This window comes from Notechis scutatus, chromosome 11, assembly GCF_049901735.1.
Source record: "Notechis scutatus isolate UNSWTSFEM ecotype Mainland chromosome 11, rNotScu1.2, whole genome shotgun sequence".
In the NCBI taxonomy this organism is placed as follows: domain Eukaryota; kingdom Metazoa; phylum Chordata; class Lepidosauria; order Squamata; family Elapidae; genus Notechis; species Notechis scutatus.
Genome location: NC_142019.1, coordinates 5,268,386 through 5,412,564, shown reverse-complemented (window position 1 = coordinate 5,412,564; position 144,179 = coordinate 5,268,386). Strand labels below are relative to the sequence as shown.

The 144,179-nt window shown below is 41.8% G+C and overlaps 1 protein-coding gene across 2 annotated transcripts; it reads left to right on the top strand.

Moving 5' to 3' along the window:
• The first annotated feature begins 24,115 nt into the window (after positions 1–24,115).
• Positions 24,116–143,374, top strand: PDE8A (phosphodiesterase 8A). Of its 2 annotated transcripts, XM_087972615.1 has the most exons (23): positions 25,312–25,419; positions 96,137–96,226; positions 101,057–101,113; positions 102,805–102,995; positions 103,754–103,810; positions 105,776–105,833; positions 109,386–109,474; positions 111,225–111,303; positions 113,542–113,679; positions 115,691–115,779; positions 116,971–117,022; positions 118,015–118,057; positions 120,180–120,257; positions 120,840–120,910; positions 121,778–121,942; positions 124,247–124,295; positions 126,372–126,507; positions 126,660–126,858; positions 131,343–131,560; positions 132,032–132,164; positions 140,432–140,599; positions 141,731–141,860; positions 142,514–143,374. In XM_087972615.1, exons 3-23 carry the CDS (start codon positions 101,087–101,089, stop codon positions 142,618–142,620), a joined length of 2,277 nt encoding a protein of 758 aa, XP_087828741.1. In that variant the 5' UTR covers positions 25,312–25,419; positions 96,137–96,226; positions 101,057–101,086; the 3' UTR covers positions 142,621–143,374. The 2 variants fall into 2 exon arrangements, with proteins under 2 accessions (XP_087828740.1, XP_087828741.1); XM_087972614.1 differs by lacking the exon at positions 96,137–96,226 and having other exon boundaries at positions 24,116–25,419.
• Positions 143,375–144,179: the final 805 nt, after the last annotated feature.

Below are 144,179 nucleotides of genomic sequence, written 5' to 3'. Positions count from 1 at the left end.
AGAATAGAATAGAATAGAATAGAATAGAATAGAATAGAATAGAATAGAATAGAATAGAATAGAACAGAACTTATAAAAGAATAGAACAGAACAGAACAAGAATAGGAAGACTAGAGTAGAGTAGAATAGAAATTACAAAAGAATAGAATAGAAATTATAAAAGAATAGAATAGAACAGAACAGAACAGGAATAGGAATTAGAGTGGAGTAGAGTAGAATAAAAATTACAAAAGAATAGAATGGAATAGAAGAATAGAATAGAACAGAACAGAACAGAACAGGAATAGGAATTAGAGTAGAGTGGAGTAGAGTAGAATAGAAATTACAAAAGAATAGAATGGAATAGAAGAATAGAATAGAACAGAACAGAACAGGAATAGGAATTAGTAGAGTAGAGTAGAATAGAATAGAACAGAGAATAGAATAGAATAGAACAGAACAGAGCAGAATTAGGAATAGAAATAGGAATTAGAGTAGAATAGAATAGAATAGAATAGAATAGAATAGAATAGAATAGAAGGAAAAGGGGGAGTCACGTGACCCCAGAAATCCTGCAGCTATCATAAAGATGAGTCAATTGCCAAACATCTGGGTTTTGATCACATGACCGTAGGCATCCTCCAATGGTTGTAAGTGTGAAAAACAGTTATAAGTCACCTTTTTCGGTGTAACTTTGAACGGTCACTAAACAAATTGTTGTAAGTCGGAGACTATTTGTACATCAAATAAAAAAAACAAAGAGAAAGAGAAGGAGAGAGAGAGAAGGAGAGAGAGAGAAAGAGAGCAAGATGGAAAGAGAAAAAGATGGAGAGAGGGGGACAAAAAGAGAGAGATGGAAAAAAAGAGATGGAGAGAGAGAGAGAGAGAAAGAGCAAGAGAAATGGAGAGAGAAAGAGATGGAAAGAGAAAGGGAATCAGTTTTTTAAAATAAATAATTTCCTGAAAAAGCTTAATAATATATATTAAGTTTTTTGCTGTAGCAACAGATCATAAAACAGTACAGTCAAAATAATCATAATATATAAAGCCCATTATATTGCTGAAATACCAATCTGTAATAGTAGCTTAATCAAGGCTATAAATAGCACAAGGCTAGTTCAAAGTCACAACTTAACCAAATTTCCAAGGTTCCCCCCCCCCGCCCCCCCGCCTTTGGGCATGAAACTGTCCCTGGCTTATATTATGTAACTTAGTAGGTTAACATAGCAGCCAGGTATGAATCTGATTCAAATGCTTCCTGAGGTAAAATTGTATCGGTATGAACGTTTAATTGGGAAGCATTTCCATTGAAGCCTTGGAACCCTTTGCGCAAACAAGCCTCCAGTCAGAATTTATGTGGACTTTGGCAAACCAGCCTTTGTTTATTTAAAAAAAAAAAATTATATGCTCTCCTTCCAAAGAATATTTTCCTACAGCAACTTTTAATATAACTGATAAAACTGTTTAAATGAAAAACAGCAGGCTGCAAGGCTTAGTAGGTAAGTAACCATAATAAATAGTGATGCATCAGAAATATTTTTTTAAAAAACCACTGCAGCATAAAACCCGATTTTTAAAAAAAGAAAGGGAAGAAAAAAACACCTCACATATTTGCTTGCAAGTGGAAAGCGACCAAAGTAAATGGCGAGCCTGTTTGACTCTGGAGGGCATTCCAGAACTGGATGACCTCTGCAGAAAAATAGCTGGGGAATCACGCACCTTTTATATTATATTGCGTGATACAGTTCTATACCACCAATTGCCACAAGACACATTGCAATGTTATAGTAAAGGTAAACATTTCCCCTGTCTGACTGTAGGGGGCAGTGCTCATCTCTGTTTTTTTTTGTTTTTTTTTTGCTGAGGGAGCCAGCCTTGTCTGAAGATCCTTCTATACACCAATGCTGTCCCACCGAAGTGGTACCTATTTATCTACTCACATTTGCATGCTTTTGAATGGCTAGGTGGGCAGGAGCTGGAGCAAGGGACGGGAACTCACAACGTTTGGGTCTCAAACCCTGGCGGTTAGCTCTCCAGTTGACAAGCTCAGTGTCTTTGATCACTTAGTCCAGTGGTGGGATTCAAATTTTTTTTACTACCGGTTCTGGGCGTGGCTTGGTGGGCGTGATGTGGCTTGGTGGGCGTGGCTTGGTGGGTGTGGTAGGGGAAGGATACTGCAAAATCCCTTCCCTCCCCACCTCACTAACCTGCTTTCTAGCTCCATTCTCCTGTGCAGGGCAACAAAAGGAGACCCAGCCGATCAGCTGGGACTCAATGGGAGGCAGAGAATAGATGGGGGCCAGGCCAGTCAGAGGTGGCATTTGCGAACTACTCAAAATTTCCACTACCAGTTCTCCAGAACTGGTCAGAACCTGCTGAACACCACAACATAACACACTGTAATAATAAGTGGGAAAAACCTTGGAAGAATGTGCCAAGAAACTTAGTCTGGGGAATGACCAGATAAGGGACAGCATTAGACATGTTGAATGTGTTACACCCCACAGAATGGCATTTAACTACATCCTTGAGGTATTTTCAGATTGGGCTTAGATAAGATATTTAGTGATTTATCTCCTGAAATAGCTGATCTTGAAGAATTATAAACCAAGACCATTCAGTTTCTACCACTTTTTGGAGAAAGGATGGCTTCCAAGCCTAATTGTCAAGTTTTGCTCTTGCTTTAGCCATGAATTCTTCCAGAGTAGAAGCAATCGATGGCCCAAGTTAAAAACGTGCTAGTCGTTTCCGGCTCTAGGGGGCGCTGCTCATCTCCATTACAAAGCTGAAGAGCCAGCGTTGTCCGAAGACGTCTCCGTGGCCATGTGGCCAGCATGACTAAACGCCAAAGGTGCATGGAATGCTGTTCCCTTCCCACCAAAGGGGTCCCTATTTTTCTACTTGCATTTTTTTTACATGCTTTCGAACTGCTAGGTTGGCAGAAGCTGGGACAAGTAATGGGAGCTCACTCCGTTATGCGGCACTAGGGATTTGAACTACTGACCTTTCTGATTGATAAGCTCAGCGTCTTAGCCACTGAGCCACCACATTCAAGGTTAGGAGTCTTCAAACTTGACAACTGTAAGACTTGTGGACTCCAACTCCCAGAATTCCTCAGCCAGCATGAGAGACCCCTGGCCTACAGACCATTTTTTTTTCCAGTCTGCATTCTAAGATGTAGCAGGATTGAAACTCCCAGAATCCTCAGTTACTGAGGTGGTTACGGTTAGTCCTATGAACTAATAAAAATGACAGAATCAAGATTTGTGTTGTTATGGAAAGAATACTGGGAGTTGAAATCAACAGGTTGCAGAAGACCTGTTGATTGGAGAATCTCATGAACTTTCTAAGCCCAGATTTCTTTGCCAAGCCCTATTCCAGACTCTTTCTCTCCGTCCCTCTCTGTCAACATTAGATAAGAAAAATGCAATATTGACAGTTGGTTTTACATTCCAGACAGCCAAACGGACTTTCTACCTGGAGGTTTGCCAGGACTATTTTTAAAAAAAATTATATGAGTTTCAAATTTAGTTCTTTGGTCAACAGATTTAATGGTCTTCCTTTTCTTAATGTTGTTTCTGCCGATAATATAAAGGGTTTTTTTTTTTCCTGTGGGGTAATGGCTGACTTGTTCTTTGCTGTTTTTATCAAGGTTTTAAATCTTCTGGGTTGGTTTGATGTTTAATTTGATTATGTAAATATATTCCTATGAACATAGCTCTATAAAACAGTCTGTTCATAACCTGCTGAGGGACTACGGGTGTTTGTGATGAGATAGCTACTGGTTGCCAACATATTTTATGCATTTCACTAATCCACACTAATGCGGTGTATTTGATAAGCCTGCTAGACAAGCCAATCATTATGGTTTATTCAATAAACCATGACTTAGGTCATTGTACAAATACTGTACTTCTGTCGGTCATATACTTTCATGTCTGAGAACTCTTGCAAATGGAAATATTCCCTAGCTTTGCCTTCTCCACCCGAGTTTTTCAAAGTCTAAAAAAAAAACCTAAATTGACATTTATGATCATGGGTTGTTTGCATAGGGCAGCTGTTCAAATCCAGGGGGGTGAAAATCCAGTAGCTGATCTTATCCTCTGTGAACAAACCCAGAGAATATGCAGGATGAGCTAATTTATCCCAGCGCCTTGGAAGATTTCCAAAAATGTTAAGCTGAACAGAAGTTTAGGCTTCTAGGCGGAAGGAGGTTTACATAAGATTAGTTTGAAAGGTGGTGAATAGGAATTCAGAGGACTAATGGGGTTTCCCCACCATTCCATGTACAAATTAATTAATCGATGCTCCTGCTTAGGGGTAGCCTTCTCTGTTTCCCCCTCACTTTGGAACAACTGGTGTTCAGAGGTGAGGTAGGCCTCCATTCTTTTGGTTTTCCAGAAGAAGGTTAAGACCTGGGCCTGCCAATTAGCAGTGGAGGGTCTAGGAATGTAGGCAACCCTAGGGATGGCTGACCTCTTGAGGGCCCTTCCAGCTGCCTTGATGACATTTTAACTTTCTGAATGTTGGAACTTGGGTTTTTTTAAACTTGTAAGTTGGAAGGAAGGAAGGAAGGAAGGAAGGGAGGGAGGGAAGAAGGGAGGGAGGGAGGGAGGGAGGGAGGGAAAGAGAGAAAGGAAGAAGAAAGGAAGGGAGGAAAGAGAGAGAGAAAGAAAAAGAAGATAGGAAAGGAAAGAGAAAGAGAGAAGGAAGGAAGGAAAGAAGGAAGGAAGGAAGGAAGGAAGGAAGAAAAAAGAAAAGAAAGAAAGAAAGAAAGAAAGAAAGAAAGAAAGAAAGAAAGAAAGAAAGAAAGAAAGAAAGAAAGAAAGAAAGAAAGAAAGAAAGAAAGAAAGAAAGGCTTTTCAACCTCAGCAATTTCAAGATGGATTGAATTTCAACTTCATGCAGACCAGGGCATTCTGGGAGTTGAAGTCTACCTGTCTTCAAGTTGCTGAGGTCAAAGAACATTGTTTTATTGGAAGGACAGCAGTTTTTGCTGAATGATGTGCTGCTATCTTACTGATCCAGCTGGAAGAAGATCAATTCAGAGGGCCCCTGTATTTGGCCTCCTTCTTTTCCCAAGGGGACAAGGCTATCCATGAGTCTTCTGCAGATCCCGAGAAAAAGAAAACGGGAGCTGTGATTCTTAGGTGGGGCTATGAATTGCAATTTCCCAGTTGCCTTCACTCTTGGTCACGAAGATCAAGAACTTCTGGGAATTGTACCCAAACAGCTTTTGGCTGCAAAGATCCCCTGACCTAAAGCAGTCATGCTTTGCAAAACACATCAACAGCAGCTTTTAAAATGGTTCAGGGCATCTGCAGTGGGGTCAAAAAAAAAAAAAAAAGTTAAAACTTCAACTATATGATTGAAACCATGTTTCTTTTTATTGGTTCACAGATGCTCCTGGACAGTTCCATGAGAAAACTCCCCATAACTTCTACTGAGCAATAACAATGGGATTTTTTTTTTATGGCTTTAGAGTTTAGACTATCTCTCACTGACTTTGGATACTTTGGGTTAGTGAATTCCCAGGTGTGGAATTTCAGCTCATGGTTTATTTACTTAAATGTTGTGGCGCTGGAAATCCATATCAATAATTGGAGTTCACCGCACAGATGAAAAGTGATTTAGATCAGTCCAACAGTCAAAACAGGATTAATAAATAGATACAGGAATAAATCACATTGAATAAAGACATGAGCACTGAAATAAATATGCAGACTGAACTACCTTAGTTAGGGTTCGTCGTGTCTTCATCCCATTGTTGGATGTCAACCAAGTCTTGCGTACTGCAAATGTAGTTGTATAAGGTAGAAAGTTGGATAGGAAGGCTTAGATCCAAGGTAACCCTCAGCTTTTCACCAGGAGCTCTGATGGCACAGTGGTTACAATGCAAGATTGCAGGCAAACTCTGCCCACAGCCTGGAGTTCGATCTTGATAGTGCTCAAGGTTGACTCAGTCTTCCATCCTTCCAAGGTCAGTAAAATGAGAACCCATATTGTTGGGGGCAATATGCAATAGCACTTAGACCTATATACCGCTTTACAGTGCTTTACAGCCCTCTGTAAGCGGTTTTATAGAGTCAGCCTCTTGCCCCCAACAGTCTGGGTCCTCCTTTTACCCACCTTGGAAGGATGGACGGCTGAGTCAACCTTGAGCCTGGTGAGATTCGAACTGCCAAATTGTAGGCAGCCAGCAGACAGTAGAAGTAGCCTGCAGTACTGCACTCTGACCATTGTGCCACCGTAGCTCAAGCAAATCATATTTAGATTGTAAATAGCTCATAGAGTGCTGTAAAGTCCTATGGGGCAGATGTTGTTGTTGTTAGTTGAGAAGCCGTGTCTCACCCATCGCGACCCCATGGACAACATTCTTCCAGGCCTTGCTGTCCTCTACCATCTTCTGGAATCCATTTAAGCTCACGCCAACTGCTTCAGAGTGTCCAGCCACCTCATTCTGTGTCATCCCCTTCTTCTTCTATTGCCCTCAATCCTTCCCAGCACTACGCTCTTCTCCAGTGAGTCCTTCCTTCTCATGAGGTGGCCAAAGTATTTGGGGCAGTATATAAGCCTAAATGATATTGCTAGATCGGAAAAGTTTGGGGCCAGCCATTATTTTTCTCTCTTAGCTAAGATTTCAGATTTGTAGCATGAAATCAGAGGAGGGGGCAAAGGGTACCCTGCCTTAGACTTGTTGAGGAAAAACAGTAATGAATAAAACAATGCCTCCTGAAGTCTGCACAATATGCACATTTACCAATGGGATCGTCGAGACACAATCGATAGGTTTCTTCTGTTTCATGATATAATGCCACTTCATAATGCCTTGGTAAGGCCACACTTGGAATACTGCATTCAGTTTTGGTCGCCACGATGTAAAAAAGATGTTGAGACTCTAGAAAGAGTGCAGAGAAGAGCAACAAAGATGATTAGGGACTGGAGGCTAACACATATGAAGAACAGTTGCAGGAACCGGATATATCTAGTTTAATGAAAAGAAGGATTAGGGGAGACATGATAGCAGTGTTCCAATATCTCAGGGGCTGCCTCAAAGAAGAGGGAGTCAAGCTATTCTCCAAAGCACCTGAAATCAGGGCAAGAAGCAACAGAGGGAAATTAATCAAGGAGAGAAGCAACTTAGAACTAAGGAGAAATTTCCTGACAGTTAGAACAATCAACCAGTGGAACAACTTACCTCCAGAAGTTGTAAATGCTCCAACACTGGAAGTTTTTAACAAGAGATTGGATAACCATTTGTCTGAAGTGGTGTAGGGTTTCCTGCCTAAGCAGGGGGTTGGACTAGAAGACCTCCAAGTTCCCTTCCAACTCTGTTATTCTATTCTATAGGCCACTTCCTCATGGAAATCTATTGTTTTGGAATGAAAAATATGCCGACTCGATTCTTGAAACACTACTGGTGGTGGCTAGACATCCTTGCAAGCAGCTCTGTCATCAAGGCTTTCAAGTAAGGCGAGAATAACACCCCCTTTTTTGGCAATGGGAGTTATGAAATACGCCTCTCTTCCCCTAATGGAACTGGACAGTAAAAAAAACAAAGAAGAAGAAGTAGCAAACTGCCTGGCCAACTTTTATCATCAGCCGATTGTCTTACTTGCAAGCTGCTGCGAACAATTGTAGGAAGCAATTGCTGTGTTTGCTCTATTGTCCTGCTCTAATTGAGTGGTGCTTTAAAAAAACAACAAAAAAGATTGCAACTAATGTAAATATGCTTTTGGCAGCTCCTGAAAGGGGAAGGTGATGACTTAGTTTGGGCAGATTGGAAGAAGGAGAAAGAGAGAGAGTTTTTGAGGTACAACCACTAGGTAAGACCAACAGGCCGAAGACTGGCAGAATGCATCCATGAACACCAACTGGCAGTCAGAAGTTGTGATGAAAACTCTTTTAATTTCACAACATAGAGACAGACTTAACCACAGTTTCAGTTGGGAAAATGTGATCCTCCCAGAACAAGCCAAGTCCAAAAATGGCAGGAAATTTCTAGAAGCCTGGCACTCTGTCAGATCAGCCATTGATAGACACATGGACATTAAGAACATCTATAGACTTTTTTTTTCTCCTCTTCCTATACTGACAGCTAAGCGACTTAAGCAAGAAATTGGAAAAAAATCCACTTTGACATTAATAGGCATTTAATGCTGAAAATAAAAAGTCAAAGGGATAATAAAGATTTCTGGATAATTAAAAGCTTTTGAAAACAGGAAAGGAGAGAAAAAGAATAAAAGGGCAGGATCTGGAAGGGAGGAGACTGCCTGGAATTAAAAAGAACTTACAGCAAAATCTCAACAAGACTTCCAAAAGATACATCTTAACTGAAACATCGCAACAAAATAGTAAAATCCCAGGAAGAGAAAGTGAAAAAAGAAATAAGAAGAAACAGCTTGGTACTATTTGGATTACTTGGTGATCTCTGGATTCTTGGTTATTGCATTTCAATGACTAAAATCAATTGGGTGGTTGTTTAAAACTGTTTAAAATGGCTCTACTTTTAGAAGAACTGAAAATGGAACTTAAAAAGTACAAAGAAGATGCACAAGAAGGGAGAGGTTCTTTTGGCTTCGTATTTCAGTTCTTAGAAATGGAGATTTGGAACTATGAGAAACAACAAGAAATGCCTGCAGAACAAGAAGATTGGGACAAAGAAGAAGCCATCTTTAATGAACAAGTAATCTTAGGTGGGGGAAAAAAAGGAAAGGGGGGAAAGAGAATGGAAAGTTTAAGATTGGGACAAACAACCCCAAAAAAGAATAGAGTGAAAAATAAGTATAAAACCAGAAAGCAACAGAAGAGGGAAATGTAGAAGAGAGATTTAGAAGTAGAGAGACAAGGGGGTAAAAAGGGGAGGGAGAAGAAGAGAGGGAAGAAAGAAAGGAAAAGAAGTTATAAAGGACAGAAGCAAAATATAGAGAAACAGGGCCTATTTAGAGATAATGGAAAAGGGATTCTGCAAAGGTACATAAGATAGTATTGTTATATTAGAAATAGAAATAATTTCAGAAAATATGAAATGATTAAAATGTTTGATAAAATAGTTATTGTAACTTAGTGGAATGCTTGTCAATAAATAAACGTAACAAAATGAATATTTAATTATTTACAAAACATATGTGAAGAGAAATAAGGGAAAAATTAATTATGGAGATTATATGTGTCTTTAAGGAAGTATGATATTTAATTGAAAAGAAATGTTAAAGATGTTAAGACTTTAATGATTATTAATGATAGAACTGAATTGGAATGGAATGAGGGTTTATAATTACATATATTTATACTTTTTTTTTTTTAAAGAATATAGTGTGTATTATAAGAATGTATCCTCCAAGCAGAATTCGATTGGAAGTTATGTATTATGTATTATATTGAAGGTCATAACCTTAAGGTATATATTGAAGTTTAAATAAGAGTTGAATGGATATAATTAAAAGATATAAAGGTGTCATACTCCAATTAGTAACTACAGGAGAAAAATTGTTTAATGAGAAAAGATAATATGAAATTGAAACAGAACAGACAAAAGTATAAATATAATGATTTGAATTGAGATGAGATAATCAAAATAAAATTGAGAAAATTAAAAGAGGGGAAAAATTATATAGAAAATGTAGAATTGTATAAGATATGGAATAGAACACAAAAATGAGCATGAAATTGAGTTTGTGTCTGTATAAAGAAGTTCAACCCGGGACCATGCTGTTTTCAAAAAAGATGTTTTACTTGTAATTTGTATGTGTGAAAACCCAAATAAAACTTTATTTTAAAAAAAGAACATCTATAGACTGTGCAAAAGAAACAATCAACCAGCCAAAAAAGGAACAAAAAGATCCAAGCACCTTTCCACCAGGAATCAGCACCCAGATCAGTCTAGATTAACTCCAAGGTTAACTTCAGACCAACAATCAAGTAAACAATACCCCAATTAAGAAATTGCCAAAGAAACCATCAGAAAACAGCCCAACCAAAGAATCTCTAAGACCACTCCCATCCACACAGACAGGCAAGTCACCAGAATATAAACTGATAGCAAACAATACTCCTTACTAGCACTGATGATGTTATCTAGTTGGGTAATGAAACGTCTGCAACAGTGGTGGGATTCCAATTTTTTTACTACCGGTTCTGTGGGCGTGGCTTGGTGGGCGTGGCAGGGGAAGGATACTGTAAAATCTCCAGTCAGAGGTGGTATTTGCCGGTTCTCCGAACCACTCAAAATTTCCACTACTGGTTCTCCAGAACTGGTCAGAACCTGCTGAATACACCACCTCTAGTCTGCAAGAAAACAAGCAAGCTGAGAGAGCACCAAGGACACCTCAATTTTGAGGTCATACTGGAGATGTAAGGAAAGATAGCATCTTAGAGTTCTCCTCAAATCATAGGGCTGAAAGGGACCTGGGAGGTCTTTTAGTCCAACCCCCCTGCATGTGGTAGGTGCCTTATACCATCCTGGTTGTCCAAATGGTTATCTATTCTGTTTTTGAAAACCTCTAGTGATGGGAGCACATATTCATCTCCAACCCATGTTACCACCAGTACCAAACATGCACACTTAATAATATGCAGAGATATCTTTTTAGAAATATAATACAAGGAAAAATATATATAATTTGTACAAGGTCCCCAAAGATGCTCTTCCTATGGAATTTTCTTATACACTCTCTTCAGTAAACTGATCGGTAATTCTTCTACATTTTAACATTTCAATTCAACATAAATTTCTAGTTGCCTTGGAACTAATAGGCTGATTGCTGAGATTAATTCCTTTACACAGAGAAGGTTGTATTCAAGGCTCTGCTGTAGCTCTTGTTTGTTCTGATCATAGCCAAGTTTTCTTATAAGATCCTAGGTTGGTTCAAATTTTGCTGGAAATTCCCCAGCCAATTTAAATTTCCCCTGCTTCATTTATTTGATTGCTATCACCATCCATCTCACATTTGTGATTCAGACGCCTGTGGAATCTTGGGGGGGGAAAATAAACAGTCCTAAGTAAATTATTTAATAAAATAAGTTTCACAAACTTGGTTATGTCCACATTTGAATGAAAAGGTAAAAAGGATGTGCCACAACAATCTCTTGGTTATAGGTCATTTCTTGGATTAACTTCAAAGTTGTTTTTTAAAAAAGAAAACAACCTTGCAACATTTCTTGTGAAGTCTGACTGCGATACATTAGTTACATAACTATTGTTCCAATTTGTGTTCCCTAAAACTTGAGTACCGGTAATTACAACATTGGTTGTATCATACATGCCTTACAAGTCTACCCCTTGGGAATATGGAACCATCATTGTTGCTGAAATCCAACAGAAGAGTTTCCCAAACATATGAATTATTAAACATAAAATATGCTTAACATTCTTTTTAATACAATGCTGTCTCCTTTCTGTCGATAAATTCATTTTTAAAAAGTCCTGGCTTCACTCATTTGCAATTGTGAAATCACTGAAATTCACCCACTCCTGGATTTAGGTATTGTAGTGAGAGGCTACACTTAATATCGTTTGATAGGTCAAGAGTCAAGGCTGGGGAATTCTGGGAGCTGAAGTCCACAGGTCTTAAAGTTGCCAAGGTTGGATACCCCTGCTCTAGATGGTTACCAGGAAATTATTCTTAGAAGACAAAATGGTGGTCATTTGTTATGTGAAAAGCAAACATGGCCCAGGTCACCCTAAAGTTGCCTTTTCAAACTTCATAGTAGAACTTTCTCAGCTTTAGGGTGTTGGAGAAATGTTGCAGAATCTGCCTGCTTTTGAGATGAGAATCTTTGAAGCTCCTCAAAGACATTTTTTTTTATGAGTAGCAGCCTTTAACTGAGGCACATTCAAAGTATTCAGGGAACGTCTGGTACCTTGTCAAAAGCATTTTTTAGCTCTCTACAAAACCTGAGTTTTGACAACTGGGAATTCCTTGTTTTCTTTGGTTTTGCTTTCTTGCCTCCTTGGCAAATTGATATAGGAGAGCTTTATCAGATATAAGCCTAGCTGTCTGTGAGCTTTGGAAGCAGTGTTTTTCAAACGTAGCGACTTTCCGCTGTGTGGACTTCAACTCCCAGAATTCCCCAGCCAGTTTCAGGATTGCAGGCTGGTTGGGGAATTCTGGGACTTGAAGTCCACACATCTGAAAGCTCCCAAGTTTGAAAAACACTGTTTTAGAAGAGTCCCAATGCTATGGGGAATGTGGGATTAAATAACCCCCAAGCAATAGCTGATTCTTCTGCCTTCAGCTCTCAAAGGGTCTTGAAATATGGAAGAAAATCAACAGCCTTGAGCCTCACATGGTTGTTTAAGGAATAGTTGATGGAGAACTCTTTTGGTAAGCTTGCTCTGTGGGAGTTATAACTTTCTTGGATTTAGAGAGCATAGCTCACACTGCTCATTTTCTTTCACTGTTAAATAAGGCTGCTGTTTTGCAGGGCATGATCCTAAAGACAGGGGGTAAAAGATGGCAGCATTTTGTATGTTGCAGAGTGTATAAAGATAATGTATGACGATGTAGGTTTTTGTAGTCCCATGTATAGGGCTCACATCACGTTTCTGGTATTCTTCCCAACCATTATAAAAGCACCAGGCCAGAAATTAGTAGACCATGAGTTCCATTTCTTGAGCACAAAGCCAACAAGGTGATGTTGGGCTTGTCCCTCTTTCTCAGCGCTAGGAAAAAAGGCAGCACAAACAACCACATTCAGAAAATCCTACCAAGAAAATGGCAGGGACTTCTTCTGTTGCAACCAGGAAACAAGACTGACTTGAATGCACAAAATGTAGGATAGGCAGAGAATGGGGGGGGGGGGGGGGGGGCGGAGTCAAAAGAGGAATCAGCCTGGAACCATTACATTCCCACAACTGGTCTAAATACAACCCCTCTTGGATTCTATTAACTCTTATCTAGCCGCAGTTTAGTGCTGACTGTTAAATTGGCTAGATTCTTGTGTGTAGGCCTGAGCAATAAATCAGATGAACTAGAACTTAACATGTAGTCCAGATTTTTTGTAGCCCGACACAAAATTATGAAATCATCTCAATGTTTGCAAAATTCTGGGACATCTCTACCTCATCAGAGACTATTGGTTCCTTTCTTCCATGGAATTTGATCTCTAAAACTTAACACAAATCAAAGGCAAATTTCCTGTTTATTGGTTGTGTTAACACAACATGGTTACCTGTTGTTGTTTTTAAATGGTTGTTTATTGAACAAACAACAAACATCAGTTGGCTAGGTTCTCCCAATCCATTACGCTATAACGGTTGAATTTCATTCTGCAATTCATTCATCTCAGCATGGATGAGTCACCGTAAGTTTTTAGGGCATCTTTTAAATTCAGATATTGTAAATGAGGTGCTACATTTACCGTAAGAAATTTCTCCTTTCATTCTCCTATTTTCCCTGCCTTTAAGGGTCATATCCTAAACCTGCATGATCCTAAGCCCATGCAACTTTTTTTTTTGGGGGGGGCTCTGGATAGGAAGCTGTCCAGCTTGCTGAGATCACACAGTGAAATATGTCATTCTTTTGAGTAATGTGTGGTAGCCTGGAGGTGGAATTCTCATCTCACAATCAGGAGGCTGTGAGTTTGATCCCAGGTAGAGGCTAATATTTGGAATAGCTCGCCTACTCAAGTAGGGGGTTGGACTAGATGACCTCAAAGATCCCTTCCAACTCTGTTGTTCTATGTTCTTTGTTTTGTCTTGATGTGTATTTTCAGTTCTGTTTCCCCATCCATTATGCGTCACTCAAAATGCCTGGGGTGGGGTGAGGAGAGCGAGGAAAACTTATCCTGGGTTTTGCATATGCATTTCATGTGTTATTTTTATTTTTCTGTGAACCCGCTATCGCCAAAGATGGTCATTCTCCACCATCTTCTCTGAAATGTAAACATGTTAAGTACACGGATCATGTAAATGGTACAGTTAAAACCCATGGAAATTTAGTTTAGTTTAGTTTAGAAACACAAGCTTGTCTCTGTTGTAATTCCCCATGGAGGAATACAACACTTTTCAGAATAAAAGGCCTGCCTTGTGAAAAATGCAAAGGAGAAAGCTTCTGTCGTTTGCTGTGGCCGCCATCTTGCCTTTTTTCGACATGGGGTTGAAATCTGGGGTTGGAAAGATACAGAGGTGGTATTTAGCCGTTTCTGACCAGTTCTGGAGAACCAGTAGCCGAAATTTTGAGTAGTTCGGAGAACCGGCAAATACCACCTCTGAAATGGCCCCACCCCCATCTATTCTCTGCCTCCTGAGTCCCAGATGATCGGCTGGGTCTTCTTTTGTTGTCCTGCACAGGAGAACGGAGCTGGAAAGCAGGTTAGTGGGGTGGGGAGGGAATGGGGATTTTGCAGTAACCTTCCCCCAGGAGTGGGGAGGGAATAGAGATTTTACAGTATATCCTTCCCCTGCCATGCCTACCAAGCAATGCCCACCAAGCCACACCATACCCACAGAACTGCTAGTAAAAATTTTTGAATCCCACCACTGGAAAGTTAGTAGAAAAACCAGGTTCATAAGTAGAAACATCCTAGTGAAGCTCCTTCTCTGGTTCCTTCGGATACATTGCACTTCAACCCTTTTAATTCCCCAACATATAATTGGACACCAGTTGGAGAAAATTGGTGTTTTCTTTCAGCAGAGCAAATACACACACACACACACACACACACACACACATTTATGCCATTTTCAAGTTTAAATAGGTAGAAAGTTTTGGTATGATGTTTTGAGATCTCCGCTCTGTTTCAAAAGCTTATTTGTTCAGTACGAATGGCTTTTTCATGCTGTTTTCTCCTTCCCTTCCACTTTGCTGTTTTCTTGCATACCTGTACTTTGTCCCCAGAGAAAGCTGACTCAAAACTTCTGAGCATTTTAAGCTTAACAGGAAAAAAAACACGTTAAATGATATTAATTTTCTGGAATTAGTCAAAGCAATGTATGTATGTATGTATAATAGGGAGGGGGTTGAGAGAGAAATTTTTAAGAACTCTGGTTTCCTGTTCATCCGTTACCACCATTTAAATGGAAAATTCAGGACATTATATAACAGCATATATTAGGAAATGATCAATCTGCCCCTAGTTTTCTTCTTTCATATAACAAAAGGGAAGTAAATAAATCATCTTTTTTTTTTTTTTTTTTTTTAGTAATGAGAGACAAGCTCTATTTACCTGCTTCTTTCTCTATGTTGTAATTGCATACAGAGCTGAATTTTTTTTCCTAGGGGTTATCCTCAATTTATATCTGCCGTTGGGACTGGAATTTCGTTGGCAATCCATGCTTGCAACAAGGTTGCAGAAATGATTATGCCGGCAGTCTTCAATCTTGCCATCAGCCACTTTATAAAAGCTTCTTTGGTGTGAATTCACAGCACGAAGGCCTAGACCAAAACAGTTTTGCTAATAACTCCAGATGGGAATAACCTTGGAGCAGAGATTGCGTCCAGGAATTCTGCCATCTTGAGTACCATAGAAGAAATGCAAGTTATAAATGAAGGATAATCATTGCATCCTAGATCAACACCTTAATCGATACTACACGGATTTGGTTTAGGTTTGGCTTAGCGCAATAGGTGAACCCTGTGGTTTATGAACAGCGGTTTATGGGTTAGCCCAGTGGTAGTCAACCTGGTCCCTACTGCCCACTAGTGGGCGTTCCAGCTTTCATGGTGGGCGGTAGAGGTTTTGTCCCCTACTTTATAAATCACCATTACTGTGGAACCGGTGGGCGGTTAGAGAAAACTTTGCTACTAACAGAGATAGAAAAGTGGGCGGTAAGTATAAAAAGGTTGACTACCCCGGGTTAGCCTGTTGCATAAAGTCGTAAACTTTACGTTGCTACTCTTACTCAGTTTGAATACAGTGAGAGTCAGTATACACACACACACACACACACACACACACACACACACCCTATGGAATAGGTTAGCATCAGCTCCATTGTTAGTTTTGGTAGTTGTTAGATGGCTTTATAAAGGAACCAGAAAGAAACCATGAGTGCATTCGGTGGAAAAAAACGATGATGGTTGCATAACTTTTGGAAAACTGCATACATTCCCTGCCCCCCTTAATTTTCCTGCATTTGTACTTGTGCTTAAAAAGAAAGGCTGCATTTTGCACAGCTCCTTATCCACAATTAACTGAATCTTGCTTGATTCAATCTGTTTTATTCAGCTTGGACTTCGTGCTTAAAAAAATACATTTGATTTTATGCATCATAAAATCTGCTTTATAAATCACGCAAAACTACAAGAGCACTTAAAACCAAACATTGTTCTTTCATGCTATTTAAGCAGGGGGAAAAACAAACCTTGCAAGTAATATTGTTCATGTCTGGTTGTTTCATGGATGCCACTGTTGTTATTGATTAATAGGTTGTCCTGCTCACTTTCATCAATGCTTTTCTAGGATTTAATTATGCAGTTCTTCCCAGGAAACCTAACCACAAGCACCTATCGCTGATCAAAAGATGAAAGGAGACAGCAATTATTCCCAATTAAGTAAAAGCAAGCTCTGGAAAGATGACAGCAAACATTTCTCACTATTCTAGGAGGTAGAGGATAAAGTTAACAACTTAATTGCAAGAGTCAGCATGGAGTAGTAGTGAAGGCATCAGACTAGAAACTGGGAAACGGTGACCTAAAGGTGCTTTCTGCAAGAGGCAACTGGTCTTTCTGGTTTTTCTTTGGAGACATTTTGCTTCTCATCCAAGAAGCTTCTTCAGCTCTGACTGGATTGGTGGGGAATGTTTCAATCAGAGCCGAAGAAGCTTTTTGGATGAGAAGCGAAACGGCTTCAAAGAAAAACCAGAAAGTCCAGATGTCTCTTGAAAAAGCACCTTGGGGCAGACTTTGACTGGGTTTGAGGAGGGTGAAAAAATGGGCCTCCCGGAAGTTTGGGAAGGCCGGAAATGGGCCTGTTTCTGGCTTCTAGAGAACCTCCAGAGCCCAGCGAGGCCCTCCTGGAGGCTCGAGGAAAGCCTGCGGAGACCTGGGAGGGCAAAAAACCCACATCCCCCTCCTGCCCTGGTGGAGGAGGTCAACAAGGCCCCGCCCATCATGGCCCCGCCCACCCAGCCACCGGGCAGAGAACCCATCGCTAACATTTTTGAAGACACAATGGGCACAATGCCAGCTGGGTGACTGGGCCAGTCACGTTCCCCCAGCCCTGGAAAGGAAAACAATGGCAAAAACCGCTACTGAAAAAGGCAAGCCAACTGCAGGGACTTCTGCATGCACTCTCTCTCTCTCTCTCTCTCTCTCTCTCTCTCTCTTTTGAGTTTTAAAACGAACTTTTATTTATTTGCAATGGATTAAAAAGATATGAACCTACGAGTATACAGAAATAAAAAAATAGTAAACGTACTAATAGGACAGTAAACGTATTTCTTTCTATTACATTTGATAATAGGTTTGATAGTTCATAATAAACAATAATAAATAATAACGGGCAAGTATTCCTTGTCTCTTATAGATAACATATTAATAAGTAAGTAACGCATGGGCATGCACTCTCTGAGAATCAGGCACGATTGAATAGAAGGGGAGGGGAAAAAAAACCAACTTAAGAATTTATTAAAGTTGTGGGCCACCCTGTACGATGACTCTGGGTGGCTTCATTAAATTTCATTAAACATCAAAGCTTCCATGCCTGGAATAGGTGTGCAACTAAAGATCTAACAGGAATGATTTCCCCGCAGGTTATAGTCATGCTTTCACAGCTGCTTTCTCTAGTTCAGAGGTGAGCACCCTGAGGCCACAAGAACACACACACACACACACACACACACACACACACACACAGTCACAAATATATATTTTTTGCAGCTTCCAGTACACCCACTTTGAAGCTTGCCAAACTCAACCTTGCAAAGAGGAGGGCGGCCAACAAATTTAATAAATAAATTGAAATTGGAAATTGGAATTTATTTACCTATTTGGTCAATGACCAGCAACATGAGGTAATGCTGAATGCAGAATCACAAAGTTGGAAGGGACTTTGGAGGTCTTCTAGTCCAACCCACTGCTTTGGCAGAAAACCCTATACCACTTCAGACAAATGGGAGTCCAATCCCTTCTTAAAAACTTCCAGTGTTGGAGCATTCACAACTCTGGGCTCAGTAAAAAGAACGATAAATAATTAGCATTAGCAAAGAGAAGAAGGTGCAGTAATAAATTTGACCTTTGTAAAATAAATTGAATATGGTACACGCTGAACACCTTGTTACAATAGCACCTTGTTTATTTATCTAACTCTTAAGATAATAAGACTATACATTAAAATAGATGTCTAAAATTAGAAGGTAACTAAGCAAAATATTGATAAAAATAAGGAGCTTACTGTTCTTTAACTAGTTTTTCCTTATTATCATTACAGCAACACAAAATTTTGCTACTGCACAAGGGGTGGCTGGATTTGAGTCCTGAAGAGGATGCTTCACATAGAAATTATCTGGTCTCCCTAGAATAGATTGTAATAGAATAAAATAAAATAATAAAATAAATACTCTACTCTAGGTTTAAGGGCATCGAAGAGAGAAGAGGCATGAAGGGTTAGAGAACAAACAAACACAAGCAATCTTTGACTTACAACAGTTCACTTAGTGACTGTTTGAAGTTACAACAGCATTGAAAAAAGCGACTTATGACCATTTTTCACACTTATGACCATTGCAGCATCCCTGTGGTCATGTCATGCCCCTGTTGGAATCTGATTCCGAGGGGGAGGTGGAACAGCTGACAGGGAGTGGGAGTGTGGCTCCGGTGGCTGTGGAAGAAACTGGGGAAGGGCACAATTCGGTTGGGCATTCAGAGGAAGACCCAGGCCCACCCACTCTTCATCCTAGAGCACACAGGGAGGAATGGAGAACAAAGCAACGTGAGTTGCGTGGTTTATGGGGAAGGAAAGGGCCCTGATCCCCTTCATTGGCTGCAGTTGGGAAGACTGTTTAAAAGGGCAAACTGTGCACGGCAAAGTTGCTGAAAGCAAAATGTGATGACCTGGGGCGTGGCACAAAAGCAACAAAGTCACAAAAATAGATAAAGTCCCTTTAAAAACTGTTCTTGGGAGAGTTTTTTCTCTAGCCGATGATAACTGGACATTGGGGGCCAAATTGGAGGTATTAAAGGGACTTTACCTACTTTTGTGACTTTGTTGCTTTTGTGCCACGCCCCGGTCATCACAGGTCACGTGATTTGCATTCGGATGCTTGACAGTGGACTCACCTTTATGACGGTTGCAGTGTCCCAGGGTCATGTGATCCCCTTTTGCAACCTTCTGACAAGCAAAGGGCCATGGGGCAACCAGATTCACTTAACAACCGTGATACCAATTTAACAACTGCAGAGATTCCCTTAGCAAATGGGGCAAGAAACGCCCCAAAACAGGGCATAACTCACATAACCAATTTCTCACATGGCAACATACATTTTGGGCTCAGTTGTGGTCACAAGGTGAGGTCGGACAGTGGGGAAGAACATGGGCTAGTCCTGGAGTCTAGGGAGGGCTCGGACGAGGGTCCTGCATCCGATACAGAGATGGAGCCAGGGTCATCTGAGAGTTATGTGCTGACTCTGGAGCCTCCAGAATCGGACAGCAGCAAGGCAGAGGAACAGGGGGAGCCTGTTCCCAGTGCGCACTTGCACAGAGCTGACAGAAGGCAAGAACAGTTAAGACAAAAAGGGCGACTTGGGAGTAAGGCTTGGAGATGATTGGCCCCTCCCATAAGACATAAAGGAGGAGCAAAGGGAAGTGAGCCTTTGCAGGAAGCAACTTTATTCATTCTGGTCAGTTTAACTCTGAAGCTCTGTGTTGACTTTGTGCTCTGTTTGGCCTTGTACAGCTAATTGGCAATTTAGTCATTGGCAGCATTTCAAGTGAGATAAAGGTGGGTTCTTATCAGCCTTATCCATGTGGCAGACTTCTGTTGGACTATTCATAAACTGTGTGGGACTCATTACGGGCTGTGAATGCATATAATTCACAGCTGTTGAAATAAAAAGAAAGGTTTTTGGGAACAGCATGTGATTGTTTACTGTCTCAGGAAGTCTTGGTCAGAACACTACCTCGATCTTTCTACGTAGCAGCTCCAATCAACTCCAAGTCATCGCCTCCCCAAAATTGGTGACTCTGACATCCAGAAGTTTGGTCCTGGACACGCCGAGTGAAGGATGAAAAAAATAAAAACAAAATCCAGGCAGGGATTTTGGAAGATCGCTGTCAGATGTTCTCAATGGCTGAGGACATAGATTGGGCTTGGTAGATGGCAGGTTTCCAGGTTGCTGAACTGTACTGTTCTTTGTCTTAAAAGCCCAGCGTTTCACGCTCTGCAGTTCTAACATTTGCTGTCACTGTGACTGTTGGCACCGAGCATGGCTTTTGAGGAACATCATCGGCGTAAAATGGCCATCAGCTCTTCTCTTGCCTTTCTAATTTAGTAATGCATTTTCTGGCAAGGAAGGCCTTTTGCCTAAGATGCAGCAACCGAGATCCAAAGGGACAGGGCTTTGATCTCACACCTGCCATTTTGACTTTTTGGACATTCCTCCACCCCACTCCTTGACTGCTTCAATAAATGTCTATGGAGATTCTCGGTCCTCCAGGTCATGGTTGCCCCAAAGGTGCTTTTTTCAGGAAGCAACTGGATTTTCTGGGTTTTTTTGGACGACGTTTCGCTTCTCATCCAAGAATCCTCATTCAGATTCAGAATGAATTCAGAAGCTTCGTGGATGAGAAGCGAAAAGTCTTCAAAAGAAAAAAACCAGAAAGTCCAATTGTCTCTTAAACAAAGCACCTGTGGGACACTTCAGTAAATATTCTTGTTTTGATGCTCCATTTGTAGGAATGTCCTGGAAATCTCTTTTTTTAAAATGTTTTTTATTTATTTTGACAACAAACATCGGCAAATACAAACATAAAACATCAAATAAAACCATCTTTCCATTGTATGGTGTGTCAGTTGGTACACATCTCTCATGCACAATATCAACAGTCTTTTCCTTCTAAATTTAGATTAAAATTCATATTAAATAGATCAACTATGCATACTATATTATTATTAACTCCTTATTAGACTATAATTATAAATTCATGTCATCCTTTTCGAGCAAATCTCAACTTTTACAAAACCGAGTTCATAATATCATTCATTTTATTATAATCAGTTATATTATCTTATTATTATCAGTTTTATTATCAGTATTATTTTCAGTATCTTATTATTATCAGTTATATTATCTTAGTATTATCTTAACTTTACTATTATATCATTATAGTATATTTTATTTCCCTATTTTCTTATAGACATTGATAAAATAAATCCCATATTTTATAATATTCTTTATCTTCTTGCTCTCTAATTTCTAATGTCAATTTACTCATTTCTGCACTTTCTATTATTTTCTTAATCACCTCCTCTTCTACTGGATTTTTTTTCACTTTTGGCCTAGAAATCTCTTGTTCTCCTTTCTTAACCCCAAAAGAAAACAGAAGTGAGTCTGGATTATGAAAGAATTTAAAGAGGCCTTGTTCCTTATAATAAGAGCCAAAACTGGGCTGCCTAATCTGGATGTCCAGATATTTTACAATCTAGTTCCAAACATCTAAAATAAATCCTAACAATCATATTTTTGAAAACATTCTTTTGACTCTGGATAAAAAGTGACTTAATACCATTAAGGTTATTGTGTGTATTGACACTTGGGTTTTATTTGACAGAACTACTACTTTGTGTTGCTTTATACATTTCTGTTAAACTATTAAACATATTGTGCAAAATTGTCCATGGTGTGTGTTCTCTGATTCCTGATTCGCAGCTATTCCTTAGACCTGCAGGAAGCAACTCCAAACATCACCTGGATAGCCGAACTGGACATCCAGTTATTAGGCCACTGCTAATATCCCCATAGAAGTTTTCTATATAATTATGTGGATTGTGTGTGTATATGTTTACCTCTCTTTTGTCATGTTCTCTTCATACGCTAAATAATAATAATAAGTATGCATTGCAGGTTGGTTCTCTGTATTTATTAGATGTGGCCAATTCACTAAATTTACCCTTCTAAATTTTTATTAAATTCTTATATAGTACCAGGGCTGAGAGCCAGCTTGATGTGACAGTTAAGACATTGTGGGGGCCGAAACTGAGAGAAGTGAGTTCTAGTCTCCTCTGAGGCAGGAAGCTAGCTGGGTGGCCTTGGGCCAGTCATTCTTATGCATGCACACTAAGAGGCGTGCATAAGTACACCATCCTGCCTCCCATCCCTGTCCTATAGTCCCCATTTATTTGTAGCTATTTCCTGTATTCTTACTCATGTTTATACTTATACCTATTATCTTATAAGTGACTGACAAATAAAATAAAATAAATAAAAATAAAATTCTCTCTTAGCCCTGGGAAAGAAGGAAAGAAGGCAAAGCCCTTCCGAAAAGCCTTGCCAAAAAGAAACCTGTAGACTTGTCCAGGTGTCAAAACAACAACAAAAACACACCTGGCCTCAAGGCACAACAATCAAACTTATATATTGACTGTATGTATGTATGTAGGTGTGTGTGTGTGTGTGTGTGTGTGTGTGTGTGTGTGTGTGTGTGTATAAATATTTAATCCCAACGATTGCTATTCAACAGAATACAAGCCACAGAAGTAACAGGGGCCTCCGCTGTTGAATAAAAACGGTTTAAAAGCTATCCTGCAAAATTCAAAGCTTCTATAAATGCTGCTCCTGAAATTTTGCTAGTGTCTGAAGGAGGCCAGGTTCGTGTGTCTGAGTCTGTGTGTGTTTGTCTGTCTGTCTGTCTCTTTGTGTCTGTCGTTCGTGTGCAACACCATCTGAGCCTGACTTCTCCATCCAAGCATCTTCCGGGGCTCTTGCCTTTTCCCGGGATCTCTGAAAATTTCCCACCTGGAACCTCATCATCTGCGGGCGCTTCTCCCGTCGGGCTCCGGAGCGCAGGAAGGCGGAGGCGTGGAAACTGCCCCCCCACAACCCGTCTGCCCCTTCCAGTCGCCGGGAGTTCCCGGGGTGCGGTGGGTGGGGAGGAAGGCAAGGAAAGGCGGGGTTGCAAATGCGGGATTCCCCCACCCCACCAAGGCTGGCAACCAAGGAACTTTCCCTCCGGGCTGCTGCACCGCCCGGGGCGCGCTCGGCTCTCCCCGCACCCCCCGCCTCCGCCTTGCAAGGGCGCCCCTGGCGGGCGTCGGGCGGTCGGGCGGAGCAGAGGCGCGTTTGAAGTTCGCTCCGCCGCCGCCGCCGGTGGCTCCGGATTGGGCCGGGAAGCTCGTTTGCATTGACGCCACTAAAGGCTGGAGGTCAGCCCTTGCGGGGACTTTTATTGGCTGCGCCGCCGCCCGCGCCGATGCTGCGCCCCGCCGGGGCTGTCAAACTCCGCCGGAGCGGACTGGCGAGCCAGGGAGGCTGCTGGGGGGAGCCGCCAAGCTGAACGGCCCCGGGGCTCCCTTTCGGGGCGGGAGCAGAAGCAGGAGCCGCAGCAGCAGCAGCAGCAGCAGCAGAGGCAGCCCTTTGCAAAGCCGGAGGAGCCGAGCCGAGCCAAGCCTTTCCAGGAGCGCGAGGAGCCGCCGGCGGTGCGCCCTTGCCTGGGATCCGCGCCTCGCCTCGGCTGCAGCTGGCTTTGGGCACCGAGCGGCAGCCCCCCTTCTCTCGCCATTTTAATTCATTCCGCAGCAGATCGGACGCCCCCTCCCCTCCCTGCCTAGATTTCTCTCCCCCTCCTTCCCTCCCTCCCTCTCCACTCTCCTCCTCCGGGGCTTGGATTTGGCAGCGCTTTGGGTGCCCCAAACCAAAGCGAGACTTTTTTGGGGGTGGTGGGGTGAGGGGGGAGGATTGGCCAAGAGCGCAGAGCGATGGTGCTCGGGCAAGAAGAGGCGGCGACGGCGGTGTTGGTGGGGTTGGTGGCGGCGGGGGGGTCGGCCCCCGGCGAGCAGATCTGCTTCTTGTGCTCTGGATCCTTCTAAAGTTTAGGATCCCTCCTTTTCCTCCAGCCCCCGCCCCCGTCCCTTTCTGCATTGCCCCCACCCCACCCACCCACTCCTCCTGTCTTCTCCTTTGGACGGTTCTTCTCTCCCCCTCCTCTCTCTCTTTTTTGGGGGCGGGGAGGGAGTGGGGGGGCGCGCAACTGGGTGGCCCCATCTGCCTTGAAGGCCCTTCTCGTGGTGGAATCCGCGGGACCTGCTCGAGGTTGCGGCGGAAGGGGGAAGCCTCTTTGGGGCAGAAAGGGGGAGGCGAACGTGTGAATGCGCTTCCCCGGCTCCCTGGTGGGGTCGTGGTGGTGGTGGTGGGGGGGGGGAGGGTTGCAAAGCAAGCGCCGCGGTGGGAAAGGGAGGGAAGGGTGGGGGACGAGGGTCTGTCCGCGGAGATGACTCGGACGGGCGCACGATGAAGGCGGGAGCATAACCCCGGAGGGGGCCCGTCGCCGCCACCCCCTCCCAGCCCGGCTAGGGGAGCCACGTTTAGGAGCTTGAGAAAGAGGGGAGGGGGCTGCCTATGTGCGCAGGGAGAGCGGGTGGGGGCAGGAGGGGGGCGAGGTGTGCCAGGCGAGGGGTTGGGCTTGGGGTGGGAGCAGAGAGGCGCCCCTACCTTACCTTTTCATAGCAAGGTCTCGATTGAGACCCTCTCCACCCCACCTTCGCCCCTTCCCCAAACCGGACTAGGTCTATTTGCTAAGAGAGAGAGAGAGAGAGAGAGAGAGAGAGAGAAAGGGGGGGGGTGTTCTGGGAGAAGCGCCGCCCAGAAGTGATGTGTCTCCTCCCCTCCTCTTAATCCCCCCCAAACCTTGGGGAGAAAGAGGGGGTGACTATTTTTCCCTCTCCCCTTTTGCGTGGAGGGGAGAGGGGGGGGAAGGAAAAAAGAAAAAGAGAGAGAGAGAATGTCGTGATTTAAGTGCCCAGCCGGAATTTCAAGCCCCCTCTCTTCTACCTCGCCGCACCCACTGCGCCTTCGGATCCAGACCTTCGGAGGGGCCGCCCGGAACGATGTTTCTCCGGACTTGGGGGGCCGTGCCTGAGAAACAGCTGACGGCGTGGAGGGGGACCCTGGACCATTCGGCAGAAACGGCCTGTTGTTAATCCCTTTTGGGAAAGAAAAAAAAGGACAACGTTCCCAAGCGAGGGAGGGAAGAAGAAAAAAGGAGAGAGACAGAGAGAGAGAGAGAGTGAGAGAGAGAAGTAACCTTGAGATCTAGCGGCTTAGGGGGGAAAAAACCGCAAAGAAAACAGCCATGGGTTGTGCTCCCAGCATTCATATATCTGACAGCCGGGTGGTTTATCACAGTAACAAAGATCCGGAGGACTCCAATTCGTCCCAGCAAGTCTCTGGATTATTCATTAAATCTTCCAACACCACCTCGTACAAGTTGAGAACTAACGTAACGAAAAAGGACTCTCGGGATAACATGGAGGCAGAATCGAGGACCAAGAGATCCAGCGTGAAGGTAAATGGTGGGGAACCAAACGTGTCCTTTGGGAATCTGGGACCGGGTTGGTGGTGGTGGTGGTGGTGGTGGGGAGAACTTTGTGAAGTCCACAAGACTTACACGCCAAACAGGTCGCTGGCCCCTGGCAAGTCGATTTAAGCTGGGTTTTAGCTGGTGAGTAGCCAGTTTCATAAGTGTTACTGTCCTTTTTCTTTTTTTAAAAAAAACGATTCCCTAGGTCTCTCTTTCTCTCTCTTTTCCCCTTTTTCCTCTTCTGTGGATTTTGGATCAGTCTAGAAAGAGGATTTGGATTTATTTGGAATAGACAGATTACTCTCAATGCTCTCTCTACTACCCCCACCAAACGTCACCTTGGGCCTGTAGGTGTGTATCAGCCAAATATTGCAAAATCAGTTCAAAATTAACGTGGAAGTCGGCAAGGGACCTACGGTTTCCCTTTTTTTTTTAAAACCTCCTTCTGCAGCTTTGTGTTTGCATAAGTGAAAGTTTGTTTTGAAACCCCCTTCCAAGCAGAAAGAATAGAAACCTTGACACAATAATGTTGCTTTTTTTTCTTTCTTTTTTAAATGTACACATACAGGATTCCAGCTTTTGTGAAGGTTTGCAAAAGATTTATGGGTATTTCCCTCGGCTGACTTAAAAAACCAAATCTTACAGGAGGATAAATCACGGGAAAACAAATGATTTAGAAGTGATTCCCCCCCCTTTTCTTCTTCTTTAGAATGGAGGAAATTGTTTGGCCTTTGGACTATGGAGTCCTGATCAAAGAAGGTGGCGGATTTGCATGTGAAGTCCACAAAACCTTTCAGGAATAGGATGCTATATAATTTGCATGTGAATGTGTTTATGACAGGTGAAAGGTGGCTCTAAATGTAGGAGGGTCAATGCACAGGAGCCAAAATAATAATAAGAAGAAAAAGAAAAAAAATCTACAAACGTTAGATTCAAATTTTAAAATGTAGGTGCCTTACCGCCCACCCCCTCCCACTGGTGACTGTATGACTGTAACTTTGTCGCTTGTATCCTTACGATCTATATTGACTGTTTCCTGTTGATTTGATTGCTTTATTGTACCGTATGACTATTATTAAGTATTGTACCTTGTGATTCTTGACTCTTGACAAATGTATCTTTTCTTTTATGTACACTGAGAGTATTTGCACCAAGACAAATTCCTTGTGTGTCCAATCACACTTGGCCAATAAAGAATTCCTATTCCTATTCCTATTCCTATTCTATTCTATTCTATTCTATTCTATTCTATTCTATTCCATTCTATTCTATTCTATTCTATTCCATTCCATTCCATTCCATCCTATTCTATCCCATCCCATCCCATCCCATCCTATTCTACACTATAGTTGGATAACATTTAATTAGTTTTATTTTGCTTCATTTCTATCTCGCACTCTCAAGCGGATTGCATCTATAGTTTTCTTGCTGTTCCCCACTCCTTGTGTTTTTGGTTTAACAACACTCCTTTGAGGTAGGACTGGCTGAGAAGAAAATGGCTTATGATCTTTCAATGGTACATTAGGGTTAGCAGTGTTTTGTGTGTTGTGCTAAAACTGTCCCAAACGTGCAGATGAAAACAAAAGGAATTCCATTTTTTTTTTGTAGTCCAGCTTGATTCAGTTCTCCATTTATAGATGCAGGTAATCCTCAACTTATGACTGCAACTGAACCCAACATTTACATCATTAGGTGAAACCTTTGTTAAGTGAATTTTGCCCCATTTTGCAACCTTTCTTGCCACAGTAGTGAAGGGAATCATTCACCATTGAATGATTGTGAAAATTGATTGTAAGTTTCTTTTTTCAAGTGTCATCATCATCATCGTAACTTCTAAATGAACTGTTCTAAGTTGATGACTACCTGTAATTTACCGCTGTTATTTTCGGTTTTATTCCCTCCCATTATATGATCTTATTCAGCAACGGATTGCAACTGAAATGAATATTTGCAATAAAGCAGACACTAATATCGGACTTCAATATTGCCTGCAATTCTAAACGTCTTTTTAAGAAGTTGAGTTCCCAATAAATTAGGCTGGCTGAGGCCTTAAAATATTGCCCTGAGGTTTTCCTTCTGTGGAACCAGCAGAGACTGAATTTGTGTACATTTGTGATTTCCCCCCTCTTACACTTGCTATCTCCTCAAGGTAAAGGGTTAAAAAAAATACCCTCTTTCAGCTAAAATGAAGGCTTTCCTCTTTCACTTAAAACAAAACAAAACAACATGAGATCCAACCATGCCTGGTATTTAGCATTACATAAAATCTAATTACGCTTCTATGGTTTTGTCATGCGATTTAAGTAAAGCTGGTAACTTTTAGCTGTGATTAATACTGTTACTTACCCAGAGGACACATACTGTGGATGCTTAGTAAGTAGAGGCAGTCCTTGAGTTACGACCGCAACGGACTGCAAAATTTATGTTGCTAAATGAAACATTTGTTAAGTGAGTTTTGCTCGATTTTACAATCTTTCTTGTTAATTGAGTCCCTGCAGTTAAGTTAGTAACAACTTGCTACTAGAAGTAACAACTTCCACTTGTCAGAAGGTCACAAAAGGGGATTACATGACCCCGAGATGCTGCAATCGTCATAAATAATCCAAATTTTGATCATGTGACCATGGAGGTGCTGCAATGGTTGTTAAGTGTGAAAAACAGTCATAAGTCACTTTTTTTTTCCAGTAATGTCATTACTTTGAACAGTCACTAAATGAACTATTGGAAGTCGAGGACTACCTGTATATAAATCCCAACTTTTCAGGTTTGGGGGTTGAGATGGAGATGTAACCTGAGCCAGAACTTAAGAGACAGGCTGTGGCAAACAGAACTAGGGCAAAAGTACTGAGAATATTTATTTTATTCCTATTTATGAATCAAGGTCTTTTGAATTAGGATTTTGCAGGATCTGGAACGATTTATGTAGCATTGCTTCGCATTTCTAGAAGGACTGAAATTCACAATATGCTGTTGAGTTTTCATCTTTACGTAGAAGTTCACTCAAAAAGATTTTCAATGCATACTGAGACCAAAAAGGATATTTTTTATTGAAGGAAATAATGAAGAGCCATTCAAAGTAAAGTTAAATGAGAGTTAACAGGTGTCTTAAAAATATTACACAAAACTCCAGAAGTTGTAGGTGCTCCATCACTGGAAGTTTCCAAGGAGAGATTGGATAGCTATTTGTCTGAAATGGTATAGGGCAGTGGTGGCTAATCTTTTTGGGCTCCTGTGCCTAAAATTGTGCTTGTGCTTGCACACTCACGTGCCAGCACCCAGAAGGCAATGCGTGGCCCCCACGGCCCCCACGCATGTGCACACAATCCCCACCCACCCACGCTGCTCCCTTAGCTGCACTGTGCCTCACAGCTGATTTTTGGCCCGTTTGGGGCCGAAAACTAGATCTGTTTTGTCACTTCCGGTATTTCCGGAAAAACAGGAAGTATCAAAACGGACCTAGTTTTCGGCCTGAAAAGCCTGCAGAAGCCTTCCTCAAGCCTCTGGGAGTACGAAAAAGGCCTCAAACCAGCCGAAAATCAGCTGTGGGTGCACACATGCGCAGTGAGATAAGTTTGCCTGCAGCTTGCCTGCCGGCACAAATGGCTTTGCATGCCACCTGTGGCAAGCGTGCCATAGGTTCGCCATCATGGGTTTAGGGTCTCCTTGCTTGTGCAGGGGGTTGGACTAGAAGACCTCCAAGGTCCCTTCCAACTCCATTATTCTGTTCTGTTGTTCTGTTATAACAATTTTACCTGGATCATAGTGAAGGAACAGCTGAAGTATAGTAAGTTATTGAGTTATTTTCACAGTTTGAATAGATGTACAAAAAACTTAGCTCGCCTCAAATGGTGTTTCACTAAATGGCCTTACAGTTCCGTTGCTAAGCGAGGCAGCTGTGAAGTGAGTTTTGCCCCATTTTAGACCTTTCTTGCCACCGTCATTAAGTGAGTCACTGCAGCTGTCAAGTTAAGTAACGCGATTGTTAAGTGAATCTGGCTTCCCCATTGATTTTGCTTGTCAGAAGGTCAAAATTGGCCATAAGTCACTTTTTCAGTGCCGTTGTAACTTCGAACGGTCAGTAAATGAACTGTTGTAAGTTGAGAATTACTTGTAACATGATAAATGCGATGCCTTACCCAGAACCGTATTAGTCAATATTCTGACCATAGACTGATCTTCAAGTTGTGCAGTTAGATAAGAAGAATAGAATAACAGAGTTGGAATAACAGAGTTAGAAGTTTTCTAGTCAAACTCCCTACCCAGGCAGGAAGCCCAGCTTTTAATCTACTTGGTTTTAACTGAGGATATAATATCAAAAATTGAGGACTTGGGGTTATATCCCCTAGGGCCTAGAATGAACTCCTGCAAAACGGGATTTTATTCTCCATTTTTCTTGCAATCCTTCCTTGAATGATAATCTTTCTGTCTTCCATTTTATATCATATGTTTTTGGAAGACTTGCTTAAATCTGTGATATGACTGTTATCTTCATAGTACTTGGCCATTCCTAGCTGCCCACAAACACCTGTATTTGAATGGGCTTCTTGAGTTATGATCATTTTTAACCACCCATTTCCAATAGAGTGAAGAACTTCTTTATCTGGCCCTTTTCTTGTAAAACAATTTAAAAACAGCAAGACTTTAAACAAAAAAAAAAAAAGTTTGGCCTTTTTACTGGTTTAAAAACGTTCTTTTTAAAACCTAATCATGAGGTCTGTGCTGCTAGTTGGCTAGTTTCAGTCAAGACGACCAAGACTTTTTAGTTTATGTTTTTATTTGTTGTTGTGAGTCAGGGTCATCTCGTTTCTGGATGTAGGTAATCCACAAATGCTTCTACAAAAATAAATAAAAGCTGCCAAAACATTCATTGAAGGTGAAATCTTTGAAGTGCCTCCTAAGTAGACCTGAGCTTAGCTCTTGTCTGAACTCTTATAGAGGAATTGTCCAGTTAGTACTGGTCAATGTTTTCTCAGCCTTGACAGCTTCCTGATAGGTGGATTTCATTTCCCATAATTCCATGTGGTCTTTGCTGAGAATTCTGGGAGTTGAAGTCCAGACATCCGGAAGTTGTTAAAGTTAGAAAACACGGACATTATCCATACCAAGAACGAAAGTTCAACTATGTGACATGATAGGAGGTGACATCCTGTGCTCCGAATTAATTTATGACCCAATTAATAGCTTGCATTTTCTTGAGGTTGCCACCTTCTTCTCTGGCCAGGTTCTTCTGCTTTCAGAAGGTAGGCATTCTTAGAAGAAAGATATGAGTAATGACAATTCTCTTCTTCTTCTTTTTTATTTCGTTTATTCAAAGTTTCAAGAAAACAAATATTTTAAAAAGAGAACCATGTTCTCACAGTTTGCAGTGTTTTCATAACAGTGTACATCTCTATTAGTGTCAATTAAAGTCATTTACTACAAATAAATCCATAACTTAATTCCTAAATCCTTACTCATTTATATAATTCCTACATTATAATGCAATACTTATTTATCTATATTACTATACATATATACATAGCTATATGTACATTTATCCTTATTTCTATTGTTCCTTCTTACATTTCTGGGTTTTTCTGCTCCTTTGCATATACATCCTCTGATGGTTGCGGATGGTTAAGGTGGAGAGAAATTTGCCACAAGGCTTTCGAGAAGAGAGCGCACAGTTTTGGAGAACGATGAATAGTGCTCAGCACATTTGCAGCCTTCCAAACAGAGACGGTTGTGCTTTTTGCTTCAAGAAACTTGTACTGTATATTCCCATTTTCTTTGAATAGCTTTTTCAACGTCAGGGTTTCTGCAATCTCCTTTTCCTTAGCCATTCACTTTGAGATTTCTTGGTGAAGCTGTCTCCTTTTCAAGCCAGGGCTGTATTGTGTGCTATAGAGGGTACTCCTTGACTTACAGCAGTTCATTTAGCGACCGTAAAAAGTGTCAACGCCACTGAAAAAAAGAGACCGATGGCCATTTTTCACACTTATGACCAGGGGTGCTGCAACATTCTGATGCCTGACAACCCGACTCACATTTATGATGGTTGCAGTGTCCTGGGCTCATGGGGCAATAGCAATAGCACTTAGACCCTTCCTTCCTTCCTTCCTTCCTTCCTTCCCACTTAGCAATAGCCCTTAGACTTATATACCACTTTACAGTGCTATACAACCCTTTCTAAGCGGTTTATAGAGTCAGCCTCTTGCCCCCCAACAATCTGGGTCCTCATTTTATGGAAGGATGGAAGGTTGAGAATCTTGAGCCTGGTGAGATTTGAACTGCCAAATTGCAGGCCACCAGCAGTCAGCAGAAGCAGCCTGCAGTACTGCACTCTGACCACTGCACCATTGCAGCCCTTCCTTCCTTCCTTCCTTCCCACTTAGCAATATCACTTAGGCTTATATACTGCTTTACAACTCTCCAAGCGGTTTACAGAATCAGTCTCTTGCCCCCAACAATCTGGGTCCTCATTTGACCCACCTCAGAAAGATGGAAGGCTGAGTCAACCTTGAGCCTGGTGAGATTCGAACTGCCCAATTGCAGGCCGCCGGGAGTCAACAGAAGCAGCCTGCAGTACTGCACGCTGACCACTGCGCCACCATGGCTCCTTATGTGGCAAGAATATTCGTCAAACGGGGCAAAACTCACTTGACAAATGTCTCCCTTAGCAACATAAATTCCAGGCTCAATTGTGGTTGTATGTCGAGGACTATTTAAACCAGAATTCTGTTCCGTGAAAAGCTTTGCTCCTGACTTGAGTGATCAAATGTGAGCAATGTCCTGCTGGATTTTTTTTTTTTTTTTAAAAGAGAAGAGCTTTGATCTAGTGCAGAGGTCCCCAACCTTGGCAACTTTAAGCCTGGATGACTTCAACGCCCAGAATTGTGGGAGTTGAAGTCCGCAAAGCTTATAGTTGCCAAGGTTGGAGATCCCTGATCTGGCTTTTGATAAACCCTGAAAATTAGCTGAGTTCTGTGCAGATTTTACACACACGCAACTCCCTACCAAATGTGGTTGAATTTTGGTGCATGAATCTTGACCAAATGATTGTCTTTGAGACAATCCACTTGGAATAGAAACCCACCATGAAATTGCATCGCAAAGCAACAAACTGGTGAAGGGATTTTAACCATAAAAATAGGAGGAATTTAGAAAGTTTGTGAGTCAGCTTGGGTATCTATCAATTTAATATGTTTGTGTTTTTGGATAATCCATCCTTGGCCACACACACACACACACACACACACACACATATAAATGGAGTGAAGTCATTTGCCAGTTAATGATTCATATCCTGGTTTTATAAGCTCATAGTTTTAACTCTTCTAATAACCAGGTTTGAGTTTCTTATTTCTTAAAAGTTTTGTTCAAAGCTTATTGAGAAGAGGCATACTTGGCTGTAGCTTAACAGTCACTCAAAGTCTATTTTAATGGTCCAAGAAGAATGTTCTGCCTTGTAGGAGCCATAATTAATTCACTTATTATTCTTTCTCAACTGCTTAATGGTGAGACTTACTGGTCGCATGCCAGTAAATTACAAACATAAAATACAGAATGGTATGCAGTGATAAAAACAGTACATGATAAAACAGCAAGAATTTTAAAAAACAAAACACCAAGAAACAAAAGTAGAAATCAAAATCCAATTAAGTTTAAGAGCCCCAAACTGGCAACTTCCGTAAATAAGAATAAATAAGGTAACTTTGGAGAACAATGGTAAATAAAAACATTTGAGAGTCATACGTTATTCCCAGCTACTTCCCTTTTAGATTATTGTAATACAGGTAGACCTCGACTTACAACAGTGTTTTTAGAGAACGTTCAAAGTTACAAAGGCACTGAAAAAAGTGACTTATGAATGACCATTTTTCACAGTTATGACCATTGCAACATCCCTATGGTCAGGTGATCAAAATCCAGATGGCAACAGACTCACATTTACGTCCGTTGTAGTGTCCCGTGGTCAGGGGGTCCTACCTGTTGCCATTTTCTGACATGCAAAATCCATGAGGAAGCCAGATTCACTTAACAACTGTGGCAAGAAAAATTCATTTAACAAATGTTTTACTCAGCAACAGAAATTTTGGACTCAGTTGTGATTGTACGTTGATGACTACCTGTAATTGTTCCATGGGAGTTTGTCATTCACAAATCATAGACATATTATATCAGATAACAGATAATCAGAGTTGGAAGGGATCTTATAGGTCATCTAGTCCAACCCCCCGCCCAAGCGGGAGACCCTACACCACTTTTGACAAATGGCAGTCCAATCTCTTCTTGAAGGTCTCAAGTGATGGCGTTGAGAGTTGAGAGCCAGTTTGGTGTAGTGGTTGAGGTTCCAGGCTAGAAAGCAGGAGGTCGTGAGTTCAAGTCCCGTCTTAGCCATGAAAACCAAATGGGTGACCTTGGGCCAATCATTCTCGCTCATCCCAACCCACCTTAACAAGCTGTTGTTGGGAAAATAGCAGGAGGAACCCTTGTTGGATATGTTCGCCCTCTTGAGTTATTTGTAAGGTGGGATACAAACAAATAAGTAGTAAACCATAGCAAACCAACTTGGTTCATGCACTGTGTTCAGCCATAATGCAGTTTTGTTTGATGCTGTCTTCATGTGGTATGATAACCAAGCAGGGGTGGGCTTCAGATGGTTTGTGCCAGTTCAGGCGAACCGGATGTTAATTTTATGTCTGGTTCGGTGAACCAGTAGTTCCGACGATCGGGTGGCCCCACCCCACTCTGTCCCTCCCAGGAATCCCCACATGCCCCGTTTTGGATACCAGATAAGTGCAGGGGGCACATAGAGCCCGGGGAGGTGGAAAACTGGCCTCCCAGAGGCTCATGGAGGGTGAAAACAGGCCTATTTCCGGCCTCCAGAGAGCCTTCGGAGCCCAGGGAGGTGGAAAACGAGCCCCCCACAGTCCATTTTCACTCCCAGGATGGTGCAGGAGGCTGACTAGGCCACGCCCACTATGACCAGACCCACCCAGCAACTGGGCAGAGAACCGGTTGTTAAATTATTTAAAGCCCACCACTGTAACCAAGCCAATGGTAGCTTGTGCTATCAAACTGTGGTTAAACAAATGGTACCTTAGAAGGATGTCTGGAATTAAATTGTGGTGAAAAACAGCAATCAGAATAATAATTGTGCAAGGCAATCTTTAGCAGAATATAAATATAACATATAGTTTCTAAATATATGCTTAGAAAATCAAGCTTCAGTGCCTTACTGCCCTTTAATTTTACCACTGTGTAAGGATGCATTCCTTTGATGTCTTCCTGGCTCTCTCTTTTCTACAATGTGAACTGCGTGGAAAGTTGCCGAGCTAATTGTACTGTAAAATTCTTGGATAAGTTGGCCGCAGGTATGAAAGATATAAATTGGCTTTTCACCTAATTGGCTTTTCACCAACAAAGAAACATCCTTCTGTAACATTACCCGTTTGCATGTGTTCATGTAGATTGTGTACAATAATGAGCTAGATCCGTGGTGGCAAACCTATGGCATGCTTGCCACAGGTGGCACACAGAGCCTTCTCTGTGGGCATGCGCACCATTGCCCCAGCTCAGCTTTGCTGCGCATGCATGCGTGCCTCCCGCCGGCCAGCTGGTCTTTGGGTCTTTGCAGCACATGTGCAGAGGATGGGGTGCATGCACATGCCTATTGCATATAATGGGGGCATGCAAATGCGCAAGGGACATGCATGTGAATGCGGGGGCAACAGCCCTCTTTTCCTGCTTTTTTAACTGCAGCTGTGCCTCGCACAGCAGCTGAAGTTGAAAAATCAGGAAATAAAGGTCAAGTAAGAGCCCAGGTGGGCAGGTGGGCAAAAACATCAGCAGATATAGAACCGGTTCTATGTCTGCTGCTCTTCAGAGCTACCGGTTCTACAGAGGTGGATAGAACCGGTAGAAACTCATGCCTGCGCACACTGCATTTTGGGTATGCGTTCGCTTTGGGCACTCGGTGCCAGAAAGGTTTGCCATCCATGAGCTAGATTGATAGAGGATTTTTAAAAAACATTTTTGAGTTGTTGAAGATAAGGGGAAAAAGTAAATATTGTGTTTGCCTTTTTATCATGTTTGGTTTTCTTTGAAAGGACTCCACATATATGTGCCTCAAATCCTACCCAGAGTGGCCGCGCAGGAAGTAGTAGACTTAGTAGATCTGGAGAGTAACAAGTAAGGGAACACTTAGTAACTTGACTCAAAGGCCTTTCTTGCCATCTGATCCTTTTGCTCTTTCATTGATTCGGTTTCATGTTATAATCCAGTCAGGGGTGGGATTCAAAATTTTTAACAACCAATTCTGTGGGTGTGGCTTAGGTGGTGGGCGTGGCTTGGTGGACATGGCTTGGTAGTCATGTTATTGGCTGGGTGTGGCCAACTCAACATCACTCACATCGAGGTACGCATCTCCTCTCCTGGCCTCTCGTGACTGTGGGGATGCTGCAACAGTCGTAAGTGTGAAAAATGGTCATAAGTCACTTCTTTCAGTGCCTTTGTAACTTTAAATGGTCACTCCACACAAGCAAAGTACCAGCAAAGGAGGGGAAAAAAACTCCAGGGATGTTCCTGAGACAGGAAGTCTAGTCCTGCCAAGAATGTAATAAGGGTTGACGGAGAGGCAGTTTCTGTAAGCAACACCAGAATGTTTCCTTCCTGCCTTCCTTACAGGATTAGGCCAGTAATTTCTTCTAACAACCGGTTCTCCGAACTGCTTAGAATGTTAACAACCGTTTCTAGCGAATAGGTGCAAACCTGTAGAATCCCACCCCTGAGTCCAAGGTTGATGGCTAACCTTTTCGTTGTTGCGTGCCGAAAGTGCGCACACATGCCTGCATCCATAATGCAATGTACCCGTGACTCCCTTGCCCTCCTTGCACATGCACTTGACTCCCCCATGCACACAGTGTGCCTCTGTGCATGCAACCCCACCATGCACCCTACCTCCCGCGCATGCATAGCAGATACCCGACCAGCTGGCTGGCGGGAGGTGCGCGCGCATGCACAGTGGATCTGTTTCAGGTGAGAGCTCACGTACTGGCAGAAATGGGTCTGCATGCCACTTCCGGCACGCATGCCATAGGTTCGCTATCACGGTTATAGTCAGTGGTTTATTGATTACAAAATAGTTCTCCACTTATGAACGGTTGCTTAGTGTCTTAAAATGAGGACTAATAGACTGAGAAACAGTTTCTTTTCCAAGGCAATAATTGTCTTGAATCAAACAGTACATTTGTGATTTAGTCCTATGTATATAGTGGCATTTTTAAACTATCTAACTTAATATATGTTTTAAATAGGTTTTAGACTAGGTTTTTTATTTATTTATTGTTGTTGTTGTTGTTATTATTATTATTATTATTATTATTATTATTATTATTATTATTATTATTATTATTATTATTATTATTATTATTATTATTATTAAATACTCTGTAGTGTGATTGTGATGTGGTGCATGGGGCACTGTGCTGGAGTAGCTTTCAAATTTCATTGTATTTGTAGAATGCAATGACAATAAAGGTATTCTCTTCTAGTGACCATAAAGGGACTTATGACCAAGTTTGGAAGTTCTGAAAGTTGGATTCTTTTTTGTGGTCACATAATTGAATGTTGGGCGCTCAACGAAATGGATGCATTTATGACACTTATTCTAATGTGTAAGCCACCCAGAGTTACCTTGAAGTAAGATGGATGGCCAATAAATTTTACAAAGAAATGAATAGTTTATCTTACAAACCGATAAATAAAGCTCAGCCATAGCAGACCATTGGTTTTTCTTAACAACTGCAGGATTGGTTCAACAACTGTCACATTCACTTTAGGATTGCCATTTTTGTGTAACAAAGTCCACAAAAAATGTGATAAAATCAGGTTGGTCACATGACAGACCTGTTTTAATATACGACTGGAATGGGCATTACGGTCATAATGTAAACCGAGGCTGGCTAGTTCTCTCATCGTGCTAAATTAAACCTTGTGATTATGCAAACCCTGATGGTTTATTGCTACCCATTTAAGCCACAATGAAAAAACAAACCCCCATATGAGTGGACTTATTTAGATTGTATATTACTGTGCCTAGGAAACCAGCATAGACATGATTGCTGGAACAAAAGTCTGACCAATTTATTACAGTGTTGGCTTTTTGCGTTGGGTTGGAAAGAATTAGAACTGCAATTTAAAAGCATCATAAATTCTGCCTGATACCAGCTTCTGATGAATTGGAGGTAATAAATAGCAGGATTTGAAGTATGTATTCTTTCAGATCTTCCTTCTCGGCTGTCAGTTGAACTTTTGGCCTGAAAATTAAACTCCCAGGTTTTTATCCCGTTCTTTTTTTTTAAAAAAAAAAAATTGTGGAATGTAACAAATCAAATCCAATTTTTTTCCTTTTTGGCATTATTCAAAAGCTTTATTTGTGTGTGCATGCATGTATAGTTGTCTCTGCGTGTCTCTATGTGTCAGTGTGTGTGTGTGTGTGTGTGTGTGCGTATCTGTGTGATGAGAGAATCAGATGTTGTATGGTAATAGACTTTTTCTGATTTTTGTAATTTACACGGTATGGTTTTCATCCAGCAAATTAGGGCAGATGATTTATCAGTTTCCTTTCAAATAAAAACCTTTGCCTGCTTTGGGGTAACGTCCTACACAATGCCATTAGGAGGCTTTAAAAAGCAACAACAATTGGTTCCTATGACACGCTCAGCCCTAAAATTGGTTTAGCAAATTGCAGTGATTTGTGTTCACATTACGTGGTGCATCCAAATATATCAATTTTGCCCTTCTAAGTGAAATTCCAGTGCATCCAACTTTGCCAATATGGGCCTGCATAGAACAGTATATGTCAATAGTGCCAATAGTGGGCAGGGTCCCAGTGTGTGTGTGTGTTTGTGTCGTGTTTTGATGGATTTTAAGCAAGATCTAGTTACCCAGTTGGGTAACGAAATGTCTAACACAATCCTCCTCCTCTTCCTCCTCTCCATAAACCCCACTCCCTTCTAACACTGATGATATTACCTAGTTGGGTAATGAAATATCTAACACAATCCTCCTCTTCCTCCTCTCCATAAACCCCACTTCCTTCTGATGATATTACCTAGTTGGGTAATGAAACACCTGCAAGAAAACCACCAAACCAGAAAGCACCAAGGACTCACAGTCTCCCCCCTCTTTCTCCTTCCCCTCTTCCTCCTCCTTCTTTCCATAAGCCCCACTCCCTTCTAGCACTGATGTCATTACCTAGTTAGGTAATGAGCCACCTGCAAGAAAGCAACCAAGTCCAGAGACCCCACATTTTAAAATATCCCATTTCAATGTGTTTCCACTCTGGAATACCTGTGGGGATACGTTTTTCTATATTTTTGGGGGGGAGACCTAGAATTATCCTGAAAACAAACATGCTTCGGTTACGATCCCTGCTTCATTGGTAAAAATGGGGCCTTCGTATAGAAGCAGACTACTGCAGAGGTGATATTCAGCAGGTTCTGACCAGTTCTGGACAACCGGTAGCGGAAATTTTGAGTAGTTTGGACACAACGGAGGAACAAGTGGTGGGATTCAACATTTTTTATTAACCGGTTCTGTGGACGTGGCTTGGTTGGCATGGCAAGGGAAGGATATTGCAAAGTCCCATTCCCTCCCCACCTCACTAACCTGCTTTCCAGCTCCGTTCTCCTGTGCAGGGCAATCAAAGAAGACCCAGCCAATCAGCTGGGACTCGGAGGAGGCGGAGAATAGATGGGGGCAGGGCCAGGCAGAGGTGGTGTTTGCTGGTTCTCCGAACTACTCAAAATTTCCGCTACCGGTTCTCCAGAACTGGCCAGAACCTGCTGAATACCACCTCTGAGTTTGGAGAACCGGCAAATATCACCTCTGACTGGCCCTGCCAAGCCCATCTCTTCTGTGCCTCCCGAGTCCCAGCTGATCGGTTGGGTCTTCTTTTGTTGCCCTGCACAGGAGAACAGAACTGGAAAGCAGGTTAGTGAGGTGGGGAGGGAATGGGGAGTTTGCAGTATCCTTCCCCTGCCATGCCCACCAAACCACGCCCACAGAACCAGTAGTAAAACATTTTGAATCCTACCACTAAACTACTTCCTTATGTTTGCTTGTTTGATCTTTTCCATACTGCATTTTTTTTTTCAAAAAGAGAAACCTGCTTTTTCTCATTTGTGGCTATTTGTTTGTCCAACTGCCCTGAGAAAATCTAGCTCATCTGGAAAGGCACTGATAAAAGGGTTTTCCCTGCTCATCCACCGTCTCCTTTGTTTTCCAATGGCACTTTCTCTACGATTGCAAGTGATGGATCTATTTCCTGTCTTTTGCACGGCCTGAGCTTGGTAATATAGCAGATAGAGGAAGTTAATCATCCACTGATGGCCCCTGAAAGGTCTTTGATGCTAAAATAACGGGCTCTCCCCTCACCCCATCTGCACTGCTACACATTTCTGTATTTGGCAAAGTGTTTATTTCATCCCAGGCTCTTGGTCCGTAATGAATAAGAGAGCCTTCAATCGGAAATATTGATGGAAGTCGTTGCAAAAGTTTCTTTGTTCCAGAAGCTGCAAATCGTAGAATATTGATTCTTACCTACCCCATCCACAACCAGGTGCAATAGTTCCTCCCAGAGGTGGTATATTCAGCAGGTTCTGACCAGTTCTGGAGAACCGGTAGTGGAAATTTTGAGTAGTTTGGAGAACCAGCAAATCCCACCTCTGACTGGCCCCGCCCCCATCTATTCTCCACCTCCTCCCGAGTCCCAGCTGATTGGCTGGGTCTTCTTTTGTTGCCCTGCACAGGAGAACAGAGCTGGAAAGCAGGTTAGTGAGGTGGGGAGGGAATGGGACTTTGCAGTATCCTTCCCTTGCCACGCCAACCAAGCCATGCCACGTCCACCAAGCCACGTCCACAGAACCAGTAGTAAAAAATGTTGAATCCCACCACTGGTTCCTCCGTTGTGTTACTTTAAATCAATTTTATTTGAAGTCATAGGTTAATCAGTGGAACGATTTGCTACTAGAAGTTGTGGGTGCTCCAACAGGAGAGGTTTTTAAGAAGAGATTGGACAACTGTTTGCCTTAATGGTACAGGTAGGCCTCAACTTGCAAGAGTTCGTTTAGTGACTGTTCAAAGTTAACAATGGCCCTGATTCACTTAACAATGGTGGCAAGAAAGCTTGTAAAATGGGGCAATGTTCATTTAACAAACATCTCGCTTAACAGCAGAAATTTTGGACTCAGTTGTAAGTTGAGGACTACCTGTATAGAGTTTCCTGCTGGAGCAGGTGGTTGGACTAGAAGATCTCCAAAGTCTTTTGTTATTTTGTTAAATCCAAGTGAAGAAGATGCTGATCAGATAGCGGGAGAAATTGAGGCAAGCTTGTGCGAATTGTGCAAAACGTCTGCAAGACCTATTTCAAAAGTGACATCCAATGGGAAAGTCTATGTTACAGGTTGCACAACCTAAATCCACTTTAGACGCACGTGGTGTGTCACATTTTAATCCTAGCTCATTACCCATGCTTCGCTATGAAACTATGTGGTGGGGCTTAGTTTTGGGGGAGGAAAATAAGAAAAAAAAATTCTGCCTCTGCCTACCAGCATCCATCTGTGTTCACCTGGCTGGCGTCCTGTCAGTGTGTGAGAGAGTTGAGGGCTGTTTGGAAACTCAAGCCGTATTTGCTGTATGAGCAAGAAGGAGACAGCAAGGAGCCTGGGTGTGGCTTAGCTCAACTGTTCTGTACTAAAGCTGCTTGGTGCTGTGAAACTAAAACTGAAACTGAAACTTCTCTGCTTGTGTTTTGCATTTGGAAGAGATTTCTTTTCAGGTGGGGAGAAGGAGTAGAACTCCTTAGCATCAGAGCGTGTTAATAATAATAGTATACGAAATACTAATGCTCTGATGGAACAATCCTTTCTTAGTGAGCACTTAGAAGCCAAGAAGAACATATGTGCCAAATTTCAAGTTTGTAGGTTTTACAGTTCTGGAGATTTTGTGATGATACATACCTCAGTGGTATTTAGATAGATAGATAGATAGATAGATAGATAGATAGATAGATAGATAGATAGATAAGATAGATAAGATAGATAAGATAGATAAGATAAGATAGATATAGATATATATACACATATACATATAGATACACACACACACACACACACATATGATCAACTTAAACTTTCGTCCTAATTCTAGGGACTGGGTTTTGGAGAGAACAACCAGGTGGGTGCCCTTAAATCTCAACTTTAACTCAACTTACCTTTAGCATGGAACCCTATGGAGGTGTTGAACTAACGGCCATGTTGCTTGGAAATTCGGAATTGTAACCTCTCTGCTCAAAGGCAGTGGATTTGAAGGATGGCTTAAACCAAAAGCCACTTCCCTTGATTTGTTGCAGATCTGCAAGCAAGGACAGAAACACAGTTGATGCCACACACGGAGTGAACGTACAATCAATGATCGCGTTTCACTTCCTGGTTTTTGAACGCAGCTTCTTTATTTCAAAACTCAGTGCCAAAAGCTTTGCACAACTCCAGCAGACTTCCTTTCCCTCGCCTGACACTTCCTGGACAGGGTCTCTTACTTCCTCTCCTTTTCCCACTTTGATTTACATTAGCTTGCACCTGATTGTGCATGTCTATGGAGATTCTCAGTCATCCAGGTCAAGATTGTCCCAAAGGTGCTTTTTCAAGAGGCAACTGGACTGCCTTGTTTTTTTTTCTTTTTGCTTCACTTTATTTTAAGAGACTAGAGGCATATCTCCTTCATGGATCACTGCCTAAAAGATATGACTCCAGAAAATGAGCTCCTGAAGGTCAGAAGTTGTCCAATATCAGTAAAAGTGTCCAATGTGTAACTGGGGAAGATTGGAGGACAGCGTGCTATGGACCATGGGTTGCAAAAAGCCGGACACAAGTCAGCGACTAAACAACAACAAGGAGGTCACAGATAAACCTCCAAGTGGCTTCAATGACTCTCTAAAAGAATGCAAATGACTAGCTGTCTGCAAGGAATAGAAATCCTTCCATTTCCCCACCATCCAGTCAGAGCTGAAGAAGCTTCTTGGATGAGAAGCAAAAGGTCTTCAAAGAAAAACCAGAAAGTCCAGTTGCCTCCTGAAAAAGCACCTTTGGGACTGATTGTGCAAGGCAATCTTACAACATGTGCATCTATCCCCAAAATGGAATTAAGAATGAAACCGAGAGAGTATTGGTATGAATACTTCCTTAATCATACTGCACTGATTTGCCCAATTTACTTTCATTAAGAATGTTAAAATCTGTAGACAGTTGGAGGCCCATCGAAGCCTTCTCCAGTTTCCCATGTTCAAAAAACATGCTGAATTGCAATTCCCACCAGGAGTAGGCATGATCAAACCTACCTGGAGAACATCTCCTTAGCCAGGGCTGAAGGGAGTGTAAAACAGAGAGAATCCCGCTGCATGGTAGCTTCAAATCTCCAAGTGCAGCTGGAGATTAAGGTCTAGCTTAAGGAAATGGTATAGGGTCTCCTGCTTGAGCAGGGGTTGGACTAGAAGACCTCCAAGGTCCCTTCCAGTTTTATTCCAATGGATTGATAAAGCCTGAAGAGAAATAGCCAAAGATTGAACATATGATGAACGGTTGCAGGAACCAGGCATGGTTAGTCTAGTGAAGAGAAGGACCAGGGAGACAGGAGAGCAGTTTATTTGAGGGGCTGCCACAGAGAGGAGGGGGTCAAACTATTTTCCAAGGCACCCGAAGGCCAGACAAGGAATAATGGATGGAAACTAAACAAGGAGAGATTTAATCTGGAAATAAAGAGAAATTTTCTGACAGTGAGAGCAATCCACCCATGGAACAAAAGTTGCCTTTGGAAGTTGTGGGAGCCTCATCGCTGGAGGCTTTCAAGAAGAGACTGGACTGCCATTTGTTGGAAATGGTGTAGGGTCTCCTGTTATGGCAGGGGAGGTGGACTAGTGGACCTCCAAGGTCCCTTCCAACTCTGTTAATCTGCTAATTGTAGGATACAGACAGGGGTGGGATCCGTCTGGTGTAACTACCAGTTGGGTGATTTTACCGATTTTACTGTGCGTGTGTGTAAATCATCATCAGCTAGCTACCTGGACAACTGAGCAGCACTGTGTGCAGGGGCACAGTGGTTGAAAAGGTACTTTTTTCCTGCTTTTTCAACCACAGCTGTGTCGTGCAAAGCAGCTGCGGTTGAAAAAAGCAGGAAATAAAGGTCAGGTAAGAGCCCAGGCGGGTGGGTGGGCCAAACAGCAGCAGACATAGAACCGATTCTATATATACTCTCTGTCTACTGCTCTTCAGAGAAACCGGTTCTACAGAGGTGGACAGAACCGGTAGAATCCCACCCCTGGGTACAGATTCTGCCACCAACACCCCTGCTCTGTTGTCACTTCCCTTTTTGTCTCTGACCTTTCTGTGTTGACCAAGAAGATCTGAAAATAACCTTCTGTGTGGTTTTGCTTGAATGTAGGTGGCAACCTCTGATCAGTGTTGTGTTCTTCACAACATCTACAAGCCTTTCAAGGAAATGCACGGAGAGCTACTTTCAGCCCTCCTGAACCTCAGGTAGTCCTCGCCTTACGACCACAATTGAGCCCCAGATTTATGTCGCTAAGCCAGACAGTTGTTAAGGGGACTTGGGCCCCCCTTTTAGGATCTTCCCTGCCAACGTTAGTAAATGAATCACTTGCAGCTGTTAAGTTGGTCTCACGGCTGTAGAGCGTAATCTGGCTTCCGCCATCGACTTTGCTCGTCAGAAGGTCGCAAAAGGGGATGCTGCAACTGTCATAAATATGGGTCAGTTGCGAAGCGTCCGAATTTTGACCATGTGAGGGATGCTGCAACGGTCATAAGTGCGAAAAACGGTCATAAGTCACTTTTTTTCAGCACCGATGATGTTATCTAGTTTGGGTCATGAAACATCTGCAAGAAAACAAGCAAGCTCAGAGAGCACCAAGGTTTCCTCCTCCTCTTCCTCCTCCTCCTCCTCTTCTTCCTCCCTGCAAACCCCACTCCTTACTAGCACTGATGATGTTACCTAGTTTGGCTAAAAAAACATCTGCAAGAAAACCAGCCAGCTCAGAGAGCACCCTTCATTCCAACCTTGAGCTACAAATAATTCCCCTTTATTAGTATTTTTTTTCCAGTGCCATTGCGACTTCAAACTGTCACTAAATGAACTGATGTAAATCGAGAACTAGCTGTATTAACCCAAGCAGCCTTTTCTACATAACACAGACCTAGATAAATATGTAATCAATCGTTGTGTAAGCAGGGATGGGCTTCAAAAAATTTAGCAAAGGTTGCTGCCCGGTTGCTGGGTGGGCGTGGCCATGGTGGGCGTGGCCTAGTCGGCCTCCTGCACCACGGTGTGGGGGCGTTTTTCCTCTCCCCAGGCTCTGGAGGCTTTCCGGAGGCCAGAAATGGGCCCGTTTCTGGCCTTCTAGAGCCTCCAGGAGGCCTGTTTTCCACCCTACCTGAACTTCCGCGCGCTTACCTGGGATCCAAAACCGGCTGTGTGAAGACTCCTGGGAGGGGCGGGGAGGGGTGGGCGGGACCAGCCAGTCATTGCAACTACGTGTTCATTCGGCAAACCAGGTGTAAAATTAACTTCCGATTCACTCGAACCGGTGTGAATTGGGAGCAGCCTACCCCTGTGTGCAAGGTCTCTCTCTTTTTTTTTACACCCGTACTGTGGATGAGAGAGAGCAGGCCTAAAACCTTCTATGCCACCTAATCTGTTTATTGGAACCGGGTTCTGTTGATAGAAGAGGTAGGAAGAAAAAAAAAACTTACCGTAATTGGTAGCCTTCAAATACCATGCTTGCAAAATGCTAGCTGAGCTACATATGTACAAGCCAAGGCAATATTTTCTTTCCGCTGAGAAGGCCGTGATTCACATCCTATGAATCACATACCTCCTGTCTCAGTTAATTAAAATCTAGTTTAATATCTTGCACATGTTAGGGGAATCCTGCTGCCCAGCGTGTTGGGCAGAAATTCCTAGAGAAGAAGGCACAAGGTCCTGATCTTACTGCAAGAGCAACCAGAAGGATCTGTTATTTGAACTAGGCGCAGGGAAACAGAACTCGAGCCGGTAATCCAGGAATTTGCCTTGGTCGTGGTTTTCTCAGTACGGATGCCAGGGAAAACCGGGGTCAAGGGAAACAATGTTTTGAAACCATGGTGTCTACCTTGGAGTGTAGTGTGTTGCTCAGCGGTGTTTTCCATGATAGAAGCAAAGCAGCGAGGCTCTGCTAGGCAGTTTGCTTGCATGAGCTACGAAGGGCAAACTTATAAGGATCCTGGAGCGAAGAACAGGATTAATGGGTCCATTACATTAAGCCCCGGTTTGCTTCGTTGGTATAAGGCTTAGCATGGTTTGCATACCCAACCATTGCAGTTTTATAAATCGTCATTCAGGGTTTACTGCAATGTAATGTCTTAGCTTTGGCAACTTTCAGATTGTGGGGATTTTAACTAACAGAATTCCCTAGCCAGGGTGTGTAATCGAGGAAAAAGCAACCTAGAAATAAGAAGAAATTTGCTGACAGTTAGAACAATTAATCAATGGCTCCAGAAGTTGCGAATGCTCCAACACTGGACGTTTTTAAGAAGAGATTGGACAACCATTTGTCTGAAATGGTGTAGGGTTCCTGCCTGAGCAGAGTGGGTTGGACTAGAAGATCTCCAAGGTCCCTTCCAACTCTTCTCTTCTACTCTATTCTTTTTTTATTTATATATTTTTAAATATAAACATTCCATCTTCCATTAAACATTATTCCTGTTCCGTTCCGTTCTGTTCTGTTCTGCTCTATTCTACTCTACTCTACTCCATTCTTTTTTTTATTTATATTTTTTTTAAATAGAAACATTCCATCTTCTATTAAACATTATTCTGTTCTATTCTATTCTGTTCTGTTCTGTTCTACTTTACTCTACTCCATTCTTTTTGAAAAATATTTTTAAAATATAAACATTCCATCTTCCATTAAACATTATTCTATTCTATTCTATTCTATTCTATTCTATTCTATTCTATTCTATTCTATTCTATTCTATTCTATTCTATTCCATTCCACCCCACCCCACCCTATCCTATCCTTCTGTTGAAGTTAAACTTGCCAAGGTTGAAAAAACACCAATTTAGTCTATTGTACCAGTCCAGCTGACTTATTCAACATTTTACCATATAATAAAGCAATAAGCATCATTGGTTTTGCTAAGGCATATTCCTAGATAAATACAGATAGTCCTTGACTTACAACAGTTCGCTTAGTGACTGTTCAAGAGGACAACCTTGGGAAAAGTGACTGATGGCCATCTTTACACTTTCAACACCGTTGCAGTGTCCCTGGGTCACGTGATCCCCTTTTGCGACCTTCTGATAAGTAAAGTCAACGGGGAAGCCAGATTCACCGAACAATCGTGTTACTAACTTAGCAACTGCTTACTAACTTAACTCACTTAACTATGTCAGGAAAAGTCATAAAATGGGGGCAGATAGGCTCACTTAACAACTGTCTCACTTAGCAATGGAAATTTTGCGCTCAACTGTGGTCGTAAGTCAAGGGCTACCTACCTGCAATGGTGAAATGCTATCGGTTCACCCGAACCAGTAGTTAAAAAAAAAAAAAAAGCTCTGACGATAGGCTGACAGGAGAAGGAAGAGAAGAGCGCAAGATTGGCTCTCCCACCGGCCCCTGCGCTTTTCTCTTCTTGATCCTCTCAGCTGATTGGCGCTGCAGGCCTCAGCTGGGGTTTGGAAAGGTGCACGTGCATGGTGCGCATAGGTGCTAGGTGCGCAATCACCAAACCGCACAGGTGGTATTCAGCAGGTTCTGACCAGTTCTAGAGAACCAGTAGCGGAAATTTTGAGTAATTTGGAGAACCGGCAAATCCCACCTCTGACTGGCCCCGCCAACCCCATCTATTCTCTGCCTCCCAAGTCCCAGCTGATTGGCTGGGTCTTCTTTTGTTGTCCTGCACAGGAGAATGGAGCTGGAAAGCAGGTTAGTGAGGTGGGGAGGGAATGGGATTTTGCAGTAACCTTCCCCCAGGAGTGGGGTGGCAATGGAGATTTTACAGTATCCTTCCCCTGCCATGCCCACCAAGCCACACCCACCAAGCCACACCATGCCCACCAAGCCACGCCCACCAAGCCACACCCACAGCGGATTGGCTGGGTCTTCTTTTGTTGCCCTGCAAAGGAGAACAAAGCTGGAAAGCAGGTTAGTGGGGTGGGGAGGGAATGGGGATTTTGCAGTAACTTTCCCCTGCCACGCCCACCAAGCCACGCCCACAGAACCAGTAGTAAATTATTTTGAACCCCACCACTGCCGAACCAATAGGGAAACTGGTAGAATCCCACCACTGGCTACCTGTATCTAATCTCAGTCTGAATGTGGCGGTTCAGAAGAGCAGAGCCACTGTGGGTTAGATGCTGTGATCGTCATGAAACCAACTGGAGTGATTTTTATCCTTTCACTGGGAATTCTTTTTCTGTCTAGGGTGTTACATTCTTCGTAAACTAACTTGGCTAATTTGATGCCCGCAAAAGAAGTACTTTGCCTTCGGAGATCCCAGTGCTCTTATTAGTCCTTTGTGGTTCAGCAGTGCTTGGGGGGAAAAAAAACACACCGTATCATCAAACATAAGAATGTTAACTTTTGAGTGATATTTTATTGCACAAGGCCAGTCCACGGGTTTTGTCTGCTTGGCTAAAGATAAGAAACTGCAAGGCAAGGACTTAATGGGTTTGTTTGCAAATCTATTGCTGGTTTCCTCTAAATTTAAAGGGGAACTTTCATTGGAATAGGTAGGGAGTTGGTCTGTAATGTGGTTTAACAAAGCCCTCCTCTGCACAGATCCATTTAGCCTTACGTTAGCTTGGATTTACACAGCTAGCTCACTGACATCAGTTTAAAAGCTGCAGAGTCCTTTAAATTTATAATCAAATTAGTATGCAAGTCCGGTATCAAGGGCAATAGTCAAGCAAGGACAAAACTCGAGGAAGGAAGTTATAGTAATTTCTCTTTAGGCATCTCTTTAGGTGAGTTAGATCTGTTCTTATTTAACAGAAGACTAAGGAGTTCAGTGTTAAGGTTTTAGCATGGGGTCCAAATCGACGTTGAAACTGATGGCCCAGCAATGGGTTTCACGTTGAGCTAACTTCCAAGTCAATTTTCCTTTCCAAAGGCAAAGTTAATTCAGACGGTGAGGCATAATCCCACAATTGGATGTGCCATTTTTTGTTTTCCCTGCATGGGGGCGATTGTATGTGATTTCCACTGAGAAGCATAAAATATTCTTGCAGCTTGGCTGGATTGCCTTGACAAATTGCCTGGGTATGTATGGCTGGCGTCGGCCACCATGGCTTTGCATATTACTGCAATTTGTTCAGTGCTCCAGTTGGAACCAACTGCTTACAAATACACATTTTTTACATCTTCTAGACACTTTGAAGAATCTCATTGGTGGCTGTTCTGACCCAACCTGGTTCCAAGACAGCAAACACAAGACAAAGGCAGCAGCCCCCACCTTTTAAGATTTCATCCACGAATTCTGTTTCTTCACAGATAAAAGGCTGCTTCCAACTAATTAGCTCTGACAAGAAAGAACCTTGCCAAGTTGTTTTTCAAGGCTGCCAAAAACCCACAGATAAGAAATAGTTTACAAGAGTTTTCAAATACTAACTATAAGGTCCATGAGGCTGAGTTTCAGAGCGCCTTTGCCTTCTGCAAAGAACGCTTCTTCAAACCTGGCTTTTATCCTCTTGAGGGAGGGGCCATTACCTTGCAGCCTTACTCCCAAGTCTCCTGTGCTGTTGTAACTGCTATTTTCTATGAGCAGCCCTGCGTGCACGCGCACTTGGCACAGGCTCCTCGGGAAACTCCTCATCGCTGCTGCCAACCCCCACAATCTCTGAAGGCAGCAGTCCACTCCCTAATGGTCCTGGCCCCTCATCTGAGTCCTTGCTCTTTTCCACTGTTTACACCTGCTGCCGGCTAACCACAACTGTGGCCTTGTAGACCAGGGGTGTCAAACTTCAAGGCCCAGGAGTTAGATCCGACCCTGCTTAGATCTGGCCTGCGGGACCACCCTGGAAATAGTGACGGACAGGCCCATGGTGCCTCTGTCAGTGAAAACAGAGCTTGGGAGGGAGCTCGGTTTTAGCTAGCAGAGGGTTGCAGGAGGCCGCCCCAGCCAAAAGCAGAGCTCAGGAGCCTGTTTTTGCTGGAAGAGCGTTTGGTCCACCACAGGCGCCCCCCTCGACACAAATGATGTCATTCTGGCCACACCCACCCTGCTCCCCGAGGTCAAACATAACTATGATGTGGCCCTCAATGAAATTGAGTTCGATACCACTGTTGTAGACATGATATGCGATATTGTAGACATAGATATGCGAGAATGACATGGTGGCAAAGAGAGTGCTCAGAAATTTGTGGCCCGGTTCGAATTCCACCTCTCGAGAAAGTTCTGTTTTGCACAAACCCTTGTTTGACAATTCATGCACAATATCCGATTAACTTGCTTGCCCAGATCCTGTGCTTTTAGAAAAATCCATTTCAGCTCCTACATTCTCTGGCAAACTCATATCCTTTGCCTCTTATTATAATTATTATGAGATTTCTGTGACTCAGAAAAGGCCCATAAATAATATACCATCCCAAATGCTGGCAGTTTGTGGCTTGCTTCCACCTCTCGTTTCCAAGGCCTTTGTGGTTTTGGTTCAAACTGATTGGGGGTAGTTGCTTATCACAGTGATTTCCAAGCCAGTCATAAATACACAACTTCTTTTGGGACTCAGCTTGGCAAATTCTAAAAAAGAAAAAAAAATAGAAAGCTATGCAGTACTTTTAATTCTTCTCGTCTCCCTTTCTTAACCAAACCCATTGGAAAGTCTCCATTTTTAGAAGCAGCAAAGTCAGAATAATTATTTTGGAGGTCCTGCCAATGCAGATGATTTCCAAGGAAATACTGCGGTGTTTGCCTTTGTGATGCTGAACATGAAAAATAGTTGTAATAGAAAAAGATTTTCCCTTTATACCTTTGGTGGTCATGCCTTGAAAAAGGGGAGGAGATGTTTTGTTCAAAGGAGGATTCAAAAGTAGAAGGCAAAAGAGCTTTGGTCTCGTTCCTTTTCCTGGCCATATGAAAATTGAAAGCACCAACTTAACACTGTTTTGCAAGTTGAGGTTGTGTGAATGCAGTCCAGCACTTCCAGTGCTATTCTAGGGAGATGGTAACACTTGTGGTCAAACTGTTGGCTGGCATCTGTGCCATGATTCAAACTCTGAGACTTCGAAGCATTTAAAAAAAAGTTTAAAAGTGTTAAACTTTTAATTAGAAAACTGAGTTGCCCTAGACGTTTTAAATTTTATTCCCCCTTGGTCCATCAAAGTGGGTTGTGAACTTGTGATGCAACTTGCAACCAGTTCCTCAGAAGTTGTCTTCTGCTGGTGGAAGGGGCTTCTGTTTTTCTATCTTCTTCTCTGGATAGTTCCAGAGTTTTAATGATGGCATTTTTGAGTCTTCTATCCTGGTGATGATGATGGAATGGAACTGTTTCCCATTAATCCATCGTTACAATTCATCGACACTTCCTTGGCTTCTCCAAATCTGAAAAGGCAACGTAGGTGGAATTTCATCATGATGTCTTCTCCTGGGGAGGAATAGAAATTTGGAAACCAGGGAGGCTATTAGCTGTTGGAAAGACAGTAAAAAGCAGGTGCCACTCATTGACCACCACAGAATAAAGCTAGAAGGGACTTTGGAGGTCTTCTAGTCCAACCTCCTGTTCAAGCAGGAGACCCTATACCATTTCAGACAGATGGCTGTCCAGTCTCTTCTTAAAAGCCTCCAGTGATGGAGCACCCACAACTTCTTGTGGCAAGCCGTTCCACTGATTAATTGTTCTCACTGCTAGGAAGTTTCTCCTTAATTCCAGGTTGCTTCTCTCCTTGATTAATTTCTATCCACTCCTTCTTGTCCTGCCTTCAGGTGTTTTGGAAAATAAATGAGGTCAGACTAGAGCTGGAAGGAACCTTGGAGGTCTTCTAGTCCAACCCCCTCCTCAAGCAGGACTTCCTATACCATTTCAGACAGGTGGCTGTCCAGTCTCTTCTTAAAAGCCTCCAGTGATGGAGCACCCACAACTTCTGGAGGCAAAGCAGTTCCACTGGTTGATTGTCCTCACTGTTGAAATGCTCTTTCCTCAGTAGGAAAGAATTCCAGCAGAGATGAAATGAGGGGCAGTTTCTTTGGCAACAAATTGTCTTCAACTTGATTGGTATTTGGGAAAGCCATCAAAGCTTAGCTTTTCCAAAGAGTCTTAGGAATTGACCAATGACGAAGGTGTTATGGATTGGAGGCCATTGTTGTTTTGTTTTGCTCTTCTTCATTATGGCTTTGCTCTTTAGAAGGTCGCAAAAGGGACATTGCAACTGTCATAAGAATGAGTCAGCTGCCAAGCACCTGAATTTTAGACACCACGGGGACCAAGTGTGAATAAGTCACTTTTTTCAGTGCCCTTATAACTTTGAACGGTCACTAAATGAACTGTTGTAAGTTGAGGACTACTTGTACAATTGGTGATGGTTGAAACGGTTTCCTTTTATTTGGTGGGCTACCTTGAAGAGACTTTACCAGTGTGTTTATTTCATGCACATAGATCTAACTCGAAACGATGCTTCCTAGCTAAATATGCTCTTGGGTTGCTATTGGATTGGATGGAATGCCGACGTATACGTCCCTTTTGTTGACATAAAAAAACCACAGAAGGTTTGTGCCAAGAAGGAAAGGCCTTTCCCCTCCCGGAACAGTAAATGTCGCCATTTGGGGGGGACTTTGCAAAAAAATAAAATACAGTGTGGTCCTTCTTTGGCCTTTAAATAAGAATGAGTTTAATCTTGATTAATTAAACCCTTCCCTTAAGCCAGGGGTCTCCAACCTTAGCCATGTTAAGACTTGTGGACTTCAACTCCCAGAATTCCTCAGCCAGCAAATTCTGGGAGTTGAAGTCCACAAGTCTTAACATGGCTAAGGTTGGAGACCCCTGGCTTAAGTGACTATTCCCAACTCTTAAAAACCCAAACGGACGAGCCATCCTTCTCGTTCAAGGATCTTTGCATGCACCAAAAGAGAGAGGGAGGGGGAAATGGCATTATGTCTTGTATGGAAATCTACCCAGATGCATTTAGAGGAGGGGTCGCTAACCTTTTGGACCTCAGGAACCATCATACTCATAATTTTAAATCCTGCGGACCACTAATATGAATTTTGATCAACGGTGGCCTGCTGACGTTGGTGGAAAAGTCGGTCCCATATTCCAGAGCTGTAGTAGTCACTAGACTGGCCTTTTGGTCATCCCGGAGGAGCTGCTCCTCCACCCGGGTGCACCGGCCTGCCATGGGCTGGAGCAGCTGCTCTGGGTTGACCAAAGGGCCAATCCTGTGACTACTGCAGCCAGGGGTGGGATTCAATTTTTTTAACAACCGGTTCTGTGGGCGTGGCTTAGTTGGTGGGCGTGGCTTGGTGGTCATGTTATTGGCTGGTCGTGGCCAACTCAATATCACTCACATCGAGGCACGCATCTCCTCGCCTGGCCTCTCATAACTGTGGGGGTGCTGCAACAGTTGTAAGTGTGAAAAATGGTCATAAGTCCCTTTTTTCAGTGCCATTGTAACTTTGAATGGTCACTCCACACAAGCAAAGTACCAGCAAAGGAGGGGGAAAAAACTCCAGAGATGTTCCTGATACAGGAAGTCCAGTCCTGCCAAGAATGTAATAAGGGTTAATGGAGAGGCAGTTTCTGTAAGCAACACCAGAATGTTTCCTTCCTGCCTTCCTTACAGGATTAGGCCAGTAATTTCTTCTAACAACCTGTTCTCTGAACTGCTTAGAATGTTAACAACCGGTTCTAGTGAATAGGTGCGAACTGGTAGAATCCCACCCCTGGTAACCAGCATGCTAACGAAGTAGTATGAAAAAGGGTGCAGGACTCGTGACTCTTCACATATTGGCTACTGATGATGTCCATCTTTGTTTTTGGGTGTAGAATTGATGTTTAGAAGAGGATACAAGCTTCTCATATGCTTGATTTACATACCAGGCTAAACCATAATGCAACTGTTTGAGTTTTAGCATGCTGTGTGAATATAACGGGTGGTTTGTAAATAATGAGTTGGATAATAGTGAGCCACATTGGTGTAGTGGTGAAGGTGCTCACCTAAAAAACGGGAGACTGGGATTTCTAGTCCCACGTTTGGCATCAAATTGGCTGAATTACTTTGGGCCAATCACCAGGAGACGGTGAGTTCTAGTCCTGCCCTAAGTATGAAAGCCAGATGGGTGACTTTGGGCCAATCCCTGTTTCTCTCAGCCCAATATATTTTCTGCCTTGAGTTTCTTATCTGTATATATAAAAGCAAAATACCACTCATGCATCATCACAAAATCTTCAGAACCGAAAAGCCTACAAACTTGAAATTTGGCATGTATGTTCCTCTTGGCTTCTCGGTGCTCACTAAGAAAGGATTTTACGAAATGACCATCAGAGCATTAGTATTTCGTATACTATTATTATTAACATGCTCTGATGCTAAGGAGTTCTACTCCCTCTCTCCACCTGAAAAGAAAACTGTTCCAAATGCAAAACATGAGGAGAGGACTTTCAGTTTCAGTTTTAGTTTCACAGCAGCAACCAGCTTTACTACAGAACAGTTGAGCTAAGCCACACCCAGGCTCCTTGCTGTCTCCTTTTTGCTCCCGCAGTAAATACTGTTTCAGTTTCCAAACAGCCCTCAACTCTCTCACACACTGACAGGATGCTAGTGAGATGAATACCGATGGATGCTGGTAGGCAGAGCCAGACTTCCCCCCACTTATTTTCCTCCCCCAAAACTAAGCCTGATCACATAGTTTTGTAGTGAAGCATGGGTATCCAGCTAGTAATGTAATAAAAGCAGAATAAAAAATTAATAATAAATAAGTAGTTTATGGCTTAATACAGTAGATAAACTCAGTCAGTTATAGCTTATTTAGGAAGTATGGATGAACGAGCCTTGGCGATATAATGTAAAATTAATTTGATATCTCAGGATCAGTGTACACATCACAGTCAACAAGACTGCTATTCTTCGCATGATTTTTGAACTGGCAAACTGTCATTTATAGTTCAATAATAAACAAAATGCAGAAGGTACGTTTTCTGCAAGTGAGGTGATAAATTTCAATCTTGCATGTTGTCTGATCCGTGAAACTACCATTATTGTTGCTTCGCCTGTAAGGCAGCAACCACAATGGATATTGATATGCTGAGCTATCAAATCTAAGCCATGGTTTGTTTGAAGATGTTGAAATTCTTCTGTGCTGAAGAATTTTTCAGAGAATAGGTTGTTCTGTACTCTTCGGCCTTGTATTGGGTTGGACTTTTCTAATTCTATGGTGGGGAAAACCAGTCTGAATATATTGTTTCTAATTTCTGATGCTTTAGTATATAGATGACTTTGGGGGAATAGACTGTTAAGACTACATACAGTATTAGAAAATGTTAGTGTAGAATGCGCAAACATCCTGTATCACTAGGTATTGCTAATGTTTTATTTTTCTTTCCCTCATAATGTTGCACAAAATAACCAATACTGTATATTGAAATAAATAAGTCAGTTCTGCCTTTAATTCCCAATCCTATTGCTCCAAAACATGTTCTGATAGAAGCAGGGGTCCCTAATGCAAAATGAACTTTAACTCAGTATTTATTTATTTTATTTATTTACCGGAATACTGAAAATCTATGCCACTCTGTTTCCGCAGACTGAGTCATCAAACCATTAAAACAAAGCACAACGCAATTGCACAATCTCAAAAAACATCGCCAAGGTCAGGCCAGGATTCAGTGCCCCCAAAATACGTTCTCAAAGGCCACGTTTTTCCAGCTCTGTGAAAAAGCAACAAGGAGGAGACTCTTTAGATATCCCAAAATATTCTGTTCCACAAAATGGAACACCTGAGTACGAGGTCCTTGCAGAGGGAACTTCCTAGGGGAAAGGTCTCCCTGCAAGTCCCCCCCGATCTCAGATGGGAGATTTAGAGAAGGTGATCCTAAAGATCTCCAAAATCTTTAAAGATAGGACTATAACAGTGACAACCAAGCAACTTGAATTGTCTCTGTAAGCCAACTGGCTGCAAGCGTAGCTTCTTGAGTGATATTACATGTGCAAATTTAGATGCGCCAATAACTCCCCACTCAGCTCCATTCTGCACCAGTCTAAACTTTTGAATAATCCACAAGGGTGTCCCCATTTCAAGCGATGGCGGATTATTTGCCTGGAAAGGATGCAGCTGGCACATCAAGGGTCATCAAGGGTCATCAAGGAGCATCTTCCGATTGCTAGCCAACTATGTATGGAGAAGCAGATTGAGAACTACAGATGGAACACCACTGGACTCAGAAGAGCCATTTCCTTTTGGTAGACCTCAGCCTAAGTCTGCCCTCCTTCTCCAAACCCTAACTATCTCCAATGGATGGTCAGAACTTCCATCCATTACCTGCCCAACCCAGAGTAGAAACATCAAACTGGTTATATCCAGGGGTGGGATTCAATTTTTTCAACAACCGGTTCTGTGGGTGTGGCTTAGTTGGTGGGCATGGCTTGGTGGTCATGTGATTGGCTGGGTGTGGCCAACTCAACATCACTCACATCGAGGCACGCATCTCCTCGCCTGGCCTCTCGTGACTGTGGGGATGCTGCAACAGTTGTAAGTGTGAAAAATGGTCATAAGTCACTTTTTTCAGTGCCATTGTAACTTTGAATGGTCACTCCACACAAGCAAAGTACCAGCAAAGGAGGAAAAGAAACTCCAGAGAAGTTCCAGAGACAGGAAGTCTAGTCCTGCCAATAATGTAATAAGGGTTAACGGAGAGGCAGTTTCTGTAAGCAACATCAGAATGTTTCCTTCCTGCCTTCCTTACAGGATTAGGCCAGTAATTTCTCCTAACAACCAGTTCTCTGAACTGCTTAGAATGTTAATAACCGGTTCTAGCGAATAGGTGCAAACCTGTAGAATCTTTGAACCAATCACCAGGAGAGAGTGAGTTCTAGTTCCATCTTAATAATGAATACCAGTTGGGAGACTTGGAGCCAATCACCAGGAAACAGTGAGTTTAGTCCTGCCTTAGGCCTGAAAGTTGGCAGGGTGACTTTGAACCAATCACCAGGAGAGAGTGAGTTCTAGATCTTAGCTGTGAAAGTTAGCTGGGTGACTTGGGGCCAATTATCAGGAGACGGTGAGTTTAGTCCCACTATCAAGTCTCTAATTTTCTGGCTGAATATAGAGACAGGCAGTTCAACACTACAAAGGCTTCCATACAAAGTTACTTTATTGGATTATATCAGGCATCCTCAAGGTACAACTCACAGTTATGTTGAGATTCATCTAATGTCCAATCTTTGCATTGTCATCTTCATAGTGTGAAAAGATAGTTATCTTCATCCCATAACGATACAGCAAGGGAAGACTCCAACACGATGCTGGGGTCCAGGTAAGAATGACCAAAACTCCCCCAGCCCATCCAGAGGTCAATCAGTGACCAATCAGGATTATAAATGTGACCACATGACATGAACTACATCTCCCATGAGGCATTAACTACATTTCCCATGAGGCATTCCCTTAAGGGGACAGCTCCCAATTCCAAACTAACTAGATACTGTCTAACCAACACACCCACCTTAGACATAACAGTTGGCAGGGTGACCTTGAGCCAATCACCAGGAGAGAGTGAGTTCTAGTTCCTTCTTAATCATGAATGCCAGTTGGGTGACTTGGGGCCAATCACCAGGAAACAGTGAGTTTAGTCCTACCTTAGGCATGAAAGTTAGCAGGGTGACTTTGAGCCAATCACCAGGAGAGAGTGAGTTCTAGTTCCATCTTAGTCATGAAAGCCAGATGGGTGACTTTGGGCCACAGTCCCTCTCTCTCAGCCCAAGTCACAAGGTTGTTGTTGTTGTGAGGAAAATAGGAGGAGGAAGGAGTATTGCGGATATGTTTTTGCTGCCTTGAGTTGTTTGTAAAAATAGTAAGGGAGTAAGTAAGTAAATAAATAAATACACAAATAAATAAATAAATAGTTGGAAATTTATTTTTGTTAAAACTTGTATCTGTATCTATATATCTATATATCTATATCTATATCTATATCTATATCTATATCTATATCTATATCTATATCTATATCTATATCTATATCTATATCTACATCTATATCTATATCTATATGCAGGTCTTGGCGTGTTCGGGTCTTTTCCCGTGTAAGATTGAGAGTATCTTGGCAATGTTTTGATGAGGTTCCACTCACCATCTTCAGGCTGGTGCTTTTGGCTTCGTGCTTTGCTCGCACCCTGGGTCGAGATTACAACGCAGGACCCAGGAACAACAAAAGAACTCGCAAGGCCATCACACAACCCATTACCCAAACCGTTAAAACACGGGAGGCTAATGGAAAAAAGATCACTACAAAACAAACGACCCAGGAGATTATAGCACAAGATCCAGGATATCTCCACAACAAAACTCACAAGGCCATCACACAGCCCATTATACCAACATCAACTCTATCAACCAATCAAGAGGCAGCAGCGCAGCCAACCAGCCCAGCACACCAGCCCCCACCACCAGTATTTATAGAGAGACAGCAGCTCCGATCACACACTGCTTGCACTGGCACGAAGCCGAAAGCACCAGCTTAAGGATGACGAGTGGGACCTTGCCGAAACGTCGCCAAGATACTCTTAATCTTATACGGGAAAAGACCCAAACACACCTAGACCTACATACCTGTACCCGTGAAAATCTATGAAAATCTATGGTATGCAGCTTTGTTCGGGTATTTTCCCACGTCATTATAGTTGTGCTTTTAAAGTTGTAGCAGCGTTTGGCAGAATCTCATCTGCCATCATCAGGCTTGTATATAGTGTTCGTCTGTGTTCGTCAGGCGAACACTATACACAAGCCTGATGATGGGAGATGAGATTCTGCCGAAACGTTGCTACAACTTTAAAAGCACAACTATAATGACGTGGGAAAATACCCGAACAAAGCTGAAGGCCATACATATATGTGTGTGTGTGTGTGTGTGTGTGTGTGTGTGTGTGTGTAAAATACTGGATTATCCAACCTTTTAATCACTAGGAAGGAGACTAAGTAGTTAAACCCAGGCAGTGGGAAACAAGAGCAGCCTATTACTTGCTGCTGATGCTTGTCTATAGAAGGACATTCAGTCAACCCCCCCCCCGATGAATGGAGGCCGTGCTGTGGGTTCAGTGTCCCGCTGAAAATATTTGAGGTTTTGAATGCCGTCCAAATCCTGAAAGGGGTTTTAGATGTCACAGCACTAGCAGACTGATCCATGCCGGGCGGGGAGGGAACGGTGGAGAATAGTAAGATCCAGTGATTCACATAATCTGCTGCCTCTTCGCATTTCGGTTTTGATGCATTTGAATGTTTTCTTCTGTTAGCAATGTACTTGCTCTAAAATATTTCTGTGGTGTTTGGAAGTCCCGGCAGAATGGATCTCTGTAGATCCTTGATTTATGTAGAACGGTTTGATTCTTCATCAGTTCGCCCCCCATCTCTCTGTCTCTGTCTCTGTCTCCTCCCTCCCTCTCTCCTCTCTCTCTCTCTCTCTCTCTCTCTCTCTCTCTCTCTCTCTCTCTCTAATTCCTTTTTATTTGCAAACTAAGCCTGGTTAGATTCAATTTACTTTCTTGTTAGAGATAGGATTTATTCTGCCTTAGGCACAGGTTAAAAAAACCTCAACCTTGCACTAGTCACAAATGAAAAGAAATACCAGGAAATTCCTCTTCATCTGTCTCTTTAATTTTTCAGTTGACATTGCCAGCACACTGTCAGGCTTTCCTTCATGAGGAATGGAAACTTGCATTTTAAAAAAATCAACAACAGCAACGACTCCCCAATTCATCTGCTCTTCAACTCATCTGTTCTTTTCTTGCCCCACTGTGCGATTGGAGCATATTTAGAAATTTTGGACCTGGTTCTAAACCACAGTAGAAGTATTCCATCTCTCCCCATTGCACACAGTGGAAGGGGAAGTTGGAAATACTTGAGCCCTTACAATAAATAGTACTTTGCCACTATTTCTGTTATTTACCTTCTTGGAAAATTTGGTACCCTGCCTCCTGTGGGGTTCTGCATTCCTTCTCTACTGAAAGAAGACCCAGTTATTATTATTTTTTCTTCAGTGTACTGATTATAAACACAAGAAGCGAGTGTATTTGGAATTCAACTGGAGCCACTCTTCCACTGGCAGGATTTGGGACAAATTCCTAACTGGGAATGTGGGAATGGATCATCTCCCTGTAAAAATGTCAGGCTTTCTTCAAAGAGATGTCTTTTTCTGAGGCTACATATATATATATAACATTTGGTTCTTGGTTCCAGTGATTGATTTGGGTAGCTTCATAGAACATAGAATAAGAGAACTGGAAGGGACTTTGGAGGTCTTCAAGCCCAACCCCCTGCTCCCGTAGGAGAACCTATACCAATTCAGACACCTGGCTGTCCAGTCTCTTCTTAAAAGCCTCCAGTGATGGAGCACCCACAACTTCTGAAGGCAATCCATTCCATGGATTAATTGTTCTCGCTGTCAGTCAATTTCTCCTCAATTCCAGGTTGCTTCTCTCCTTGATTAGCTTCCGCCCATGGTTTCTTGTCTTGCCCTCTGGTCCTTTAGAAAATCGCTCGGCCTTCTCTTCTTTGTGGCAGCCCTTCAAATATTGGAAGTCTTCTATCATGTCTCCCCTTCTTTTCACTAAGCTACACATACCCAATTCCTACAACCGTTCTTCATATGTTTTAGCCTCCAGCCCCCCCCAATTGTCTTTGAAGATTGTCCTTGAAGCTTCCTTGGTGATAGTCACATGAACTGCATTGAGGCCAGTTCATGCGATCCTTGATGAATAGATCAGGTGCGGGATTCCTTTGGGCGAAATCAAAAGCATGTGTTGTCATGGGTATGCATCCAAGTGATGGTAGAACCTCAAAGGATCTCATTGGCACTGGTCCAACTTGAAAAGAGCTGGGATGGGTGGAAAACGTTTTCTGGTACTTTAAAGAGCATTTATCCGAACTCCAAAGATAGGAACGGCAGTGGTTTTGCCGCTGCTTTTGATGTCTGCACAACTCTCAGCCATAGAAGCTCATGGATGACTTTGGGCCACTCGTGTTCTCCTTCTTTCAGCCCAAACTATGCTCTTGCACGGACTTTATAGGGAAGAGCACTATGTCCACTGCTTTGAGTTGCTGTACAAAAGGTAGGATGGAATCTCCTGCCAGAACTGGCTGCATTCCCTTGAGAAGGGTCAGATAAGGTTTCAAGGATTCTGGGTTAGGTCAGGCCTGTGCAACTTCCTGCAGCGCAAAGACTCTAAACTCAGCACCCTCTTAATCCCTCCCTCCAGTCTAACTGGCGATTCCACCACAGATACAGACCTAAGCAATAAATCAATAATCATAAATAGTTGATCCTGTTGCCTATGAAGATTGGACTAATGCCACAGTGCAGAATAGGGGAACAGAATGGCCATTCCCAGCAACATGTGTGGTTGATATCGCAGCACCTACTTCTCCTCTAGTGGCCCCATGGTGTGGAGGTTGTCCACATTTTTCATTGTCCCTTTATGTACACATGCCAGTCCATGTTGTATGTGAAAGCTATCTTCTCTGCCCATGTGTGGGACTTCTGATGGCCCTACATCTTCAAAACCAGCAGACCCATCCCTATCCCCCCCAACTGTCCTGCCAGGATTATTCAGTTTTAAGATTGAATAATCTGATATTAGAAGCAACTTGCACAATTAGTTAAATGCTCATTTTCTTTCAAGACTTATGAGCCAGAGGCAGGTGGCCTGAAAAGAGGGTTTTTGATTTCGTTTAACATATCTTTCTCCCTCTTCCCCCCGCCCCTGAAAAATGCTCGTAGATGTGTGCAATTTTGTACAGAATACCAATAACTTCATTGTGTATTATTTGTGAGAATGTAAATCTCATGCACAGTGAGTGAATGCACTTGATCAGGTAAATTGATCTATCACCATCGCTCATGATGAAATTACCATGTGGTAAGCTGGGCAGCCAATAAATTTGATAGATAGATGATAGATAAATTATAGATAGATAGAGAAAGAAAGGAAGGAAGGAAGGAAGGAAGAAAGAAAGAAAGAAAGAAAGAAAGAAAGAAAGAAAGAAAGAAAGAAAGAAAGAAAGAAAGAAAGAAAGAAAGAAAGAAAGAAAGAAAGAAAGAAAGAAAGAAAGAAAGAAAGAAAGAAAGAAAGAAAGAAAGAAAGAAAGAACAAGACTGAGGGAGGAACTGGTGGCCCACAAAATAGCACCCAGAAGTCTTTTTTGCAAGTCCAAGAACTTCTCTCTGAGGTTACATGCTTGAAATTCAGCAGCCAGCCTGCACATAACAGCCATATAATTTTCATCTTGAGCAGGAAAGGCAAAATAAGAAGTAAAATTGTTAGGTTAATCTGATAGTTGAAAAGTGCCGGCTTCATTTTATTTTTAAATCCTCCCCAAAGGAAGGCAAATATTCCAATTTTAGAAGTTCTATAGGCAGGAGTTCCTATAATGGAGAGAGGGAGTGTGTTTAAAAAAAAAATATCAAGATGGCATCCACAACTGGATCACAACTTTTGTACATGTGCCAACATCCTTCAGTCCTTCAAAGGGTGGGGTTTCCAGATTATGGGCATTATATTGCCTTTTTGATTCCTCTTGCAGATGCTGCTTCCTCTGGATATCTTACTTAGGTGGTCCTAGGGATTCATTCTGCAGACTTCAAACATTATGAAAAATAACAACATCAACCACAACAATAGAATTGTTGAAATGATGGGTGGTGTTATTGATCAGAGGAGCTAATAAATTGGTTAGATCAGGGGTGTCCAACCTTGGCAACTTTAAGACTTGTGGACTTCAACTCCCAGAATTCCTCAGCCAGCTGGCTGAGGAACTCTGGGAGTTGAAGTCCACAAGTCTTAAAGTTGCCAAGGTTGGACACCCCTGGGTTAGATGTTTTCCAGTGTTGAGGAATAGATGGCGGTGTTTATGCTGCTGACAATTGTCTGAATGGAGTTCCTTCTTTGTGGATTTTGGGGAGTCTCTATATGCGCGGAGTGGCTTCCCCTGGGTAAAGGTGATAGTATTGAGGGTTGTCCATGACATGAAGAGCTGTGGTGGCGCAGTGGTTAGAATGCAGTATTGGGGGCTATCTCTGCCCACTGCGCGAAGTTCGATCCTGACTAGGCTCAAAGTTGATTCAGCCTTCCATCCTTCCAAGGTCGGTAAAACGAGGACCCAGATTGCTGGGGGAAATATGCTGACTCTCTAAACTGCTTAGAGAGGGCTGTAAAGCACTGTGAAGCCAGAGGTGGTATTGAGCAGGTTCTGACCAGTTCTGGAGAACCAGTAGCGGAACTTTTGAGTAGTTCGGAGAACCGGCAAATACCACCTCTGACTGGAGATTTTGCAGTATCCTTCCCCTGCCATGCCCACCAAGCCACGCCCACACAACTAATAGTAAAAAAATTTGAATCCCACCACTATGTGAAGCGGTATATAGGTCTAAGTGCTACCATTCTTCAGTACTTGTTGCAAAAAATCAATGACCCTAAAACCCAACCATGACCTAAATGACCAACAACAACAACAACAACAACAATAATAGTGTTTCAGCCTATTGAAAGGATGTGGACTTCCAGAGATACATCCTCAAAGCTCTCTCAAACTCTGGAAATAATGTTCAAGAAAGAACCAACATGCAGATAGAACTTTAAATGATCAAACACATTGACCTGAATCTTATCCAATTAATACCAGTAGTCATGCCAAGATTAATCATTACTGGAAGATTAATACTGTATATTAGGGATTTACTATTTTAGACACTAATAATGAGTGGAAATGTGTTTGGTAGAGTAAACCACTATTAGCTGTGTTTGCATGACACTCAAGCAATAAAACCATTGTTTAATACTAAGTTAATTGTTACTTATGGTCAAAATTTTGTATAAGTACAAGGAAACCTATGGATCAAAGTAAAGCATTAACATTGTTCACGAATCAATAACTGGGTTCATAAGTCACGGCAAGCCGTCCTGTGATTTTAGGCTAACATATTACAAGAAGCATTTAGTTTAGTTTAGTTTAGTTTACTTTACTTTATTGTCATTGCACCTCGTACAATGAAATCAAGTGCATCTTCAGTGCACATGTTAGTTGCTCCAAATGTGGGACTTTTGTGTTATCTCCTCGGAATTTTAATTTACGGAATTACAGAATAACAGAGTTGGAAAGGATCTTGGAGGTCTTCCTGCTCAAGTAAGAGGCCCTGTCTACTATTTCAGATAAATGGTTGTCCAATCCCTTCTTAAAATCCTGTGTGTGTGTATATATATATACCAGGTTCTCCTGGGGCAATGAGGTGGTCAAAAGAATGGGTGGAAATGGATCAGGAGAATGGATTATGGAGTAGCTTTTCTGCCTTCATTCACTCCAGACGCAGCTGGACCCATAGGAGTGACCGGCTGCCAATCCAAGAAGCCGCCTTGCAGAGGTGGTATTCAGCAGGTTCTGACCAGTTCTGGAGAACTGGTAGCAGGAAATTTTGAGTAGTTCACAGAACCGGCCAATACTGCCTCTGACTGGCCCCGCCCCCATCTCTTCTCTGCCTCCCATTGAGTCCCAGCTGATTGGCTGGGTTTTCTTTTGTTGCCCTGCACAGGAGAACGGAGCTGGAAAGCAGGTTAGTGGGGTGGGGAGGGAATAGGATTTTGCAGTACCTTTCCCTGCCATGCCCAACAAGCCACACCCACAGAACCGGTAGTAAAAAAATTTAAATCCCACCACAGCCGCCTTGTCTCATCTGGCAGGGCTGGCTTTAGAGCTTTTTTGAGATTTAGAGATTGAAGGAGTTTTTTCCCCCCAACTTATTTTTTTATAGTATATATCAAACCCAGTTTAGGGCCCTTTTTATAGCTTTTATAGCTAATTATTGCTTGCTCTTTTTATTCCAGATAATTAAAAAAGCAACAGGTTTTTTTTTTTTGCATTTAGCTGATAAAGAACCAGGAATAAGCCGAACAATCGCTCAAATAATCCAAATCTCCATAGAAGGTCTTGTTTATAATAATACAGAAGCTTTGAAAGTTCAGGTGGTAAATTATTAATATTAATAACAGGAGAATGGAATTCTCACTCTGTCTAAAATGAAATGCTGGGTAACTATGCTAAAGTACCATTTGAAATATCCAGTATGTGCCTGTAACATTTCCAATATATTTTTTTGGTTAGTTGGCTTTGGTTTGCTTCTCATTGAAAGATCAAAGGAAGGGATTTAAAGAGTGATCAGTACAGATTGTGTCTTTGAGGTTTACCTCTTCCAGGTCAGCTGAATAGGCACAAAACAAATAAATGTTTTGTTGTTCCAATTTTGTACCATGTTCAAATGAAATATGAGTTTCTGGGCTAGAACTGTGGCATGTTCTCTGGGAGCTGTGCACGTGTAGTCTAATTATGATGAGAAGGTTTCCATGTACTTGGATTTTCTTAAGACTTTTTAATAAGGTATATGAAACACAGAAGGGAACATGGTATGAAAATGTTTCTTTCCAAGCATTGAGTTCAACAATTAAAGGTTAACTTGACCTTAGAATAATTACTACTGCTTGTCAACCATTGAGAATAGTTGTATTCTGGTTACTTTTGAGCAAGACAGTTAGATTGATATTCCGGTGACATTTTGTCCATTTGGATTACTTAAATACCTAAATACTTAAGTAACACACAACTAAATTTTTGATGGGGTGTTCATAGAATTTTGCATTTGGTAAATTCTTGAGCACGAGTGCATGAATAAACGAAAAGCGCTAAGAAAGTATTTTTCAAGGGAATTTAGAAATTACCCTGAAGTGCGTTTGATCAATTTCATTTATTTTTTGTTTACTAAACCTACGTACAAGTAATTCTCAAATTACGTCCATAGTTGAACCCAAAATGTATCTCTTTTCTCACACTCCCTCCCTCTCCCTCCCTCCCTCATCTCTCTTTTAATCTCTCTCTCTCTCTTTCTCTCTCCCTCCCTCCCTCTCTCTCTCCCCTGCTCTCCCTCTCTTTCTCTCTCTCTCTCTCCCTCCCTCTCTTTCTCTCTCTCTCCCTCCCTCCCTACCCATCCTCTCTCTTTCATGCTCTCTCTCTCTCTTCTAGTATTTTTTTAGTATTTATTTGATTTGTCAATCGCTTACAAGATACAGGTATAAGAATAAATATAGTTTTGAATACATGAGATAGATACTTATAAGAAAAATAAAACTAACTTTTTGTGATTTTGGCTGCAACTCTTTCCTGGATGTGACTCCATCTCACTGTTCATATTAACTTATTTTATGAATTGTGTACCCACAGAAAAACACTGGATTAAAGCAGTTGCATTTAGACATCTAAAGGTTTTTGATTCATGGGTAGATTAGTAGATTTATGTGCACTTTAAACTGAGCTGCATTTTATCGATAGCCAAACAAACCAACAAGCCGTGAAATGCTCTTTTTCATCTTTAACACGGTCACATGGTGTTGCCTGCTGTTTGGGGAGGAGTTCAGCCCTGGTTCTCCCTCCCCTCCCCCTTTCTGTGCAAAGATTTGTTTCTGCTTTTCAAAGCTGCAGTTTGACAAACTGGACAGTGATTGGAAAAAAAAAAATGTTTTTAGGCTGGGGAAACATTTGGGACTTGTAACAAGACAGTGTGGGCTTTCTTTCTGGCTAACCAGCCATGCCAACTCCAGTTTGTTTCTTTTCCCACTTTAGGTTTGCCTAAAAGTATTTTTGTATCTCTGCTAACCTTCCCACAAACTCGCTGAAAGTTTTTGTTTTGTTCTGTTCCTCAGAAAAACCTTGAAGAACCCACAAGCTCCTGATACAGTCTTGTGCTGAGATGATCACTGTGTTGGAACTAAGAAACTTTTGTTCATATCAAACAAATCCTAATTTCTTTCCTAATTTCTTATGGATTTACTAGCATGAGAATGGTGGAATGAAGAAAGGAAGGGAGTTGAAAACGTTTCATTACCCAAACTAGGTAGCACAATCAGTGCTATGATTGCACTGATGACGTCTATGGAGATTCTCCGTCATCCAGGTCATGGTTGTCCCAAAGGTGATTTTTTTCAGGAGGCAACTGGACTTCCTTGTTTTTCTTTGAGGACGTTTCGCTTCTCATCCAAGAAGCTTCTTCAGCTCTTCAGCTCTGATGAAAAGGCTTCTTGGATGAGAAGCGAGACATCTTCAAAGAAACCCAAGAAAGTCCAGTTGTCTCTTGAAAAAAAAAGCACCTTGGGGTTGCACTGGTGATGTTACCTAATTTGGGTAATAGCACTAGCACTTAGACCACTTTATAGTGCTTTACAGCCCTCTCTAAGCGGTTTACAGAGTCAGCCAATTGCCCCCAACAATTTGGGTCCTCATTTTATACCCACCTCAGAAGGATGGAAGGCTAAGTCAACCTTGAGCCTGGTGGGTAATGAAGTGACTGCAAGAAAACAGCCAAGCTCAGAGACTCCCAAGTACCCCTCCTTTCAACCCTGAGCTACAAATATTCTCTCCTTTATTGATGATGAGGATTGATGAAGGGATTTCTTTTAACTCTGCAAATGAGCTCATAGTTGACTTCTAACTCTCGAATGATTTTTGCAGGGACAATCAACGACTTTATTACTGGACATCCCAGCTGCTCATTTCTATTTCTCCGTCCCTGGTTTCTGGACAGAAGTGAGTTAATGAGAGGCAAGATTATTAGGTTAAGACCAGAGTACCAAACTACACACCATTTTGCTCATATTAAGTGTAATAGCTAAACTCTCCCAAAGAGCTGCAGCTAAGTTTGAGACATTGGGCATTTTAAGATTTTTAAATTATTCCTTAAGTCAATCAGAACAGAGCTGGAAGGGACCTTGGAGGTCTTCTAGTCCAACCCCTCCTCAAGCAGGAGACTTATACCATTTCAGACAAGTGGCTGTCCAGTCTCTTCTTAAAAACCTCCAGTGATGGAGCACCCACTGGAGTTGACCCCTCTTTTTTATGCGGCCTCTCAAATACTAGAACGCAGCTATTATGCCGTCCTTTTCTTTTCGCTGGACTGGATAAACCTAATTCCTGCAACCATTCTTGCTCCCTTTTTACTCCAGTCTCACGTGGCCCCAGGGAGCAAAATGTAAGGAAGAAGGCTGCAGGCACTTTTTAAGGAGATGAACGATGCCCAGATGCCCTGGCATATATCTGGCAATGCCTCAACCCATTGTACTTGCTCATCCAGTTAACCAGAGAAGATACAAAATAAAATTTTAAAAGATGATTCGCTCTTCTCCGACAGGAAATACAGTTGTCAAAGCAGCATCAGGAAATAGATGGTTTCTTGTGAACGATGAGCCAAATTTAATCTTTCTTAACATCCTTCTTGGAAATGCAGAATGATTCTTAAAAGGCAGGCAAGTCGACCGAATTTCTGCATTTCGTTGTTGCTGTTGTTTTTCATCTTCAGATGAAAGTGTCCACTTCATAATGTGGCCTTGTTGGTTCTGGTTTGTGTTGGTTCTTTCTTTTGTGTTGCTGGAAGCAGAATTTGGCTCTCCAGATGGAGGAGAATGACATTTGAATTTCTGCATAGGTGGATTTTTTTTATTTTTTTTTACAGAAAGGAAAAACTTATCTTGGTTTTATAGATTGAACGTGTATCTTTTGGGCAGGCCCAAAACTCATTGGTAAAACACAGTCATACGCTTTTGAAGGCTCTTCTTTATTGCAGTCCTTGAAACTTTCCCGTCATTTGGCAGATGGAGCTGAGCTAGCGAAATGAGAATCCTAAATTATATTTATGAGCTATATTTATAACCCTATGTGTATTAATGTTGAAACAAGTCCCGTCACACCCTTCCCCCAGGTCGTAATTTCCTGGTGAATCAGGGCTAAAATTCAGGGCTAATATCCAGCCAACAGCTTGTTTTGAATTCTGAGAATTGTCTGTCTGTCTGTTTGTATCATCTATCACCTCTCTCTTTCTTTCTCTCTGTCTTCCTGTCTATCAATCCCATTTATGTAGCCTCCCATCTCACAGCATCCGGGACTCAAGGGGGCTTAGAATAAAAACAATCATAAAATCAAAATGTCAAAACAGCTGCAATTAAAGAGACACCAACAATATTATGAATAACAAGATCAGGGAGAAAATTGATGTTAAAAGAATGCAATCTTTAGAGAACAACCATGAAAGGGGAGAAAGACACCGCACCGAATGCATAAAGTCGAGAGAAGTGCCATTTAACACTAACAAAGATCATTAGATTAACTGAAGTAAAAGTGAAGACTTAATGGCTGAATTTTTTTTGTTCAAATTTAACATCGATTCCCCAGTCACGTCGTCAGCCCATATATACATCCTACCTGGTTGATGCTTTTATAGCTTTGCTCATCTGATTCTCCCCAAATCATTGGCCACCTTGAGTGGGGCAATTTGAGGATTTAAATTCACATATTACATTTGGCTGCGCAACAAGAATGGTTAGCGGGCTGGAGGCTAAAAAATAAGAAGCATAGTTGCAGGAAGTGGGTTGTCTAGTCTAGTGAAAAGAAAAATTAGGGGTGATAAGATAGTTGAGGGGCTGCCAAAAAGAAGAGGGGGTCAACCTATTTTCCAAAGCATCAGATGGAAACTAATCAAGGAGAGAAGCAGCCTGGAACGAAGGAGACATTTCCTGAAAGTGACAACAATTAATCAATGTAGTAGCTTTGCTCCAGAAGTTGTGGGTGCTCCAACACTGGAGGCTTTTAAGAAGAGACTGGAGAACCATTTATCCGAAATGGTATAGGTCTACTGCTCGAGCAGGGGGTTGGGCTAGATGACCTCCAAGCTCCCTTCCAGCTCTAGTATACTGTTATTCCATCTGTTCCCTTTAGCTCAAACAAGTGATGCTCCTTATAAGACACACACACACACACACACACACACACACACACAAATGGAAATGGAATTTCTGCAACTTCATTAGTTCAGGTTGCTCCCAGATGTACTTTCATTTGATCAATGTAGCCATAAAAAAAATATTACAGAGCTTGTATTTTTGTCAAAGACCCACTGGCTGAAAAGATATAAAAGCTGCAGGGACAAATAGGAAAGCAACTTTCATGTAACCAGATAGATTGTTCTATTTTTGCTTGAAACCAGCTTTTTATTTCATCCTCTCCTCCCTCTCTTCTCTGCTCCTCCTCTGCTTTCCCCCCCAGCTATCTTTCTCTCCCCATCCCAATGGATTGTGTTTTTGTAGAAACAATTGGGCAATGTTCTTGTGGCATGCCAACTGTAATACCACAGGAAGAACTGCATCCGCTGGAAATATCTCCAGAAGCTCTATGGTATTTCTAAAAACATGAAACATTTTTAAAAAATCAATGTGGATAATTACAGTCGCTTCCAATCACTTGTTTGGTGTATGTGTTGTGGGAAAGAAGTATCTTTTGCTCTTTTTGTGGTCAAGCTTCTTCTGGACCTTTTTCCTCTGGGTCAGGGGTCTCCAATCTTGCTGTCTGGGGAATTCTGGGAGTTGAAGTCCACAAGTCTTAAAGTTGCCAAGGTTGGAGATCCCTGCTCTGGATCATGTTGGTTTCCTCAAGTTGGTTCTCTCTGATAGAGAGCAGAAGGAATGGTCTGGATTCTGGAAGGAAGAAGAGCTGCTACCAAGGCAATGGATACACAAGAAGGAGTTTTGTAGCAGCTCTTCCTCCGTCAAGAACAGGACTTGAGCCTGGCCCAAAAAACTAGAACACTGGGCCATATTTAACAAAATGAAATTTAATGTAGAGAAAAGTAAAGTCCTACACTTAGGCAAGAAAAACCAAAACTACACATATAGACTGGGTGAAATCAGGCTCAATAGCAGTAACTGTGAGAGGGATCTTGGAGTCTGAGTGGACAACCAGCTAAATAGGAGCCAGCAGTGTGCAGCAGCTGCCAAAAAAGCTAATGCAATCCTAAGTTGCATTAACAGAGGGATACAATCAAGATCAAGTGAGGTACTAATACCACTTTATAAAGGCTTAGTAAGACCACACCTAGAGTACTGCATCCAGTTTTGGTCACTGCACTATAAAAAAAGATGTTGAGATGCTAGAAAAAGTGCAGAGAAGAGCAACCACGATGATTAGGGGACTGGAGACTAAGGCATATGAAGAACGGTTACTGGAACCGGGCATGGCTAGTCTAGTGAAGAGAAAGACCAGGAGAGACAGGATAGCAGTCCAATATGTGAGGGGCTGCCACAGAGAGGAAGGGATCAAGCTATTTTCCAAGGCACCCGAAGGCCAGACAAGGAATAAGGGATGGAAACTGAACAAGGAGAGATTCAACCTGGAAATAAGGAGAAATTTTCTGACAGTGAGAACAATCAACCAATGGAACAGAAGTTGCCCTCGGAAGTTGTGGGAGCACCATCACTTGAGGCTTTCAGAAGAGATTGGACTGTCATTTGTCAGAAATGGTGTAGGGTCTCCTGTTTGGCCAGGGGTTGGTGGACTAGTTGACCTATAAGGTCCCTTCTAACACTGATTATCTGTTTAAAAAAATAATAATATGAGAAAAAGTCTCAGACAACATCCCTCCCTACTTTATATGACATTTAGAGAATAAGAAGGACACTGAGAATTGCAAGAGCCTGTTACTATACAGGTAGTCCTTGAACTTACAACCATTCATTTAGTGACTGCTCAAAGTTACAACGGCATATGACTTAGGACCGTTTTTCACACTTACAACCGTTGCAGCATCTCCGTGGTCATGTGATCAAAATTTGGATGCTTGGCAACTATTCACGAAGGTATTGCAGTGTTCCGGGGGTCACGTGGTCCCCTTTTGCAACCTTCTGACAAACAAAGACAATGGGGGAAGCCAGATTCACTTAACAGCCGTGTAACTCACTTAAAAACTTCAGTGATTCACTTAACAATGGTGGCAAGAAAGGCCCAAACTCACTTAAAAATGTTTAGCAGTGGAAATTTTGGCCTCAATTGTCGTAAGCCGAGTTCTACCTGGACTTGTTACAATAAAAGTAACCTTGACCTTTATGGCATTATTTTCTTTCTCTGGTCTACCTTGTTGGCCTGACACCTCCAGATCAGAGGTGGGATTCAGCTGGTTCTGACCAGTTCTGGAGAACCGTTAGCGGAAATTTTGAGTAGTTCGGAGAACCGGCCAATACCGCCTCTGACTGGCCCCGCCCCCATCTATTCTCCGCCTCCCATTGAGTCCCAGCTGATTGGCTGGGTCTTCTTTTGTTGCCCTGAATAGGAGAACAGAGCTGGAAAGCAGGTTAGTGGGGTGGGGAGGGAATGGGGATTTTGCAGTATCCTTCCCCTGCCATGCCCACCAAGCCACGCCCACAAAACAGGTAGTAAAATTTTTTGAATCCCACCACTGCTCCAGATAGGCTGGGATTAAAACTCCCCAGAATTCCCCAACCTGGTACAGCGACCCCTATTGAGTGCTGCTTCTTCCTTGCGGTGATGGTTGTTTTCGACTGCATTATTTTGTTGCGTCAAGGAACCGACTGTGTTTATCGCACTGAGAAGAACAAAGAATCTTTGGGGAACATGTCCTCCAGGGCCGACCAGCTGATGCAGTTGGCCCAACAGGGCAAATAAATAAGTTTCTAAACATCCCCTTGTACATACAGATTTTCCCCAGGGTCCACTTGTGTTAGCAGCAACAAAAGAAATGAAGTCAAACTTTCATGTGTCAATTTTAAATGCCAGTAAGTTGTTTCAAGAGCTCACTGTCTGAAATGAAAGGAAAATACTAGATCTCCTCCAAATGTTGTTATGAAGTTGATCTAATAGTTTCCATTGACAAAATCGATCCCTCAGCATTTATTTATTTGATTTGTCAATTGTTTACAAGATAATAAGTATAAGTGTATACATAGTTGTGAATACATGAAATGGGTACATATAAGAAAAATAAAAGAAGAATAAGAGAAACAATAGGACAGGGACGGTAGGCACGTTGGTGCGCTTATGCACGCCCCCTATTAGTCTCCCAAGAGCAAGTCGAGATGAGAGCGAAGGTCTGGTGTTTACTTTGAGAAGCCAGTGGTAGATTCCACTCTTCCATTCTCTCCTTCATTTTGGAAAAAGAATGATTTTTTTTTTTTTTACTAAGCCTGTCGGAGAGATCTATTAAAAGCCCCGAGGTTTAGTTCAAACTTTCTGGAAAAGTGGGACATTGTGTCTTTTATTGCAACATATTAAAGGATCTGCAAGCTCTAGTAATAAAAGTCAAGGAGCACAGTCAAGAAATTGGACGAAACTTAAATATAAGAAAAATAAAGGTCTTAGAATTGACAATAAAAATAGACAAATAGTCTTTTTGGATTGACCACTAACAGTAAACAATTAAGAAATACTTCATAGTCTAGCACTTGGTAGACTACCCATGAAATCCTTGGAAAAGATATTTAGATACCATGATGTTCCTACACCAATTAAGACCAGAATAATGCAAGCAGTAGGAAGGACTCTATGCATGTGAGAATTTGACAGTAAAGCAGTCTAGAAAACTGGTTCTAATGCTTTGAATCACAAACTATGCCTCACTTTGGCCATGTCATGTGTGGGAATGCCCTGGAGAAAGTAATTATCTTTGGAAGAGTTAGTGGTCAAAGGAAACCAGGCCACAAAAGAACACTGTCAACTAAAAACATACTCATTGGTCACAGCTGACACCAGCCACAGCACTGAACAATTCAAAGAAGGTAGTGCAAGATCAGAAGATGTGGAAAGATCTGGTCCATAGAATCGCCCAAAGTCAGACATGATTGAATGGATAACGTCTTCATCAATGCTTTGAACCAGGGGTCTTCAAACTTGACAGCTTTAAGACTTCTGGACTTCAACTCCCAGAATTCCTCCTCCAGTCATGTTAGCTCAGGAATTCTGGGAGTTGAAGTCCACAAGTCTTAAACTTGCCAAGTTTGAAGACCCTTGCTTTGAACTTTGGTGTTGGAGACTTCTGAAAATGCCATGGATGGCAGGGAAAACAATTCAGATAACAGATAATCAGAGTTGGAAGGGACCTTGTAGGTCATCTAGTCCAACCCCCCACCCAAGCGGGAGGCCCTACACCATTTCTGACAAATGGCAGTCCAGTCTCTTCTTGAAAGTCTTAATTCATGGATCACTGAACAAATGAACCTAGAGTTCTCACTGGAGGCACAAATAACCAGGCTCAAATGATCCTATTTCAAATACATTATGCAAAGACAACTTCTTTGGAAAAAGAAGAAGATAATAACCAGCAGCATGATGGATGAATTTAATTAGGGTGGCGATGGGTACCTGGTTGGGAGATGTGAAGGATCAGGTTAAGGAAACCCTGGAGAAAAATCTATCGATGTCGCTAAGAGTTGACCCCAACATAATTAATCAGCTTTAAGCCTTAAATAATACAGTATAAGCAGGTGTGGAACAAATGTCTCTGTGTTGCTTTCATCAGTGTCTACAAGCAATCTTTATCTTGCACACACTTGGTGATACATGAGTAATTTTCAGTCATTTTGTTCCGATGAATGGTTAGCAGAACAAGTGCTCAAGTGTCCCAAAGGTGCTTTTTCAAGAAGCAACTGGACTTACTTGTTATTCTTTGAAGACGTTTCTCTTCTCATAGAATAGAATAGAATAGAATAGAAATTTATTGGCCAAGTGTGATTAGACACACAAGGAATTTGTCTTGGTGCAAATGCTCTCAGTGTACATAAAAGAAAAGATACATTCATCAAGCATCAAGAATCATAAGGTACAACACTTAATCATAGTCATAGGGTACAATAAGCAATCAAATCATACCAGGAAACAGTCAATATAGATCGTAAGGATACAAGCGACAAAGTTACAGTCATACAGTCACAAGTGGGCAGAGATGGGTGATAAGGAGTGATGAGAAGGTTAATAGTAATAGTAGTGCAGATTTTGTAAATAATTGGACAGTGTTGAGGGAATTATTTGTTCAGCAGACTGATGGCGTTTGGAAAAAAAACTGTCCTTGTGTCTAGTTGTTCTGGTGTGCAGTCCTCTATAGCAGGGGTCCCCAACCGCCGGGCAGCGGACCGGTACGGGCAGCGGAACAAGCCTTACCGGGCCGCTGGTTGCTGGGCGCGCCATCTTTTTGGTAAAAAGCGCTTCCGGTGAGCTTTTCCGGGTAGAAAGCTCACAGGAAGCGCTTTCATAAAAGATGGCGGCGCTGCCCGATGAGCTTTTCCGGGTAGAAAGCCATTTCTACCCAAAAGCTCACGAGCGTACGCCGCCATCTTTTTGAAGCGCTCACCAAGCCCGTCATAGATGGCGGCGAATTCAACAGCCTTACCGGGCCGCTGGTTGCTGGGCATCGTTTTGAGGGTAGGAGTTGAAACAGTTTATAAATAGCTGAAGAAGTTTCTTGGATGAGAAGCGAAACGTCTTCAGGGAAAAAGCAGGAAGTCCAGTTGCCTCTTGAAAAAGCACCTTTGGACAACCATGACCTGGATGACTGGGAATCTACATACCGTAGACATTTAGCTATGCCAAAGTGAACTGAGATCATCTGGCTAGTTTTGTTCACTCAGATAAATGTTTAATTTCTTTTGTAACACGATCTGATTTCCTCTCTGTATCTCTTTATATTTATATTTCATGTTTTTTCTCCTAGGCTGTATGTTTTCTAAGTACAGCTTTATTTGGCAACGATGTGGTTAAACTTGAATAAAGCAATGCAGAAGGTTTTTGGTTTTTTTAATCAGCTATCTCTGATTATAGTAGACCATACATTCCGTTCTTCATCCCTCCATTTCTCTGGTTTTGTACCTTGCTAATGATTAAATAATATTTAAACTGATTGGAAATCACTCTGAAAACTTCCAATTGTTGGAGCACAATTAATAAATAAATACCCTTGGCCTTAAAAAAATTCAGCTAAAAAGAATGGATGCAGTCTCTGGAAATCTGCAAACGTTGCACTAAATTGTAAGTTTTCAAAAAGCCCAATGAGGAAATCATCAAATTCGTGATTGTAATCATTTTCGAAATGAAATCAAGTCAAATTGATTTATTTTTTTATTCTGGCCATAACATGATTGTTTGAAGTGTTACCCTAGGCAAAATGTGGGCTTTTGCTTACAGAAAGTTTTACTAGAGTTTAACAAATGAAAGAGTCAATAAAACAGCACACTTATCTATACTCCATCACCAGCATGATTATATGCTGAGGCTCATGGAACGCTGTTCCCTTCCCACTGAAATGGTACCTATTTATCTACTTGCATTTGCATGCTTTCAAACTGCTAAGTGGGCAGGAGCTGGAGCAAGAAACAGGAGCTCACCCTGTTGCATAGCGCTTGGGTCTCGAACTCCGGCTGTCCTGATCTCCAGCTGACAAGTTCAGTGGCATAATTTAAATTTCCAAATATGGAAAATCGAATCTGTGTAGCCCCCTTGGCACCTCAAAGTTTCTTGTCGCGCAAAGTCACTACTATTTTTTCACTGTACATTTACACAATCTGTGAAGTAGGTTTCTCACATAAAAATTATAAAATGCAGCTTTAAATCTCAGATCATAACAGAGCCATATCGAAAATAAACATTTCTAGTATTAAAAAAAAAAAGAATTCCAGAGAACAAAAGCCAACAGTAAGAGAATATATAGTGGTTCAGGTCTTTAAAGATATTCAGGCATTCGTCCCTTTTTCTAACTTTCTGGCTTTGAAGTTACATTGAAGTCATTTTCAGCCAGGCCTCCTGATTTAATGAATTGCAGTGTCAATAATGCCTGTGTCACTACTGCCAACTCATTCAGTCCTCCTCCTCTTGACAATCATTCATATTTCACTAAGGATCAAACTAGCAAGCATTGCTTCTAGAATTTCTGTAAATCCCCCCCCCCCCCAAATTATAACCCTAAGAAATGTCCATATTTTGTTGGTGGCCTCTGTTCTTGTAAAATTACAAACTGTTTTCTTGGGAAGCCATTTAAGAATTGTGCAAATCTGATGTCAAAATGATTATGGTGGTGGGATTCAAAATTTTTTACTACTGTTTCTGTGGGCATGGCTTGGTGGGCGTGGTATGGCTTGGAGGGTGTGGCTTGGAGGGCATGGCAGGGGGAGGATACCGCAAAATCCCCACTCCTGGGAGAAGATTACTGCAAAATCCCCTGGTACCAAGGTGGCATTCAACAGGTTCTGAACAGTTCTGGAGAACCGGTAGTAGAAATTTTGAGTAGTTTGGAGAACCGACAAATGCCACCTCTGACTGGCCACGCCCAGGGGTGGGATTCAATTTTTTTAACAACCGGTTCTGTGGGCATGGCTTGGTGGTCATGTTATTAGCTGGGTGTGGCCAACTCAATATCACTCACATTGAGGCACACTTCTCCTCGCCTGGCTTCTCATGACGGGATGATGCAACAGTCGTAAGCGTGAAAAATGGTCATAAGTCACTTTTTTCAGTGCCATTGTAACTTTGAATGGTCACTCCACACAAGCAAAGTACCAGCAAAGGAGGGGGAAAAAACTCCAGAGATGTTCCTGATACAGGAAGTCCAGTCCTGCCAAGAATGTAATAAGGGTTAACAGAGAGGCAGTTTCTGTAAGCAACACCAGAATGTTTCCTTCCTGCCTTCCTTACAGGATTAGGCCAGTAATTTCTTCTAACAACCGGTTCTCCGAACTGCTTAGAATGTTAACAACTGGTTCTAGTAAATAGGTGGGAACTGGTAGAATGCCACCCCTGGCCACGCCCCCATCTATTCTTCGCCTCCCATTGAGTTCCAGCTGATCGGCTGGGTCTTCTTTGGTTGCCCTGCACAGGAGAACAGAGCTGGAAAGCAGGTTAGTGGGGTGGGGAGGGAATGGGGATTTTACAGTATCCTCCCCCTGCCAAACTCACCAAACCATTTCCACCAAGCCAAGCCACGCCCACCAAGCCACACCAAGCCCACCAAGCCAAGTCACGCCTACCAAGCCACGCCCACAGAACTGGTAGTAAAAAAATTTGAATCCCACCACTGCACCAGTCCTTTGCTATTTCCAGTGCAGCTCCACAGCTCAGAGCTAAGCACCTGGCCCGGTGGACTTGAGTTTGACACCCCTGAAGCTGAAGATGGGGAGAGAATCCCCCCTGTTGTAGAGTCCTGACAAGTTTTGAGCATATTAAATGTAGTCCCCAGTCATCTGTTTCCAAAGTTGGAAAGAATCGCAAGAAGTATTTCTAATCATTGATGCTCAATCCATCAGGCAAATTTCCCCCATCTCTGTATTTTTTTTTCTTTTAAATCGGAGGGCTTAGATAGTGTATGTTTTCCATTATTGCATGCTTTTTACTTTTCTTTGCATGCTTACATAGCTGCCAGTTCTTCCAGGCATAAGACTCCAAAAACAAAACAAAACAAAACAAAACGTACAGTAGTTCCTCTTTTTTTTTTTTTCATATTCTGAGAAATTGGTACTTAACAGTAAAGATATCTTCTCTGTTAATGGAACTGGAAGTTGCTGGACTAAATTAGGCATCCTAAACAAGCTCTGGGGAAGTTCTTGGCACAGTTTTACAGATGCACGTATTCCTTACCTTGCTTAATTGCTGCAATGTGCAAGAAGAATTTTCCCGCAGACCGTAAGATTCAGGTTAATCCATGCTTTTTAATTGCTTTTAATGCCTTATTAAAGCCAACTTTCTTTCTTGTAATGTTTTGCTTTTACAACTGCAACTTGAAAAAGAAACAATTAAAAAATACCAACTTAAGAAAAAAACTTTTTCCTTTCCTTTCCTTTCCTTTCCTTTCCTTTCCTTTCCTTTCCTTTCCTTTCCTTTCCTTTCCTTTCCTTTCCTTTCCTCTCCTCTCCTCTCCCTCCTCATCCCCATCTCCTTCTCCTTCCCTCCTTCCCCTTTCCCAGACTATTCTCCATTCAACCATTTATTTCATGTTTCTTTTTTTCCCTTATGATTTATCATTATGGCAACTGCAAAATATAAACACTGAAAATAAGGAGCAGCAGTGACAAGTTCTTGTGAAACAGTAGAAGAGAGAGATTCACAAGTTTTATGTGCACAAAATACCAAGTGCTTGTGTTCCTCACGCCCACCCTCTTTGAAACTTGCCCTCCTGATGAAATCTTCAAAGCCATACTTTGGTTTTAATCTCCACCCGAGATAGGTTCAAACACTCTGTACCCGGAAATGTATTTAGTATGTTTTAAGGCACACTTCTTCATTGTTGGAATGTACAAAATCTCCAGATGTTCTGGAAATAGAAGTCGGTAATGGCCAGGGACCAGAGGGTAGTTTATCCCATGTTGCTCAGCAAACTCTCTAGAACAGGGGTGTCAAACTCGATTTCATTGAGGGCTGCATCAAGGTTGTGTTTAAACTTGGGGGGCCAGGGTGGGTGTGGCCGGGGTGGGCATGACCAGCATGATGTCACTTGTGTCAGTGGGCTCCTGTGGTGGCCCGAGCACTCTGCCAGCAAAAACAATGCTCCCGAGCTCCGTTTTCAGCTCCTGCAACCCTCTGCTAGCGAAAACGGAGCTCAGGGGGATCACACACAGCCCCCGCGAGCTCTGTTTTCAGCTGGGACGGCCTGCTGCAACCTTTTGCCAGAGAAAATGGCATTTTATTTCCAGGGCAGCCCTGTGGGTCAGATCTAAACACCCCGCACACTGGATCCGGCCCCTAGGCCTTAAGTTTGACACCCATGCTCTAGAATATCAGGAAACAGCCAATGATGAGAGATTCTGAGTACAAGTGAGTATCATCTGGTGGGCCATAGGTTGCCCATCCTAGTCAGTCCTCTTGGTGATAGATGGATAACCTTTATTATCACCTTTATTATTCTGCACCAGCATCAATGTGTAGCTGCTTCATTTCACTCAGTGACCATATCCATTTGAATGATAAGCCTCCCAGATTAATTGATCGAGATGGACGGCTACAGAAATTGAACGGATGAATTGATGCATTGATGCATGTAAGTTTTTTTTTTTTCTCCTGTTCAGTCATGTCTGATTCTCATTGACTGCTTGGACTCAAGTCTCAGCTGTTTTCTTGACAAGGTTTTTCAGAAATGGTTTGTCATTGTTTCCTCCTTCCGGAGAGAAAGACTGTCTGGTTGAAGTTTACCCTGTTGGCTTCGTGCCTAATGTGGGACTCCCTGTTTTTAGCTTGATATAACTTAGCATGTACATATAGTTTAGCCCTTGCATAGACTGCATCGGATGGATGGATGATATTCTTGCATTAGAAAAGTACCCGACATGATGTGATGGACATCATGGGACCACCATTGTGAAAATAAAATTGGTGTAGTGCTGAAGCCACCTAGCTATAAAGAAAGACAAAGGTAAACTTGAGTAGCATTCAGGAGGGGATTTGAAGAGGAACAAGTTCGCCTATTTATTTTTGGTCACTGGTAATGGTAGCCATTTTATGAATGGGCAGTGTCATTGGTGGCAGCCATTTTGTGACAGTGGCCTGAATGTGCTCTCGAAATTATAAATGTGCTCATTGGACCCATGCTTCCACCCCCTAAGGATAATTTTCTTACATTAAATAGACCAGTAGTGACATAAAGGACCCAGTTGTCTGACCATATTGTTTGCAGATATTTTCTGTTTAGGATGAAGGACCATAGATTGCCCATCTGGATCGGATGCTGTTCTTATATTGTAAATCTTTCTGCTGGACCAAAACTGCACTTCCATTCTTTATCCGTTCACTCCCTGAGCATCACTGAGATTTGTCTCTTTCATAAAGACATTCAGAGACTGCGTTTACTGTATTTTGAGTATAAAAGCTTTTATCTCCAATTGACATCAATTTAGAAGAAATACACGAGCCTCCAAAAACATTATCAAGTGATTTTGCCAACAGAGTCGTAAGAAGCTTCAGCATCTGTGTTTGCGTGGAGTGTGTGTGTGTTTATGCAACATTTAAGGATTAGGGTGCTCTAGGAATCTTAGCAATTCATTTTATTTTTCTTAAATTGGGTGTCTTTATTGTTAAATGCTGTTTTAATGCCATTAGTGCTTAATGGTATCATTATGCATCCTCAGGGTTATTGACGTAGGACTTAATCTTGGCTAATCGTGTTGCTCACAAAGAGTCATCCTCTACTGTTTTCGACAACACATCGTATTCCCTGAATCCCGGCCCCAAATTCAGATTACTATATACAAAAGATGCCACAAAAGTTTTAGCTGTTGATGCGTTTTTGTCTTGTTCCTGGACTCTTTGCTCCTTTAGATTGGAAGAAGAGGAACTCAATACATAATTGAGTTTCATCATATTTCCCCTCCCAGAGGAAAGCTAGATATCAAAAACTCAATTGAGTGGTCCTTTCCTGTTTATAAATATAAAAATAAGTATCGAATATCATTCTGTTTGTGTAAGTGGACGGTAGTTGCCCTGTAGGAATGCATTAAGTACCACTTTGTCAAGGCAATTTGATAAATACCTTTAGGACTAAATAATGGTTAGTTTTAAAAATACAAGTCCTTCAGCCTTAAGTACTGAACAGGCCATCAGCTGTGGGAACTAGGATAGGATAACTTTTATTTGCAATATTTATTCATTTATATATTGCAGTTTATACATTGCTCCAGTCCAAAGACTCTGAGTGTCTTATAATAACAAAGTACAATCAAAACAACAAAAGAACCACAAAATAAATACCAGCTTGGGTGTAGTAGCTCAGTCCCTCAAAACTTTGCAGAAGAGCCATATTTTCATGGCTCTTGGAAAGCCTAATAACGGAACAGAATTTTAAGGACTCTGAAAATATAAATTATTATCTAAAAATGCAAATCTCACTGCTATTCTTAAATGTCCTCCTTGCATGTAAGCAGCCTAATAATTATAGATATATTGATTATGGGCCATCAAATCATTTTTTACTCCTAGAGACCATGTAGATAACATACAAATAAAGTACAAATGTTTGTTATTCAACGTAACATACAATACTATACAAATCCTCAAAAAATAATACTTCCCCAGCTTGGGTGCAACTAGATTCCTCAAAGCTTTGCAAAAGTGCCATGTTTGGAAACCCTAATAATGGAGCAGCATTTTAAAGGAGTCCGAAGATATAAATTATTATCTCAAAATGCAAATCTCATTCATCATCTTCATTTAACAACCCCATAATCCCTTGCGGGGTGGAGTCTGGGCAATTGAATGGAGCTAGCAGTGAGTTTTTATGGCCGGATGCCTTTCCTGTTGCCAATGTGGAGTTTTGTTCAGCAGATATATTCTCAATGTGCCCAGAGGGAGAAATATCTGCCTCTACCCAGGATCAAACTCACAGACTCATGATTGTGAGGCGAGAGCTCCAACCCTAGGTCACCCACATCACTCCTTAAACACACAAATCTCATTGCTATCCTTAAATGTCCCCTTAGCATGTTAGCAGCCCAATAATTTTGGATGGATTGATTTATGGGCCATCAAGTCATTTTTGACTCCTAGGGATTATAGATATTTTTTTCTAATCTGTTAATTCAAGTGTCCAATGGTGCAGTTACCACTATAATTGTGTCCACCATTTTGATGGTGGTCATACCATTTACAGTCATAGCTGGGTAACGAAACATCTACAAGCTCAGCGAACATCAAGGATCAACTGTTCAACCCTGACCTACAAATATACTCTTCTATTGTGTTTTATTGTATATGATTTCTTTATGTAGTTGAATTCTTGCATGAGTAATTATCATAGTTGTGGAATTCCATGCCGGAATAGTTTGGGCTGTTGTAATTGGGTTGTTTGTTTGTTTTTTTATTAAGTTGCTGTGTTGTAATTTCTGTTATGTTTTGTGTAAAGGTTTCAGTTCACTGATGATCTTTGGCTGTTTTGAGCAGTTTTGTTTTGAATTGGTGGCTTACTATGTGCTTTATGGTTGTGGTTGCCATTATTATTATTATTATTATTATTATTATTATTATTATTATTATTATTATTATTATTATTATTATTATTATTATTATTATCAGCATCTCGCCAATATAATGGCTTGAACTTGGAGCGAAATTTATGCATTGAGGTTTTGGGATCGACTTCCAGTTATCCCAAAAGGACTTTAAGAGCAATTCCCACTACCAAATGCAGGATTATGGTGATTTGATTTTATAGATTTTACAGATTTTATACTGAAAGATACTGTCACGGTATTTATTTATTTTTTGCAAAATATTCAGGGCATGCAGAGTATAGAGATTATAGAATATAGAATAATAATAGAGATCATTTCTCATATTGTCCCCATTTATTTGTACCTATTTCCTGTATTCTTACTCATGTTTATACTTATATCTATTATCTTGTAAGTGATTGACAAATCAAATAAATAAATAAATAATTTTTGATTTCAGGAATTCTGGGTTATTGTTGTGTATGTGAATTAGTATTAGTAATAGTAGGACCCGTAGTAGAAGTAGCAGCAGAAGAAATAATATTTACAGTGAAGATTAATAATAACAGTAGTGGAGAACTGGCTATTTTTGTGACTAAAAAGTAGTAATAACAATAACTGGAATATGTTGGGTGAAAATTATGCAACATTCTAAGCATTGGTAGAGAGAAATTAGTGGCTGAAGGCATTCCTTCTCAATGGTTGACCTTGCTTGATTTTTAAAATTACACAAAAGCAATACTCGGAAATGACATTGATGAGCCAAACGATGGACAGAAACATAACGGGAGCTTTCTTCATGCTGAATGCTCTATTCATTTCCACGAAAAGATCAGTGTGGATTTCCCTCCCTTCTCTCTCTCTCTCTCTCTTAAAAGAGTCTTCTAATTTAAGGTCTGGCTTTAACCATATGTCATAATCTCTGTGGAAACAAAGATCGCCAGTGTGATGCAATTATTCAGCCAACACACTCCCGCTTTGTAGAGAAATGGATGGTAGGTGCAGCTAATTTTAGGATTTTTGCCTTCTGTCACTCAGTCCCTCTCCCTGCTCCTCCAGACAATTTCTTTTAAAATAGAAAAAAGGATCTGTTAGGGACAAAGATTTGCTTCTGAAGCTGAAATAGAGGGGTATTCCTTTTTACAAAAATAAAAAATAAAAGGTTGGGTGATTGTTCATTTTCCTGTTGAATTTTTATTTGGTCTATTGGTATTCCCTCTTAAGAGTAAACCCTAAATAGGATAATGGTTTCTGTTCACTCAGGACTAATTTATTATTTTATTTTATTTTTATTTATTTTAGTTTATTTTATTATTTTAATTTAGTTTAGTTTAGTTTTTATTTTAGTTTATTTTATTATCATTTCGGAGCTTTTGGAGTCTGGCAGCAGTGATGCAGAGGACCCTGAGGACCCTGTGCCCAGTGTGCGTGCGCTCAGGGCTGCTCGAAGGAAAGAGCAGCTGCAGCAGCACAGGCGACTCGGGAGTAAGTCTGCAAGGTAATGGCCCCTCACTCCAGAGATAAAAGCCAGCTGAGAAACCGGAGTTCTTTGCAGGAAGCAAAGAAGTTTTTACACTCAAGCCTTGTGGATGTTCGGAGTATCTTGGCTGGTGTTTGGAGACTCTTTCTGTTTGAAATATTTCTTAGTAACTTTATCTGGTGTTCTTGGCAGCTTTGCACACCCTTGGCAAGGCTTGTTCTTATCTCGAACAATTACTTTTTAATAGCGTTTTAACTGTGAATGTACGGAATTCACAGAGAAGCATTAAAAAGGTTTTGCCTTATCTCTGTTTGGTGTTTGTTTGCTTCGAACGATGCTTGGGTCAGAACAAGTACAGTGGAACCCCGGGTCACGACCATAATCCATTCCAGGACTTTGGTCGCAACCCAAGTTGGTCATGAACAGAAGCGAGACTGACTGCGCATGCACCTACAATTCTGCACATGCGCGGCAGGGGAAATCGCCATGGCAGGGAAAATTGCCGCAGCTGTACTGATTGGCACCCGAGGATCTGTTCGCGACCAGAAGCAACAATTTCCCCAAATTTTTGGTCGTTACGCGATTTGGTCGCAAACAGAAGCGTTCATGACCTGAGGTTCCACTGTATGGATTAGGCCAAGGGGTGCATGGAGGGTTGGTTGTAACCTTAAAGCCACAGGATGAGCATCCCCGGAAAAACCTTGATGCCAAATAGTGAGTTGGTAGCCTTACTCAATCAACTACTAGCTTGCTCTGTTCGTCTTTGGAAATTCTCAGCTTTCGGTATTGCTCATTGCTGACGTCACCTCCCTGAATATTTTCATCAAGTTTCCTGTTGTGCTTGTGTGGGAGAGCAGGATGGGAGCAGCCAGACCTCTGCTTCCCTCCCTCAAGGGCTGCATATGATGGAAGTCCACCAAGCCAGATGCCTTCAGAAGAGAGGCTATGTGGTTAAACTTTGCATCTCTAAGTCAATCACCGTTCAGGGCATTGAAACACACCGTTGAAACACTTGAATGCAGCTGTGTCTTGCTCAACTGTATTTGTATGTGCTTTAATCTGCTTTTGTTAGCATTAGGTTTTTGATTTTTCAGCACAAAAAGGCTCAGTTTTTCCTCTGGTTTCTTGTTGGGATACTCATCTCTCTCTCTCTGCCTCTCAGATTTCGTTCTATCTACAGAAAGTATTTTCCAAAACTGTGCGTTATCCCCTCTCTTTCTTTTTTGGCAATTACAGATAGTCCTCAATTTACAGCCATTTGTTTAGTGAACAAAGGTCCCCTTCCCTCAGCTGTGGGAGTAGGTCTCAAGACAACACTGCCCAGAATACAGGTAGTCCTCAACATACAACAGTTTACAACAGTACTGAAAAAGGGGACTTACAACCATTTTTCGTGCTTACGACTGTTACCGCATCCCTGTGGTTAAAATTCGGAAGGTTGGCAGCTGGTTCATATTTATGATGGTGGCAGTGTCCCCCGGGGGCGGGGGGGCATGTGATCTCCTTTTGTGACCACAAACAAAATCCATGGGGGAAGCAACAACTCACTCAGCAACAGAAATTTTAGGCACCGTTGTTATGTCAAGGACCTCTTATATTTACCTTCTTATTTTAGCTGGGTTAAATTTGTTTCCTTCTACCTTTTAGATGTAGTCACTTTAAATATTCAGGAAGTTCTGGGTTGGAACTGAAGATACACACACACACACACACACACACACTTCATAGAAGTTTCTAGCTTATGAGACAGTGTACTTAGTTCTGCCCAATCAATCTATCTATCAATTAATGAATGAAATACTGAACTTTAAACCTTATGGCACTCATTAGCACACCAGTTTGTTTACTGGCATGCCACCTCATTTATCCGTTACTGTTTGCCTTTTCTTCTTTTTGTAGTTATTTCTTGGGGCTTTCCCTCCCAAAATGTTTTGATTAATAAATACAAAATAAGTAAAATAAATCCTGCATAACACTGAGCTTAGCTGACAACACCAAAAATACAGCTATGTCACATTGAGAGATGAACAAAAGGTTCCACCAGATACAGGGGTGGGATTCTACTGGTTTGGAACCGGTAGCTCCGAAGATCAGCTGCGAGCGAACCAATTCGCTCCGACGATCAGCTGTTGGGCCTACCTGCCCACCTTGGCTCTAGTCTGTGCTTTATTTCTGGGTTTTCCAGTTCAGCTGATTTGCGCAGCACAGTGGATTGCCGCATGTCAGCTGTTTTACCCACAGCAGAAGGTGAATTGCAAATGCTGTATGTGTGCGCAAAGTGCACGCTTCCCGAAACGGTTGTTACACCAGTTGAATCCCACCGCTGACCGGATATTCATATATCTAAGCACCTAGTACAGTGTTTATCGACCATGGCAACTTTAAGATATCTTATCTTCAACTCCCAGAATTCCCCAGCCTTCCATGGCTGGCTGGGGAATTCTGGGAGTTTGAAGTGCAATCATCTCTAAGACATGTTAAAATTGCCAAGGTTGACAAACATCGATCTATGGTTGATGGTTGCAGAAGGTGATGGAGTTGGCTGAAATGGCAAAATTGACTTATTTTGATTAATGAAAAGAATAGAAGTGCTTTTGTTTCCGCATGGAGACCAGACCGCTTCTGCACTTTGTGCTTGAAGAGGAGAAGAATGAAACTTTGATTTTGGGTTTTACCAATTAGACCAGTAGTGGCTAACATTTTTGGGCTCCTGTGCCAAAAATTGTGCACGCGGTTGTGTGCATGTGCCAGCACCCAGAAGGCAATGCATGCGCCTCCCCATGCCCCCTGCGCATGCAAGCGCAATCCCTCCCTGCTGCCGCCCCCTTACCTGCACTGCACCTCACAGCTGATTTTCGGCTGGTTTGAGGCCTTTTTCAGCCTCCCAGAGGCTTGAAAAAAGGCTCTGCAAGCTTTGCAGGCCGAATAATAGGCCCGTTTTGTCACTTCCAGTATTACAGCAAGTGACTAAATGGGTCTATTTTTCGATCTGCAAAGCCTGCAGAGGCTTTTTTTCAAGCCTTTGGGAGGCCGAAAAAGGCCTCAAACCAGCCAAAAAATCAGCTGTGACGTGCGCGCATGTGCAGTGAGGTACGTTTGCCTGTGGCTGGTGTGCCGGCACAAATGGCTCCGCATGCCACCTGTGGCTGGCGTGCTATAGGTGAAATGGCTCGTTTATATTATTATGAAAAACCAAAAAGTTGTGATTTGATGTTAATGCCTTATTTTACGGCAACAGCGAGAGTGGGAAGTCAGTGCTTCTTTTTCTTTTTCCTAATCCTTCCTCACTTCTCTTCCCCCTCCTCTGCTTTCCTATTTACTTTCGTATTATGTCTCTTATTTTATCTTATAACTCAATTAAAATGTTAAAGCTAAAAGTAAAAAAAAAAAAAAACTACGATAACCAGTGATATGAGTGATGAGTTATATCTTGCCTGGCGCAAATTAAGAAACCCTGGGACATTAACGATGTTTGTTTATTAAACATCACTAATGTCAGCAAGCCTGAACGTTGCTCGAAAGCCTATTGACTGAAATGTTTTTCTTTGTTCTTGGTTTGTTTGTTCAAAATAAGAACTCCTAGAGGAAAAGCTGGTCTTCTGAGAACTCCGTTGCTATAGATGCTGGTACTCCAAGTATCATTAAGGGTGGCAGCATATCTACTAACGATATGTTTCTCTTCATAAGTAAGAGCCATTAGCTGTTTAATGCATCCACTTTATTCCGCCTTGAAATTTTTCCTTGAGATCCTTAACGGTTGATCATTATTGCAAGTTTATTTATTTATTTATTCATCATTTGGAGCAGGGCGGTGGCCCAGAGATGGAGGCTGTTTTTTCAATCCTAGAGAGCGGTAGATATTTCTCTCTCTGGGCACAATGAGCAATTGTCTGCTGCAAACTCCATCTAGACATCAGGAAGGGAATCTGGCTAGTAATTGCTCGAGCTGCATTCAGTCACCCTGACTCTGCTCCGATGAAGGGATTACGGGATTGTTGAAAGCAAAAAAATATTAATCGTTTCTTTATTATTGCAAGTGTATGCTCCCACCATTAGAATGCTGGGGCAGAAAGTTTAATGACCCAGTCTGAATATTCACTCTCTCTAATCAACTTTAACATCAAATGTGTCTTGATTTCTTTTTGCACTTTCAGCCAGCGGTAGGGTGCAAAAAAAAAAAAAAAAAAAAGCAACACAGATATTTAAAAATGAGTGGTTCATCTAATTAAACTTTAGCTTCACTAATTCACAATTGGCTCTACTGATTTATGAACTAAGAGGGCCTCAGTTGTATAATCTCATTTTGAATCAATTAAAGCTTACAGCTCCAATATCATTTTGCCAAAAGACATCGATTTTAATTCCACCTAAGCCAAATTCTCAGAAAAATAATAGGTGACAGAGAGAGTAATATTTCCTTCAGCAATATGACTTTTATTAAAGTAATATGTAACCGAGCTTGAAAAAAGCAAATTTACCTAAATTGAAAAAGAGCAAAATGAAGATCTCTTTAAAAAAAAATTATATTTGTCAGCCTGGTCATTGGCCAAAAGTCCATTAAATACATGTTCAACAGAGGTGTGATACAGATAGCCTTGACTTACAACAGTTCCTTTAGTGACCATTTGAAGTTACACTGGCAGTGAAAAAAGTGACTTATGACCATTTTTCACACTTATGACCATTGCAGCATCCCCATGGTCATGTGATCAAAATTCGGATGCTTGGCTGCTGATTCATATTTATGACGGTTGTAGTGTCTGGGGGTCATGTGTTCATTTTTTGTGACCTTCTGACAAGCACAGTCAATGGGAAAGCTGGATTCACTTAACAATCTTGTTAGTAACTTAACAGCTGCAGTTATTCACTTAAGAACTGTGTCAAGAGAGGTCATAAAATGGGGCAAAATTCACTCAACACCTGTCTCACTTAGCAACACAAATTTTGGACTCAATTGTGGTTGTAAGTCATGGGCTACTTTACCTGTAGTCTTCCAGAAGAGTGTTAGTTACGTATCTAGGTAAAGGTAAAGGTTCCCCTCGCACATACATGCTAATCGTTTCCAGCTCTTCATCTCCATTACAAAGCCAAAGAGCCAGCGCTGTCCGAAGATGTCTCCGTGGTCATGTGGCTGGCATGACTAAACGCAGAAGGTGCATGGAACACTGTGACCTTCCCACCAAAATGGTCCCTATTTTTCTACTTGCATTTTTTACATGCTTTCGAACTGCTAGGTTGGCAGAAACTGGGACAAGTAACGGGAGGTCATTCCGTTACGCGGCACCAGGGATTTGAACTGCCGAACTGCCGACCTTTCTGATCGACAAGCTCAGCGTCTTAGCCACCGAGCCACCGTGTCCCTTCACGTAGTTACATATCTACTTGGGGCCAATTTGTCTATAAAAACACAATTTTTATGCCACTCCTTTGTTTTCCTTTCCCTTTACATTATCTCACTCTAGCTGTGATTCTGCAGAAACATTTATTCATTCATGTGCTCTAGTGCTCCCTGCAAATTTTAGGGCAGGAGTCCCCAACTCCCCCCTGGTCCGTGGATTGGCACTGGGCCACGGCATGCCAGTAACCAGGCGTGCAAACAAGTGAAGCCCCATCTGCAGTACACAAAACCACACACTCTCTCCATGGGATCGATCTCTGATGGGTTTGTCTAGTTTAGTTAAAAAAAGGACTGGAGCAGACTAGGGCTGTGATGGCGAACCTATGGCACGCAGAGCCACTTGTGCTAGCATGCGAGCCGCAGGCAAACTTACCTCATTGTGCATGTGTGTGCCTCACAGCTGATTTTTTTTTTTTCTGGTTGATTTGAGCCCTTTTTCGGCCTCCCAGAAGCTTCTGCAAGGCTTTTCAGGACGAATTATAGGCCCGTTTCGTCACTTCCTATAATACCGAAAGTGACGAAACGGGCCTATCATTTGGCCTGAAAAGCCTTGCAGAGGCTTTTTCCAAGCCTCTGGGAGTCCAAAAAGGCCTCAAACCAGCCGAAAAATCAGCAGTGTGGCGCAGTGCAGGTAAGGGGATGACGGGGCGGGGGATTGCATGCGCATACGCAGGGGGTGTGGGGAGGAGGGGCCGCACATTGCATTCTGGGTGCTAGCACGCAAGTATGTGCGTGCTGGCATGCGCACAATTTTTGGCACAGGAGCCCAAAAAGTTTAGCCACCACTGGACTAGGGCAATGGTGGGATTCGGCCAGTTGGCACCACTTCGAGAGAAACGGTTGTTAGCTTTCTGAGCAGTTTGGTGAACTGGTTGTTGGAAGAAATCATTAGGGCAGAGAACCTGTTTGTTACATAATTTGCATCTCACCACTGGACTAGCGGGTGACATGATAGTAGTGTTCGAATAGCTAAAGGGCTGCCACTAAAAAGAGAAGGTAAAGCTATTCTCCAAGTCACCCGAGGGCAGGACAAGAAGCAATGCGTGGAAATTAAACAAGGAGAGAACCAACCTAGAATTAAGGAGAAATTTTCTGATAATTAGAACAATTAATCAGTGGAACAACTCTCCTTCAGAAGTTGTAAATGCTGCAACACTGGAAGTTTTAAAGAAGAGAGTGTCTGAAATGGTATAGGATTTCCTACCTAAGCAGGGGGTTGGACTAGAAGACCTCCAAGGTCCCTTCCAGCTTTGATTCTGTTCTGTTCCACTCTGTTCCTGTTCTGTTCTAATCAAGAAGACGACCAACCTAGAAGTAAGAAGAAATTTCCTGACAGAACAGTTAGAATCGGTGTAGGGATTTAGGTGGGATCTGTAAGGCTAATAAAATGTCACTTATGAGTCAAAAGTATCTCATGTTTAGCATGTCACTGCCAGCATTCAGCGCAAGCTCTGGGAAAACTTGTACCTTTGTCCCTTTTAATCTGGCGAGCAGAAAAGCAAACCAGCTTTGGGACTCCTTGTTTTTCTCCTGTTCTAACTTCTGATTAGTGTTGATTCCAAACCATTGGAGCAAAGAGCCATCTTGTAACTTTCTATTACGCCCGGGTTGTTTTTTGGGCGGGGGGGTATCAAGAAAAGTTGTAAATCCATTACCTTAAATTGCACTACGGGTTGTAAAAAGAGGCAAGGAGCCAGATGGAGAACACTCAATTTCGTTCAACGCTTGCAATATTTAACAGCAGCAATGTGGATCGTGGGTTTGACGGGTTATTAAAAAAAACAATGGAAATTGCTACTGGCAAAGGGTAGGGGGTAGGGGGGAAGCTTGGATATAGGATAAGCAATAGGATTGCATTTGGGGCAAAAGGAATAATAAAGGAGAATATTTGTAACTCAGTCCTTAATGCTCTCTGAGCCTGGTTGTTTTCTTGCAGATGTTTCATTACCCAAACTAGATAACATCATCAGTGTTAGAAAGGAAGGGGGCTCGTGCAGAGGAGGAGGGGGACTGTGGGGTCCTTGGTGCTCTTTGAACTTGGTTGCTTTCTTGCAAATGTTTCATTATCCAAACTAGAGCTTTCTCTGCTTTCTTCCCTCTCCTCCCCTCCCATATCTCTCTTCTCCCCTCCCCTGCCCTCTTCTTCTCTCCTCCCTTGCTCTCTCCTCTCCTCTTCCCTGGCCTCTTCTCCTCCCTTCCCTTCCCCTCCCCTCTCCTCTCCTCCCCTCCCCTCAGTGAACTGGCTGTTCAGCTACATAGGATCAAAGCAACATTCATTGAAGTTTTGAACCTTCATCTGAACTTCATTCCAATTAGGTTGCAACTTTAAAAAAAAAAGGAGTGGGGAGGGGAAAGGAAGCTTTGCACTCTCTGCTCTGGAAACTTCCAGCCTCCCTCAAAAAAAAAAAAAAAAAAAAAAACCAGAGCAAAAATTGAAAAAGAAATGGAGAGGGAGAAAAGTTGGCACTGTCCAGCAGCTTCAAGTCAGAGGAGAGCACGGATCACTTTGCAACTATGAATTCCACCTGTGGTTTGAAAAGCAAGTACATTATAATACTCAAATGGTTCCTCTGTATTTGTCCTCTCCATCCATTCTCCTTCCATTTGACAAAAGAGGATTTGCAGAAGAAATTCTAGCAAAGCAGGAAAGAATTGCAGGAAAAATTCTCCGAGATGGAGTGCGGCCAAAGATGTGTGTGGAGAGGCCTGATTTTTCACCCTGCAATGCTCTGCCCAGGGCAGCCTTTTTGATTTCCCACACCATTAAATCCCAAAAGGAAATGAGAGGCCATGTTGTTGTTGCTGTTGTTTTTGTTCCACCAGGCTTTGAGAAATCATTGCAGCTTCTTCCTCCAGGGAGGAAAGTTGGAGAAATGATCTATCCCATTTGTCTATCCACCAACGTTCAAAAGTTCCTTTTATTTATTTATTCAATTTATAGGACCGCCCATCTCAACAAGGGACTCTGGGAGGCGGACAGAATTAAATTAAAATAAAAACATGACCAAAAGTCGAAATAGCATACAACCAAGAAGCAGGTCCCTCCATGTACAGGCCTAAGCTCAGAACCAGGGTCTTCCGGGCATTTACAGAGGGTTGGGACTGTCCTGGTATTCGAAGGGAGAACATTTCACAAGGTGAAAAGTCATGTCTAACCAACATTTTTGGCCAATGGGACCCAAAGCATTGAACAGGTAGAAAGAACTGGGAAGAGACCCTTCCTCGGGTAACCCAATCCTAAACCATGAAGAGCTTTAAAGATGATAATCAACACCTTGAATTGCACCCAAAAGCCCACTAGCAACCAATGGAACTTGAATAGAATAGAATAGAATAGAATAGAATAGAATAGAATAGAATGTAGAATTGGAATGGAACGGAACAGAACAGGATAGGGTAGGGTACAGTAGGGTAGGATAGGATAGGGTACGACAACAGAATAGAGTTGGGTAGGGTAGGATAGGACAACAGAATAGAGTCGGGTAGGGTAGGACAACAGAATAGAATAGGTTAGGTTAGGATAGGGTAGGGTAGGGTAGGGTACCGTAGGGAAGGACAACAGAATAGAGTAGAGTAGAACAAATAGAACAGAACACCAGAACAAAACAGAATAGAATTCTGTATTGGCCAAGTGTTATTGTATGACACAAGGAATTTGTCTTTGATCCATAAACTCAAGTGTGTGTATAAAAACAGCAAGTAATAAGTCATAGATTATAAAATAATAGCAGCATGCCAAGCAACCAGATCCATTTTTTTAAAATTTATCAACTTTGTTCACCATTAAATGTACGAACGCCCTTCAAGGGCAGCCACACGTGGCGTGCATGGATTGCCGTCATCGAAAAATCCTTTTGTGCCTGTTGCAAATGGGCACGAGCGACTTCCTGAGAATTCAAGCTTTGGGATTAGGGAGCAATCGAAACAGAGACCTTTATGCCAAGCAGCTCTGCAGTCCCTCCCTCCCCTCCCTCTAGGTATTTAGAGAGCAAGGCCATTGGGAGCTTTTGCATTCTGTGGAAAGGAACAAAAAGAAAAGAACTAGGCTTACACAGACATTCACACAAGTAGATTTTGGCTGTGGTTGGATGGCACAGAATGACTCATGGCCAGGAGGAGAAACTTGAAGTGCTTTTATGGGTTATGTCAGGTCAATGTCTAGTTTATTTGCCCTTTGATTCCAATCAGTCATGCTCATTTGGCCATAACTATTTTAGGATCTTTTCCAATGTATGTTATTGGGGGATTGTTTTTTTAAAAAATTGACAGTAAATAAAAAGGCAAATAGCTTGTTTCCAGGCAGTAGAACTGGAGAATGAGAGGATTGTGGGGAAAGGGAAACAAACTCTACAGGTAGTCCTTAACTTACAACAGTCATTTTGTAACTGCCACGAAGAAGAGGGAGTCAAGCTATTCTCCAAAGCACCTGAGGGCAGGACAAGAAGCAATGGGTGGAAACTCATCAAGGAGAGAAGCAACCTAGAACTAAGGAGAAATTTCTTGACAGTTAGAACAATTAATCAGTGGAACTACTTGCCTCCAGAGCTTGTAAATGCTCCAATATTGGAAGTTTTTAAAAAGACTTTGGATAACCATTTGTCTGAAGTGGTGTAGGGTTTTCTGCCTAAGCAGGGGGTTGGAGTAGAAGACCTCCAAGGTCCCTTCCAACTCCTGTTCTATTCTATTCTATTCTATTCTATTCTATTCTATTCTATTCTATTCTATTCTATTCTATTCTATTCTATTCTATTCTACTCTACTCTACTCTACTCTACTCTACTCTACTCTACTCTACTCTACTCTTCATTCCAATACATTCTATTCTAAAGTTCCATTGATTGCCAGTGAACTTTTGGGTGCAATTCAAGGTGTTGATTGTCACCTTTAAAGCCCTTCATAGTTTAGGACTGGGTTACCTGAGGAACAGTCTCATCCCAGTTCTTTCTACCTGTTCAATGCTTTGGGTCCCATTGGCCAAAAACGCTGGTTGATGGGATCTAGAAGATATGTCTTTCCACCTTGTGACTAGGAGCTGAAGCTTGGATAGGTAGATGTTTGATGTTTCCACACATCAGATGAGAGTTGAAACCCCCAAATTTTTGGAAGGCTGCCTACTTTCTGCTGATGAATACAGAAAGCGTTTTAGGCACAGTACAAAAATTTAAGGACGAGGAACACAGTTTCGTTACCAGACACAGAGAACAACAGGAAGAAGGGATGGGAAAGAGAAAACAGACATTAATCTTTTCCCACTTATATAAACATTTCTTGATGAATAATGCTGAAAGTCCCCAATGAACAGAATCAGCTCCAGGATGCCTGGAGCAAATATTTTATGTTATGAGTGGTCCTCTCCTCCGTGATTGCCGTTGATGATTAATTTAGGTCATGTGTCCATTCTTACTCAAAGAGGACAAGTCAAGGAAGTTGGATAAACACCTGCTGCTGGCACTGCTGTTTCTTCCTTATCCTGCAACAGCCCAGCGAGGTTGGCTGAGAGTTAGGGATTGGCTCCCAAGCATCCAGAAAGCCACGTGACTTATTGTCGAGTCTAGAAAAAAGAAGGACTTGTGGTGGCATGATTGCAGTGTTCCAATGTTGGAGGGGTTTCCACAAAGAACCTATTAACCTATTTTCCAAAGCATCAGAGGCAATGGATGGAAACTAATCAAGGAGAGAGCCAACCTGGAAATAAGGAGACATTTCCTAACAATGGGAACAATTAACCAGTGGAATTGCTTGCTTCCAGAACAGTGGTGATATTCAATTTTTTTTACTACCAGTTCTGTGGGCGTGGCTTGGTGGGCGTGGCTTGGCTTGGTGGACGTGGCAGGGGAAGGATACTGCAAAATCTCCATTCCCTCCCCACCCCACTAACCTGCTTTTCAGCTCTGTTCTCCTGTGCAGGGCAACCAAAGAAGACAGTAGTGGGATTCTAATTTTTTTACTACTGGTTCTGTGGGTCTGGCTTGGTGAGCATAGCACAGGAAGGATACTGTAAAATCTCCGTTCCCTCCCTACTCCAGGGGAAGGATACTGCAAAATCTCCATTCCCTCCCAATCCCACTGACCTGCTTTTCAGCTCCGTTCTCCTGTGCAGGGCAACCAAAGAAGACCCAGCCGATCAGCTGGGACTCAATGGAAGGCAGAGAAGAGATGGGGGCGGGGCCAGTCAGAGGTGGTATTTGCCAGTTCTCCAAACTATTCAAAATTTCCGCTACTGGTTCTCCAGAACTGGTCAGAACCTGCTGCAATATACCACCTCTGCTCCAAAAGTTGTGGATGTTCCAACACTGGAGGGTTTTAAGGAAGAAACTAGACAGCCTCTTGACTGGAATGGTATTGGTTATAGGGTCTTCTGCTTGAGCAGAGTATTGGGCTAGGAGACCGTCAAGATCCCTTGCAACTCTGTCATTCTGTTCTTCTCACTGTCCCACATCCTAACCCATCATTCTGAATCATCACTGCCTCATTCTTTCGCTGGTGGAATCTGACTGGTCTTGTAAATGAATATTTATGAGTGCCAGAAAGGAAATAAAATAGACATTTTGGACTTGCTAGGATCCTGCAGGTCTGTGCTTGTTCCCTTGTTCATAATTTTGGAGCAAAGAGTGGTGAGACGGCCCAGATTTATTCAAATTATTCGAAGTACTTATTTTCCTCAAAAGAAAAGAAAAGGAGAGACGTAAGAAGGCAAAACTTTCTTGATTTGGGTTTTGGTTGAATTTTTCCCTGATTTTCTTTTTTTTTTTACATTATCCAGAATTAAAAATTGTGAGAAGGACCCAATCCTACTGCATTGGTCATCTACATTGCATAGCCTACCAGCATATTCAATTCATTCAATCAACAGGTAAAATTATTAATGAAGAAAGGATGCAAATAGGAAGCCAATTCATGAATCCAGTTGATCAAGTTGGCTGGCTGAACATGATGGTCCATTATAGGCCCAGGATTTACTTTAGATCAGGCGTATCCAGCATTGGCAACTTTTAAGACTTGTGGATGTCAACTCCCAGAATTCCCCAGCCAGCATGTCTGACTGGGGAATTCTGGGAGTTGATGTTCACAAATCTTAAAGTTGCCAAGGTTGAACACCCTACAAATACTTGGGAAAACCTCTATTTGGTGAGCATTTTTCTGGGTTTGGAAGCTGAGACATTAAAAATCCTCTCTTCGCATTGGAGACATGACCGCGTGGAAACAAAAGTTGTTCGAAAACTGAGCTGGGAACAGTTTAAATTAGAAATGTTGCTGAGTACAAGTGGCATCTTACATTGTCTGCTCTTTTTCCTTTTTGCTGACTTGGCCAATTGGGTAACCGAGTTGTTCTTTATAAAAAAAAAAAACCATAACAACGCAAAGCCAACGTCATTTAGGTCAGGGCATGTTTTCTGTTTGCAAGTCATGCACACAAAATTATTGACTAACTTGGCACCCTTCTGATAGGCAAGAAGAGAGAGAGAGATACATTTCATGTACTTAAGAATTCAGAGATTTTTCTTCCCGCATTAATAGCATGTATTTTTGGTGGCCAAAGGAAAAGGGCTTTTGTAACTGTCATGTCGTTATTGCAAAAAAATTGCCCTGCTTTTTAAGGCAAAAAAATAGTATGAAAGGGGCTGTGTTTTGTGTATGTGTGTTTTTATGGGAAAATAGCTCCAAAACAGACTGAAAACAACACTGTGATTTTAATTGGATCACTAGAAAAGTGACTTAGAAGCCTTCTAGTGAGCCTGTCTGAGGCTTGGCCAAGCTCCCTTATCCATAGCATCTTTTGCTGATATCTACAAACCAGATCTTTGCATGGTGAAGAGATAAGTTGGGCTGGAGATAGTTGGTAGCTTCCTATGTAAAGTTCATACCCCTGAATCCTGAGAAACAGGAAGAGAGAATGTGTAATAAGACATGAACCAATGAGAGTTGACGAGACAATGGGAGATTCAAAAACTTGAAGAGTTTCTGGACTTGGAGAGCTATTAAGCAATGGAACAGTTCCATGACTCTGGAAAGAGAAGAGCAACAAAGATGATTAAGGGAGAAGGCTAAAACATATTGTAAAGTTCAGCTATAACTTAAGATCACGCTGTGCCAAAAATGAACTTAAGCAGAGGCTTTGAAGAACAAAATCTAACTTTTATTGATCAATAAAAGGGTAAGACCTCTCCTCTCATACACACAGATATGTGAGGAAAGTTACAAAGCGTATAGCCGAAAGTAACTCTTCTTATGCCTTAAGATTCTTTTAGAAGTAGAGTAATTGCATTGTAAAACACTCCAAGTTAGATTTACATCTTTCCTGCAAAAAGACAAATGTCCTCCTGGCACTTGTTTATCTTTCAGTATCCTTTCTCCTATTGTCTGTTAATCGATCACAACTGACCATATAAGAGGGTTATTAACAGCATACTTCAAAAGGTGTATATTGCTCCAGATGTAGGGAGTTAAGTTCCCAGGGAGTATGTTCCATTCAGATTGATTTAGATGGGATAATCATGTGTCTTCATAAGAGAGAGATGTAACTAATTGCAGGCATGTGTTATTATTAATTTTACAATACCAGTGAAAGGTTAAAGAAATATTTTCTACAACAGCAGGATAAGAAATGCCTATAGAGATAAATACTTCTGCATATATAAGGAAACAACTGCCTAACATCAAGATAAGACATGCCTATAGAGTAACTCTCTACTTAATGCTATAATATATTTTATTTCTTTCCTTAATTTATTACCCTAACAATATGAAGAATGATTGCAGAAATTGGGTATGTCTAATTTAAGGAAAAGAAGGACTGGGGTGACATGAGAACTGTCGTGTCCGTCGTGGAAGAAGACTCGGAGCCAGTGACTTGGTTTCAGCTCTTTATTTGCTCCGAGATCGGCTCGGCTCGAAAAGGGAAAAACGGCGGCTTTTATTCTTTGGCCGCGGCGGCTGCGGCCAATGACACCGCTTTGAATCTCCCGCAATTAGTTTCCACCAATCGTGGGAGATTCTTGGCGGGCCAATCACCGCGGCTTGCTCAGCCAATCAGCTCGCCGCACGTCTTGTCCAATCACCGCGCGGCGTTTACGAGTATGTAAATGACTGTACAGAACAAGAACAGTGTTCCAATATCTGAGGAGCTTCCACAAAGAAGAGGGAATCAAGTGCTATTTCCCAAAGCACTTGAAGGCAGGACAAGAAGCAATGGATGGAAACTAATCAAGGAGAGAACCAATGTAGAACTAAGGATAAATTTCCTAACAATGAGAACAATTAATCAGTGGAATGGCTTGCCTCCAGAAATTGTGGCTGGTCCATCATTGGAGGTTTTCAAGAAGAGATTGGGCTGTGATTTGCCATAAAGGATCTCCTGCTTGAGCAGGGATTGGACTAGAAGATCTCCATGGTCCCTTCCAACTCTGTCATTCAGTATTTTCCCTCCTATCTCCCTCTTTGGAGTTTCAGTTTAAAATGTAAATTAAATGGGTGATTTCTAAAGTAATAAATGAAAAAGCATCTGAGGGCCTTAAGGTCAGCAGTGTTCCAAGTGATGGAGATGGGGAGAAAGCATGTAATTTTCAGACTTTTATGTGGTGTGCAGGCTAGTCTGATGACTCTTTAAAATTACTCATTGGAGTAATTACTCAAGTTCTGGACAGCTGGAGGATGAAATCAGATCACAAACTATGGTTTTATTGAGAAAGATAACATTGTAAAAATTCCTTTTTTGTAGTCATCAGAATCTGTTTGCAATAAATCCTATGCACGTGTCTCAAATCCTCACTTTGCTGCGCTATCAAAATCCTTTCCAACAGTTTAATTTTAAGATAAAGCAAAACCAACATGTTCTTCCTAGAAAAGTTCGAGGATTTGTGGTGAGTCATGGTGCAAATAGAAAAATAGGATTAAGGATTAAAGTTATGGCTGCAATCTAGACCAGGGGTCTCCAACCTTGGCAAGTTTAAGCCTGCTGGACTTCAACTCCCAGAATTCCCCAGCCAGCTCTGGCTGGGGAATTCTGGGAGTTGAAGTCCACCAGGCTTAAACTTGCCAAGGTTGGAGACCTCTGATCTAGAGGACTCCATAGCCCAGGGCAGAACGAAGGGGCATCTATACGTATGATCGGGTGTCAAAATATTCAAGATGGTAGCCTTGATTACCTGATAAAAGTCTGTCTCTTGGTATATGCTTTGTCAATGAATACAGGTAGCCCTCAACATGCAATGGTAATGGAGTTTTCTGGTTATGGTCATAATGGTCATTAAATGGGTTGATCATGTGACCAATCAGATTTTATGATCTTTTATTGCAGTGGTCTATAAGCAAACCAGTGGTTTGCTATGAGCATGTTTTTGTCTCATATGGTTATGGAGGGGTCATGTCATAATCTAGGTCATAAATTCCTTTTGGGGGGGGGTTAGTTGTGACTTTGAATAGTTACTAAGCAACCCATTGTAAGTCAAGGACCAAAGGGATGAGCGAACCTTCAATCAAATAGTCATGATTGACATTTTGGGAGGATACCTCTGCTTTGAGCATCTTGGTTAGACTTCCACAGTAATGGAGGACAATGTCTTGGTGTTAGTACCATTGTACCTCTGCATAAAAAAACGTAGAATTATCAACTTATATTTTGTTTCAGACAACAAAAAGTTTGGAGTTGGCCAAAATCAGACAAAAATCTATTCATTTACTTCTGTGCTCTCCTTCCATTAGTTGCTATTCAGTTTCAGAATAATCAGAAGCTGAGCAAAATAATAACAATACTAATTTCACTAACTTCAGAGTTAAATTGTGCAAGCTCCTTTTAAGCTGTTACAGCTACTGTTTTATGTTGATAGTTTGTCCTTTATTGGTCTAATGTTTTTCAAAGATTTTAAAGCAAAGTATGACATCACCCCTTACGGTTTCCTTACTAAATTGTTGTTACATGTTTCCATGCACCTAAAACATCAATATAGTAAAAAAAAAAAAAATTGCCAGTCTAGCTGTAAATAAAATGCATTGTTTACCCATTCTGCTTGCGTCAGGTTGGGTTTTTTAATATATACTTTTGATTAAAAAATTTAAAAAGGAGACTAAAAAACAACAAGGGCTAATATAAAATGAGGAAAGGAAAGAAAAAAGAAATCAAAGAAAAAGCTAAAAGTACAGAAAGAAACTATGAAACTTCTTGCTGTTTTTTAATTCTTTCTCTTTGCATCAGGCTGGTTTCAAACGTTCTTACCCAAACAGGTAGCAGGTTTAGCAAGTTTTGTGATTAATTATTATTGTTATTTTAGTCTGCTTAAGATATGGCCAACCGAAAAGCTTTGGAATGAGCTGATTCATTCACTCCTTTAGAGTTGTTGTAACTGATTGCAAATTCCATGCAGTTTTGAAATTGACACTTGGTGTTTCTGAGTTAAGAGGAAGCCAGGAAGTGAAATCTGTGTTTCTTTGCCTAGATGTAGCATATATGTCTGGCCCAAATAACCAGGGACATTTGCTGAATTCAATGCGCAGAAGTGTTTATCATTGCTACCTATACACAAGAATCTGGTCAAGGTTAAATAGTCTCTAGATAAAAGTCAACAGAAATTCACAGGGAGCTGGAATGGGAAAGATTCCAAACTGGTGACATGTTTAACCCCACCCTCAATCTCAGCCTGCTCTTCTCCTGCAATATCATTTAAATTTGTCCCTTTCTTCTTCCTAGGCAGTAGGAACGGATGTGCAATTTGGCCCTATGAGACTCCACCGAGAACAACTTCAGGTAAGCCTCTGTTAAAGATGCATCTCTTGGTTTGTCCAGGAATTGGTTACCTAAATGAAGAAATGCCTGTACATTTATTGCAGACTTCTTCAATATCAGTTTCAGCTGAAGTGTTTTCATAGCATCCTATAGTAAAAAGGAATGGAACAAAGCCTGGTAAAACGTGCCTTTTAGAGCAATATTCACAGCCCATTTCACTGAGTATTGAGCTAATAAAGAGAAATCCTGAATTAAATTGGGGCATTTGTGCAAGCGCACATATGTATCAGTTATACGTAGGTATGAATTGTGAAATTTATTGTCATTCTAGCAGGTTTAATCCAAAGTGTAAACCTAGTCAGAGTGTGTCTGTGTGTGTTTGCTCACACACATAAACACATTCTGCCTTCAGGTAGGTGTAAATGTTGAGATTTATTGACATTCCAGCAGTTCTAATCCAAATATAAGCACAGTTGGAATGCCTGGAATTGCTTAGAAGTATGAACTAAAGCTAAGATTTGCTTGGAGAATATTTGACTTAGCTGAATATTGAAATGGTCCAAAGGCATCAGTGCAGGCATAGCCTAGGTAATTTTGATGGTTATGCTGACAGTGGCCATGCCAGCAAAATATCAGAAGCTGCCTTCTGCTGGGATAAAGTACAGGCAGTCCTTGACTTACAACAGTTCATTTAGTGACTATTCAAAGTTACAACGGCACTGAAAAAACTGACTTATTACCGTTTTTCACACTTATGACCTTTGCAGTGGATGGATGGATGGATGGATGGGTAGACAGATGGATGGATATCCTGCCTTTCATGTACAAGAATTAAGATGACTTACATAGTCCTCTCTCCACTTATTTTTCCCTCTCAACATAAAGGGAGCTTTGTAGCTAAGGCAAGACTAGAACTCTAGAAGTCTAGAACAGGCCTTTCTATTTCTAGTCCAGCACCTAACTATTTCTAGTCACTACCCCAAACTGGCTCGCTCATTTATATGTTGTGATTGTTGCTCTTTTCATTTATTAAAAAGTTTTCTTTACTTTGATTTCACTTTATTTCTGTGTCTGTTTGATGGATTGTAAGGGTAGGCTATGATTTGTAGGTCTTATATGTGTTCATTTGATGAGCCATGGTGGCACAGTGGTTAGGTACTGCAGGCTAATTCACTGTTGACTTTCAGGAGTTCAATCCTGACCTGCTCAGGGTTGCCTCAGCCTTCCATCCTTCCGAGGTCGGTAAAATGAGGACCCAGATTGTTGGGGGCAAGAGGCTGACTCTGTAAACCGTTCAGAGAGGGCTAGTTTAATGAAAATCTCAGGGCTGTGTGGTGGCACAGTAGTTAGTTAGTATGCAGAATTGCAAGCTAATTCTGCCCAAAGCCTGGAGTTTGATCCTGACTGGCTCAAGATTGACTCAGCCATCCATCCTCATTCGGTAAAATGAGGACCCAGATTGTTGGGTCTGTAAACCATTTAGATACGGCTGTAAAGCACTGTGAAGCAGTATATAAGTCTGACTACTATTGCTATTATAAACATCTTAATAAGGACAGGGTCCATGAATCAATCTTGTGACCAAAGTTATGTGCAGGGGATTTCAGATTTTTTTTTATACGAGTCTTTTTCCATCTCTCTCTTTCTTTCTTTCTGTGATACATACATGTATGTCCAGGCCCATTTCCCCATCTTTGTTTTCCTTTAATTAGGTACTCTTAGTGTTTGCCAAAGAAGACAACCAGAGCAATGGGTTCTGCTGGGCTTGTGAAAAAGCAGGCTACCGCTGTAGCATTGCCAGGACACCTGAATCTGCCCTTGAGTGTTTTTTGGATAAACACCATGAAATCATCATTATTGATCACAGGAATTCGAGATACTTTGATGCAGAAACGCTGTGCAGGTGCGTCCTTTTTTTTTTTTTTTTTTGCAATCAACCTCTTGTAATATGGGATTCACTAACCAGCCAGGTCATGATGCCCTGGGGATGTTTGATGTTTGGCATCTGGCCACTCCTGGTGCAGAGATCATTTTGTGAGAGGTTAAATCCTTCCCTGGCTCTCAGTGTTTCAGATGCGTTTACATTCCAAATAAGGTTGGAAGCATGTGAAGCCTTCCCTTTATCACCTGACTTTCATTCAAGAGATCAGTGGCATACCTAATGCTCCAGGGAGAACAATTAATCAGTGGAAAAAAGCTTGCCTCCTGGAGTTGTGGATCCTCCCTCACTGGGGTTTTTCAGAAACAGACTGGACAGTTATTTGACCGGGATGGTATAAGATCTCCTGCCTTGAGCATGGCATTGGATTAGAAGACCTTTGAGGTTTCCTCCAAGCCTATCAGTCTATGTTCTCCTTTTTCCAGTTTTCCCAGCAGCTCACCCTGTAGGTTAGGTTGGGCAACTAACTGGCTCAGTCACCCCCAAAAACTTTTGTGTCTAAGGACGGACTAGAACTTGGGTCTTCCTATCCTAGCTCAACACTTTCATGACTCACTAATTCTCAACAGTTCCTTGACCTGTCTTAATGGTTAGGAGCTGGGTATTTTTCTTCCAATTTAAACATGTACGAACCTCAGTGAAATATTCCTGTGTTGATTTCAAGCATGTTGTGGAACCCACCACAATTTCTTTACCTTCCCCTTTTTTTTTTTTTTCAAAAGGTCCATTAGAACAACAAAACCATCTGAAAACACTGTTATTATTGGGGTCGTGCGGAGGTAAGTGTGGAAATATTATTACAGTATCCGATTAAAATATAGAGGAAGGCAAAAAGGGCAGGCTTGGAAGCATGTAACTGCAAATCAAGACCCATTCTCTCTGATTTTTACTGACATTTAGCTGACTATGTAGCTGCGGAGCCTGGCCTTTTGAATGTTAGGAATGGGGCTGGTAGGCAGAGAAGACAAAAATAGAGTGACTGAAGATACTGTAATTCAAGAAGGGATGTGCAGCTGTGGGTGGAGCCACATGTGATGGAAGAAGACCCGTGTCTTCTGAATTGGGTGTCTGCTAAAATATGAGAGTTGGGGGGAAAGGACGGTGATTTCCCCCACCTACTACAAGATGCTGTTGATTACGGCCAGGCACAAAGAACCAGAATGACACCTTGAGCTGGTCAGAGTTGCTTCTTTATTGCTGCCTGCCTATTTACAAGAATCTCACCAGACTGACTACATTCTCTTGGGAACAACAGGCAGGTAAACCAATTCAGGAATTCTCAGGTAGAGAAGGGGTACTGTGGCCTCCATCTCTTCCTTCCCTACAAGGGCTCCAAGCTCACCAGTCTTTTCACTCCTCCCCTCACTCTAACTGGAGATTCAACCATATACCTCCTCCTTGTTGTTGTTCCAATGGTGCTTTTTCAAGAGACAACGGGGCTTCCTTGTTTTTCTTCTGAAGACCTTTTGCTTCTCATCCAAGAAGCTTCTTCAGCTCTGACTGGATGGTGGGGAAATGGAAGGATTTCTATTCCTTGCAGACAGCTAGTCATTTGCATTCTTTTAGAGAGTCATTGAAGCCACTTGGAGGTTTATCTGTGACCTCCTTGTTGTTGTTTAGTCGCTGACTTGTGTCCGGCTATTTGCAACCCATGGTCCATAGCACGCTGTCCTCCAATCTTCCCCAGTCACACATTGGACACTTTTACTGATATTGGACCACTTCTGACCTTCAGGAGCTCATTTTCTGGAGTCATATCTTTTAGGCAATGATCCATGAAGGAGATATGCCTCTAGTCTCTTAAAATATTTGGTGCCCATGCAGATAGGTAAATAAAGCTATCCCCTCTAAATTGTTCTTGCACCTCTTATCTTACGTTCTCTTGAAACTTTCCTCCCTTCGTACTCAAAGCCAAGGGCCGTTGACTTCCAAGCCAATGGCACAATTTTCCATCAAAGCATCCTGTTTGCTCCAGCTGGGGATAATTCACGGTGATCTTGTTTTCATAAATAGGGACCTGTGGCATTCCTCATGTTGATTGCAGTGACTTAGCATCTGTATTTATTTTAGGATATGCACCCCCCTGAAAAAAATCTGCCATTCTTGTGAAACACAGAGCATTTGCTGCCAAGCTAAAAGTTCTTCTTCGGCCAAGTACGTTTCCAAGTTCAAATCCTGGCTGAGAGAAAAAAATATATATGTATCTGATTTTAGGGAGTAAAAAGTAGCGCTCCTGATCTTTGCTTTAATACTGTTTGGGTGTGATTATTTGAAAAGAAAATATGGAACTGTTACTGTCTCATAGCTGTGATTTAAGCAGAGAGGCTAGAAAAGCTATGAATTTAAAAGGCTGGTGCAGTAGGAGAGACCGTTTAGAATAATCGCATTGGAGTATTTGATTTTGCAAACCGGTGCTAAGCATAACAGCAGCCTGCAAAGAAGAGCAAAGCCAGAAGAAGGGAAGAGAGTCCATGGGAGGGAATAGACAGAGAAGAAGAAAAAAAGAACTTCTATTATCCCACATTCAAGGGAAAAGAAAAGAATTCTATGGACCTCTGTTCTCCTCTAAATTGAAAGTCTGTAGCCTTTCAAAAGCCATGGAATTTTAAAGTTTGAAAGACTTCCGTTTATTTACTAGTGATCTGAGACACAGCCTCTCGTCTGCAGAGGTGAATATTTAAGGGATGAACCAGGAAAATAAAATTCTCTTAACATCTTTCTGTTCTTCCTTTCCTTCCCACCAGACATGCAGATCGTGAAGAGTTCTCATTATTGCCTTTTCTTTCTGCAGGCTTCACAAGGGTAGGTCTACTTATTTATAGTCATCTTTTCCTCTCTCTTCTCTACCTCCCCCCCTCTGTATGTGTGTGTGTGTGTGTGGGGGGTATACATACATATATATACATACATACATCCATTTACCCGAAGCCAAGCTGCACTAAAGGCCTCCAATAAAGTAACACAATGCTGCCAGCCAATCAAGATACAAAAAGAGCCAAAAAACAGACAGAAGATATCAGAAACACCCATCAAGCAGAACACAGCAAACTCCGAGACCAATAAACACAGACCAAGACTCCCAACCAATCAGGATGAAGAAAAAACCATTCTGGCACAGCAATAGGCTGCCCCAAATTTAAATCTGAAACCACTGTAAAAGTCTGACCCACAGACGGACACAATACAGAAGCCTGATGATGGCAGATGAGATTCTGCTGAAACGTTGCTACAACTTTAAAAGAACTACAATGACGTGGGAAAATACCGAACCAAGCCGAACACCATACATACACACACTGTATACATGCATATATATATATATATACACACACACACTGTACTGTACTGTACTGTATGGCATTCAGCTTTGTTCGGGTATTTTCCCACGTCATTGTAGTTGTGCTTTTAAAGTTGTAGCAATGTTTCTGCAGAATCTCATCTGCCATCATCAGGCTTCTGTATCATACAGAATATATATGATACAGAAGCCTGATGATGGCAGATGAGATTCTGCCGAAACGTTGCTACAACTTTAAAAGCACAACTACAATGACGTGGGAAAATACCCGAACAAAGCTGAATGCCATACATGTAAGTACCTGTGAAAACTTAAGAAAACATATACTGTACTGTATATACTGTATATACTGTATATACTGTATATACTGTAAGAAAACAAATATATGTGTGTGTGTGTGTGTGTGTATTCTATCTATCTATCTATCTATCTATCTATCTATCTATCTATCTATCTATCTATCTATCTATCTATCTATACTGTGCATATATACTGTATACGCACACGCACACACACATATATACTTACACTGTGTGTGTGTGTGTGTGTGTGTGTGTGTGTGTGTGTGTGTATCTCAGATTGATTTTGCCAAAGCCTGGGGGAAAAATATTCTCCCACTTTTTGAACATTAGTTCAAGGATTACCAAGAGCATGTTTAGATTAAAATAGTAATAGCCCTAACCATTTAGGGCACATTGCTTAGTTTTATATTTGTCTATTCTAGGAGAAATCTAATGGGGAGGGGAGTGGGGGGGAGGATAACCATCGTAATTGGTTGATGACATGTCATCAGGTTATTGTCACCTGTGATTGAACATACAGATAGATTTTCATAAATCATAGATCAAATGAAAGCTAATGACCATAGATGAGAGGCTGAAAGCATAAGCGAGAAGGGAATGGGAGACAGATGTAGGCTGAGCCTGAGGGAGGGGTCAAATGCATCATCAGTCATGAGTCCCTTCGCGCCCACAACAGATCTAAGTCCAGCTCACCTTCAATTCCTTCTACTCTTATTTCCACGCTAATTTCCCTTGGCTGTTAGTAGTTCAGATTCTTGTAGAGAGCTTAAGCTTGCCATAAATTTTTATATCCATTTGAACTGTCTGGATCTCCTGATTTTCCTGACACTTGACAAGAGGGTGCATAAATTATGTATATTTAGGTATATATATTAATATACAAGCATGGAGTTGGTCAATTAGAATGAGTTGTCTAGATTAGCTACTGTCAAACCCATTGTCATCTAATTGCAATGGCATTAGCACAGAATTATATGACTTTTAGGGTGAGTTCACACTGGGCTGATCCTTTGGCTGAAAAAGCAGAATTTCTGTGGCCAGTCAAGGCATCTGCTAATAGGAAAGGATGAACTCTTAGCACCACCAACTGTAGTCCAAGAGATTATTTAGGAGGAGTCTGAGATGGTCTAATTTTCAGCATCCAAACCGATGAAAAGGTGATTTTGATTTTCATTACCTTTGAAGGCAGATCCTCAGATCTCATGAAAAGGCACATATCATAGAAAGTTTGGCATAAATGGTGTCAGTGTAAAGAGTATAAGGGCATTATGAGATGCTGGCTGTGTCATTTTGTGGATCGGAGTCAACTATTGTTTGGTTGACTTCACTCATAGCTTTTTCTCATCCCATCATAAGCGGATCAGGGCAGAGAGTTATCAGTAAGGCTGTTGATTAAAATATTTGTCTCCTTCAAAAAGAAGGAAATTTATCGGCCAGCTGGATAGGTTTGGGAAATGATTAGATAAGGGGGCATATATCTATGGACATTGTGTATGTTTCTTGCAAGTTCTTTAATTGCAAAGTTAGGGCAGATTGAGTTAAAGTCCCAGGATACATAATATTGACCAGGATGGAATATACATTGAGTTTTAGATTGCTACTTCTTGAATTATTTTGTTTGACTTCTGAATTAGTCCTCAATTCAAGAAAGATTTCAAAGAATTTTCAAGAAAGATTTCAAAGAATTTTCAAGAAAGATTTCAAAGAATTTTCAAGAAAGATTTCAAAGAATTTTTTTTTCAAAGTATAACATTTTATGTATACTTTAGTGCCCAGAGTTGACAGTTTGATCGAACATTTATCCTGAAATACTTCTCATCCTAAATTGGCCTTTGATGTACAATTATATTTTGTAAATGGTTTTTTTATGTTTTTCATTTACATACATTGTCTAAACAAATGTGGGTTTGGGGTGTGTAGAAGTGCAATAAATAAAATTTGGTGTATTTGTTGAGTTATATCAGAAAATTTGGAGATGGATGAACACAGTATTATATTTGCATATAGGTAGTCCACGGGATAAGACTGTAATTGAGCCCAAAATTATGGTTGTAAGTCATTGCAATCATAAATCAAGGCATCCCTTGACTGCACCTGATTTTTCAACATTTTTTGTGACCATTGTTAAGTGAATGCATTTTCCCCAATGGGCGTTTTTGATGGAAGCAGGAAGTAAATGCCAACCAGCAAAAATACCCACATCATAAATCTCAGTTATAACTGCATGATGCTGCAGTTACAAAAGCCACAAAGATGGGATGATTGCCAAGTACTCAAAATCGAATCCTGGACCATGGAGTGTTTGTAGAAGGGAAGCCATCATAACTGGTCATAAGAAGCCCCAAAGATGCTTTTTCAAAAGGCAACTGGACTTTGCTGTTTTTTTCTTTGAAAATATTTCATTTCTCATCCAAGAAGCTTCATCAGTTCTTCTGGGAAGGGCCATTGTAACTTTGAATGATCATTATGGACCAGTTCTATGTCAAGGATTACTAGTGTTGATGTATCCTAGGAGTGTTAAATGGCTTTGTTTACGTAAGTAGTCCAAAAAGAAATAATAAAAATCTCTAACTTTGTTTATTAAGAGAACGTCCATCTTCTGGAACATCCCATTACAGCAATGAGCAAGAGCGTCTCATAACTAAAATGTTCTTTAATAAGAAAAGCTTTTTTCTCAAGTCAAGGTTTTATTAAGATATGAATAGAATAGAGGGTCTTTTGATGTTGACATCTGTTTCCCCCCCACACAACCAGAGATACGTTGAAAACTCGAACATCATGGCTTGTTACAATGAACTCATACAGTTGGAATTTGGAGAAGTACAGGCACAATTTAAACTAAGGTAATGCTACTTATCTCATCTTCATATTCTTGGCACAGGAAAAAACTGTCCTGACCAACATGGGAATTGGTTGGGATTTGATCCCTGCTGAAGTCTACAGCAAACGTGTGATGGCTCAGGGGTCAAAAACTCCAAGTTTGTCAGCTGGAAAGCTGACAGCCCATGTTCAAGACCCGTGGTCTGTGCAAAGGGTGAGCCCATCTAGCAGTTTGAAAGCATGCAAATGTGAGTAGATAAATAGGTACCACTTTGGTGGGCAGGTAACAGCGTTCGGTGTGCTTTTGGGGTATAGTCCAGAGGTGGTATTCAGCAGGTTCTGACCAGTTCTGGAGAACCAGTAGCGGAAATTTTGAGTAGTTCGGAGAACCGGCAAATACCACCTCTGACTGGCTATTCTATATTCTATATCCCCATCTATTCTCTGCCTCCCAAGTCCCAGCTGATCAGCTGGGTCTCCTTTTGTTGCTCTGCACAGGAGAAAGGAGTGGGAAAGCAGGTTGGTGGGGTGGGGAGGGAATGGGGATTTTGCAGCAACCTTCCCCTGCCATACCCACTAAGCCACACCCACAGAACCAGTGGTAAAAAACTTTGAATCCCACTACTGGCATTGTCGTACTGGCCACATGACCACAAAAAATGTGTTCAGACAATGTTGGCTCCTTTGGCCAAAAAACAGAGATGAGCATTGAGCCCTTGAATCAGACACAACCGGACAGGAAAACCTTTACCCTTTGAAAGTCTACTTTGGTGTATTGAAGGACTGACCTGGGATGGACAGAGAAAGCAGACCATTTCTTCTCCATGGACTGTCCATGATTATGGGTTGGATGGAGAAAATCTTATATGCAACAAGGTATATTAATATATAGCAATCTGACACATGCAGATTTATGTGTGATGTACAGTACATAATTATTTTACAAGCCAGAGCTATTTAATCAGGTATGACATTAACATGTGTGAGTTGGGCGGCCATATAAATTTGTTTAATAAATATCAATATCTTCCAAGCTAGGCTCTCACCAACAGGTGGCATGCCAATTACTGAAATAAATAAAGGAAGGAAGTTTCAACATCCTCCTCAAAACTTCCAAACATTCCATAAATTCAAACATTCTCCAGGAACAGAAGGAAATCTGGAAGGCAAAAAGTCTTGGAAAAATGATTGTTCCCAGTGGATACAGGGTTGCATTCAGAGGTGGGATTCAGCAAGTTCTGACCAGTTCTGGAGAACCAGTAGCGGATATTTTGAGTACTTCGGAGAACTGGCAAATCCCACCTCTGACTGGAGATTTTACAGTATCCTTCCCCTGCCACGCCCACAGAACTGGTAGTAAAAAAAATATGAATCCCACCACTGGTTGCATTAGCTGTTTAGTGGGGGGTTAAAACAGATTTGAATGGAATGACTAAAAATAGATTTGAATGGAATGACTAAAAACAGATTTGAATGGAATGACTGGAAGGTTCCACTTGAAAAGACTGAATCCTAGAAATGAAAACAGCTATTTAGCTTTCAAATTTGATTGCCTGCTGAGCTCCAGAAACTGAATTAAAACATCTGCCATGGGCGACTGTCCAAGCCTTCTTCAGCCTGCAAGATTTCGTGGAACCTTCCGGTTGTTTTATTCTCTTTTGGTTTTGAATTGTTCAGTTCTAGGCCACTCTTTTCTTTCTAGATCTTGAAAAGCCCATGTGATTTAGTAGATCTTAATGCTTCTGCTTCTTTTTTCATGCCTTTGCATTTCAGGGCTTGTAATTCGATATTTACAGCATTAGAGAAAAGTCAAGAAGCCACTGAGATTACAAGTGAAGACCATGTAATACAGGTTTGCTTGGTTTTCTTTTTTTTTTTAATGAGTGTCAGATATTGTCCTGTGGTTTTGTATGATTTTATTCTTTTGCTTACTTCATGCGCACAGATAGACATGTGCAGAGATAACATATATATATATCTGTGTGCATTGAATTACCTTAGAATCTGTTCTTAATACCGTATGTATTTTTCTGACCTTTCCATGGAGAGGAAAAATTGGTTTTAAGAACCTTTGGTTTTAAATTAGCATTTGTTTTGTAGACTGTATCTTCACAAAGCATCTCGCTTAGTTTCAGGGGTTTATGGCAGTTTGTATTTAGCCCAAGGTCATTAAAAACCTTACTGATGCTTATCTTGCTAGTCTCGAAAGTCAGAAATAGGCATTTCAAAGGGGGAAGGAAGTTTAGCAGGTCCTAAAAATAAGATCTTTGTGTCTTTTATGCATCTTTATTTATTTTTATTTTATTTATTTTGATTTGTCAATCGCTTACAAGATAATAGGTATAAGTGTATACATAGTTATGAATACATGAAATGGGTACATATAAGAAAAATAAAAGAAACAATAGGACAGGGACGGTAGGCACATTGGTGCGCTTATGCACACTCCCTACAGACCTCTTAGGAAAGGGGTGATGGAAGAAGCAGGACATTTTTAGCAGAACCAGAATACAATTCACTCAAACAAATGTTGATTAATGCTTCAAACAACAGGGGCGGCTGCAAAATGCTTTCGTTTTATTCTCTTAATGGGACTAACCTGTATCTCCCAGCATTCCTCATTCCCGGCTATGATGTCTGAGATAGCTGGTGGTTATAATTCTGTCACATCCAGGGGGCCATTGAGATTGTGTGGGCCTGGAAGGTAGCAAGACCAGTTGAGTTACAATCAAAACCAGTTTTGGCCAGCCAGGGCTAAATTTGATCTGGCACAGTTTTTAAAAGAGAAAAGATTGATTTTAAGACTACTAGAGAGAGAAGGCAGGCTAAACTTCACTCCTCAATATCTTTATGTAAGCCCTGGTGGACTCCATTACAGAGGTGGTATATTCAGCAGGTTCTGACCAGTTCTGGAGAACCGGTAGCAGAAATTTTAAGTAGTTTGGAGAACTGGCAAAAATATCACCTCTGACTGGACCTGCCCCCATCTATTCTCTGCCTCTCATTGAGTCCTAGCTGATTGGCTGGGTCTTCTTTGGTTGCCTTGCATAGGAGAATGGAGCTGGAAAGTAGGTTAGTGGGGTGGGGAGGGAATGGGGATTTTGCAGTAACCTTCCCTTGTCACGCCCACCAAGCCATGCCCACAGAACCGGTAGTAAAAAAATTTGAATCCCACCACTGCTCCACTACCTCATAACCCATCTTGAATTAATTCTTCAGTTCTCCCATTGCACTGTTTCTCAACTCAGTGGTTTTCAGATGGATGACCTTCAATTCCCAGAATTCCCTCAGCCAGTATGCAGGCAGTTGAAATCCACCCATTCTGTTCATTTATGAGGTTCTGCGGCTAATCTGATCCATGGACTCTGTTGGAAAAAAAATATCTATACTGTGTGAACTCTAGGTTGGGTTCATACAGCAAACCTTATCTGGTTGATCAACTCATTCGTTTTCAGGGTTTCTACAATATCCTGAACGGTAATCCAACCCAACAGGCTAGATTCATGCAACATTGGAGTCAAAATGAGCTAGTCTCTCTCTCTCTCTCTCTCTCTCTCTCTCTCTCTCTCTCTCTCTCTCTCTCTCTCTCTCTCTCTCTCTCACACACACACACACACACACACACACACAGAGAGAGAGAGAGAGAGAGAGAAGAAGAAGAAGAGAAACAGAGAGAGGGAGGGAGGGAGGGAGGGAGAGAGAGAGAGAGAGAGAGAGAGAAGGAGAAAAAGAGCTGCCAGAGTTTAGCATGTGTGAATGGAGCCAATAGATTTTTAAAGAAATGTTTAAGGGTGCTGTGCAGTCCCATTGAAGGGGTGAGAATAGAGTGGGGATTGCATACCACTAAATGCCTTGTTTAATTATTTATTTAAGAATTATAATTTCATCAGTATCTATCAGCCTTCAGCCTTTTTACTAAAAGAGTTCCCCATAATAAGGACAGCCTCTGCACTGGGCTCCACTTCAGGATCTCTTTTAGTGAAAACAGTTCTAGACAGTTTAGAAAATGTGCATTGAGGCTAAATATTAGATCAAAGCTCAGGTTGGTCTTAAATTCTCACTTGTTTCTTTTTTCTTACTGTTTCCACAGTATGTAAATCCTGCATTTGAAGCAGTAATGGGCTATCAGAAAGGCGAATTAATAGGAAAGGAACTAACAGAAGTGCCTACAAATGAAAAAAAAGCTGATTTCCTTGACACTATTAATTCTTGCATCAAGTTCGAAAAGGTAGGCATGGACCTGGTTTTGGGTGGCAAGGTTATTTAGAAGTGGCTGGCCATTGTCTCCTTCCAAGGGCTGGGAGAATGTGACTGGCCCAAGGTCACTTTGCCAAAGATGGGTCTAGAACTCCCAGTATCCTATTTCTAGCCTGTTTGGAATTTGGAAGAAGAAAGACTGGAGGTGATAAAATATATCTTTTTAAGGCAAATAAAACAGAAGCTTTTCACTGAGAATTTGTTTAGATTTCCTTTTCGTTTTTAAGTTACTTGTTTGGGGTTTGATCTGCCATAGATACAATAGATAAATGCTGTAATTTGGGACTCTATTGGGAAGCATAGCTATGAGTCTTTTGGGGCCATCCCCTACTTGAAGTTTGCAGTTCATCATTGCAAGTGATGTTATGGAAGTGAGTGTCAACTCATAAAAGATTTCTCAGGTCTTTTATAGTTGCCAATAGAAAGGGAGGGGGAAGCAGTGCAGCAGCTTGCAAAACCGAAACTGCATTCCATAAATGTTTTCAAAGATGGTAACTAGGTGACCAAAGTTTTTGCCATGCAAAATTCTAACTGGAGAATATGATTGATGACTCTTGGCTATGGATGTGTCCCATTGGAGAATATGAATTTCGATACACCTAGGGGGTGGGGGAAAACCAGGGTCAAGGGTGACAATGAATGATGTGTCTCAGAGTTGGCTACACCCAGGCAGCGCCGGCATGTTTACTCCTAATAAATCTTCTTGAAGCTTTGAAAATCTGGCTAGAGACTCATGATTTAAATGGGGGTAATTACAGTGAGCAGGAATGGGAAGAGCTCTGAGGAGTCATTGATGATCTCTGAGCTTGGATGTTTTCTTGCAGAGGTTTCATTACCCAAGTAGGTAACATCATCACTGCTAGTCTATAGATAGGCCCTGATGATGTTACCTAGTTTGGGTAATGAAACCTCTGCAAGAAAACAACCAAGCTCAGAGAGCACCAAGGACCCCTCATTTCAACCCCGAGCTGCAAATATTCTCCTTTATTGGGCAGAGCTTTATTTGCATCAAGCAAATATGTTCTATTTTTTACCCCAGAACTAAAGAAGCACTGAAAAGCATCCAGCATGCATGTGCTAAAAGCTTGCAAAATTTTCAACCTCTTTGTTCAAAATGTCATCACAATTCTAATTCAATGTTGGTGGCCTTTGTGGGAGGGGGATATTAGCTGTAACGTATACAACAGAAAGTTCCAGTTAGATGCCAAGTGGTTAAGACTGAGGGGGTGGGGGAGATTTGAGTGAAGCTACACAGTCAAACACAAGTGCAGGAAGAGGTTCTAGCAAACAGTATAACGTTGTGCCAATGCTAGGAGAGAATTAGTTTGCTAACCCTCCCAAAGCAGAGCTTTCGCACAAGGGAACCTGTTGTGGTTAGCTGGCAGCAGGTGCAGATGGCTTAGGAGAGTGAGGACTCAAATGAGGGGCCAGAACCATCAGAGAGTGGACTGCTGCCTTCAGAGATTGTGGCAGCAGTGATGAGGAGGTTCCCGAGGAGCCTGTGCCAAGTGCACGTGCACGAAGGATTACTCGGAGGAAAGAACAATTACAGCAGCACAGGCGACTTGGGAGTAAGGCTGCAAGGTAATGGCCCCTCCCACAAGAGGATAAAAGCCAGGTTTGGAAAAGCGTTCTTTGCAGACAGCAAAGAAGCTCTTAAGCTCAACTGGTGGACATCTTAGTTTGTGTTTGGAGAATCTTGTAAATTAGTTCTTATTTCTGGGTTTTTGGCAGCCTTGACAAACAACTTGGCAAGGCTCTTTCTTGTCGGAGCTAATTAGTGGAAAGCAGCCTTTGCTCTGTAAAGGAACAGAATTCGTTATTAAACCTTGAAAGGTGGGGGCTGCTGCCTTTGTCTGTGTTTATTCTTTGGGAACCCGGTTGGGTCAGAACACAACCATCCAAAATCAGGGCAAGCAAATTGAGTTAAAAATGTGCTTTGAGAATGGGCAGTGGAACATTCCTCTTTCTTGATCTAACAGGAATGGCAAGGGACTTACTATACCAAAAAGAAAAACGGCGAGAGCATACAACAAAATGTGAAGATCATACCTGTCCTTGGACAGGGAGGGTAAGTCTTCTTGTGGTGCCTTCAAGTCAGTTTTGGACTCCTGGGGACTGCCTGGATTGGTCCCTGCAGTTTGCCATGCAAGATTTTTCAGACACGGTTTGCTCTTGGCTCCTTCTTTCCAGGGACTAACTGGGGCAAGGCCACCCAGTTCGTTTTATGTCCAAGGAAAGGCTAGAACTCACAGTCTCCTGGTTGCTAGCCTGACGCCTTAACCCCAGGGGTGGGCTTCAAAAAATATTAGCAAAGGGTTCTCTGCCTGGTTGCTGGGTGGGTGTGGCCTAGTTGGCCTCCTGCACCGTTGTGGTGGGAGGGGTGTTTTTGCTCTCCCCGGGCTCCGGAGGCTTTCCTCGAGCCTTCGGGAGGGTGAAAACGGCCTCCCCGGGCTCCGGAGGCTCTCTGGAAGCCGGAAATAGGCCCATTTCCGGCCTTCCAGAACTTCCGCGAGGCCTGTTTTTTGCCTTCCCCAAGCCTCTGCGGGAACCTTCACTTACCTGCATCCAAAACGGGCCACGTGGGGGCTCCTGGGTGGGGCGGGGTGGGCAGGGCCAGCCAGGAGTGGGATTTGGGGGTTCTACGAACTGCACAGAATCTTAGCGAGGGGCTCTCCTGAACTCCTGCGAACCCCCAGCAGCCCAGCCCTTCTTAACCCCTGCCCCAAACAGGCTCGTCTATGCTTGCTTTAACATTGGCGGCATCTCTATTCTCTATTCTGAAATGTAGGCAGGTGTTTATGGAGAACGGATTCCTGTCACATCCAAAATTTGACTCTAAACTTCCACTTAGTCCTTGACCTACAATTCATTCAGAGAGCATTCAAAGTTACAATGGAACTGGGGGAAAAAGTGACTTACAGCCATTCCTCACACTTACAGCCGTTGCAGCACAGTCACGTGATCAGAATTTGAGCTGAATTTATACAACAGTGGCAGCATCCGGAGGTCGCTGCCGTTTGCAAACCTTCCCAACGACAAGCCAAGTCAAATAGGGGAAATCTGATTCGCTTAACAACCACATGTTTCAGTTAACAGCAGGAATTTGCTTAATAATCTTTGCAAAATAAACACACACACACTTCTTTGTCTAGATTTCATTTTATTTTATAAAAAAGATTTAGCGGTAAGCAAATGGAGCCAGTTGACAAGTTGGAGACCGAAATTGTTCTCATTCCATTCTTTTGTTTCATTTTTGCAGAAAAATTAGACACTATGTGTCACTTAGTAGACCGTGCAATGACAACAATAAGGTAAGCAATAGCAATAATAATAATAATAATAATAATAATAATAATAATAATAATAATAATAATAATAATAATAATAATAATAATAATAATAATAATAATTCTTGTGCAACTTCAGAATTCAGACAGACAGGCATTTGGCCCCCAACACACCTGACATAACAATAGTTGAAAAGAAAAAGGGTTGGTTCATTGACATTGCAATACCTGGTGATGCACGAATTGAAGACACGCAGCAAGAAAAAAATCACAAAGTATCGGGACTTACAAATTGAAGTTGAGCGACTTTGGAAAAAGAAATTGTGTGTTATCCCAATTGTAATTGGAGCCCTTGGAGCAATACCTAAAGGGCTGCCTCGCTATTTGGAAATCCTGAATTTATCAGACTTGAATACCCTGATTCTACAAAAAAACCACCCTACTTGGAACAGCTTATATCTTCTGATGCTACCTGAACAGTTCCTAGGTCCTTGGTTAGGACTTGAGCTGTTGAGCTATGAACCAACCCCAAAGGCTGTGAATCTCACTAAAGATTAAATAACAACAACAACAAAAACAACAACAACAACAACAACAATAATAATAATAATAATAATAGCAGCCTTGGGTGCAATTCCAAAACAACTGGAGCACCACTTGAACACCATCATTGGCATTGACAAATTTGCCATCAGTCAATTGCAGAAGGCAGCTTTACTTGGAACAGCTTCCATCCTGCATGATAACTGTAACACCATCAAACATCCAGATCTGCCTATCCCAGGTCCTTGATAAGGACTCGATAGGTACACAGAAATGCCAAACCCAGTCTGAACATCTGGATGACTGTGCGGTGATCAATAATACATAATGAATTTATGTATTTAATTAACTCAGTTTCAAGGCCGCTGAACCCCTCAATTACTCTTAGTGGCTTACAGTTTTAAAAAATTGTAATTCCGGGTCGATTCCTACAACTTGGGTTAATTGTACTTTTCACTCTGATTCGTTCACAGGCGGAAAGAATCTGCGAAAGAGTGCAGGCTGAGTCCCAGACAGGTATAATGTTGCGACTGCACAAAATTGGTTGTGTTTCAATAATGGCTTTGTTATTCTCAATGTGGCTCCCCCCCCCCCCCGTCTCTTAAAAAATGGGTGTTTTCTAGCCATATTTTAAAAGGGCCAAATTAAGGATATTAACAGTGAAAACCTTAATAAACAAATCACATTGAATTATGCAGGATTCTGTGGTAGCAGGAATTTCAGCGTGTTGGGGGAACTAAGCACACCTTTGCATTAATGTGTAAAATAACGGTATTTGTTTGGCCCCTGCAAACACAGCCATGGTTTGTGCAAACACAGCCATGGTTTGAGAATTGAAGCATCCGATGGACTGACTTTCGGAATTGTAACAAGGAGACTGAAGCAGATGTGATACAGTTAAAGAAAAGCAATAATATTTGCACAACAATAAAATGATATCCTAGGAGGGAGATAAGGAGGAAACTATCTGGTCCGGGCAGCTGTGTTTCAAAAGCGATGGGAATCAAATAAAGCTTGACTGTTTAATGTGTACATTACGTAGGGCTCCAATTTAGCTTTCTCCCCATGTAGTAATAGCTGATAAAGCTTCGGTAACTAGGATTTAATATATCAAAGGGCAGAAGTTGAGTTTTACCCTGGCTAGAAATAGAACTTATGAAGGGCATGTTTGTTTGGCTGCTGCTATGACAAGCTATAGGTACTGTATTTAGTATTCGTAAGGTGGGACTTCACAGATCAGGCAAAATCTAATTTTGGGGAATAAAAATTGGGTCGGTCAAGGTTTGTTCTCTTTGAAATTTAAGGGGGGGAATCCCCCCCCCCCAAAAAAGCAAGTCCATTCAGGAATGGGATGAGGTTGGGCAATATTTTTGGGATTACAGGAAGGGTTGCCTGGGGAAAAACAGCCTCTGGATGGATTTGTATTTGGGAAAGAAAAAGGTACAGATTTTGTTCCAGGATAACAAGGAACAGCGAAATACAGGTGGTCCTCAACTTATGACCACAATTGAGCCCAACATTTAGGTTGCTAAGTGAGACATTTATTCAGTGATTTTTGCCCATTTTACAACCTTCCTTTGTTGTTAAATGCGTCACTGCAGTTGTGAAGTTTGTAACCCAGCTGTTAAATGAATCTGGCTTCCCCATTGTCATAATAAGACCCTGGGACACTGTAACCATCATAAATATGAGTCAGTTGCTGAGTGTCTTTTGATCCCATGACCTTGAGGATACCAGAATGGTCGTAAATGTGAAAAAGAGTCATAAGTCGCTGTTTTCCAGTGTCACTGTAACTTTGAACAGTCACTAAACGAACTGTTGTAAGTCGAGAACTTCCTGTATTGGTAGCCCTTGATTTGCAACCGTTTGTTCAGGGACTGTTGGAAGTTACTTTTGGCCAGTCCTCATACTTACAACTATTGCATCCTCCTCCTAGCCACGTGATCAAAATTCAGTTGTTTGGTAACCAGCATGTACCCGATGGCTGCATTCTCTTGGAATCGCACGATCACCATTTCTGACCTCCTCACTTGATTCCCAACAAGCGAAGTCAATGGGGCAAGTTTGATTCTCGTAATGACCATGTTCGGACCCAGCTCCCCGAATAATGACAAACCCTCTGAGGTGAACTAAAAGATTCCTTTATTAGGAGCGCCAGAAGCTCTGGCAAAAAGTTTCTCTCACTGAAGGCTAACAAGTCCATCTGACTGTCTGCCACATCTATTCATCGCTGCCTCCTGCCTTTTGGCCAGCGGCCGACAAGCTACAACAGACCACGTGATTTATTTAACGACTGCAGTTGTTTGTTTAACAACAATGTCAAACAAAGGTTGTAATATCGGGTGCAACTTACTTAACAACCCCTTTGCTTAACAACAAGAAGATCCGGTCCCAATTGCGGCCATACACAAGGAGGAGTACTTCTCACAGACTAATTTCCTGTTCTTAATTCAAGGCAGAATTGATCTTACCCATTGAGGTAGAACCAAGTGTCTGGGCTAAGCAACCGATTCCAATCACCGAGTTGGAAGTTAACAATTTGGGGCCAACAGGAGGGATCAAAAACGAGTTCCTACCTCTTCAGAACAGATATGTTCTTTCTCACAGTAGCCATGATCTACTCTCTTCGTTTTTACAGATATCCAGACCTGCAGGCACAAAGACAAGAGAAAAGGCTCTCTTGATGTCCGATCCACTACCTCTCGAGGCAGTGATGGTATAGGATTAGCTTTTTGTTGTTGTTGTTGTAAAATTGCCTTTTTAAATGGCCTTCTCAATAATTGGTACCCTTGGGTCGCCGACTCCCTTCAAAACCCAGGACATGCTCCTGCCTTCATTTGGGGGTGGGGGTGAATTGCAGTGACAAAGTTGTAAACTTCGGGTATCTAGCGAGGCCATTCTGTTCCCCAGCTGCTGTTTTTATAATGCATTTAGACGCGGCTGGTGAAATTTGGATGTGCAGAGCCTGGGGATGGAGTCAAAAGAGGAATTAGCCTAGAATCATTACGTTCCCACAAGTGGTCTAAATCCAAACCCTCTTGGATTCCATTGACCCTTATCTAGTTGCAGTTTAGTGCTGACCATTCTTGTGTCCAGGCATGAGCAACAAACCAGCTTAACTGGAACCTATCATGTCCTGATTCTGCACACCTGAGACCATGTTTGTTGGCTTTATGTTGCAATGTAAAATATTTTAGTGAACAGAAAACTCTACTCTTCAGTAAGAACAACATTAGTTTGGAAAAAACTGATGCCATCAATTCATGCGCCTCTTTATTTTTTTCCCCCCCTTGCATAGGAAGTTCTCAGAGGAGACATTCATCCATGGCCCGCATACATTCAATGACAATTGAGGCACCTATAACCAAGGTAAGGCACTCCCATTTGAGGTCACTTCAATCTGTTGGAAACTTTGCTTTCTCCTGTTATAAACCTCTCATGTCTTTGCCTGGTGAATGATGGTGGTGCAGTTAGAATGCAGTATTGCAGACTAATTCTGCCACCTGCCACCAGTTTGATCCTGACCTGCTCAAGGTTGACTCAGCCTTCTGTTCTTCTGAAGTTGGTAAAATGAGGAGTCAGATTGTTGGGGGCAAGATGCTGTCTCTGTAAACTGCTTAGAGAGGGCTGTAAAGCATTATGAAGTGGTATATAAGTCTAAGTGCTATTGCTGTTGCTTTGCATTGTTTATTGACTCTTCAAGTTAAGGGAAAGGAAAAATGTATTCCCATTAGGTAAATAGAGCTTTCTTTCTTTCTTTCTTTCTTTCTTTCTTTCTTTCTTTCTTTCTTTCTTTCTTTCTTTCTTTCTTTCTTTCTTTCTTTCTTTCTTTCTTTCTTTCTCTCTCTCTCTCTCTCTCTTTCTTCTTCTTCTTCTTCTTCTTCTTCTTCTTCTTCTTCTTCTTCTTCTCCTTCTCCTCCTCCTCCTCCTCCTCCTCCTCCTCCTCCTCCTCCTCCTCCTCCTCCTCCTCCTCCTCCCTTCCTTTCTTTCTCTCTCTCTTTCTTCCTTTCTTATTTCTTTCGGTCTTCTTCCTCCTCCTCCTCCTCCTCCTCCTCCTCCTCCTCCTCCTCCTCCTCCTCCTCCTCCTCCTCCTCCCTCCCTCCCTCCCTCCCTCCCTCCCTCCTCCTTCCTTCCTTCCTTCCTTCCTTCCTTCCTTCCTTCCTTCCTTCCTTTCTTTCTTTCTTTCTTTCTTTCTTTCTTTCTTTCTTCTTTTTTTTCTTTTTTTCTTTTTTGTAGGTAATAAATATTATCAACGCTGCTCAAGAAAGCAGTCCCATGCCAGTGGCTGAAGCGTTGGATAGAGTCCTGGAGATTCTGAGGACTACTGAGTTGTATTCTCCACAGCTTGGCACCAAAGATGAAGATCCACACACAAATGACCTTGTCGGTGGCTTGATGACGGTAATTAAAATCTCAAAGTATTTGAATTTGTTTGTTGGAACGCCTGATGGCATTCCAGGTCTGCTCACCGGAGCCATCTTGCAACGATAGTAAATCCTGAGCCATTGCTTCTGTGCAAGCTGCAGGTCTGGAAATATATTGACAAAGAGTTTCTTGCAGCTTCCATTGATCAGCCCAACTGGTTTTAGATGAAAAAAATCAGCTTACCCTTCTGCTGGATAATTTGCTGCACTAAACCCTGTTTAGAAACTTCTTGCTCACCCAGCTCCCCAAACACAACAAACCCTCTGAACCTAACTCAACGATTCCTTTATCAGGAGCGCCGGCAGACCCGGCAAAAAGTTTGTCTCTCACCACAGGCTAACAAGTCTGTCCGTCCAGAAGATGAATAGTTGTCTGCCACCCCTATTCATCTCCGCCCTCTGCCTTTTATCCCCAGAGCTAGGGTGGGGCTTCGCTAGCAGCGGTGGCTCTCCCGTCCCAAGGACCAGCCCATGGATTGCCACTGCTCTCCTCTCCTCTGCCTTTTGTGCATCTGCACGTCAGGCACTGGACCCAACTGTTCCTCCTCCTCCTCCTCCTCATCAGCCACCTCCAGACCTGGGGTCTGTTGACTCTCCATATGAGGGCTGACGGGTGGCCCAGACTCTGCATCTGTCTCTCTGTTCCAGCTCCATCCCCTCTTCCTCCTCGGATGCTGACCCTGACTCCCACACCTCCTCCTCCTCCTCTGATTTGGCCATTGGAGGGGCCGGTGGCCGACAGGCCATAACACCCTGTCTATTTTAAAATGATGAGTTGCTAGCCTCTTCAGTAGAAAAAGTTGCTTTTTTAAAGAAGGCTTTGACAATGTTCTTTGTCTGAAGAGGCATGTAATCTGGTTTGCTTTTAAATTCATGGATGGCTTCTTGACCAAGACAGAGGAGGTTTTTATCACCTTGTAGGAGAGATAGCCGACATAGAAATTTAACCTATATATATAAAAGCGAAATACCCCTCACGCATCATCACAAAATCTCCAGAACTGTAAAGCCTACAAACTTGAAATTTGGCACATATGTTCCTCTTGGCTTCTAGGTGCTCACTAAGAAAGGATTTTTTGAAATGACCACCAGAGCATTAGTATTCCATATATTATTATTAACACGCTCTGATGCTAAGGAGATCTACTCCCCCTCCCCATCTGAAAAGAAATCTGTGCCAAATGCAAAACACAAACAGAGGAGAGGAGTTTCAGTTTCAGTTTTAGTTTCACAGCACCAAGGAGCTTTAGTACAGAACAGTTGAGCTAAGCCACGCCCAGGCTCTTTGCTGTCTCCTTCTTGCTCACATAGCAAATACTGTTTCAGTTTCCAAACAGCCCTCAACTCTCACACACTGACAAGACGCTAGCCAGATGAATACCGATGGATGCTGGTAGGCAGAGGCAGAATTTTTTTCCCTTATTTTCCTCCTCAAAAACTAAGCCTGATCACATAGTTTCGAAGTGAAGCACGGGTATAGAGCTAGTAAATAAATAAACACGAAGGCAGCTGTCCAGAAAACTGTCAAAACAAAAGAAAACCTATGGGGTTTCAATCTGGAACAATTGCATTAGAAGGGAAATCTCTGCTCAAAACCACTCCTGGGTTTGCCTGCCTTCCTTTGAAAGGGATAAAATTGGTCGTGCAGGTTAGTTTAGCCAAGGAACTCAATAAATGGAGTTCTGCTACCAAGAAAGCTCCAGAACTCCTCATCCAAGTTCCTTCTGGATAAGTAAAGTGGAAGTTGAATCTGGTGGGTACCAAATTGTGAACGTTGCCCTAGATCTTATAGGCCACCTACTTTACTGTACCTTCCACAAGCCATTTTTAAAGCCAATTAAATGATAATTAGCATAGGAGCAACGTGTTGGCCTAGTGGTGGAGCTCTCCCCTCACAATCAGAAGGCTATGAGTTCAATTCTAGGTAGATATTTCTCTCTCTGGGCACAATGTCTGCTGTGAACACTGTGAAGGGCATCTGGCTAGTAAACTCTCAGCTCCATCCAGTTGCCCCAACTCCGCTCTGATGCAAGGGATTCCAGGGTCGTTAAAAGGAAGAAAAAAAGTGATAATTAGCATATTTCTTTTAGGATCAAGGATAATAGAATTTGCTTAACTCCAACCAATTGAGAATCTGGTTCTTGTTTCTGGACTAGATAAAGTTGGATAGACAGTTCACACAACATTTCCTGATTTATATTCCCTTTAGTCCATTACCTATCCCAAAGGCTTAAGAAGGGTCTTTATTTCATTCCACGTTCTTTTCAACTTTATTCAATAGGATGGACTACGAAGATTATCAGGGAATGAATACCTGTTATCAGCAAAGCGTAAGTACCATTCTTTACCCTACTAGATATTGTGGGGTCTTCAGCAATTTCATTACGGGGATAGCACAGCCAAAAATTATTTTGAAGAGGGACAAACCAATAAGCAAGGGTTGTGTGATTACTGCTGTGTCATCAGACCCTTGTTAGTCAGGCAGTAAGCTAAATACGCCATTTTAAAAGAGGCATATAGTTTTGAAAGGCTATCTTGTTTGCTAAGAGGCTTAAAGTTTGGTAAATATTTTGAAGACAACAGGCCGGCTTGCAGTCCTAATAGACAAAACATAAGAAGGAGGAAAAATAGAATATGGAGATTAGTTCTTGAAGCTAAACCAAAACCATTTGGCCTAGAAAGTGTTCTCCAGTATTTTATAAGGACACATCATGTCACCTTAGCTGCTCGAAGTGATAAAGAAAGCCAGATCATATTTTTCTCCCTTTTTGCCCTCTGAAAAAACTTTTCAGCTTAATGAAGTGGTCTTTCTGGTTGGAAGAGGAGAATCATACAGGTAACCCAAGATTTCTTAGAAAACAACAACTGAATGAAAAACTGCTGGTGATCTTCTACCGCTGCACCATAGAGAGTATCTTAACTTACTGCACCTCTGTATGGTTTGCCAATTGCACAATGGCAGATAGGAAAGCACTCCAGAGGGTGAAGGTCATTGCCCAGAGGATCATTGGTTGCCCTCTCCTCTCTTTGGAAGAGCTTTATAGCTCCTGTTGCCTTAAGAAAGTTCAAAACATTCTCAAAGATCCACCTCATCCTGGGAAGCCTTTTTTTTAAACTATTACCATCTGGCAGAGAGTACAGGATAATAAAAACAAGGACAAATAGGCTGAAAAACAGCTTCTATCCCAGGGCAGTAACTCTATTGAATTCTACTGTGTAGTGCAATATTAATGCAATATCAGGGGGTTTCAATTCAATGTATAGAATGCGAAAGATGTGTGTTTGTGTTTATTTTCATAGTCATAATGTACACTGAAGATGGTATTTAATTTTGTTGTATGTGCAATGATAATAAAGTAAACTAAACTAAACTAAATAAGTCCTTGACTTGCAACTATTCATTTAATGACCATTCAAAATTACAATGGCACTGGGGGAAAAAAATCACATGATTGGTTTTCACACGTATGACCGTTGTGGCATTCCCATGGTCACGTGATCAAAATTCAACCGGTTCATATTTATGATGGTTTCAGTTTCCCATGTCATTTTTTTTCTGACTTTCTGACCAGCAACGTCAATGGGGAAGCCAGATTCAATGAACAACTTTTTAATTTAAGAACTGTAGTGATTCACTTAACAACTGTGGCAAGAAAAGTCGTAAAGTTGGACAAAACTCACTTAACCGTGAGTTAAGCAAGCCTCGGTGGCACAGTACTGCAGGCTACTTCTGCTGACTGCCGGCTGCCTGCAATTTGGCAGTTCGAATCTCATTAGGCTCAAGGTGGACTCAGCCTTCCATCCTTCTGAGCTGGGTAAACTAAGGACCCAGATTGTTGGGGGCAAATAGGCTGACTCTGTAAACTGCTTAGAGAGGGTTTTAAAGCACTGTGAAGTGGTATATAAGTTTAAGTGCTATTGCTATCTTCCTTCCTTCCTTCCTTCCTTCCTTCCTTCCTTCCTTCCTTCCTTCCTTCCTTCCTTCCTTCCTTCCTTCCTTCCTTCCTTCCTTCCTTCCTTCCTTGTGGTTAGAATGCAGTATTGCAGGCTACCTATGCCCACAGCCAGCAGTTCGATCCTGACCGACTGGCTCAGGGTTAACTCAGCCTTCCATCCTTCCAAAGTGAGAACCCAGATTGTTGGGGGCAAGAGGCTGACTCTGTAAATTGCTTAGAGAGGGCTGTAAAGCACTGTAACACGGTATATAAATCTAAGTGCTATTGCTATTAACAGTTGTCTCGCTTAGTAATGGAAATTTTGAGCTCGATTGGGGTCATAAGTCAAGATTACCTGTACCTGGTTGCCTTTACATGCTTTTGCAGTTTGTTCTTGGTTTTGTTTTCTCATGAGAGATCCAGGTGTACTTGTAATACTTATGTCCCTATGTCTTCATATTTTTTTTTTAGAAACCCATCAAGTACCGGGCAGTTTGATCTCACCCATCTCCCTCAACGACATCCCACCCAGGATAGCTCAAGCAATGGAAAATGAACAAGACTGGGATTTTAATATTTTTGAGTTGGAGGCTGCTACTCATAAAAGGTTTGTAGGAGAAGCAAAGAAGCTCGTGGGAGCAGCATTCTGGGAGAGATTGATCACCTGGCTACGGACTCTCGCTGTTTATTTGGGCTTTTGGTGCAGTAAGAACAGGGGAGAACGAATTACCTTTCCCCCCCCCTTCTTCTTCCCTCCAGGCCTTTGGTTTATCTTGGCCTCAAACTGTTTGCTCGCTTTCGGATCTGTGAGTTTCTCGGTTGCTCTGAGTCGACGCTGAGGTCTTGGTTGCAAGTCATAGAAGCCAATTATCACTTATCCAACTCTTACCACAATTCAACCCACTCGGCAGATGTGCTCCATGCCACGGCCTATTTCCTTTCGAAAGAAAGAGTAAAAGTAAGTCTAAGCGGCTGCCCCCAAGAAGAGGAGGGTCAGCCTTTCTCCAAAACAGGCAGGACACGAAGCAATGGATGGAAACTCATCCAGGAGAGAACCAACCTAGAACTAAGGAGGAATGTCCTGACAGTGAGAACGATTCATCAGTGGAACAACTTGCCTCCAGAAATTGTGCATGCTCCAACACTGGGGGTTTCTAAGAAAATATTAGACAGCTATTTTTCTGGAATGGTATAGGGTTATCTGCTTGGGTTCGACTAGAAGACCTCCAAGGTCCTAACAGTGAGAGCAATTAACCAGTGGAACGGCTTGCCAGTAGTTGTGGGTGCTCTAATACCGGAGGTTTTTAAGAAGAGATTGGATAGCCCTTAGTCTGAAATGGTCTAGGGATTCTTGTTTGAGCAGGAGATTGGATTAGAAGACTTCCAAGGTCCTTCCCAACACTGTTATTCTGTAATTCTGGTGGCATAGGAAAACGTCATCGAAGTGCTGGCGCCGCCATCTTTTATGATGCAAAATAGCGCTTCCGTGAACCCGGAAAGCTCACCAGGCTGCTTACCAAAAAAAAGATGGCGGCGCCAGCAACCAGCGGCCCGGTAAGGGATTGTCTCCATAAGCCTGCACGGTCCTCCGCGGACCGCGTTGGGGACCCTGGATTAGAAGACTTCCAAGGTCCTTCCCAACACTGTTATTCTGTAATTCTGGTGGCATAGGGAAAACGAAACTTGGAAACAACCTTAGCTGATTATTGCCTCCTCTGCAGGGGTGGGCTTCAAAAAATTTAGCAACCGGTTCTCTGCTCGGTTGCTGGGTGAGTGTGGCCTAGTCAGCCTCCTACGCCACGGGGAGGGGGGGCAGTTTTTGACCTCACTGGGCTCCGGAGGCCCTCTGGAGGCCAGAAACGGGCCCAGGCGCCAGAGGCTTTCCTCAAGCCTCCAGGAGGGCAAAAATGGCCTCCCCAGGCTCCGGAGGCCCTCTGGAACCTTCCAGAACTTCTGGGAGGCCTGTTTTTGGTCCTCCCAAGGCTCTGGAGGCTTTTTTTTTTTTTTTTTTGAGCCTTTGGGGAGCCCGTTTCTCCCCTACCTGGGCATTCAGCGAACCAGATGTAAAATTAGCTTCCGGTTCGGCCAAACCGGTGCGAGCTGATAGCTGCCCACCCCTGCTCCTCTGGCCTAAGGTTGCCCACCTGAATGAGAAAATCCAAAGTCCCTTGCAAAGCTCTTTCCCATCCTCTGCAACCAGTTGCTTCTACCTGCAGATATTTGGGGTTCTGTAGGCAGAGGGCGAATTCTATGTTGGCAAGCTTCAGATCGTCTTGGATCTGTAATATTAATTCTTCCTAAGCTTGGAGAACCCCCCAAAAAGTTGGGGTGGAAAAGCTTGGGACATCACTGTTCCAGGAGATCATTAATCAGCTCTGGGTATATATTCAAGCAAGATTTGAGGTTTGTGTGAACTTCACATTCCAAGGAAACTGCTAGGGTGGCCTAAGAAATGCAAAAAAAAATATTTAATGGAAGTTTCCTGTGAGTTTCTTCCTTGCATTAGGAACGAACCATCCACAAGGATAACTTTATGGGAAACAGCAATGGGTGGAAAAGCAAAGTTCAATGTACCGTGATTCCTTCCAGGGTACTTCATTCTCTGCTCCTTTTCCCAACCTCCAATTTTCCATCCCGCCCATAACTGCCAGATAGCATTTTGTGGCTGCTGATGATTTCTCATTGAACTATTTTAGAATTTTTTTCCTCCCTGTTACTAAGCTGTTCCCTACCACTACCTCTAAGATTATTTACACTTTTGGATGCTTTGGCATTCAGGCATCTTGTCCACAAACCTCAAGGCTTTATATATGGTCCATATCAGAGATGGTATATTCAGCAGGTTCTGACCAGTTCTGGAGAACTGGTAGCGGAAATGTTGAGTAGTTCGGAGAACCTGCAAATGCCGCCTCTGACTGGCCCCGCCCCCATCTATTCTCCGCCTCCCATTGAGTCCCAGCTGATTGGCTGGGTCTTCTTTGGTTGCCCTGCACAGGAGAACGGAGCTGGAAAGCAGGTTAGTGGGGTGGGGAGGGAATTGAGATTTTACAGTATCCTTCCCCTGCCATGCCATGCCACGCCCACCAAATCATGCCCCGCCCACCAAGCCACATTCACTGAATTGGTAGTAAAAAAAATTAAATCCCACCACTGGTCCATATCAGGATTTATTTTATTTTATTATTTTATTATTATTTTATTATTTTATTTTATTTTATTTTATTTTATTTTATTTTATTTTATTTTATTTTATTATTTTATTATTTTATTTTATTTTATTTTATTTTATTTTATTTTATTATTTTATTTTATTTTATTTTATTTTATTTTATTATTTTATTTTATTTTATTTTATTTTATTTTATTTTATTTTATTTTATTTTATTTTATTTTATTATTTTATTATTTTATTTTATTTATTTTATTATTTTATTTTATTTTATTATTTATTTTATTATTTATTTTATTTATTATTCTATTTTATTCTTTTACTATTTTATTTTATTTAATGTATAGCATCTACACACACACACACACACACACACACACACACACATATATATATGGATCTTTGGTTATTCGGGTTTTCTCCCGCGTAAAATTGGAAGTATCTAGGCGACATTTCGATGAAGTCTCATTCATCATCTTCAGGCTTGTGTCTTCGGCTTTGTGCTTCTCAGAGTAATGTGAGCCAAGCCCCCACCCAATCAAGTCACACCCCCACTAGCAGTTAAAAGGAAGAAGCAGCTGCAAGCTCACATTACTCCGAGAAGCACAAAGCCGAAGACACAAGCCTGAAGATGATGAATGAGACTTCATCGAAACGTCGCCTAGATACTTCCAATTTTACGCGGGAGAAAACCCAAATAACCAAAGATCCACATACAAATACCTGCGAAAACCACAGAAAGGTATATAAGTGCTATTGCTATTGCTATATAGTACTAATAAAACATATTATATGTACAAAACATTATAAAACATCTATATATGTATGGTGTTCTATATATGTAAAGTGTTCGGACCATACAGTAGATGAGATAAAATTAGGGTAAAGCCAAGATAAAATTGCCTCATTTAGGATGCCATAGAGTTGCAATAGGATCAATATTATACAGGTAGTCCTTGAGTTGCAAGCTTTCATTTAGTGACTGTTCGAAGTTACAATATCACTGAAAAAGCTGACTGATGATCATTCAAAGTTACAACGGCACTGGAAAAATACCATGACCGTTTTTCACACTTACTCACACTCACAACTGTTAAAACATCCCCATGCAGTGGCCTAGAGGTGGAGCTCTCGTCTCACAATCAGGAGGCTGTGAGTTTGACCCTACGTAGAGGCAGATATTTCTCTCTCTGGGCACAATATATCTGCCGAATATAACTCCACATTGGCAACAGGAAGGGCATCCGGCCACTAAACCCTCAGCTCCATTCAGTTGCCCAGACTCCACCCCACAAGGGATTATGGGGTCATTAAAAGAAGATGCTGAACTGTTGAAGCATCATGTGATCAGAATTCAGCTGCTTGGCAACTGACTCATATTTATGATGGTTGCAGTGTCCTGGGGTCATGTGATCATCTTTGGTTACCTTCTGACAAGTGGGAAAGCCAGATTCACTTAATAACCATGTTAATAACAACTGTGGGAAGCAAGATCATAAAAGGGAGCAAAACTCACTCAACAATTATCTCACTTAGCAACAGACATTTTGGGCTCCATTGTGGTCATAACTCAAGGACTACCTGCAGCTCATCATCTAAGGAAGCTAACCATCTAATTGCTTCTGGCGTGACTGCAATGAGATCACTCCAGGTGCCTAGAAATTTCCTGATGAGATGTTCTTGAACTACAGTATAACTGTTACAGCATCTCTCTTCCTGAGCATCTCCCAGCCTCTCTCTGTCTTTGTTCTGACCCATGCCCTTTTCCGACAAATCAAATGCAATCCAAAAGGAACAGAAACCTTGTAATGCTTTTACAAAATAGTTAGCTGTGAAAAGCACAAGTCTTGCCAAACTGTGCGAGACTTGCCAAAAGATAACAGGCAAGAAACAATTTGCAATACAAAAATGTTCAAATACAAACTCAGGATACTGGAATGTCCATGAGGTGGAGTTTTAAAATGTCTTTGCTTTCTGCAAAGAATGTTTGTTTCAAAGCTGGCTTTTATCTTCTTGAGGGAGGGGCCATTACCTTGCAGCCTTACTCCCGAGTCACCCATGCTGTTGTAACTGCTCTCTCCTACGATCAATCGTGCATGCATGTGTGTTTGGCACAGGCTCCTCAGGAACCTCCTCATCACTGCTGCCAGCCCCCACAATCTCTGAAGGCAGCAGTCCACTCCCTAATGGTCCTGGCCCCTCATCTGGGTCCTCACTCTCCTCAGCCGTCCGCATCTGCTGCCAGCTAACCACAACAGTATTCTTCTTCTCAGCAAACCTTGGATCCCATTGACGAAGTTGCCGCGTTGATAGCTGCCACCGTCCACGATGTGGACCATCCGGGACGAACCAATTCTTTCTTGTGCAACGCTGGAAGCGAACTGGCCATTTTATATAATGACACAGCAGTGTTGGAGAGCCATCATGCAGCGCTAGCCTTCCAGATCACCACCCGGGATGATAAATGCAACATTTTTAAAAACATGGAGAGGTAGGTTTCTAAAATACCAGGATTCTTTAAAAGGGTTTGCACTGCCGACATTAATTCTAAATATTTAGAAGAATGAATTCTTCTACTTATTTCAAAGACAGATGAAGAGCGTAGGGAAATGTTTTGGGATAAACTGTGTAAAGTTTTGTTCCTTTTGCAAAAGGGAGATCATCTCCCTTTTTCAGTAGAAAAAAATCCAAGTTCTTCAATCAGAACATTTATTGGCTGTCCTTGGGGCAATTGAAAAAAGTTTGTTTTGATTGCATGATGATTATATGGAGGAGTAGCAATGGAGGGAGATGAGTATTTCGAGGGGAAAGATATAATGAGTGTGGATCATTTTATACAATAAATATACAGTATAATTTAATTATGCCTTAAATTATATATTCACATGATTTAATAGATAGCCCTACTAAAGTAACACAATTTTGCACCTATTTTTCCCGCCTTTTGTCTTCTTTTATCTAGGAATGAATACCGAACTCTGCGACAAGCCATTATTGACATGGTCTTGGCCACGGAAATGACCAAACATTTTGAGCATGTCAACAAATTTGTCAACAGTATCAACAAGCCGTTGGCTGCCTTGGAAGAGAATGGGGTAAGAATTCCTACCAAGAAGCAAAAGGGAAAGCAAAAGAGACACTTATATATTTAGACATTAATTCTAAATATTTAGAAGAATGAATTCTTCTACTTATTTGAAAGACAGATGAAGAACCGAGGGAAATGTTTAGGAATAAACTTGCGTAAAAGTTTGTTCCTTTTGCAAAAGGGAGATCATCTCCCATTTTCAGTAGAAAAAAATCCAAGTTCAAGTTCTTGAACACATACACATTCTATCTGTAACTCTAACAGATAACAGATAACCAGAGTTGGACGGGACCTTATAGATCATCTAGTCCAACCCCCCCACCCAAGCGGGAGACCCTACACCATTTCTGACAAATGGCAGTCCAATCTCTTCTTGAAGGTCTCAAGTGATGGTGCTCCCACAACTTCCGAGGGCAACTTCTGTTCCATTGGTTGATTGTTCGCACTGTCAGAAAGTTTCTCCTTGTTTCCAGGTTAAATCTCCTTGTTCAGTTTCCATCCATTATTCCTTGTCTGGCCTTCGGGTACTTTGGAAAATAAATTTACCCCTTCCTCCCTGGGGCAGCCCCTCAAATATTGGAAGACACTATTATGTCTCCCTGGTCCTTCTCTTCCCTAGACTAGCCAAGCCCAGTTCCTGCAACCTTTCTTCGTATGTTTTAGCCTCCGGTCCCCTCATCCTCCTGTTTGCTCTTCTCTGCACTTTTTCTCGAGTTTCAACATCTTTTTTATAATGTGGTGAACAAAGCTGGATGCAGTACTCTCGGTGTGGTCCTACTAAGGCTTTATAGAGTGTTATTAGTACCTCACTTGATCTTGATTGTATCCCTCTGTTAATCCAATTTAGGATTGCATTAGCTTTTTTGGCTGCTGCTGCACACTGGTGGCTCCTATTTAGCTGGTTGTCCACTAAGACTCCAAGATCCCTCTCACAGTTACTTCTTCAATCAGAACATTTACTGGCTTTCCTTGGGGCAATTGAAATCTCTCATCCAGTTTTTACATCTGGTAAATAAGTGAATATAGTAGGTACTCTTGAAACAAGCCAGGATTTTTCCTAGTTCTCTGAGGAACATATTCCACATCCTATTAAGTCACACTTTGCTTATTTTCATTATGTTAGGCAGGCGTGTATGTACTTTTTCAAGATAGCTTAGAACACTAAAACCAAAGAGTCACAGAAATTGAATGCCTAATAAAACAATAAAAAATAAGCACACAATAATAACACAACTGTAAAATTGGCAGACAGAGGACTTCAGAAGAGGTTTCTAAATAACACATGTGTTCATCATGAACAGATTTGTCTCTTTCACTGCCTGAAATATATATACGAACACAATACAGAAGCCTGATGATGGCAGATGAGATTCTGCCGAAACGTTGCTACAACTTTAAAAGCACAACTGTAATGACATGGGAAATACCTGAACAAAGCTGAATATATATATAGGGATCTTTGGTTATTCGGGTTTTCTCCCATGTGAGGAGAACGCGGGAGAAAACCCGAATAACCAAAGATCCACATACCCGCGAGAACCTCAGAAAACACACACACACAAACACACACAAACACACACACACACACACACACACACACACACAATATATATATATATATATATATATATATATATATATATATATATATATATATATATATATATAGTTTCATGGTATTTACATGTATGGTATTCAGCTTTGTTCGGGTATTTTCCCACGTCATTGTTAAAAGCACAACTACAATGACGTGGGAAAATACCCGAACAAAGCTGAATACCATATATCGATCACAGATTCTCCAGTTCCAGGGGCACGAGATTTTTTGTCGGAATTATATGCTGTGCATCAATTAATTTCCAGACAATTGGGACGAGCAAAAGCAGATTATAAGTGTTTCGCAGATCGTTCGCGTCGAGCGACGCCTCCGTTGGCTGTGGGGGACAAGGTGTGGTTGTCAATGAAACATCTTCGGGTCGATCGTCCGATTAGGAAGTTGGATCATCGCTTTATTGGTCCCTTCCCTATTGAGGCAGTTATTAATCCTGTGGCTTATCGACTCACTCTACCACGCTCCATGCGCATTCACCCTGTTTTTCATCGCTCCCTGTTAGTACCTGACACTCCATCGTGTACTCTCCATTCTCCAGAAGATACAGGTTCTCCATCTAGGCTCAGCACTGAACCTGTTACGGATACTACAGTGGTCGGAATTTATGATTCACGATGGCTGAAGGGACGATTCCAGTACTTCGTGGGGAGACTGGAAAATGAAACGGAGATTCGCTCTTGGCAGGATGTGTCCAAGGTGCATGCCCCAGACCTTATTTGAATATATCATGCACAATTCCCTTCAAAACCACATCCTGATCGTCAGACTCGGGGGAAGGGCCCTGCGGTGAGGGATAGTGTTGTGACTGGAAGGATCGGTCCTGCTGGGAGTTTTGACTCTGATGACTCTGAAGATGGAAGGCTGGAGCCTGCTGTGAATGTGGAGTCTGAATTATTAGAGGACACAGATGTGAGCCAGGAGGATGAGAGATTGTCGCAGAGACAATCCTCCCCAGAACCTTCGACTTTGCTCATGCCAGCAACTGATCCACCAAATGAGTCAGAGGCTTCGAGTGGGGAAACTGACAGATCTTGGCTTGACGCTAGAACTAGGAGAAGACTGAAACGTCAATCTGAAGGGAGGCGTCAAGCCAGACATTGATTAGAGAGACTGACACGCCCATCCAGGTGATTTAAGGAGGTGTGCTGATTCTCAAACTTTGCTTGGAAGCAAAGTGTTTGATGAGTCGAAAGGATACATGTGGAGCGGCCTTTGTAATTTATGGACATTCTGAATTACCAGACAGATTCCGGGAAGTCTGCCAAGGACTGGAATATAGTACTGTTAACCCTTTTTAGTCTGGTTTTGTTTTGTTTGAATATTTTGAACTGTGGAACTCTGTATTCTCACTTGTGAATATAGGTAAGACATAATATATATATATATATATATATATATATATATATATATATATATATATATATATATATATATATATATATATATATATATATATATATATATATAAATAAACACACACACACACACACATATTTACATATATATATACACACATATACATATACATATACATATACATATATACAGTGCTCAAAAAAATAAAGGGAACACAAAAATAAGACATCCTAGATCTGAATGAATGAAATATTCTTATTAAATACTTTGTTCATTACATAGTTGAATGTGCTGACAACAAAATCACACAAAAATTATCAATGGAAATCAAATTTAGCAATCCATGGAGGTCTGGATTTGGAGTTACACTCAAAATTAAAGTGGAAAAAAGCACTACAGGCTGCTCCAACTTTGATGTAATGTCCTTAAAACAAGTCAAAATGAGGCTCAGTAGTGTGTTTGGCCTCCACGTGCCTGTATGACCTCCCTACAACGCCTGGGCATGCTCCTGATGAGGTGGCGAATGGTCTCCTGAGGGATCTCCCACACCTGGACTAAAGCATCCCCCAATTCCTGGACAGTCTGTGGTGCAACGTGGCGTTGGTGGATGGAGCGAGACAAAATGTCCGAGATGTGCTCAATTGGATTCAGGTCTGGGGAACGGGCGGGCCAGTCCATAGCATCAATGCCTTCATCTTGCGGGAACTGCTGACACATTCCAGGCACATGAGGTCTAGCATTGTCTTGCATTAGGAGGAACCCAGGGCCAACGGCACCAGCATATGGTCTCACAAGGGGTCTGAGGATCTCATCTCGGTACCTAATGGCAGTCAGGCTACCTCTGGCGAGCACATGGAGGGCTGTGCAGCACCCTAAAGAAATGCCACCCCACACCATTACGGACCCACTGCCAAACTGGTCATGCTGGAGGATGTTGCAGGCAGCAGAACGTTCTCTACAGCATCTCCATCGCCACCTGCAGAACCACTCCTTTATTGGGGATGTCTTGCTAACTGCCTCTGCTTCCCACCTGCTGTCTATTCCATTTGCACAACAGCATGTGAAATTGATTGTCAATCAGTGTTGCTACCTAAGTGGAAAGCTGGGAAGATAATAAATTTGGTATCTCAAGGGTGGTAAGCCTGATTTGAAAGGTGTAAAGCACCAGTAGGTCTGTACAGCAAAGAATGCTACAAAGGACACTTTGCAAACTCTCTTCATTGTGAGCCTGTTCAATCTCAGAGGAAGCATTTGTTTTGTTCTTTCTTTTTATTTATAAAGGGCGTTTGAAAGGGTATTCGTTCTGCATAGAGAGGGAAGCGAACCTTCCCCCATTTTATTCCCATTTGAAACAGTTCTGTTTTTTACTACTTCTATGGTCCATGTTCTGGAGACTTCGTTCCCACAAACCCAGCTAAAGAGGAAATCTTTTCAAAGTTGGGGATTTGTGAAGTTTCTAAATTTGGGATTTTTTTAAGACCAGGGATCTGCCCTTTCCCCCAAAGAATTAATTTGCCATTTTCCAATTGAAGTTGCGATGCTTTGCAGAGTCATCTCCTTCGTGAGAGAAATCTTCGCCTTTTCTGATGCTCTGGGAGAAAAAGACATGCTGAAAATTCAGTTTTCTCTAAGCCTTTTTGTTTTTTGTTTTTTTCTTTTTTACTCTGCTGTTTATTTTTGCATGGTGGATTGAAGGCTTCCTCTGCATTGGTAGCACTTTTAGAAGCCTTTGCGGGAGGAGGCCATTTCTACGCTCTTCACAAAGGGCTTCTTTGAGCTTCCCATGAACTGTTTCCATTTATTCAGCAAAAAACTGGAACAAGCCCAAGTATTTCAAAACAGGAGCTTGAAGCTCCAATTCCTTTAGTTATCCCAGCAGTTTTTGGATGAATGTTGGAAAACTGTTGAAGACACCATTTGGGAAGGAGGAGGAGGAGGAGGAGGAGGAGGAGGAGAAGGAGAAGGACCCCAGGAAGAGGCTGAGCCTAGGATGGGAACCACTTCCTTTGTAATGTGTAGCAACCTTTCCCACTCAGCCCCATTTAAAATTCACACGTTTCTCCAGAGACTCTGTACAGCAATGGAAAGGTTAATTGGTGTAAATAAAAATGTGCGTCAATCTGAATTGTTTAAACAGATCCAAAATTAATCTTACCCAGCATACCTGACGCAGTTAAATACAAAGAAAGATAAAAACAAAACCATAACTCTAGCTTACAGAAGTATTCTGCTTGATTCTGCTGTGAATAAATTCCAACTCGATATAGTTCTGGACATCACACTTTAAGAACGATGAGAATACTTATTTTTCACTCTATTTTTTTTTTTTTTTGAGTTGTTTTTCCCAAACTTAAACTTTCCATTCTCTTCCCCCACTTTCCTTTTTCCCCCCATCTAAGATTACTTGTTCATTAAAGATGGCTTCTTCATTGTTGCAATCTTCTTGTTCTGCAGGCATTTCTTGTTGTTTCTCATAATTCCAAATCTCCATTTCTAAAAACTGAAATACGAAGCCAAAAGAACCTCTCCCTTCTTGTGCATCTTCTTTGTACTTTTTAAGTTCCATTTTCAGTTCTTCTAAAAGTGGAGCCATTTTAAACAGTTTTAAACAACCACCCGATTGATTTTAGTCATTCAAAACAATAACCAAGAATCCAGAAATCATCAAGTAATCCAGATAGTCCTGAGTTATATCTTCTTATTTCTTTTTCGACTTTCTCTTCCTGGGGTTTTTGTTGCGATATTTCAGTTAGAATGTATCTTTTGGAAGTCTTGTTGAGATTTTGCTATAAGTTCTTTTTTAATTCCAGGCAGTCTCCTCCCTTCCAGAACCTGCCCTTTTATTCTTTTTCTCTGCTTTCCTGTTTTCAAAAGCTTTTAATTATCCGGAATCTTTATTATCCCTTTGACTTTTTATTTTCAGCATTAAATGCCTATTGATGTCAAAGTGGATTTTTTTCCAATTTCTTGCTTAGTCTCTTACTGTCAGTATAGGAAAAGGAGAAAACCAAAGAGAATGGAAAGTTTAAGATTGGGAAAAACAACCCAAAAAAAGAATAGAGTGAAAAATAAGTATAAAATCAGAAAGCAACAGAAGAGGGAAATGCAGAAGAGAGAATTAGAACTAGAGAGACAAGGGGGTAAAAAGGGGAGGGAGAAGATGAGAGGGAAGAAAGAAAGGAAAAGAAGTTATAAAGGACAGAAGCAAAATATAGAGAAACAGGGTCTATTTAGAGATAATGGGTGAAAACTTAATGGAAAAAGGGATTCTGCAAAGGTACATAAGATAGTATGGTTATAGTAGAAACAGAAATAATTTTAGAAAATATGAAACAATGTATGATTAAAATGTATGATTAAAATGTCTGACAAAATAGCTATTGTAATTCAGTGGAATGCTTGTCAATAAATAAATGTAACAAAAGGTATATTTAATGATTTATAAAACATATGTGAAGAGAAATAAGGGAAAAATTAATTATGGAGATTATATGTGTTTTTAAGGAAGTATGATATTTAATTGAAAAGTGTTAAAGATGTTATGGTTTTAATGATTATTAATGATAGAACTGAACTGGAATGGAATGAGGGTTTATAATTATATATATTTACAATCTTTCTTTTTTTAAAAAAAAGAATATAGTGTGTATTATAAGAATGTGCCAAGCAGAATTCGATTGGAAGTTATGTATTATGTATTATATTGAAGGTCATAAACTTAAGGTATATATTGAAGTTTAAATAAGAGTTGAATGGATGTAATTAAAAGATATAAAGGTGTCATACTCCAATTAGTAACTATAGGAGAAAACTTGTTTAATGAGAAAAGATAATATGAAATTGAAACAGAACAGACAAAAGTATAAATATAATGATTTGAATTGAGATGAGATAATCAAAATAAAATTGAGAAAATTAAAAGAGGGGAAAAACTATATAGAAAATGTAAAATAGTATAATATATGGAATAGAATACAAAAAGGAGCATGAAATTGAGTTTTGAGTCTGTATAAAGAAGTTCAACCCGGGACCATGGTATTTTCAAAAAAGATGTTTTACTTGTATTTTGTATGTGTGAAAACCCAAATAAAACTTTATTTAAAAAAGAAAGAAAGATGAGAATAAATTGAACCAGGTTCAAGAAGAAGCTTGCAAGGATAATTATGGGACTGAAAATTAATCCCTACAAAATGTTGGGGGTACAGGATAGGTTGATTATGTCAACTCATAAAACATTCCTATCCTGCTTTAGTAGTTGCCATAAAAAGGGGTGGGGGGAGGAAGGAAATCTGGAAGAGCAGTGCAGCAGTTTGAAAGCGGAAGTACATTCCAACTCTTATCTTTAAAAGATTGTGACTAAAATACCAGAGCTTTTGCCCATGAATATATTTAATTGGAGAACGTGAATGATGACACCCAGCCTGTGAACGTGCTCAATTGGAGAAACACCCAGGGGGGAGGGGGGAAACAAGGTCACAGGTGACTGTGTTGTGGTTAGCCAGCAGCAGGTGCAGATGGCTGAGGAGAGCGAGGACTCTGATGAAGGGCCAGGACCATCAGGGAGTGGACTGCTGCCTTCAGAGATTGTGGGGGGTGGCAGCAGTGATGAGGAGGTTCCTGAGGAACCTGTGCCAACTGCACATGCACAAAGGATTGCTTGGAGGAAAGAACAATTACAGCAGCACAGGCGACTCGGGAGTAAGGCTGCAAGGTAATGGCCCCTCCCTCAAGAGGATAAAAGCCAGGTTTGGAAAAGCATTCTTTGCAGACAGCAAAGAAGCTCTTAAGCTCAACTGGTGGACATCTTAGTTCATTTGGAGAATCTTGTAAATTAGTTCTTATCTCTGGGTTTTTGGCAGCCTTGACAAACAACTTGGCAAGGCTCTTTCTTGTTGGAGCTAATTAGTGGGAAGCAGCCTTCAGAACAGAATTCATTATTAAACCTTAAAAGGTGGGGGCTGCTGCCTTTGTCTGTGTTTGTTCTTTGGGAACCTGGTTGGGTCAGAACAGACTGTAAATTCTGTAAAAATCAGAGTTGGCTTCATACAGGGCAGTGCCAGTATGTCGCCTCTAATAAATCCTTTGAAGTTTATTGAAGCTTGGCTCGAGAATCATGTTTTACTTAGGGCGATTGCTGGAATCCTGACAGATTAACCCTGAAAAAGAAGACTTTTGAAGTATTAGAAGAGGTATCATCTAGAAAAACATCAAGATTTGCTCTCTGAAGTTCCAGAGTAGAATAATAATAATAATAGTAATAATAGTAATAACAGTACAATAATATTTGTAAATTTTGTTTCCCCAAGAGTACCAATGGCGAGGGGGATCCTATCAAAAACGTCCTCACGTCTGCTGAGAATCGAATCCTGATCAAACGGATGCTAATTAAGTGTGCTGACGTTTCCAACCCTTGCCGTTCGTTGGAACAGTGCATTGAGTGGGCAGGTCGGATCTCGGAGGAGTATTTTGCACAGGTGAGTTAAGACAGCAAGCTGAAGAAATTCCTGCTGGATGTTGGTTTTCATTTTTCCTAGGCAACAAAAAAGGAGATGGAAGTGAAGGTGGTGAAATCTCTTTGGTGGCCCTTGAGTCCCTCCCCCTCAGTGAAAAAATGATACTCTCAGCCGGTCTTCGGAAAGCTCGCAGATTTGCACACAAACCACCATAAAACAGCAGAAAGCAGGTTTCAAGGTGTTTAATGTCAAACAACAAACTTCCCATCCGGCAAGAACGGCATACAATCCGGTCTAGGTTAGCACTGGAAGCTTCTGCCTTTCAATGCTATTTAAAGGTATAAACACACCCACCTAAATGCTCCTATCTCCTGTACTCGCCCCTAATTAGCCCCTTAATTACCCTCTGGGTCACCATCCGGTTATACCTAATATGTCCAATCTTTGCAATCTTTCGCCTATGAACCCTACCTACTCACGAGTAAACTATATAACCAGATTTTCCTCCCCCCATCATCTGTTGCAGCACTACAGTCGATTCCAAAAGCCACAAAAGGACAGGGGGGGGGGGTTTCCCAAATCCCCCCTCTTGTCACCGTCAACCATCCTGCTCCGCTGATGATGCGTCTGACGCAGCTAAACAATCCCGGAAGTATATAATGTCAGGCTTCAGCAGCTCTTACACACAGGCTTATGGGCTCAGTTTATCCATCAGCACTAACAGAGCCCGACAGATACCTTGGTTATGTCTATGGAGATTCTCAGGTCATTTAGGTTATCTTGTATCATCAAAGCTCCAAGTGGCCTCAATGACTCTCTTAAAAGAATGCAAATGACCAGCTGTCTACAAGGAGGGTAAACCCTTCCATTCCCCACCATCCAGTCAGAGCTGAAGAAGCTTCTTGGATGAGAAGTGAGGGATCTCCAAAGGAAAACCAGACAGTCCAGTTGCCTCTAGAAAAAGCACCTTTGGGATACCTCAGTTTCTTGCCACGTTGTTTTGTTTCTCAAGTATATATGTGGATAGTTGCGCCTTCCCCATCATTCCCCCAGAGTTACAGCTACACAACGCTAACAGAACTAGAGGAGATATTGTTAGTAGTAATAAACCAAATAATTGTGTGTATTGGTGGTGGTGGTTGTTTTTTGCAGACCGATGACGAGAAGAGGCAAGGTTTACCTGTTGTCATGCCAGTTTTCGACAGGAATACCTGCAGTATCCCTAAATCTCAAATCTCGTTCATTGATTACTTCATCATGGATATGTTTGATGCTTGGGATGGTAAGTCATTTCTTCTCTCTGATGCAGAAGAAAGAGAGAAAACTCTGTTCATGACCTACCAGTATGGATTGTCAACTTTTTGCATATTCTTCAATACTGATTGGGTGGGGGAAGGATTGCAGTAGAGGGGGCAATCTATGGTCCTGATTGGGTTGCTCAAGGACATGAGTGGGCAACCTATGGTCCAGGATGTTTTTGTTTTTAATGTGACCTCTTCTGAATTCCTTCTAACTATCTCTCTTGGTGATACGCTACTGAAGGATGGCAGTGTTGCTTTCTGCTGTTTTAAGGTGGGAAACATAAAAACTGTTGTCTAAATGATCTTAACTTGGTTGTTGGTTCCCCCACCCATCTTTGAGGTGAGAATATGGAATGTTCTTTATTGTTTTAAGAAAATGTGACTATTTTACAGCTTCTATTAGATGGGAAGTTTCATCTACTTTCTAGCTCAAAAATCATGGAAAACGGCATTGTCAGTTTTCAGCCCTTTAGATCAAGTAGAGCTTTGCGGGGGGCGGGTACCAAAAAGGAGGGACAGCTTGCATCCCTACATCTTAGACAATTTTCTTATCCAAGAAAAGAAGCCCCCAACATTTTCAGTCTTGGGATCCATGTCCCAGAGGTGTCAATGACTTTCCTGTTGTCTTTTCCAGCTTTTGCAGATCTACCAAATCTGATGCAACACCTAGACAACAACTTCAAGTATTGGAAGGGGATGGATGACAAGAAGTTGAGGACTCTTCGGGCACCCCCGGAATAGCTGTCAGACCCACTGAACATGCCTATCTTCCATCAGGAGGCCGGTTCCTTCAAACTTGCCTTTGGTTATGGATTTTCAGATTTGTTTGGTCTCTTCAGTAGGACAGCAAGACCTTTGTGTTCCCGACCACGGGGCGCTTGGACAATCTGAAGAGCCTCAAGGTCAGAAGAACTCTCTTCTCCCTCGGTCATCGAGCAATTGAGGAGGTGGCTGTATTTTTCAAGCTGAGTTACACTGGATAGATGCCTGTATCAGAGAGAATTTCAGGGTGAGCCTTATCGCTTGCATTACTAGCATGCTTGGAAGTCATCTTTGGAGAGAGAGATCCGTTCCTCAGAAGACCTCAGTGTATGGTTCTTCAGAGCAGGAAATGATGGAGAAAAGAAACGTCCCTCGCCCATGAGGATTCATTACCATGACGAGGAATCTTTAGCACTAAAAGAATAAAAGAAACTGTAACTGCTACATGGAACAATCAGACAATACGGACTCTCTGTGGAGGAGCTTCCTTTTTTATCTTCTCAAATGGACTTCGCTGTATTTTTTCACATTGCTGAAAGCGCGATGAAAGCAAGTTCTCTTAAGAATTTAGCCGCCAATGGAAGCAAACCAACGGATCCCCCTCCGTTCCCCTTGGCCCTGCAGATTTTTCCGAAGCTGATTGTTAGGCACCTCTGATTAAAATATGTTTTATTTATTTTGTTAGATGTCAAATATTTTCTACAAAAGTTTATAAAGACTATAAAACGCCAAAGCCAACTTCTAGGGGCATTACGGTTTTTCGTAATTCCTAACTCATTATGCATTTTTTTCCTTCTCCGATTGCAACGAGGGCGCGCAGTGAATCTAACCTTTTGTTATACAGAGAGGATGGGTGGCTATCTCGGTTTTATATATTACAGATAGCCCTCGACTGAACGGCCATTTGTTCAGCAACCCTTTGAATAGGCACTGAATAGGGGGGATTACACAACTTTGCTCTTGTGATTATGTCTCTGCTGTGGATATTAGGCTCTGGCTACTAAGTCCAACCAGTGGCCAGTAAATCTTTTGCCAGTACTCTGCATCTTCATGTGATCTTCCGGTGAAATGAATTTCTCAGCCCCTTCTTTAAAGAAAAGAAAAAAATTCTTGGAGAATTCCCGGCCCCTCTTGTAGAATGTACAACATGTTGTATATCAGGGCTGTCAAACTCGCGGCCCGCGGGCTGGATGCTTCACGGGCTGGCCACGCCCATACCTGTTTTAGCGAAGGGGAAAATGTCACGATACGTCACATGACGCTGCCGTGACGCCACCACGAGTTTGACAGCCCTGTTCTACATGTAGATGTTCTACATGTAATCCCCTTTATCATGGTCTGTGCTGTTTTTGAAACTTAAATCAGCCAGGCCTGCACACAGGGGCAGTTTTCTGCATAACCTTGCAAAACCCTACATAAGGTAGCCCCCAGAGGCCCGGGGGGGGTGCGGGCAGGGGGTGAGGACGATGGGCTTGCTTTGAAATGTATGTTCTGATGTTCTCATCCTTGAGAAATGTCTGGTCTTGCCTTGAAAAAAG

What these genes read in the sequence shown, in the direction of transcription:
- PDE8A (XM_087972614.1), top strand. Translation starts at nt 25,207, where the DNA reads ATGGGTTGTGCTCCCAGCATTCATATATCTGACAGCCGGGTGGTTTAT. An exon ending in ATTTTTAAAAACATGGAGAG is followed by an intron (nt 131,561 to 132,031) that starts GTAGGTTTCTAA and finishes TCTTTTATCTAG; the next exon opens with GAATGAATACCGAACTCTGC. An exon ending in CGGAGGAGTATTTTGCACAG is followed by an intron (nt 140,600 to 141,730) that starts GTGAGTTAAGAC and finishes TGTTTTTTGCAG; the next exon opens with ACCGATGACGAGAAGAGGCA.